The following is a 109,821-nucleotide window of genomic DNA, read 5'->3' as shown; positions in this document are numbered from 1 at the left end:
GGCTGGCTCTCGCTTCATACTCGTCGCCAAACACACTGGCTCCAGGTCACCTACAAGTCTCTGCTAGGTAAAGCCCCGCCTTATCTCAGCTCACTGGTCACCATAGCAGCACCCACCCGTAGCACGTGCTCCAGGAGGTATATCTCACTGGTCACACCCAAAGCCAATTCTTCCTTTGGCCGCCTCTCCTTCCAGTTCTCTGCTGCCAATGACTGGAACGAACTGCAAAAATCACTGAAGCTGGAGACTCTTACCTCCCTCACTAGCTTTAAGCACCAGCTGTCAGAGCAGCTCACAGATCACTGCACCTGTACATAGCTCATCTGTAATTGCCTTACCTCCCTTATCCTACCTCATTTGCACATACTGTATATAGACTTTTTCTACTGTATTATTGACTGTATGTTTGTTTATTTCCTGTGTAACTCTGTGTTGTTGTATGTGTCGAACTGCTTTGCTTTATCTTGGCCAGGTCGCAGTTGCAAATGAGAACTTGTTCTCAACTAGCCTACCTGGTTAAATAAAGGTGAAATAAAAAATAAAAAAAGGGCCATGATGTCCACGGGGAAGGCAAAATCAGCCAACCATTCTTTATCTTGCAGTTCAGGGATATCCACATATTTTCCTTTCATTCATTTGCAACTTTGCAATCTCCGACTTCAGGTCCCACACCCTTTTAAGCACCTTCCCCAAACAGCCATCTCATGTTTGTGTGGTATGCATGACCCGACTCTGTCTCTTCCAACAGTGAGACAAACTACCTGTGGTTAACAGATTTTGCTCTTATGAAGTTTATCACTTTAGTGACTGTATCCACAACATGGTTCATTTTCAGAACACATTAACAGAACACCTCTTGATGAATGCAGGAAAATACTTTTCTGATCTGGGTTCAGCTCAGCTACTTGATCTTGTATCCTTTTCAAAAGGCCAACATTTTTTCCTGTCAAGTTTGGGCCCCCATCAGTGGTCACACTGGATAACTTTTCAAAACTCAGTTCCAGCTTTGCCACACACTTACCCTCTGGAGCCTATGGGGGGTGCTATTTCGATCTTGGAAAAATTGGTCTCCAAATTAAACTGCCTCGTACTCAATTCTTGCTCGTACAATATGCATATTATTATTACTATTGGATAGAAAACACTCTCTAGTTTCTAAAACCGTTTGAATTATGTCTCTCATTCTGCAGCACTTTTCCTGCCAGGGAGTGAGATTTCAGAAATCTCAGCCTCTGTTCCCAGGTCAGTTTATAAGTCCCTGTGAACGCTGTGGGGCTACAAACACTGCATACGCCTTCCTCTAGATGTCAGTAAGTGGTGACAATTTGAATGGAGTCGATTGCGCAATCTGGGACCTTATATTAGACCCTGGAGCGGAAGTACCTTTCTTTTCAACCTTGCGCTCGACGCAGAATGGACGTCGGACTGGCCTCCTTCCAAGCTTTGGTTTAGCCAGTTCTATATCCCCGGTCATGTTTTTATTCGTTATAGGTGTTAAAGACATCATAAGGTAGTTAATTTAAACTGATTTATAGCAATTTATATCAGTTTATTGCGATTTTCTGGCATTTCTTTGTGACGCACTTTCAAGAGTTGGACACTTTTCCGGTACATGCCGAACGTTAGTGGCCATTTCGACAGGACAAGAGGACATCTTTCGACCAAAAGACGATTAGACCGGAGAAAGGACACCTTGCCCAAGATTCTGATGGAAGCTCAGCTAATAGTAAGAACTATTTATGCTGATAAATCGTTGTTCTGTTGAAAATAGTCAAATGCATAAAACGCCATTACTTGCAATGTAGCCTTGCGTTATCGGACCCTGTATTGCGCAGCAACGTTAATTTTAAAAATGTAATTCAGCGATTGCATTAAGAACTAATTTGTCTTTCAATTGCTGTCCACCCTGTATTTTTTAGTCAAGTTTATGATTATTTATTGATTAGACTAGGTGACTCTCCAAGATGGCGCCCGACATTTTTCTGGGCAGCTTGGCAACTTTTCTCATTGTATAAGCACGATTTGTGCCGCTAAATATGCACATTTTCGAACAAACTCTATATGCATTGTGTAATATGATGTTACAGGACTGTCATCTGAAGAATTCTGAGAAGGTTAGTGAAAATTAATATTTTTGGTGGTGAATACGTTATCGCTATGTTTGGCTGGAATCAATGCTGTTGTGTGGTTTGCTACTGTGCTAAGCTAATATAACGCTATATTGTGTTTTCGCTGTAAAACACTTAGAAAATCTGAAATATTGTCTGGATTCACAAGATCTGTGTCTTTCAATTGCTGTACGCTGTGTATTTTATGAAATGTTTTATGATGAGTAATTAGGTAATACACGTTGCTCTCTGTAGTTATTCTAGTCGAGTTGAGATGGTGGCTGCAATGGTAAACTATGATTTATACCTGAAATATGCACCTTTTTCTAACAAAACATATGCTATACAATAAATATGTTATCAGACTGTCATCTGATGAAGTTTTTTCTTGGTTAGTGGCTATTTACATCTTTATTTGGTCGAATTGGTGATAGCTACTGATGGAGTGAAAAAATGGTGGAGTAAGAAAAATTGTGTCTTTTGCTAACGTGGTTAGCTAATAGATTTACATATTGTGTCTTCCCTGTAAAACATTTTAAAAATCAGAAATGGTGGCTAGATTCACAAGAAGTGTATCTTTCATCTGGTGTCTTGGACTTGTGATTTAATGATATTTAGATGCTAGTATTTACTTGTGACGCTATGCTAGGCTATGCTAGTCAGCTTTTTTACTGGTGGGGGTGCTCCCGGATCCGGGTTTGGGAGGAACTAGAAGTTAACCTCCTCCAATAAATCTTTCCCTGTGGTTGTGCTCTTCATTGACTGCACTGAAGCAAGCTCCTCTGTAATTTCAAAGTCTGGGATTATGCCTCGTAAGAATATCAACAACTGTGCCGTGTCACGTGCATCACTGCTCTCATCCAGGGCCCAGGAGAAATAGGTGAAATCCTTTAACTTGTCTTTCAACTGTTCGTCTTGACAGGGAAACATTTTTAAACAGCTCTTCCTTGTCGGGGCAAAGTATTGCTGCAGAGTCAATGAAACATTCTTTAATGAATTTACCCTCAGTGAATGGCTTGATATGTTTAGCAATTCTATTTGACAGTACATAGCTAGCTCTCGCAATTCTGTTGTTCGCTGAATGCAGTTTTGTGAAAAGTCCCTGCTGGTTTTGCAACTGAGAAAGCAACTCTTTCGGTGCACTTGTCCTCTGCTCAGAAGACATATTCCTATATTTCTCTGCATGCTTCATCTGGAAGTGTCGGGACAAGTTGTGGTCTTTCAAGACTGTGATGCTCTCTTTGCACACTAAGCACACAGCTTTCCCTGATACCTGAATAAAGACATATTTCGATGTCCACTCTTGCTGGAACACCCTGCATTCATTGTCTACTTTGTTAGCTTTGAAAAACTTAGCTTTGACCTTTTTTTTGCACAATTTCTAGCTGGCTATTATTTGTAACTGTGACATGTGTCAGCCTGTCAGTCACTGTCTGTCCTCGTACAGTTGTCATTTATACGTGCCTTCAAAATAAATGTCCCACAAGCGGTGGGAGTTAAATCATTACACAAAGGCGAGTATTCATTGGGCTTTTAATTTGAATAACAAATATGTTTTTCAAAACTTTATGATCGCAAATTCTTTATGTGATCTAAGCATGATTCCACGGGCCACATTGAGTCAGGTCGCAGGCTGCACGCAGCCCCCAGGGCCGACCTTACACTAAAAGGGCATTGTCACAATTTCACAGTATTTTTCCAATCTCAGTGTGTAAATATATATAAAACACAGAAAAAATATGTTTTTGACTGCACTGGGCCTTTAAGATTATGCACAGCATGCAATTAAGGCCCAGTTAGATGAAGGATCAATGGTATGTCCACTATATCAGTATTCTTCATGATTGTATTATTGGTTTGGGAGGCATGTTTATAATACTTAACTGTGTTGTTCAATGATGGCATAAATGGTTCTCACCTGTCAATCATGTTGTTGTCTTCTCTGTGAGAGAAACCCTAACAATATATTTCATGCCCTTCTGCCTTCATTGCTGTAATTTCATTCCACACACACACACTTTACCACTTGATCAGCCCCCTGAATTACGCTCTCTTCATTTTTTTCTTCCTCTCCCTCTCTCTGCCAGGCCCCCCACCTAGTCTCTCCTCCCTGTGTGAGGAGTCTGAGTTGCTAAGTGACAATTGCAACGTGATTGGAAATCTAAGATTCTAAGCCTCTGCTTTTATGACACATCACATGTATGATGCTTTAACTCTTCTGTTTAAAGTGTCTCAAACACACACACAGTGACATATGTAGGCTAAAAGGTATAGCCTGTTAGAAGAAAAGTAATTGTGCCATAAACTGTGTAAGCATGTATGAAATCAAAATCGGTTGTGTAATTGCATTGTGTGTGTGTATGTGCTCATCTCACTGGATCAGCCTGAGTGGCAAGGTGTGCTGGGAGGAGGCGAGGAAAATGTGGTGGCAGCGCGGGGGTGATACGCGGGTGCAGGCTTCCCAAGCATTTCCTCTGACAGTAGGAGGGCATGGAGCTGACGCACCGCTGGGCAAGACAACAAGAAGGAGAGGGGTGGGTTTCAGCAGGACGCTAAACACACCAACATGATGTCCGACATAGTGGTTGGACATCATACCTCCCAGAGTAGAGACTCCTATGTGTCGGGGAAGCAGACGAGTTGAGGTAGGAAAAGGGCAACGGGAGACCCCTTCACGCCTGAATGATTGTTGGCTGGTAGGTGAGGCAGCAGAGCTGACGCTGACGAATTCCAGGGTGTAGTAAGGCAGCCAGATGATGGCGAAGAACAGCGTGGAGAGGATCAGGAGCGCCGTGGCCTTCTTGTTGCGGTGGTCTGCAGTTATCGTGCCCCGGCAGCAAAGGAGGTGGTTGATGATGAGTCCAGAGTTGAGGGCAATGCAAAGGAGCAGCACCACGTAGTAGACCAGGAAGGCTGGCACCAGGAAACCCAGCCACAGACTACATACACCCACCGTCAAAATGGATATAGGTGGGGAATGGCCATGGTGACAGAGACTAGCGAGATCACTGCCACGATGCCGGCACTAAAAGAGCAGGAGAGAGGAGAACATATAGCGGAGGTGGATACAACTGAGTGTAGATGAGTAGTGTAATTCCATAATTCCTATACTTCCACTTCAGTGGGGCTGGTGGTGTTCTAGCAGGTGGGGCCACTATGCAGTACCTGAGCATCGACAAGGTTTCCAGACTAAATACTGTATATGCACTCCGGCCGTCAGGGAGGTGATGAAGCCCGGCAGCATATTTTGCAGCATCAATTTTGAATTTTGAATGAAATTGTGAAATATGGTTACTTTCAGTCGATCTGCTTGTCCATAGAATTCAGTTGGAAGACTATTGTCCCTGGTTGGATTTCTCTTTTTATTGTTTTAAATATAGGATCATTCACGTGATGCTTTCAATGTTTTCATCCATTCCGCGCAAAATAAAGGTTAGGTCATGTCTTGCCTTCAGGTCTTGCCACCAATCTCCTCCTTGTGCGCTATTTTCGATAGTGCCCGTTATTGTTAACTTAAAATTCACCCTGTGAGAAGGATGCAGGGGTGACCGAAACAATGAACAAGCTGGCTGAGGTTTTTAAACCAATATTTCTCATTCAATGACTATACTATGAAGTCACACAGATACGGTCCCCTAGCTCCCAGTCCTGGGAGCTGTCGCTGAGAGGGACGCAGGGCAGGGTGAGCAGGGTGCCCAGGTTGGCCAGGCTCAGGTTGAGGAGCAGCACGGAGCTGGGCTTGGAGCGTCGCCATGGGTTACACATCAGCACCAGCCACATAAGCAAATGACCTCCGACCCCCACCAGGAGGGAGAGCACTCTGACCAGGAGCAGCACCAGGGAGAAGGAGATGGTGGTGTTGGTGAACACCATGTTGAAGAGCAGGTTCACTATGGTTGGCATGGTGGTGGGAGACACTGCACTATAGAGGAGGGGTGATAGGAAAGGTGGAAGGAAAGGTTATAGGAGGGGTGGAAGGAAGGGTGATAGGAGGGGTGGAATGAAGGGTGATAGGAGGGATGGAAGGAAGGGTGATAGGAGGGGTTACATCTCAAGGATGATCAATGGAAACAGGATGCACCTGAGCTCAATTTCGAGTCTCATAGCAAAGGGTCTGGATTATGATGTAAGTAAGGTATTTCTGATTTTATTTTTATCTAAAAACCTGTTTTCGCTTTGTCATTATGGGGTATTGTGTGTAGATTGATGAGGAACATTTTTATAAAATCCATTTTAGAATAAGGCTGTAACGTAACAAAATGTGGAAAAAGGGAAGGGGTCTGAATACTTTCCGAATGCATTGTTGATACAGTATCTTGGTGAGAAATTTAATTTGGAATGGGAAATGTCCTGGAATTAGTCTCTCCTCCTTACAATACCCCAAAAAGTTTGGAGGGCTCTCTTTACCCTACTTTAAACTCTACTATTAGGCATTCCAGCTGAGGTCACTGACTATTTGTCTTGACTCTTCATCTGATATGCCTTAGCGGAAAATAAAGGAAGTCAAGTCACATCCAAATAAAATTCAGGATCTTCCTTCTTCTGGGATAAAGCAAAAAACGTCCTAATCTTTTATGGGATCTATTATAAAAAATAAATGGACTGTTTGGTACCAATTCAATAATTATCTGGGCACAACTTTCAAATTTAATGAGTCATCACCTTTTTGGAATAACAATTTAATTTTATCTGGCTTCATGCCCTTTACATTCCCTCATGGTCTCAGCAAGGTAGTGAAGGCCATCTTCAACATGCAAGGGCTTCTTTCCTTTCAAGGTCTGAAAGTCATATTCTCTCCCTGGTTCTTCCTGTTTTTTGTATTATATATACATTTTTTATTATCTCAGACTCCGTACAGCATTGAAAACCTACGGTGTACCATGAGACACCAAACCAATCTCCCAATCTTTATTGAATTCACTTTCATGTTCAGTGGTGTCCTCATTGTATGATAGGTTAGTAACTCATAATATAAAACATCTACTTGTTATGGAGATCTGGGAGAAGGACCTACAAAGTGCAGGGTTTGAATGGGATTGGACCACGATATGGGGCAATATTTGTACCTCTTCTAAGAGACTTGCCCATCAACTTATTAATTTCAAATTTACTCAAAGGTTTTATTTTACCCAGAGCAAAGGCTCAAAATGAAGCTTGTGGATAGTGATTTATGTAATACATGTACCCAATCTGAAGTGGGCAATTAAATGCAAAGGTTTTGGAGCTGTGTACAGGTCAAGTCTCTTAGGGTTCATGTTGTTATTGTTTTAAATTGTATTCTTGGCAGGATCCTACCGGTTTGCCCATCCCTCCTCCTGCTGGATTGTAGCCCTAGCATTTCCTTATCTTATCAAGAGAGGCGGATTGTTATGGCTGCATTAACAGCAGGCAAATAAACTATTTTAAGGAGTTGGTTTGAACCGGGTATTTCCCTTTGCAGATGTTGGTTGCTTATGTACTTGGACATTGCGCAGCTGGAAAGATCCACTGCCAGACTGCGTGGGGCCAAGCCCAAAACTCTGGTCAATTTGTCACATGCTATCTCCCACTGGCAAGAGCTAATTTAACAACAATGTGAGATAGCATTACCCTGCTCTGTCTTTTTCTCAGTTTACCTATGCGGCTCTGGGTTGGTTGGGAATTACATTTAAATAAACCGTTTTAATTGGGAAATACTGAAAACTATTTGTCTTCAATCTATTTCGTTTAGTCGTTTTTCATTTGCATGTTGTTTTAGATTTTTTATTTTATTTTGTTTGTTTGTTTTCCCTTATTGAACTGTACATTGGTCAAACATTAGAGAGGCACACAAATTGATTTGAGGGAAGAATCAGACATGTTTTAATAATTTATATTATTATCACATTTATTATTAATCTATTAATAGTTTCCGTTTGTCTGGTGCTGGTTGGCTGCAACCTATTATAGCATCTCTCAACTGAATCACATCACAACATAGGCCTGCACACGTCATCACACAAACACAAAAAGACATCACATCTGCTCTCAGGGAAAGCAGCAGTGCAGCAGCACAGCACGGACACAGACTGTTTAGACTACCCATCAGCCGTAACAGCATTATGTGTCTGAATGAGATTCAGGCTGAGGAAGGGAACAGGAACAAGCTGACCACTGGGAACCGACTGTTACTGTGGTAAATAACCTCCAGTTTTACCTTGTCAGCTTGATGAGTGAAGACACCTACCTGTGTAGGTCCCCCCCAGGAGACTGAAAAGATTTGGCATTGGTCCCCAGATCCTCAAAAAGTTCTACAGCTGCACCATCGAGAGCATCCTGACCGCCTGGTATGGCAACTGCTTGGCATCCGACCGTAAGGTGCTACAGAGGGTAATACTGCCCAGTACATCACTGGGGCCCAAGTTTCCTGCCATCCAATACCTATATACTAGGCGGTGTCAGAGAAAGGCCCAAAAAATTGTCAAAGACTCCTGTCACCCATGTCATAGACTGTTGTCTCTGCTACCACACGGCAAGCGGTACCGGACCGCCAAGTCTAGGTCCAAAAGGCTACTTAACAGCTTCTACCCTCAAGCCATAAGACTCCTGAACAATTAATCAAATGGCCACCCAGACTATTTTCATTGACCCCCCACCCCCTTGACTAACCTGTAACCCCACACATTGACTTGGTACTGGTACAGGGGGTAAATATTTTCTTAAAACTGCATTGCTGGTTAAGGGCTTGTAAGTAAGCATTTCACAGTAAGGTCTACACCTGTGTGACAAATAAAATTTGATTTAATTTGAAGAATGGAACATCAAACATATGGAAACCACGTTTGACTCCATTCCAGCCATCCCATAGCTCCTCCTCACCAGCCTCCTCTGCTAGAAATACACTGGACAAAAGTATGTGGATAACTGCTTATCAAGCATCTCATTCCAAAATCATGGGCATTAATATGGAGTTGGTCCCCCCTTTGCTGCTATAACAGCCTCCACTCTTCTGGTAAGGCTTTCCACTAGATTTTGGAACATTGCTGTGGGGACTTGCTTCCATTCAGCCACAAGCACATTAGTGAGGTCGGGCACTGATGTTGGGCGATTAGGCCTGGCTCGTAGTCAGCGTTCCAATTCATCCCAAAGCTATTCGATGGGGTTGAGGTCAGGGCTCTGTGCAGGCCAGTCAAGTTCTTCCACACTGATCTCGACAAACCATTTCTGTATGGACCTCACTTTCTGCATGGGGCATTGTCATGCTTAAACAGGAAAGGGCCTTCCCCAAACTGTTTCAACAAAGTTGGAAGCACAGAATCATCTAGAATGTCATTGTATGCTGTAGCATTAAGATTTCCCTTCACTGGAACTAAGGGGCCTAGCCTGAACCATGAAAAACAACCCCAGACCATTATTCCCCCTCCAACAAACTTTACAGTTGGCACTATGCATTTGAGCAGGTAGCGTTCTCCTGGCATCCCCCAAACCCAGATGGTGAAGCGTGATTCATCACTCCAAATGAATGTGTTTCCACTGCTCCAGAGTCCAATGGCGGAGAGCTTTACACCACTCCAGCCGATGCTTGGCATTGTGCATGGTGACTTTAGGCTTGTGTGCAGCTGCTTGGCCAAGAAAATCAATTTCATGAAGCTCCCAAAGAACAGTTCTTGTACGGAAGGACGTTGCTTCCAGAGGCAGCTTGGAACTCGGTAGTCAGTGTTGCAACCGAGGACAGAGGCGCTTCAGCACTCAGCGGTCCCGTTCTGTGAGCTTGTGTGGCATTCCACTTAGTGGCTGAGCTGTTGTTGCTCATAGACGTTTCCACTTCACAATCACAGCACTTAAAGTTGACCGGGTCAGCTCTAGCAGGGCAGAAATGTTATGAACTGACTTGTTAGAAAGGTGGCATCCTATGACAGTGCCACATTGAAAGTCACTGAGCTCTTCAGTAGGGCCATCCTACAGCCAATGTTTGTCTAAGGAGATTGCATGTCTGTGTGCTTGATTTTGTACACCTGTCAGTAATGGGTGTGGCTGAAATAGCTTAATCCAGTTTTTGAACGGGTATCCACATACTTTTGTATATGTACATTGGGCCTAAATTGATTTGTTCCACATATTGGTACATTGAAATAAAATCCATTCTCCATTACGTACATTTAATAATAATAATATTCTGTAGGCAGACCAAAACATACAGATATGCTATATCTCTGGTTGAATAACTGAGATGATGCAGAACCATCTGCGGGAAAATAATCATCTCAAATGTTTTAAGTTCCCCAGCAAAAAATGTACAAATTGTCACTCTAACAGAAGGGGTAACAAATATAAAGTCACTGACCACAAACAAAACAAACAGGTGGGTTTATATGCTCCCGAGTGGCGCAGCAGTCTAAGCCACTGCATCTCAGTACAAGAGGCGTCACTACAGTCCCTGGTTTGAATCCAGGCTGTATCACATCCGGCCGTGATTGAGAGTCCTATAGGGCGGCACACAATTGGCAAAGCGTCGTCCGGGTTTGGTTGGGGTAGGCCGTCATTGTAAATAAGAACTTGTTATTAACAGACTTGCCTAGTTAAATAAAGGTTAAATAAAATAAATAAACATATAGGAGGGGTTCTGAAAGACACTCATGCGGGTGTCCGCTGCAAGTTGACTAGAAACCACAACTGGGACCTAAAAGACACCCACCATGAGCACCCACTAAATTTGCCCAAGAACAGGGAAACAAAATTAAAACTCACTCCAAACTTAAAGACAGGAAGCAAATCAAAAAGTGGAGCAAAACAACAGGGAAGATCAGATAAATTATTGTTTGTCTAGAAATCAAATAGGGAGAACAAACTAAAGATGTTAACCCTCCACATCACTCAAGACAACTGGAGCACTGGGCCAGCCACTCTTCAATAGCACCTGGGCCAGCGCAGGTGAAATGCCAAACCACTAACAAGATGCCAAACCAGCACAGGTGTAACACATACTGACTAACGAGGTGACACCAATCGGTGCGCACCACGTGCTAACGTCCAACCTCTAAATATAAATGGATAAACCAAAGCCTGTAACAAGTTGAAAGTTACAGTACCAGTCAAAAGTTTGGACACACCTACTTATTTTTCTTTATTTTACTATTTTCTACATTGTAGAATAATAGTGAGGACATCAAAACTATGAAATAACACATATGGAATCATGTCATCACCAGAAAAATGTTAATCAAATCAAATCAAAATATATTTTAGATTTTAGATTATTCAAAGTAGCCACCCTTTGCCTTGATGACAGCTTAGCACACTCTTGGCATTCTATCAACCAGCTTCACCTGGAATGCTTTTCCAACAGTCTTGAAGGAGTTCCCACATATGCTGAGCACTTGTTGGCTGCTTTTCCTTCACTCATAAATAGCCCTTACACAGCCCTTACACACAGTGTGTTGGGTCATTGTCCTGTTGAAAAATAAATGATAGTCCCAATAAGCGCAAACCAGATGGGATGGCGAATTGCTGCAGAATGCTGTGGTAGCCATGCTGGTTAAGTGGTGCCTTGAATTCTAAATAAATAACTGACAGTCTCACCAGCAAAGCACCCCCACAACATAATATCTCCTAATCCATTCTTCACAGTGTGAACAACACATGTGGAGATCATCGGTTCATCTACTCTGCTTCTCACTGTCACAAACACACGGCGGTTGGAATCAAACATCTCAAATTTAGACTCAGACCAAAGGACAGATTTCCACCGGTCCACATGTCCATTTCTTGTGTTTTTTGGCCTAAGCAAGTCTTTTCAACTTATTGGTGTCCTTTAGTAGTGGTTTCTTTGCAGCAATTCGACCATGAAGGCCGGATTCATGCAGTCTCCTCTGAACAGTTGATGTTGAATGTTGAGATGTGTCTGTTGAACTCGGTAAAGCGTTTATTTTGGCAGAAATGTCTGAGGCTGGTAACTCTAATGAACTTATCCTCTGCAGCAGAGGTAACTCTGTGTCTTCCTTTCCTATGGCGGTCCTCATGAGAGCCAGTTTCATCATAGCACTTGATGGTTTTTGCGACTGCACTTGAAGAAATGTTCAATGTTCTTGAAATTTTGCGGATTGTCTGACTTTCTTGTCTTAAAGTAATGATTTGGACTGTCATTTCTCTCTGCTTATTTGAGATGTTCTTGCCATAATATTGACTTGGTCTTTTACCAAATAGGCCTATCTTCTGTATACCACCCTTACGTTATCACAACACAACTGATTGGCTCAAACGCATTAAGAAGGAAAGAAATTCCACAAATGTACTTTTAACCAGGCACACCTGTTCATTTAAATGCATTCCAGGTGACTACTTCATGAAGCTGGTTGAGTGAACGCCAAGAGTGTGCAAAGCTGTCATCAAGGCAAAGGGTGGCTACTTTTTGCTTTCTACATGATTCCATATGTGTTATTTTATAGTTTTGATGTCTTCACTATTAGTAAAAATAAAGAAAAACCCTGGAATGAGTAGGTGTGTCCAAACTTTTGAATGGTACTGTATATATTGATGTATGGTAGCTGCTGACAAAGATACTGAGAATGTGTTTATATCATATTTAAAATGTTAACCCTCTGAACAAATGTGTGAAAAACACAGCAAAAATTAAAGACTGAGTGAAAGTAGGAGAGACAAAAGTGATAAAATATAGAACAGAGATATGGAACGAGGTGAAAAGGGGGATGAAGAAGGGTGAGGAATCCAGACTAATGGAAAACAGACGGCTAAAATAATTGTGCATAGCTTTAGACACATTGACCTCCGGCTGAATTGAATTACAACAATTTATGGCCACTATTAAATCATCTCAACTTCACCGTGTTCATAATTTTGTACGTTTAACCAGGATTGTTTATTTAACACTTTGCAGTGATAATCCAAGGGGAATTCACTCTTATTCGATCCCATAACCATTACATGACATTATATAACTATGACTTCAATCATTATAACATACAGTTGAAGTCAGAAGTTTACATATACCTTAGCCAAATACATTAAACTCAGTTTTTCACAATTCCTGACATTTAATCCTAGTAAAAATGTCCTGTTTTAGGTCAGTTAGGATCACCACTTTATTTTAAGAATGTGAAATGTCAGAATAATAGTATTTCATCAGACCAGAGGACATGTCTCCAAAAAGTATGATCTTTGTCCCCTTGTGCAGTTGCAAACCGTAGTCTGGCTTTTTTATGGCGGTTTTGGAGCAGTGGCTTCTTCCTTGCTGAGTGGCCTTTCAGGTTATGTCGATATAGGACTCGTTTTACTGTGGATATATATACTTTTGTACCTGTTTCCTCCAGCATCTTCACAAGGTCTTTTTCTGTTGTTCTGGGATTGATTTGCACTTTTCGCACCAAAATACGTTAATCTCTAGGAGACAGAACGCGTCTCATTCCTGAGCGGTATGATGGCTGCGTGGTCCCATGGTGTTTATACTTGTGTACTATTGTTTGTGCAGATGAACATGGTACCTTCAGGCATTTGGAAATTGCTCCCAAGGATGAACCAGAATTGTGGAGGTCTACAATTTTTTTTCTGAGGTCTTGGCTGATTTCTTTGATTTTCCCATGATGTCAAGCAAAGAGGCACTGAGTTTGAAGGTTGGCCTTGAAATACATCCACAGGTACACCTCCAATTGACTCAAATGATGTCTTTTAGCCTATTAGAAGCTTCTAAAGCCATGACATCATTTTATGGAATTTTCCAAGCTGATTAAAGGCACAGTCAACTTAGTGTATGTGAACTTCTGACCCACTGGAATTGTGATACAGTGAATCATACGTGAAATAAGCTGTCTGTAAACAATTGTTGGAAAAATTACGTGTTTCATGCACAAAGTAGATGTCCTAATCGACTTTCCAAAACTATAGTTTGTTAACAAGAAATTGGTGGAGTGGTTGAAAAACGAGTTTTAATGACTCCAACCTAAGTGTATGTAAATTTCCGACTTCAACTGTAATTGGTGGAAACATAAATGAATATAAAGACAAGAGTGTGCATACTGAAATAACAGTAGGAAGATTGATAGACTGAAGGACTGTAGCAGAAGGCAGAGAAATCAGGTTGTTTATAGGTGTGTCACACTCACCGTGACCAGGGTCCTGCTCAAGGGAAAATCCATCCTTTCACCATCAGAGGCTTTGTTGCGTACAAAGAGAGAGAGAGAAGAGGGCAAACACCTGTGTCCTTCCCTATATTGTCCCTCACTTGCCTCCCACCCTCTCACATACACTGTACACTCACATATGCGCATACACATGTGCGTACGCACACACACACACACACACAGTGTAGTTCACAGGTAATGAGCTGTGGCTCAAAGGCAGAGGTCTTAATCTGGTGTACAGTATTTTTCTGTCTGACCACTCAATAAAATTATTATATCAAATCAAACTGTATTTGTCACATGCGCCGAATACAACATGTGTAGACCTTACCGTGAAATGCTTACTGTAAGTAAGCCCTTAACCAACAGTGCAGTTGAAGAAAGAGTTAAGAAAATATTTACCAAAAAACTAAAGTAAAAAATTATAAAAAATATCACAATAAAGTAACAAAAACGAGGCTACATACAGGGTGTACCGGTACCGAGTCATTGTGCAGGGGTGTACAGGTTAGTCAAGGTATTTTGTACATGTAGATAGGGGTGAAGTGACTATGCATAGATAATAAACAGCGAGTAGCAGCAGTGTAAAAAAACAAATGGAGGGGGGGTGTCAATGTAAATAATCCGGTGGCCATTTGATTAATTGTTCAGGAGTCTTATGGCTTGGGGTTTAGAAGCTGTTAATGAGCCTTTTGGACCTAGACTTGGCGCTCCAGTACCGATGCCGTACGGTAGCAGAGAAAACAGTCTATGACTTGGGTGACTGGAGTCTTTGACAATTTTTTGGGCTTCCTCTGACACCGCCTAGTGTATAGGTCCTGGATGGCAGGAAGCTTGGCCCCAGTGATGTACTGGGCCGTACGCACTACCCTCTGTAGCGCCTTACGGTCAACAATTAATTAATTTATAGTTATTAAAGGAGTCCTCCATCTCCATCTCCTATTTTCACGTTGTCCACCTCTTTTCCCCTGTTCTTTCGCTATCCCTTCTCCTTTTTCCCCAAACCCTCCCACATCCCCCACATGCTGACATTTCTATCTCTCTGTCTATCTCCCATCTCCCTCTCTCTTCCCCAGCATATGTTTCACTTCTGTTATTTTCTCCCTTTGTCCCCCTCCTACTGCTGACCTTTCTTTCTCTCAGACTCCCTACCCCCTCTCTCTTCCCCTCCCTCCCCCTCCCTCTTTCCCTCTCCTCTGTTTGGTCCTCTAACCCAGTGGCAGTCTAAGATAAGAAATCCACCTTTTGTTAAGTAAACACTTTACAAACAAAACATCCAGGTGTGGAGGAGAGAGAAAGAGAGCGATAGATAGAGAGAAAAATAAGGAACATATTATACAGTAATATACAGTATGCTCACCGTACTGTCAAAAACATCCATTTGATACAGTATACGTCAAGAAACGACATATGCTGTGGGAGACAGCAAGACAAGTGTGTTACCTAAACAATATTTATTTATGTTATAAATAAAGGAACGGAAGTTAAGCGAGCTTCCCCACATGATGTGTGTCTCAGACAGAAGCACTATGGCACTCTGTGGTACACAGGTTCATTTAAACTCATTATGAACCTTCCGCTGTTTACACACCATTGTTAAGTGCATCGCCAATATAACCTATCTGCCACTATCACTTTCCTCTGCTGCTCAGGTGTGTGTATGTGTGTGTGCGTGCAAATCTGTGGGTGGTTGTGAATATTAAAAGTTTCCACTTAACTTGACAGGAAGCATAATGGTTTAGAATTATAGCTACTATTCTTCACAAAAGATCCAAGTCTAAAATGAACACACACAACTAACTCATATCTTCACTGGTTCCCCAAACCTAAATTGAGCTTTGTTCTGGCCTGAAAACAATTTAAATTGAGCTTTTCCATTAAGAATAATGATTTTTCATCAAGGACTAGGCTAAATGTAGCCAGTATCTTATCTCCAATTCTAAATGCTTGCAATGTATTGAGGAATAAATGCCAAAAGCAACCTGTGTGTGGTGAGTACAACTCACATTGATAAAGAGCGCCACCAACTGGTGGTGGTCTCCAAAAGTGGCGCTGTATTTTTCCATCTCCACGCGCCTTCCAGCTGTAAGTCACAATCTTATTGATCAGTAAACACAAATCCAAAACTACGTGACTTTCTGCCAAGCCTGTTAAAGGTCATAACAATAACCAGATAGTGATGCACTGAGAAAGAGATTCATTGATAGCAGACCAATAGTGGAAGCCATTGTTTGAACAGATAATGATTCCACAGATAAAGTGATGAAAGATGGGGCATGCATGTTCTACCCTGATGAACGCATTGACATTTTATATGAAATCTGTCAAGGTCACACAGAGATTATATGATTTATTTGTGGCCTCTAAGGTATTATTGCATGGCCCTACTGAAGGGAATTCATCTCATCTTGAGGGGACAATCATATCTGGCTTCACTAGAATGACAACTCACTGTTTGAAAACAGATCACTGGCGTGTAGGCTATACTCTATAATAATTAAAATTCAAGTAGTTTATTTGCCATTTGTAGGTATTAAAAGGAATAGATACATGTACATTGGAATTCTTTGTTGTATCGATATATAATATAGACTATACACTGTGTTCTTCAATTGGTAATTTTGACAAGACATGTATGGTCAAGAATAATTTTGGTCTTGATATGCCTTCAGAAAAGTACAAACCCCTTTACTTTTTACCCATTTTGTTGTGTTACAGCCTCGCCCCTCCCAAAAAAGCAGACATTGAATATCCCTTTGAGCAACGTGAAGTTATTAATTACACTTTGGATAGTGTATCAATAAACCCAGTCAATACAAAGACACAGGCGTCCTTCCTAACTCAGTTGCCGTAACGGAAGGAAACCGCTCAGGGATTTCACCACGAGGCCAACGGTGACTTTAAAACAGTTAGAGTTTAATGGCTGTGATAGGAGAAAACTGAAGATGGATCAACAACATTGTAGCTACTTCCCAATACTAACCTAAATGAAAGAGTGAAAAGAAGGAAGCCAGTATAGAATACAAATATTCCAAAATATGCATCCTGTTTGCAAAAAGGCACTAAAATAATACTGCAAAACAATGTGTCAAAGAAATTAAATTTATGTCCTGAATGCAAAGTGTTATGTTTGGGGCAAATCCAACACAACACGTCACTGAGTATCACTCTTCAAATTGTCAAGCTTGGTGGTGGCTGCATCATGTTATGGGTATGCTTGTCATCGGCAAGGACTAGCAAGTTTTTTGGGGGATAAAAAGAAACAGAATAGAGCTAAGCACAGGCAAAATCCTAGAGGAAAACCTGGTTCCGTCTGCTTTCCAACAGAACCTGGGAGACAATTTCACCTTTCAGCAGGACAATAACCTAAAACACAAGGCCAAATCTACACTGGAGTTGCTTTCCAAGACAGCATTGAATCCTGCTGAGTGGCTTAGTTACAGTTGACTTAAATAAGATTGAAAATGTATGGCAATATTTTGCAAATGGCTGTCTATCAACGATCAACTTAACAGAGCTTGAAGAACTTTTAAAAGAATAATCTGTAAATATTGTACAATCCAGGTGTGCAAAGCTCTTAGAGACTTACCCAGAAAAAACGTAGCTGTAATCGTTGATAAACGTGATTGTAACACGCATTGACTGAAGGGTGTGAATACGTGTGTAAATTAGATATTTCTGTATTTAATTTTCAATAAATGTTAATTTTTTTTCCCTTTGCCATTATGGAGTATTGTGTGTAGTTAAATGTTAAAAAAAAAAAAAATCTAAATTCAGGGACTAACAACAAAATGTGAAACAAGTCAAAGGGTATGAATACTTTCTGAAGGCATTGTATGCACCCTATACTCTGACAGTAAGAATGATTGTGTTGTGACTTTCAAAGTAACTTTTTTCAATTCAAGGTGATACCAAGAAATCTCATTATCAGCTATATAGGGAAAGGGAGATACCGAGTTAGTTGTACAACAATGGATTCAACTGAAATGTGTCTTCTGTATTTAACCCAACCCCTCTGAATCAGAGGTACATAATATTTTTACAATCATGAAACCCCGTCATGGGATTATGCTAGAGTAACTGGAAGGCATTTTCAGGTGAAAGCCAACACGTCACGAACAGCCATTTGATACGGGTATTCACTTGAGTCTAGATTGATGGGAAAGGATGCTGCACGGTTGCGGTTACTTCCTTGTCAAACTAAGAATTTTAGGTTTCAAATGAATTGTTGCAGAGCACGTTGTTGGCAAGGAACTGATTGTATGGCATTTAGATCAGAGGTGGCTGGTGGAACTTAAAACTGTGAGGACAGGCTCATAGTAATGGCATTGTCTCAAACACAAGTGTATCTAACACTTGGTTTCCAAGTGTTAGATATCATTCTATTCATTATTTTGAGCCATCCTCCCATTACCAACCGCCTGGGATTTAGATTGACATCGCTTACGGGAAAAGGTATTTAGACTCTGTTTACTGGAACAGGTGATGCTACTGCCTTGTGTATACAAGAACAATTGTGAATTATAACAGTCAACGCGTGGCATGTTGGCTAAGAGCTGATTGGAATGAGACAGAATCACTTGACTGGAAAACTGTATGTAGGCCTCCTGTTCATTAGGGCACACCATAGCATAAAAAGTTTCCAATTAATGCTGGTGGTTTTTTATAAAAACATTTTTTTAAACAAATGTTGTACATATTTATTTACACAACATGAATATTAATACAGGGCAAGATTAACAGGCTTTCCTGTAGACCCAAGACACTATTAAATTGGTATTCCATGAATTTCTGGAAAAGGAAAATAAATAATTAATAATTAATAATACACACATTCAAGATCAGTGGCCCAAAAAATAAAATCACTTAATGAATTAATGTTAGGGACGAGAATGTTACAAACAGCACCCCATATAGGACTGACCTCCACAATGGAGAAGTGGTTGATAGCCATGGTGAGCACACTGGCTAGGTTGTTCGCCACAGCACAATCTGGTACCTGTGAAGAAAAACATTTGTGTTTCCATGTTAGGCCTTTGCTGTAAAATTAAGCTATGCAAATGAATCACAACAAAAGCAGTTGAAAACAACAATGCTGATTTCATGTGGTTGTGAAGTGGTAATGGTCAAAGGAGCACTCCGTTGCTTGGAAGCGTTTAGCTGCTTCACGGCGTCTTCATATCCCAAGGTCACCTTCTTCAGCAGCTTGTGGTGGTTCAACACACTGCCGAGGTCAGATCTTGCATAGAGCCCCAGACCGAGGGTGATTGACCGTCATCTTGAACTTCTTCCATTTTCTAATAATTGCGCCAACAGTTGTTGCCTTCTCACCAAGCTGCTTGCCTATTGTCCTGTAGCCCATCCCAGCCTTGTGCAGGTCTACAATTTTATCCCTGATGTCCTTACACAGCTCTCTGGTCTTGGCCATTGTGGAGAGGTTGGAGTCTGTTTGATTGAGTGTGTGGACAGGTGTCTCTTATACAGGTAACGAGTTCAAACAGGTGCAGTTAATACAGGTAATGAGTGGAGAACAGGGGGGCTTCTTAAAGAAAAACTAAAAGGTCTGTGAGAGCCGGAATTCTTACTGGTTGGTAGGTGATCAAATACTTATGTCATGCAATAAAATTAAAATTAATTACAAAAAAATCATACAATGTGATTTTCTGGATTTTTGTTTTAGATTCCATCTCTCACAGTTGAAGTGTACCTATGATAAAAATTACAGACCTCTACATGCTTTGTAAGTAGGAAAACCTGCAAAATCGCAGTGTATCAAATACTCCCCACTGTATACCCAGGGTCGTTACAGTATTGAGTTGGATGGTGAACCGTGCATTGCATGACGTGCAATTTTGTACTGTTTCTATCAGAATAAAGCTCCATGACTGGTGCTACAAATTGGAGTTTGTGTCGATGATCGATTGTACACAACTCAAGAAGAGTACTGTTACAGTGGTGCTGTGACCGTTCTTCTGGATCGGATCATCCTTCGCTGGATTTCCATCTCAGAACTTCGCCGTGGTTGCCGTTGAAGAATCAGAATCAGAATCAGAATCTGGATCCAAGATGGCGTAGCAGTGAAGACGTGTTTTTGTTTCGTCCTCTCGTGTACTTTTGTATTTTTCTTCTTTTTTGTATATATTTCAATTTTATTTTCACTCTTTTCCATTTTTAATTCGATAATACCTTCCGGTAACCTGCCTCACCCAATGTGATACGGAATCTTTATTATTTTTAATTTTAGAACACATTCAAGAACCACCAGAAGCTAACAAGCTAATTAGCTACAAGCTATGTAGTCATTGTTAGCCACTGCTAGCGGCTTTTACCTTCTGCACAGATACCAGCCCTGTTTTTAGCCTGGATAATACTCGCCGGTCTACCAGTATTGGACTGTCTCCACTACAATGCCGGATTCCTGCCTTAATCCTTGGACCACTACTTCTGATCTTCACAGCTAGCTAGCACCCACCGTGGCACCCAGTACAGAAGCCATCCGTGAGCCAGGCGCATCTCCCGGCTAGCAAACTAAATTCTACAATACCTCTTTCGCCATCTGGCTTGGATCCTCTGTCGACACGGCGCCCCGCCGCACCACCACGACTGGTCTGCCGACGAATACTCTATCCGCTGTGCCTTCAACCGGCCTCCATCGGAGCAGATGCTCCTACTAGCCCCGGGCTACTAACTTTAAACGCTGTGTCGCCCGCGTGCTAGCGTAGTGGCGACTACTCCGCGGCTTCCCTGTTCCATCTACTGCTGCCCCCTGGACACTATGATCACTTGGCTACATAGCTGATGCCTGCTGGACTGTCCATTAATCACGGTACTCCATTCTGTTTATTTTTTATCTGTCGGCCCCAGCCGCGAACTCAGGCTCTGTGTGTAGTTAATCCGCCCCTCTCTGCCTAGTCATCGCCATTTTACCTGCTGTTGTTCTGTTAGCTGATTAGCTGTTGTTCTCTCACCTGTTGTCTTAGCTAGCTCTCCCAATCAACACCTGCGATTACTTTATGCCTCGCTGTATGTCTCTCTCAAATGTCAATATGCCTTGTATACTGTTGTTCAGATTAGTTATCATTGTTTTAGTCTACAATGGAGCCCCTAGTTCCACTCTTCATACCTCTGACACCTCCATTGTCCCACCTCCCACACATGCGGTGACCTCACCCATTATAACCAGCATGTCCAGAGATACAATCTCTCTTATCATCACCCGGTGCCTGGGCTTACCTCCGCTGTACCCGCACCCCACCATACCCCTGTCTGCACATTATGCCCTGAATCTATTCTACCACGCCCAGAAATCTGCTCCTTTTATTCTTTGTCCCCAACGCTCTAGGCGACCAGTTTTGATAGCCTTTAGCCGCACCCTCATCCTACTCCTCCTCTGTTCCTTGGGTGATGTGGAGGTAAACCCAGGCCCTGAATGTCCCCAGGCACCCTCATTTGTTGACTTCTGTGATCGAAAAAGCCTTGGTTTCATGCATGTCAACATCAGAAGCCTCCTCCCTAAGTTTGTTTTACTCACTGCTTTAGCACACTCTGCCAACCCTGATGTCCTTGCCGTGTCTGAATCCTGGCTTAGGAAGGCCACCAAAAATTCTGAGATTTCCATACCCAACTATAACATTTTCCGTCAAGATAGAACTGCCAAAGGGGGAGGAGTTGCAATCTCAGAGATTGCCTGCAAAGTAATGTCATACTTTCCAGGTCCATACCCAAACAGTTCGAACTTCTAATTTTAAAAATTAATCTCTCCAGAAATAAGTCTCTCACTGTTGCCGCCTGCTACCGACCCCCCTCAGCTCCCAGCTGTGCCCTGGACACCATTTGTGAATTGATCGCCCCCCATCTAGCTTCAGAGTTTGTTCTGTTAGGTGACCTAAACTGGGATATGCTTAACACCCCGGCAGTCCTACAATCTAAGCTAGATGCCCTCAATCTCACACAAATCATCAAGGAACCCACCAGGTACAACCCTAAATCCGCAAACATGGGCACCCTCATAGACATTATCCTGACCAACTAGCCCTCCAAATACACCTCTGCTGTCTTCAATCAGGATCTCAGCGATCACTGCCTCATTGCCTGTATCAGCTACGGGTCCACGGTCAAACGACCACCCCTCATTACTGTCAAACGCTCCCTAAAACACTTCTGCGAGCAGGCCTTTCTAATCGACCTGGCCCGGGTATCCAGGAAGGATATTGACCTCATCCCGTCAGTTGAGGATGCCTGGTCATTCTTTAAAAGTAACTTCCTCACCATCTTAGATAAGCATGCCCCATTCAAAAAATGAAGAACTAAGAACAGATATAGCCCTTGGTTCACTTCAGATCTGAATGCCCTCGACCAGCACAAAAACATCCTGTGGCGGAGTGCAGTAGCATCGAATAGTCCCCGCGATATGCAACTGTTCAGGGAAGTCAGGAACCAATACACGCAGTCAGTCAGGAAAGCAAAGGCTAGCTTTTTCAAGCAGAAATTTGCATCCTGTAGCTCTAACTCCAAAAAGTTCTGGGACACTGTAAAGTCCATGGAGAACAAGAGCACCTCCTCCCAGCTGCCCACTGCACTGAGGCTGACACGGTCACCACCGATAAATCCATGATAATCGAAAACTTCAACAAGCATTTCTCAACGGCTGGCCATGCTTTCCTCCTGGCTACTCCAACCTCGGCCAACAGCTCCGCCCCCCCGCAGCTACTCGCCCAAGCGTCCCCAGCTTCTCCTTTACCCAAATCCAGATAGCAGATGTTCTGAAAGAGCTGCAAAACCTGGACCCATACAAATCAGCTGGGCTTGACAATCTGGACCCTTTATTTCTGAAACTATCCGCCGCCATTGTCGCAACCCCTATTACCAGCCTGTTCAACCTCTCTTTCATATCGTCTGAGATCCCCAAGGATTGGAAAGCTGCCGCGGTCATCCCCCTCTTCAAAGGGGGAGACACCCTGGACCCAAACTGTTACAGACCTATATCCATCCTGCCCTGCCTATCTAAGGTCTTCGAAAGCCAAGTTAATAAACAGATCACTGACCATCTCGAATCCCACCGTACCTTCTCCGCTGTGCAATCCGGTTTCCGAGCCGGTCACGGGTGCACCTCAGCCACGCTCAAGGTACTAAACGATATCATAACCGCCATCGATAAAAGACAGTACTGTGCAGCCGTCTTCATCGACCTGGCCATATTCTTATCGGCAGACTCAGTAGCCTCGGTTTTTCTGATGACTGCCTTGCCTGGTTCACCAACTACTTTGCAGACAGAGTTCAGTGTGTCAAATCGAAGGGCATGTTGTCTGGTCCTCTGGCAATCTCTGTGGGGGTACCACAGGGTTCAATTCTCGGGCCGACTCTTTTCTCTGTATATATCAATGATGTTGCTCTTGCTGCGGGCGATTCCCTGATCCACCTCTACGCAGACGACACCATTCTGTATACTTCTGGCCCTTCTTTGGACACTGTGTTAACTACCCTCCAGGCGAGCTTCAATGCCATACAACTCTCCTTCCGTGGCCTCCAATTGCTCTTAAATACAAGTAAAACTAAATGCATGCTCTTCAACCGATCGCTGCCTGCACCTGCCCGCCTGTCCAACATCACTACTCTGGACGGCTCTGACTTAGAATATGTGGACAACTACAAATACCTAGGTGTCTGGTTAGACTGTAAACTCTCCTTCCAGACTCACATCAAACATCTCCAATCCAAAGTTAAATCTAGAATTGGCTTCCTATTCCGCAACAAAGCATCCTTCACTCATGCTGCCAAACATACCCTTGTAAAACTGACCATCCTACCAATCCTCGACTTCGGTGATGTCATTTACAAAATAGCCTCCAATACCCTACTCAATAAATTGGATGCAGTCTATCACAGTGCCATCCGTTTTGTCACCAAAGCCCCATATACTACCCACCACTGCGACCTGTACACTCTCGTTGGCTGGCCCTCGCTTCATACTCGTCGCCAAACCCACTGGCTCCAGGTCATCTACAAGACCCTGCTAGGTAAGACCCCCCCTTATCTCAGCTCGCTGGTCACCATAGCAGCACCCACCTGTAGCACGCGCTCCAGCAGGTATATCTCTCTGGTCACCCTCAAAACCAACTCTTCCTTTGGCCGCCTCTCCTTCCAGTTCTCTGCTGCCAATGACTGGAACGAACTACAAAAATCTCTGAAACTGGAAACACTTATCTCCCCCACTAGCTTTAAGCACCAGCTGTCAGAGCAGCTCATAGATTACTGCACCTGTACATAGCCCATCTATAATTTAGCCCAAACAACTACCTCTTTCCCTACTGTATTTATTTATTTATTTTGCTCCTTTGCACCCCATTATTTCTATCTCTACTTTGCACATTCGTCCACTGCAAATAAACCATTCCAGTGTTTTACTTGCTATATTGTATTTACTTCGCCACCATGGCATTTTTTTGCCTTCACCTCCCTTATCTCACCTCACTTGCTCACACTGTATATAGACTTATTCTTCTACTGTATTATTGACTGTATGTTTGTTTTACTCCATGTGTAACTCTGTGTTGTTGTATGTGTCGAACTGCTTTACTTTATCTTGGCCAGGTCGCAATTGTAAATGAGAACGTGTTCTCAACTTGCCTACCTGGTTAAATAAAGGTGAAATAAATAAAATAAAAAATAAAATCCGCCACACTATGCGCCCACTGAAGATCTGGCTATACAGCGCCTGGAAATGGTTTTTGAGCGTCTCAAGGCTCACAACCTGAAGTTGGCGCCAAAAAAGTGTAACTTTCTGCAGAGGTCTATGAAGTTTCTGGGGCATATAATTAGTACGGATGGTGTAGCTACAGACCCTGAGAAGGTGAGGGCCATTACAGGAGTAACAGAAGCTGATCTGATGGAAGATGGCACTGACATTCCATCTCAGAAGAAATTGAGGTCATTCCTTGGGATGGTGGTGTATTATCAACAGTTCATTGAAGGTTGCTCGAGCATCGCAAAGCCTCTCTTTGGATTGACTACTGGACACAAGGCTCCTCGCTGGAAAAAGAAGCAACGCTCACCTGTCAGGAAGTTGACGGCTGCCGACTGGACAACAGAATGCAGACAGGCCTTACTCCAGCTAAAGCAAGCCTTACTGGACCAGGTTTTGTTGGCCCACCCCAACTTCAACAAACCCTTTCTACTCTCGGTGGATGCGTCCAGCAACGGCTTAGGTGCTGTGCTGTCCCAGGTGCAGGAACAGGGAGCTACAGCGAGACCTATAGCCTTCGCGAGCAAGTCCCTCAGTTATGCGCAGTCGAGGTATCCTGCGCACAGGCTCAAGTTCTTTGCCATGAAATGGGCTATCTGTGACAAGTTCCACCACTGGCTACGGGGACAGCAGTTCACGGTATGGAAGGATAATAATCCCTTGACATACATTCTGACCAAAGCAAAGCTTGATGCTTGTGAACAGAGATGGGTCGCCAAGCTGGCGCCGTACGTGTTTGACATCAAGTACATCCCTGGAAAAATAAATGTTGTTGCAGATGCTTTGAGCAGAGAGCCCTTCGTACAACCCAGTGCACTCCATCGCCTGACAAGGGTCCCGTACGAGACCTTACTAGCTGAAGCTAACGCTGTGCGCACAGACATAGTGCAAGATGTGTTTCGCTGGTCCAGCCACCCCTTTGACAAAGCCTCTGACTCCAACGAAGTGGTCATTAGCTGTCAGGCTACTGTTGACCCCTCATCTGGTGCTTTATCAAGACATGAAGTTGCAGCTGTTCTTCATTCACAAAGGTGCTGCGTGGGTGAAGTGGGCTCACATGCACTGCTGTTGCCACAGCTTCCACAGGCTGCTATGCCATCAGAGCAGACCGATGTCGATGTTCTGCCACACGACCCACTGATGAGTAAGCAGCGTGATGACAACGTGATCAGCAGAGTGATCTTCTGTGTGGAGAGGGGGAGAAGAGCATCCCTGAGAGAGCGTGCGCATGAGAGTGTTGAGGTTTTGTGACTTCTCAGATGTTGGGACAAGTTGACCATGAAGATGGGTGTACTGTATCGTGTTTCGAAGAATGTGGTTACAAAGAGGAAAACTTATCTGTATGTGGTTCCAGCCTCCATGAAAGCAATGGTGTTGAAGGGTGTCCATGATGAAGCTGGCCACCAGGGCCAACTGAGAACAGTCTACCTGACTAGACAGAGGTTCTTCTGGCATGGCCTGGAGAGGGAGGTAAAAGCATATGTGAAGTGCTGCAGGAGATGCGTCGTGAGCAAGACTCCTGATCCGGAAGCAAGAGCTCCTCTTGGGAAAAGAGGGTGTCAAATAAGAGAGTTGCAAACATAGGATCTGTGCTCCAGTATTCTTTTAGGGAGTTCTTCTTCACTATCCCCATGAGAAGGACTGTCACCAGGACGGTATACATTTCACGAATTGTCGTTGTCACCATTTAGCGAGTTTCCCCCTCACCTCACTGGCTCTCTCTTCTCCTGTAGCTCCAAGGCATAGCAATTGGTCTCCTCTACTATGTCTCCCACCAGCTCCTCTGTCAGAAACAACTTGAAGCACTCTGCCTCAGATGGAAATGGCAAGGGGCGTTGCGCTCCAGACCGGGACTCATCAATGCAAACAGCAGAGCCAGTGGCGGTCAGTGCCGTTTAAGATGAGGGAGGACGATTTGTTTTTCATGAGTGGCCTTATTTCCATTACAGCATATTGGATGACTCTCATTCATATTTATATTTTCATATAATTATTTTAATGATTTCTTCATTGGCAAAGTGGGCAAACTTAGGCAGGAAATGCCAACAACAAAGAGTGAGCCATTGTATTCATGCATAAAAAAACTAATAATGAAAGAAAAGCTTTGCAAGTTTGAATTATGTAAAGTTAGTGTGGGAGAGGTTTAACAATTATTGTTATGGATCAATAATGGCAAACCTCCTGGCATTGACAAGTTAGATGGAAAGCTACTGAGGATGGTAGCTGACTATAGGCCCTCCTATCAGTCATATCTTTAATCTGAGCCTAGAGAAAAGTCTTTGTCCTCAGGCCTGGAGGGAAGCCAAAGTAATTCCACTACCCAAAAGTGGTAAAGCGGCCTTTACTGGTTCTAACAGCAGACCTATAAGCTTGCTGCCAGCTCTTAGCAAACTGTTGGAAAAAATTGTGTTTGACCAAATACAATGCTAAATCTCTGTAAACAAATTAACAAAATACTTTCAGCATGCTTATAGAGAAGGGCACTCAACATGTACTGGACTGCCACAAATGACTGATGATTGGTTGAAAGAAATTGATAAAAAGAAGATTGTGGGAGCTGTACTGTTAGATTTCAGGGCAGCCTTTGATATTATTAACCATAACCTGTTGTTGAAAAAACTTGTGTTATGGCTTTTCAACCTCTGCAATATTGTGGATTCAGAGCTATCGATCTAATGGAACTCAAAGGGTTTTCTTTAATGGAAGCTTTTCTAATGTCAAACATGTAAAGTGTGGTGTACCGCAGGGCAGCTCTCTAGGCCCTCTACTCTTTTCTATTTTTATCAATGACCTGCCACTGGTATTAAACAAAGCATGTGTGTTGAAGGGGTTAAACCAAGGCCTCATACCTTTTTAAAGGGTTAATAAATTGTGTTATGATAAACTGTAAGGTCTCCTCTCTGGAGACCTCTGTGTGTGTGTTAAAACCTGTTTTGAGTGATATGCCCTGCAGACACTATCAGAAGGCAGAAACCACCTCTGCTCATATTCCTCCTGTCTGGGTCCCACCGTGACTGTCTGAGGTTCTGAGAATACAACTGGTTTTCTGAGAACACAAGGCCACTGCAGGCTTGATGGAAACTGCCACCTGGCAGAAGATGCTTAGACTTATCTGTTGTGAAATGTCAATGGGGAGGATATATAAGTTGCAGGATGTCTTAGACACCTTGCAGAACCTGGGGAGAGCTATCATATACTGTACCAACTTCTGCCTACAACTGTATTACTAAAGGATCATTTTAATACTTAAACAAAGAGTCTGTTTCCTTTCTACTATCAATATATACGTTTGATAGTTATATAGACCTGGTCATCTGTTGAAGAAATTGACCAACAGCGAGCTTGCCAGGAGCGAGTGACCACTTCGCTGGACTGACAATTGATCCACGTGCAAACGCTACAAAATTATAAGGTAAGCAGACGCCTGTTATATCTAAAGTCTGTAATGAAGACTGACATGAAAATATAATAACCATCATAACCGTAAAAATATACATCGAGACACATACAGTATATATACACACAGAAATTCCCAGCCGTCCCGTCTTCAGTCAGCTGTTTGTATAATAAAAAAAAATAGAATATATATATACTGCAAATTTATAAAAGATTAAATAAAAACTGAAATATCACATTTACATAAGTATTCAGACCCTTTACTCAGTACTTTGTTGAAGCACCTTTGTCATTGATTACAGCCTCGAGTCTTCTTGGGTATGACGCTACAAGCTTGGCACACCTGTATTTGGGGAGTTTCTCCCATTCTTCTCTGCAGATCCTCTCAAGCTCTGTCAGATTAGATTGGGAGCGTCGCTGCACAGCTATTTCAGGTCTCTCCAGAGATCTTCGATCAGGTTCAAGTCCTGGCTCTGGCTGGGCTACTCAAGGACATTCAGAGACTTGTCCCAAAGCCACTCCTGCGTTGTCTCAGCTGTGCGCTTATGTGTCTTTTACTGAGGAGTGGCTTCCGTCTGGCCACTCTACCATAAAGGCCTGATTGATGGAGTGCTGCAAAGATGGTTGTCCTTCTGGAAGGTTCTCCTATCTCCACAGAGGAACTCTAGAGCTCTAGACCATACTTGGTGACTGTCGTGGAAATATTTGCTCAATCATATTTCACAAATACCGGAGCCAGTGAGTTCAAATAGACTTCTATTACTACATAATAAAAATCGAGCTGGTTCATGAATACAACTCCCTTTCCAGTCTTGGCACACACGTTTTATACATTATTCCTCCTTACATCACACTCACAGTAACTCCTCTTAAGTTAGGTCAGAGCCAAGTCACAAACACACACAGCCATTTTTTCAGCCAAGGATAGGAGTCACAAAAAGCAGAAATATAGATAGAATTAATCGGAAGCTCTCTGCCAGACCACTCAGTAAAAGAGCTCCTATGAGCCCCTCCTTTATAGTAGAATCCTAAAACCAGTATCTAAAGACGGTGACATCTAGTGGAAGCCCTAGGAAGTGCATGCACATCCATAACTAACAGGGATTTCAATTGGCATTGTTTTGAAAATCGATTTCTCACTTCCTGTTTGGATTTCTTCTCAGGTTTTTGTCTGCCATATGAGTTCTGTTATACTCACAGACATAATTCAAACAGTTTTAGAAACTTCCGAGTGTTTTCTATCCAATACTACTAATAATATGCATATATTAGCATCTGGGACAGAGTAGGAGGCAGTTCAGTTTGGGCACGCAATTCAACCAAAAGTGAAAATGCTGCCCCCTATCCCTAAAAAGTTTTAAGGACTCATCCCATCTGGCATTTAGCCCCGTTATCTTATTGCCTTGCACTACGTTTAGTTTGGTTTCATATTAGAGCATGGAACCCGTAGAGCCACAGAAATAGACAGACCTGTTCTCAACTTAAGACAGGTGCATACATGTAGGACTCTAGCCACAGTCCTTGGTACTTAACAAAAATAACCAGACATGTCATCCTGCTAACTCCTCTGAAAGGGACACCCATGTTCTGGAAAAAAAACAAGATGTGTAACCATAGCAACAGTACATAGTACTGGACTTCCGGCGCCGACAGAGATGGCCGCCTCGCTTCGCGTTCCTAGGAAACTGCAGTATTTTTTTTTACCACAAGCATTTCGCTACACTCGCATTAACATCTGCTAACCATGTGTATGTGACAAATACAATTTGATTTGATTTAGGAGGCCATAACACAGTTACAGGAATAACCAGTCGTGTCCAACCCCAGACAGGTGCATGTCTAATGGTGTCTAATGACCCAGAGCACATATAGAGTACACTCGTTTTGCTGGCTCCTTCTGAAATAAATAATTGCCACATATGTACTGGAAAATTCACAATATGACCTCCCTGCACCGGGTCACCTTCAGTGAGTCTCATCTTTCCATATACCGTAGTGGTCATAATAGTTTGTAGGCCAAACCGTTCAGACGCTACAGACGTTTTTGAGAGAAGATCGATTTTCGGGATGTCTCCTGGTAGCCCTGCCACTTTCCACCGCAGATGCAGAAGGCTGACATTGGCGGTTTGAGACACAGCCCATGCAATATCTCTATCTTAAACAGATGGATTTTGATAGGGTTGTTTTTATTATGTTAATTTGATTAATATGTGAGATACAGTTGAAGTCGGAAGTTTACATACACCTTAAGACATTTAAACTGTTTTTCACAATTCCTGACATTTAATGCTAATAAAAACTCCCTGTCTTAGGTCAGTTAGGATCACCACTTTATTTTAAGAATGTTAAATGTCAGAATAATGGCAGAGCGAATGATTTATTTCAGCTTTTATTTCTTTTAACACATTCCCAGTGGGTCAGAAGTTTACATACACTCAATTAGTATTTGGTAGCAATGCCTTAAAATTGTTAAACTTGGGTCAAACGTTTCGGCTAGCCTTCCACAAGTTTCCTACAATAAGTTGGGTGAATTTTGGCCCATTCCTCCTGACAGAGCTGGTGTAACTGAGTCAGGTTTGTAGGCCTCCTTGCTCGCACACGCGTTTTCAGTTCTGCTCACAAATGTTCTATAGGATTGAGGTCAGGGCTTTGTGATGGCCACTCCAATACCTTGACTTTGTTGTCCTTAAAAGCCATTTGCCACAACTTTGGAAGTATGCTTGGGGTCATTGTCCATTTGGAAGACCCATTTGCGACCAAGGTTTAACTTCCTGACTGATGTCTTGAGATGTTGCTTCAATATATCCACATAATTTTCCTGCCTCATGATGCCATCTATTTTGTGAAGTGCACCAGCCCCTCCTGCAGCAAAGCACCCCCACAACATGAGGCTGCCACCCCGTTCTTCACAGTTGGAATGGTGTTCTTCGGCTTGATAGCCGCCCCCTTTTTCCTCCAAACATAACGATGGTCATTATGGCCAAACAGTTCTATTTTTGTTTCATCAGACCAGAGGACATTTCTCCAAATAGTACGATTTTTGTCCCCATCTGCAGTTGCAAACAGTGGTCTGGCTTTTTATGGTGGTTTTGGAGCAGTGACTTCTTCTTTGCTGAGCGGAATTTCAGGTTATGCCGATATAGGACTCGTTTTACTGTGGACATAGATACTTTTGTACCTGTTTCCTCCAGCATCTTCACAAGGATCTTTGCTGTTGTTCTGGGATTGATTTGCAGTTTTCGAACCGAATTATGTTAATCTCTAGGAGACAGAACGCGTCTCCTTCCTGAGCGGTATGACGGCTGTGTGGTCCCATGGTGTTTATACTTGCGAACTATTGTTTGTACAGATGAATGTGGTATCTTCAGGCATTTGGAAATTGCTCCCAAGGATGAACCAGACTTGTGAAGGTCTACAATTTCTTTTCTGAGGTCTTGGCTGATTTCTTTTGTTTTTCCCATGATATCAAGCAAAGAGGCAATGAGTTTGAAGGTAGGCCTTGAAATACATCCACAGATACACCTCCAATTGACTCAAATTATGTCAACTAGCCTATCAGAAGCTTCTAAAGCCATGAAATTATTTTCTGGAATTTTCCAAGCTGCTTAAAGACACAGTCAACTTAGTGTATGTAAACTCCCGACCCACTGGAATTGTGATACAGTGAGTTATAAGTGAAATAATCTGTCTGTAAACAATTGTTGGAAACATTACTTGTGTTATGTACAAAGTAGATGTCCTAACCGACTTTCCAAAACTATAGTTTGTTAACCTCTAACGAGCCTCAACCCCGGATCCGGGATCACCCCCCACCCCCCCCCCCCCCACACTGATTAGCATCGCTAGCATAGCGTCACAATTAAATAGTAGCATCTAAATATCATTAAATCACAAGTCCAAGACACCAGATGAAAGATACAGATCTTGTGAATAAACCCATCATTTCTGTTTTTTAAAATGTTTTACAGGGAAGACACAATATGTAAATCTATTAGCTAACCACGTTAGCAAAATACACCATTTTTCTTTGTCCACCATTTTCTCTCTCCACCACTAGCTATCACCAATTCGGCCAAATAAAGATATTGATAGCCACTAACCAAGAAAAAACCTCATCAGATGACAGTCTGATAACATATTTATTGTATAGGATAGGTTTTGTTAGAAAAATGTGCATATTTCAGGTAGAAATCATAGTTTACAATTGCACCCACCATCACAACTCGACTAGAATTACTACAGAGAGCAACGTGTTTTACCAATTTACTCATCATAAAACATTTCATAAAAATATACAGCTCACAGCAATGGAAAGACACAGATCTTGTGAATTCAGACAATATTTCAGATGTTCTAAGTGTTTTACAGCGAAAACACAATAAATCGTTATATTAGCATACCACATATGCAAACGTTACCCCAGCATGAATTCAAGCCAAAGAGAGCGATATCGTTATCATCGCCAAAATATATTAATTTTTTCACTAACCTTCTCAGAATTCTTCCGATGACACTCCTGTAACATCATATTACAACATACATATAGAGTTTGTTCGAAAATGTGCATATTTAGCCATAAAAATCGTGGTTATACAATGAAAATAGTAGCAAAACAAGCCTGAAAATGTCGGTCGCCATCTTTCAGAGTGATCTAGTTTAATCAATAGCTAATCATATACTTGACTAAAAAATACAGGGTTGACAGGAATCGAAAGACAAATTAGTTCTTAATGCAATCGCTGAATTACATTTCTAAAATTATCCTTACTGTGCAATACAGGGTTCGCCAAGCGAAGCTATACCAAACAAAATGGCGGAATATGCGTTTAAAAATTTTCGACAGAACAACGATTTATCATATTAAATATTTCTTACTATGAGGTGATCTTCCATCAGAATCTTGGGCAAAGTATCCTTTCTTGGGTCTAATCTTCTTTTGGTCGAAAGATGTCCTCTGTCCGTCGAAATGCCCACTAACGTTCGACCGGTACTGGAAACGTGCCCATCGCTTCAAAGTGCACCACAAAGAAAATGCCTCAAAATCGCACTAAACGGATATAAATTGCTATAAAACGGTTTAAATTAACTACCTTATGATGTTTTTAACACCTCTAACGAGTAAAAACATGACCGGCGAGATATAAGTGGCTAAACCAAAGCCTGGAAAGACAGGAGGTCCAACGTCCATCTTGCGTAATGCGCAGGGAGCAAAGGGACAGTACATCCGGTCTTTGCCGTTTTATACAGGCACTGATTGCGCAATCGACTCCATTCAAATTGTCACCACTTACTGACATCTAGAGGAAGGCGTGGGCAGTGTTTGTATCCTCATACGATTTACAGGGAGTTTAAAACTGATCTGGAACCAGAGGCCAAGATGTCTGAAATCTCACACACTGGGAGGAAAAGTGCTGTAGAATGAGTTCTGTTTCACTCAGAGACATAATTCAAACGGCTATAGAAACTAGAGTGTTTTCTATCCAATAATAACAATAATATGCATATTGTACGAGCAAGAATTGAGTACTAGGCAGTTTAATCTGGAGAGCAAATTATGCTAATGCGAAACAGCTCCCCCTATAGTTGCAAGAAGTTTTAACAAGAAATTTGTGGAGTGGTTGAAAAACGAGTTTTAATGACTCCAACCTAAGTGTATGTCAACTTCCAACTTCAACTGTATATGTTTTTTTAGGGGGTTGATCAGCTTTGATATTGCAGATACAGTAGATGGTGGCTTTTATCATTGTAATTGTCTGCATCATTTCCAATCACCATATATTGTTTTGTAAATATGAAATATATATTTTTTGTAAAAATATATTTTCCTTTATTATTTCCCCTAACCCTATCACCCCTCCCCAGTAAACTAATGAACAACAACACTTAGGCTTCTACTTCCAGTATATACATACTATAAACATTCCACAGACACAGTATATTTTAGATTAGTTATCTTTGTTTTTTTCTATTTGCCATATATATTTCAACTGTGCTGTGATGATTCACAAAACTTTTGAACCTATATACATTTTATGGACACAGTATATCTTACATTATATTTACTTGTGTACATTTGTATTCTTTTCCAATTTAGTGGACTCTCCTGCACCCTCTTGTAATGAGGGAATGTACCTGTCCATGTTCGTGCAGCTGACACTACGTAATGGAGAGCATCTTAATGCAGAGGTCAACCAGGAGCTGGAGATCAGGGCCAAGGCACAGGCTACACACTCAATGTAAGGGACAATATCCATGAAGTCTGTATTACAATATTACACCCATGATCGTATTTCTACAGTGTATGTGTAGCATATGGGGATGTGTGAAACGTACTCCTCAGCTCCTTACTTGCGTCGCCAAACTGTAAACTTTTCGGTGGCACTGACTGGTAAGATGCTTTCAGGAGGGTGGTCACGTGTGCTAGCAAGGAAGAGGTCCTGGGTTTGATCCTCGGTGTGAGCCGAATCAGGTGGAAGTGTTACTCGCTAAGCAAGCAGCTTGACGTCATTTACAAATGCTGCAAAACAGTTCACGTTATAACTAAACTGTACCACTATAGCACTTTGGAACTATTTCAGTGATTTGAATAATATGGAATCAAGTACACTACATGACCAAAAGTATGTGGACGTATGCTCGTCGAACATCTCATTCCACAATCATAGGCATAAATATGGAGGTGGTCCCCCCTTTGCTGCTATAACACCCTCCACTCTTCTGGAGAGGCTTTCCACTAGATGTTGGAACATTGCTTTGGGGACTTGCTTCCGTTCAGCCACGAGAGCATCAGTGAGGTCGGGCACTGATGTTGGGCAATTAGGCCTGGCTCGCAGTCAGCGTTCCAATTCATCCCAAAGGTGTTCGATGGCGTTGAGGTCGGGGCTTTGTGCAGGCCAGTCAAGTTCTTCCACACCGATCTCAACAAACCATTTCTGTATGGACCTTGCTTTGTCATGCTGAAACAGGAAAGGGCTTTCCCCAAACTTGGAAGCACAGAATCATCTAGAATGTCATTGTATGCTGACACTGGAACTAAGGGGCCTAGCCAACTGTAAAGTTTGGTGGAGAAGGAATAATGGTCTGGGGCTGTTTTTCGAAAACAGCCCCAGACCATTATTCCTTCTCCACCAAACTTTACAGTTGGCACTATACATTGGGGCACATAGCGTTCTCCTGGCATCTGCCAAAACCAGATTTGTCTGTCAGACTGCCAGATGGTGAAGCGTGAGTCGTCACTCTAAAGAACGTGTTTCCACTGCTCCAGAGTCCAATGGCGGCGAGCTTTTCACCACTCCAGCCGACGCTTGGCATTGCACATGGTGATCTTTGGCTTGTGTGCAGCTGCTCAGCCATGGAAACCCATTTCATGAAGCTCCCAATGAACAGTTCTTGTGCTGACGTTGCTTCCAGAGGCAGTTTGGAACTTAGTAGTAAGTGTTGCAACTGAGGACAGAGATTTTTACACACTCAGCGTTCCCATTCTGTGAGCTTGTGTGGCCTACCACTTCGCGGCTGAGCCATTGTTGCACCTAGACATTTCCCCTTCACAATAACAGCACCTGCAGTTGACCGGGGCAGCTTTAGCAGGGCAGAAATGTGATGAACTGACTTGTTGGAAAGGTGTCCACGTACTTTTGTATATATAGTGTATCTTGCTGTATGATTTTACTGTATTGTTTACTGTATAAGATCACCAAAAGGTCTAAACACCAAGAGTAAATCCTACTTCCTACTGATATCTCTGAATTATTTAGCGTGCTAAATCATCCAGTATAACTTCTGTATCCAAAAGTTAAACAATTTGCATAGAGAATGTACCCTCTCTCCTCTGTCAACATTTTTATCTTGTGAACAGTTCTTTCGCGCAATCTCTTCTGTTTGGCCTTTCTAATTTAATAATTTGTAAATGCATTATAAAACATCAAATGGGTGATAACAAATTGTTCAAAATAGTGTGATAGCCTGTCAGTGCTCGTCAAATGGTGAGCCACTATTTACCTCCTGCTATTAACCATCGATTCATCGATTATGGGTAAGTACAATAGCTTTGGTTCAGTTTTTTACAAGAACTCAAATTGTTGCTGGTGATCCTCTAATTACACATGTTGCTTTTGTTTCCATTGTGAACGTAGTCAATGTAGATACCGTTTCTGCTAGCTAGTAACTTATTGACTTCATAAATCTTAGTAAAATAACCAGTGGTGTCTAATCGAGGCCATTTGCAACCAAAATCAACTTTATTTCTCATTATTTACAATTCACAAGTTAGAATGAACATAAGTATCAGCCGTCAAATTGAACCTCTGCGATTCTTGAGCTTGGACGCGAGTGCAATACGGGCAGCATAGCAGCTTTCATTGATTTCAAAGGAAGCATTCCCTCAACGGCTTATGTCTGACTGCAACGCTGGATGCACAATGGCTGTAGTGTAGAAGGGCAGTTAGGCTGCTTTAACACAGGCAGCCCAATTCTGTTATTTTTTCACAATTGGTCTTTTGACCAATCACATCAGCTCTGAAAAATATCTGATGTGATTGGTCAAAAGACCAAATGGTGTAATTATCATTTTTTTAAAATCAGAATTGGGCTACTTGTCTAAACTCAGCCTGACTAACTTGTCTCATCCAAGTAATGGTTTCATCACTCAGCTCAAAGTATTTGGCCACCTCTGCTGGCACTACATAGCACTGCTCCAAAACCCATGGATGCAATTTTCCTAGTGGGCCAAATCTCACACACCCCAAAAATATATAAGAGTTCCTAATGCAGAAGTCAGGTTGGGGTGTTTTTTGTCCCCAAGAGAGTGCATCATCAGTTTGGTTCCTTTGGTAAAATCATTTTTTATTGATTGTTTAATCATATATGGATTTTTTGAAAATATACTAATTTCAGTCCTGTAAAATGTATTTAAAACAGATTCAAACAAACTGCAATTATGTTCCATTGATCAACTGATAGATTACTGTAATAATGATAAACAATACACGTCATCGTCTCAATCTTCACTTATCATACACCATAGGGAAAACATCCTTAAAACATCCAATCATATTCATTATAACCTTATTGTAAATAAAAACATGAAGTTACCTGTTACCATGTAATGACTTAGTAATAACAATGGTTAGTGCAGTTTGTTTACTAAAAATGAATATTGACATAATACTGGTTTAGAATAAATACCAACTCATTCTTACAGTAGCAGTATCACAAATTGTCAATGAAAGAAAGACGAGGGAGAATGAGAAATATGATCAAAGAATTTTGTACAACAAGAAGTGCAAGAAATAACAGCATGAGAATACCAGAGGGCCCTCAGACACCTGTGTGTGTGTGTGTCCTCTGTAAAGGAATGAAAGTGCAACTGAGTATGAGAAAGTTTAAAAATCATGCATGTTTAGCCAATATGAATGAAATTACTACTGTATACGAGGATAACCACAGTTGGGTCTATGGTGACCAAGTTCATAACTTCCCTTTTCTATCTATCTGTCTCACGCTCACTTCACGTCTCACGCTCTCTTCACATCTCCCGACAGTTGTCCTGAACATTGTCTTTGCCTCCTGACGGTTGTTATCACGACGTCTCACCGGTGCCGGGCTCTGGACATTCAGGACCTAGACAGCACACAGACAGAGTTGAATGTCAGGGTCCTGGTTTGGTCTAATCTAATCTGCCATTAAAGGGATAATTCAACATTTTGGCAAATTAGGCCTTTTTTCTACTTAGATGCTCCTGTAGACGTCCAATCATTGTGCTAATGCTAATTAGAAATGGCTCCAGAAATGACATTCAACTTTCTTAATCTGACTCTGGTTAAGTAGAAAAATGGGCTTAATTGACAAAATGTCAACATTTGAGTCATTTAGCAGACGTTCTTATCCGGAGCGATTTTCAGGAGCAATTAGGGTTAAGTGCCTCGTTTCAGGGGCACAGACAGATTTTTCTCATAGTCAGCTCGAGGATTTGAACCAGCAACCTTTCAGTTAATTGCCGAACGCTCTTAACCGCTAGACTACCTTCCGCAAAGAATCTCCCCAAACACTCATCCTGTCTGGGATTTTTGAACTAGATTTGAATGCCCATCATGGCCCAGTGTCTGGGACACAGTCAACTAGATGTTAATGGCCCAGTGTTTCCTGACCATGTGACACATTGGGTTAGGATTAGACTGTCATGACATGTCAATTCTCTTTCACCACTGAGCCATGAAAATAAGGCTTTGAACAGGCTCACACACACACACAAACAAACTACAGTATGACCATTCAGACATGCACATACGGTATGGCACAGAGCGTGGTCCAGAGACACAGATACATACACCCAGTGTCCAGAGATCTGTTTCTGTTCTGGGGGAGTCTGGGTTTTTTCACAGGGGATTCGCGATCTGAGAACCCCCTCTCCAGATCATTGGGACTGTCCCGTTCCATGCCTGAAGGAAAATGATATGAGACACACACAGGGCCACACAGATGGTGACTGGGTCACACAAGGGCCTGTTGCAGGAATGTAGCAGTCATGATAAACATCCTAAGAGATCTACTGGAATGTCCATGGCAGAGCAATGGACCAAGTATATAACAGAGACAATGAGACTGCATTCAATGACTGAAATAACAAGAAAATAAATGCATCAAATCAGAAATCTGACTTGAAAATATATCGTAAAACAAGCACATTCCTGCAAACATCTGTAGACAAACATGCATGTTGTCACACCCTGGCCTCTGTTATATTGATTTTCTTTATTAGTTTAGTTAGGTCAGGGTGTGACATGGGGGATGTTTGTGTGTTTTGTCTAGTTTAGGGTGTGTGTATTGTTTAGGGGGGTTTTGTAGAATGTATGGGGTTGTGTTCAGTGTAGGTGTTTAGGAAAGTCTATGGTTGCCTGGTTTGGTTCTCAATCAGAGACAGCTGTTTATTGTTGTCTCTGATTGGGAGCCATATTTAAGGCAGCCATGGGCTTTAGGTGTTTGTGGGTAATTGTCTATGTCTATGTTGCATGTTAGCACTTAGCTTCACGTTCGTCTGGTTGTTGTTTTGTTTTCGTTCGTTTTTGTCTTCCTAATAAAAGAAGATGTATTTTTCACACGCTGCGCCTTGGTCCACTCATTATCCTCAAGACGATCGTGATAGAATTACCCACCATACCAGGACCAAGCAGCGTGATACAAGGCAGCAGCAGCGATCGCAGGACTATGGGAATTGGGAGGAAATATTAGATGGCGGAGGACCCTGGGCACAACCAGGGGAATATCGCCGCCCCAAGGCAGAGCTGGAGGCAGCGAAAGCAGAGAGGCGCCGGTATGAGGAGCTAGCATGGCAGAGCGGCTGGCAACCCCAAAAATTTCTTGGGGGGGGGCTCTCGGGGAGTGTAGCTGGGTCAAGTAGGAGACTTGATCCAGCTCCCCGTGCTTCTCGTGAGGAGCCGAAGAAAGAACCAGAGACAGTCGGGCTGATATTGGAGGTGAGCAATGGGAATGAAGCTGAGACTGTGGATGAATTAATGGGGAAATTGGAGGAGAGAGAGAAGAGGGATTTGCTGTTGTGGAGCATAAAGCACCGCATCCGCTTGAAGGAGCGTGTGCGGGATTTGATGTCACCTGAGTCAGCTCTTCATACTCGTCCTGAGGTGCGTGCTAGCAGTCTGGTGAAGACTGTACTAATACCACGCACCAGGCTTCCTGTGCGTATCCAGAGTCCTGTATGCACTGTTCCTTCTCCCCGCACTCGCCCTGAGGTGCGTGCCCCCAGCCCAGTGCCTCCAGTTCCGGCACCACGCATCAAGCCTCCTGTGCGTCTCCAGAGCCCTGTGCGCACTGTTCCTTCTCCCCGCACTCGCCCTGAGGTGCGTGCCCTCAGTCCGGTACCACCAGTTCCGGCACCACGCACCAGGCCTATAGTGCGCTTTGAGAAACCAGTGTGCCCTGTTCCTGCTCCTCGCACTAGCCTTGAGGTGCGTGTCTCCAGTCCGGTACCACCAGTTCCGGCACCACGCACCAGGCCTACTGTGCTCCTCAGCAGGTCAGAGTCGGCCGTCTGCCCAACGCCGCCTGTACTGCTCGTCTGCTCAACGCCGCCTGCACTGCTCGTCTCAGCGCCGTCTGAACTGCCTGCACTGCTCGTCTGCTCAACGCCGCCTGCACTGCTCGTCTGCCCAGCGCCGTCTGAGCTGCCTGCCTGCCCAGCACCATCTGAGCCATCCGTCTGCCCAGCGCCATCTGAGCCATCCGTCTGCCCAGCGCCATCTGAGCCATCCGTCTGCCCAGCGCCATCTGAGCCATCCGTCTGCCCAGCGCCATCTGAGCCGCCCGTCTGCCCCGAGCCATTAGAGCCGCCCGTCTGCCCCGAGCCATTAGAGCCGTCCGTCAGTCAGGAGCCGCTAGAGCCGTCCGTCAGTCAGGAGCCGCCAGCCAGTCAGGAGCCGCCAGAGCCGCCAGCCAGTCAGGAGCCGCCAGAGCCGCCAGCCAGTCAGGAGCCGCCAGAGCCGCCCGCCAGCCAGGATCCGCCAGAGCCAGCCAGCCAGGATCCGCCAGAGCCAGGATCCGCCAGAGCCGTCAGTCAGCCAGGATCCGCCAGAGCCAGCCAGCCAGGATCCGCCAGAGCCGTCAGTCAGCCAGGATCCGCCAGAGCCAGCCAGCCAGGATCCGCCAGAGCCAGCCAGCCAGGATCCGCCAGAGCCGTCAGTCAGCCAGGATCCGCCAGAGCCATCTGCCAGTCCGGAGCTGCCCCTCAGTCCGGAGCTGCCCCTCAGTTCGGAGCTGCCCCTCAGTCCGGAGCTGCCCCTCAGTCCGGAGCTGCCCCTCAGTCCGGAGCTGCCCCTCAGTCCGGAGCTGCCCCTCAGTCCAGTGGCGCCCTCTGGGATGGTATTCAGTCCGGGACTCGCCGTTCCAGAGGCGCCACCAAAGCGGTTAGTGACTATGGTGGAGGGGGGTCCACGTCCCGCACCCGAGCCGCCACCATAGGAAGGCCCACCCGGACCCTCCCCTTCTGTGTCAGGTTTTGCGGCCGGAGTCCGCACCTTTGGGGGGGGGGGGTACTGTCACACCCTGGCCTCTGTTATATTGATTTTCTTTATTAGTTTAGTTAGGTCAGGGTGTGACATGGGGGATGTTTGTGTGTTTTGTCTAGTTTAGGGTGTGTGTATTGTTTAGGGGGGTTTTGTAGAATGTATGGGGTGGTGTTCAGTGTAGGTGTTTAGGAAAGTCTATGGTTGCCTGGTTTGGTTCTCAATCAGAGACAGCTGTTTATTGTTGTCTCTGATTGGGAGCCATATTTAAGGCAGCCATGGGCTTTAGGTGTTTGTGGGTAATTGTCTATGTCTATGTTGCATGTTAGCACTTAGTCTTTCATAGCTTCACGTTCGTCTGGTTGTTTTGTTTTCGTTCGTTTTTGTCTTCCTAATAAAAGAAGATGTATTTTTCACACGCTGCGCCTTGGTCCACTCATTATCCTCAAGACGATCGTGATACATGTACAGCACACATTCACACATGCAGTGAACCTGCTCACACACACACACACATGCTCACGGTCACACACATACCTGCATCACATGAGTTTGCTTTCCTGTTGCGATGTGCCTTCAGTGGAAAACCATTTGTTCCTCCCTCATCTGATTGAATTATGAAAATGTCAACCTTAGCCATCGCCATCATCAACAACATTTTCATAGCCATTAATGATTTGTTGGTCAGGAAAGGAACCAATTATCATTACAATAAATAATAATTTCTTAAAACCATCTTCAATGGTATTTCATCACAGTGGTACCTTGACAACCAGCAGGTGGTAGACCTGCGTCTACCACCGGCTTGGTAGACGCAGGTGGCACAGGAGGCAGGCTTTTCATCTCATTAGTTCCTTCATCTTGAGTGACAGAAGGACCAGACAAATCAAAAGTGGGCTTGGCAGAGGCAGTTGGAACAGGAGGCGGGGTTCTCTCATTGGCTGTTTCCTCAGGTGGAGTGACAGCAGACGGTGTCTTTGGAGAAGTCTTATCTTTACCAGGCTGTGGAGAGAGAATGCACACGTAGTTAGATACAGACTACCGTACACAAACAACGATACAAGCAATTAGGGGAGACACACACCCACCTTTTCAGGAATGGGAGGACGCTGTCCTTCTGCTCCTCTGTCTTTCTTTTCATTCTTCTCCTCTTCTACCCCGTCTCCATCTATCCATCCTACACCATCTGTTGATTTCTCTTAAAAGGAAGAAAGTGTGAAACATAGGTTAAATTGTCATTTTGTTACAACTCTACATCCATGGCACATGCAGCACCCAGAGCCATAAAAGCATCTAGACATTTATGTTGCAGTACCGGAGCTCCCCTGCAGGTGTCTCTGTCTCATGCTGGCCAGACTGGGCTTGCTGCTCTGAGAAGGGGGTTCTGATTTCTGTCCACAGGGGGCTCCCTCCTGCCTGTCTAACGACTCTGTCCCCTTTGTCCCTCTGTCCACCTCCTTCTGTGTGTCTGTCTGAGCGCTGGGCATCGGCAGGTCCTGACTGACTGGATCTGTCTGTCTGTCAGGCTGTCTGTCAGGCTGTCTGTCTGTCAGAGAAGCGGAGGACATTGCATGTCCATTGGCATGGGTCTCTGTCTGAATGTCTGATGTAGTCGATCTGTCAGTGTCTCTGTCCACTGGTCTGGTCTCAAAGCTACTGTCTGAGTCCTCATCTTCTGCTCCGATACAACTGTACACCATGCTGACCAGGTCTGAAGGCTGGAAGGTGGGAGAGAGAGGGAGAGAGCGAGGGAAAGAGAGAGAGAAAATTGTAAGGCTTAGACTGTGTTGTATGCAATAGATTACATAGAAAGTAAAAGCATACATGCTGTACTATGATAATGAGTGGGATAAACCAGGAGATGACTAGTCAGGTCAAGTAAAATTCTTGGCCCTATTCATGAGCTAGGGACAGACCTACAGTGGTATGTTCCTACCTGTCTCTGTGTGAGACAGTGGGGGCTGGGGCTGGCCCCCCTCATCCCAGGCAGTGGTACGCCCTGGATGGGCTTGGGGGACGGCATCATTCTCCCATTGGCCCCCACCTCAATCATGGCCTCCACCTTCCCAGGATCCTTAGGGTGCTGAATCATAGAGTACACATTCTCTGAGCCACTACAGAGAGAGAGAGAGAGAGAGACAGACAAACAGAGGGAGAGCGCGAGAGAGAGAGAAAGTTGATCTGTTTATTAAATAGTTGTTGGTAACAATTAATAAACCATTTATAACAAGGACATGTAATCATGTGTATGACTTTTCATGACTCCCTCCGTACTCCGTTTCCTGATTGGAGATGGTGGAATTGCGATTCTTGCGGAACCCAGAGAAGATTGACAGCACACTGCGTCTCTTCTTCCTCCTCAGGGACTGAGCATGATGAAGTGATGACAGCTGACTGGTGGGGAGAGATACAGATATGGGTACCGGGTCAGTGAGAGCACTAGTGTGTGTGTGTGTGTATCGTGTAAATCCTACCTGTCAGTCAGGACTCTCTTGGTGTAGAAATCAGGCAGTCCATCCTCCAGCAGGTTGACTCCTCCGTTCTCTGAACAGTGCTGAGAGGACAGAGATAACAGGCTTACAATACAGCCAAACACACACACACACACACACTACAGCCACCAACAACATGTTTCCGTCTTACTGAAACTACTGCAGTGCTGACACAGCCAATTATAATTTACAATGACTGGCTGTAGGACTATTCCCTATATAGATCACTACTTTTGACTAGGTCCCATAAGGCTCTGGTCAAAAGAAGTGCAATATATAGAGAAAATGGGTGCCATTTGGGATGCAGCTGAGGAATCTGATAGCCTGCCAATAGAGAGCTCTATTCAGAGCTCATGATTCCTCATGACTAGATCACTAACCTGGTTTAACCGATTTAGAAACGCTTCTAACAATGACTAAAAAAAACAAATAGACAAACGTTGCCTCGCAGATTGAAGAATGTCATAAACAATGTGACAGATTCACAGTCATAAAGGTACTTATTTTTGGAATGCCTCAGGCATGAAAAAAAAAAACAGGATGACAAATTTGAGCATAAAAGGAAAGTGGATTTTAACTGTGAGGTAAATAGAAAATAAAGTAAACCCTGTTTGACTCAGATGCTAGGTCCAGCACCCACCCCTCGTCCATACCCCCTACGCACTTGTGAAGATATGAGAAGGTTGGACAGGTACAGTATTGTAGAAGCAATATGGTGGAAAGTCCTAGAGGTTGCTATGAGCCCAAAGGTGACTCACTGTGTCCAGAGGGACTTGTCCTCGGCTGTGCCTTCGAGGGGGGCGCGGCCTGGCATGCGTCACGTGGCGCAGTGGTGCACCATGGGTAGGCAATGTGGATAGACACTCCCATGATGCTGAGCGGGACAGGGGGGCAGAGTGAGACAGGGCCGAGGGAGGAGGAGAGGAGGTGGGATCATCTCCCAGACCTGAGAGAGGGAAAGAGGGGTGGGTCAAATCAAATCACTTTTTTTTGTCTCATGCGCCCTGAATACAACAAGTGTAGACTTTACCGTGAAATGCTTACGTACGGGCCCTTTCCCAACAATGCAAAGTTAAAAAGTAAAAGCAATGTGCGAAATAAAAAAGGAAATAGTAACACAATAAAATAACAATAGCGAGGCTATATACAAGGAGTACCGGTACCGAGTCAATGTGCAGGGATACGAGATAGTTGAGGTAATATGTACATACTGTATATGTAGGGGTAAAAGTGACTGGGCAATCAGGATAGATAATACACAGAGTAGCAGCAGCGTATGTGAAGGGTGTGAAAGTGTGTGTGTGTGTGTGAAAGTGTGTGAGGGTATATAGTGTGAGTAAATAGTCTGGGTAGCAACTTGATTAACTGTTCAGCAGTATTATGGCTTGGGGGTAGAAGCTGTTCAGGAGCCTTTTTGTCCCAGACTTGGTGCTCCGGTACCGCTTGCAATGCGCTAGCAGAGAGAACAGTCTAAGACTTGAGTGGCTGCAGTCTGACAAATTTTAGGTCTTCCTCTGACCCCTGCCTGGTATAGAGGTCCTGGATGGCACGCACTATCCTCTGTAGCGCCTTGCAGTCAGATACCAAGCAGTTGCTATACTAAGCAGTGATGCAACCAGTCAATAAGCTTTCAATGGTAGACCTGTACAATCTTTTCAGCCTGAGGGGGATGAGGCGTTTTCATGGACCATGATAGGTCCATAGTGATGTGGACACCGAGGAACTTGAAGTTCTCAACCCACTCCATTACAGCCCTGTTGATGTGAATGGGGGGCATGCTTGGCCCTTCGGTTTTCTGTAGTCCACAATCAGTTCCTTTCTCTTGCTGACGTTGAGGCTGACAGGTCTCTGACCTCTTCCCTATAGGCTGTTTCATCATTGTCGGTGATCAAGGTTACCACTGTTTCGTCATCGGCAAACTTAATGATGGTGTTGTAGTTGTGTGCGGCTACGCAGTTGTGGGTGAACAGGGAGTACTGGAGGGGACTAAGCACGCACTCCTGAGGGGCCCCCGTGGTGAGGGTCAGTGTGTGTTGTTGTCTACCCCCGTCTACCCACCTGGGGGTGGCCTGTTAGGAAGTCCAGGATCTAGTTGCAGAGGGAGATGTTCAGTCCCAGGATCCTTAGCTTAGTGATGAGCTTGAAGGACACTATGGTGTTGAACACTGAGCTGTAGTCAATGAACAACATTCTCACGTAGGTGTTCTTTCGTCCAGGTAGGAAAGGACAGTGTGAAGGGCAATAGGGATTGCGTCATCTGTGGATCCGTTGGGGCGGTATGCGAATTGGAGTGGGTCCAGGTGATGGGAGCCATGACCCGCCTTTTAAAGCATTTCATGGCTACAGATGTGAGTGATACGAGGCTGTAGTCATTTAGACAAGTTACCTTGGCATTCTTGGGCACAGAGACTATGGTGGTCTGCTTGAAACATGTAGGTATTACAGACTGGATCAGTGAGAGGTTGAAAATGTCAGTGAATACACATGCCAGCTGGTCAGCGTATGCTCTGAGTAGGCATCCTGATAATCCTTCTGGCCCTGCGGCCTTGTGAATGTTAACCTGTTTAAAGATTTTACTGACAACTGCTACGGAGAGCGTGATCACAGTCATCCTGAACAGCTGTGCTCTCATGCAAGGTACGGTGTTGCTTGCCTCGAAGTGAGCATAGAAAGCATTTAGCTTGTCTGGTAGGCTTGTGTCACTGGGCAGCCCGCGGCTGGGTTTCCCTTTGTAATTTATGATAGTTTGCAAGCCCTGCTACATCCAATGAGCGTCAGAGCTGGTGAAGTAGGATTCTATCTTAGTCCAGTTGACTCTTTTTCTTGTTTGATGGGTCGTCGTAGTGGGATTTATTATTAAGATTTATTAAGTGTTCGATTTAGTGTCCAGCTCCTTCAAAGCGGCAGCTCTAGCCTTTAGTTCAGATGCGGATGTTGCCTGTAATCCATGGCTTCTGGTTGGGATATGTACGTATGGTCACTGAGGGGACGACGCCATCGATGTACTTACTGATGAAACCAGTGACTGATGTGGTAAACTCCTCAATACCATCGGATGAATCCCGGAACATATTCCAGTCTGTAGCTTAGCATCCGTGTCGTCGGACAAGTTCCATATTGAGGGAGTCACTGGTGCTTCCTGCTTTAGTTTTTGCTTGTAAGCAGGAATCAGGAGGATAGAGTTATGGTCATATTTGCCAAATGGAGGGTGAGGGAAAGCTTTGTATGAGTCTCTGTGTGGAGTAAAGGTAATCTAGAGTTTTCGCCTCTAGTTGCACATGTGACATGCTGATAGAAACGAGGTGCAACGGATTTCAGTTTTCCTGCATTAAAATCACCAACCACTAGGAGCGCCACCTCTGGGTGAGCATTTTCTTGTTTGCTTATGGCCCTGCACAGCTCATTCAGTGCAGTCTTAGTGGCAGCATCGGTTGTGGTGGTAAATATACCACTACAAAAAATATAGATGAAAACTCTCTTGATAAATAGTATGGTATACAGCTTATCATGAGGTATTCTAACTCAGGTGAGCAGAACCTCAAGATTTCCTTAATATTATAGATTAGAGACACACCAACCTTGAGTTTGCCCAACGCTGCCGTTCTGTCCTGCCGATGTATTGAAAAAACAGCTAGATTTATATTTTTCATGTCCTTGTTCAGACACGTCTCGGAGAAACATAGTATATTACAGTCCTTCAGATCATGTTGATAAGATAGTCTCAAACGGAGCTCATCCAGTTAATTCTCCAGTGACTGCACGTTCACCAATAGAACGGAGGGTAGAAGCGGTTTATCCATTCACCAACATAGTCTCGTCAGGTGTCCTGCACGCCGGCCTCTATAACACAGCCTCCGAGTGTAAGGGATTTGGGCCTGGTCCGGAATGAGCTGTATGTCCTTTGCTGCCGACTCATTGAAGTAGAAATCCTCATCCAAATCGAGGTTAGTGATCACTGTTCTGATGTCCAGAAGCTATTTTCGGTCATAAGAAACAATATGTACAAAATAGCGCAACTAGTAAAACAGCTGCTGTTCACTCCAGCGCCATTCTCGTCAAACTTATGTTAATGCACATATAATGCCCTGTAAAAAAGACTAATATTGATTTAGTTAATCAGGTGAGCTTACTCAGTCTGGTGGACACGGGCCGGATCCTTCGGGTTCTGGCGCTGCGCTTCTTGATGGCAATGGTGTCCTAGTAAGACAGAGAAAGGAAATGAAACGTGATAGAGCAATGGAAAAATGCAATCATACACGCACAACCACCCACACACGTACGATGTTCATGCCCAGGCCTTCCTCATCAGGGAAGTCCAGTGAGTCTGTGATTCTGATGGTGTGTCTGCCTGTTCCACCATCATCCCAACGCTTCACATGGGACACCTGACGAAGCTGAGACAACAAAGCCATCTACTTGTTAAGACTACATGAACTGGTGTGAGAAAAAGAGTAGACAAAACTGAGACTGCACTAAGTCACTGTTATAGATACATTTGCATATTTTTCAGCCAGATCAAGACTCTGAGACACAAATAGAGAGAGATAGTGTGCGTGTGTTAGTACCAGGGCTTTGTGAGTGGTGTAGAGCTCCTGAAGGATCTGATCCACTATGGAGTTGGTCAGATAGGAGACCACAGACAGCTTCACCTCCCTGAGAGAGAGAGAGAAAATACTTCCTTCAAATTCCTTCTTTCTCTTTAGTCTAGACCCTTTTCATCTCCTCTCGCATTTCTTCTTCCCACACTTACTCCAGGGCTCTGTTGATGTCCTGTGCTGCTCTCTCCATCAGGGCGGTGCGGATGGTGGAGCGAGGGATGGAGACGCGTTCTGAGATGGAGGAGAGCGGAGGGTTGAGTCTCTCTGCTGCAGAGGAGGACATGGGACACAGCTCCCGACACAGAGACACCATGGAGTCCACTATCACCTGGGAATAAACGGAAGTCAGTCATTATAGCAATCAATATGTTAGTCCCTCATTCAATAAGTCCTGTCTCTGATAAGAATCACAGTACCCGTATTTCCTTATCAGCAACCTTGACCAGGTTTCCTGGAAGGGAATACATCTATCCATCTACAGTATCTATTTCTGAATTAATCCATCATAGTCCAACTCCAACCATGCAGGGGAGAGGAGTGTTAAGTAGTCTACCTGTAGTTCCTTATCAGCAGCCTTGGTCAGCTCTCCTGCCAGAAAGTCCAGTTTCTGTCTGACAGGCCCATCCACTGAGAGAACATGAACCAGCTCACACAGAGACGGGTATAGCTGAGAGGGAGAGAGAAGAGCTTAGAATATATAACACACACACAGTATAGCTGAGAGGGAGAGAGAGGAGCTTAGAATATATAAACACACACACACAGTATAGCTGAGAGGGAGGGAGAAGAGCTTAGAATATATAAACACACACACACAGTATAGCTGAGAGGGAGGGAGAAGAGCTTAGAATATATAAACACACACACACACACAGTATAGCTGAGAGGGAGGGAGAAGAGCTTAGAATATATAAACACACACACACAGTATAGCTGAGAGGGAGGGAGAAGAGCTTAGAATATATAAACACACACACACACACAGTATAGTTGAGAGGGAGGGAGAAGAGCTTAGAATATATAAACACACACACACACATTATAGCTGAGAGGGAGGGAGAAGAGCTTAGAATATATAAACACACACACACACAGTATAGCTGAGAGGGAGGGAGAAGAGCTTAGAATATATAAACACACACACACACACACACACAGTATAGCTGAGAGGGAGGGAGAAGAGCTTAGAATATATAAACACACACACACAGTATAGCTGAGAGGGAGGGAGAAGAGCTTAGAATATATAAACACACACACACACACAGTATAGCTGAGAGGGAGGGAGAAGAGCTTAGAATATATAAACACACACACACACACACAGTATAGCTGAGAGGGAGGGAGAAGAGCTTAGAATATATAAACACACACACACAGTATAGCTGAGAGGGAGAGAGAAGAGCTTAGAATATATAAACACACACACACACAGTATAACTGAGAGGGAGGGAGAAGAGCTTAGAATATATAAACACACACACACAGTATAGCTGAGAGGGAGAGAGAGGAGCTTAGAATATATAAACACACACACACAGTATAGCTGAGAGGGAGAGAGAGGAGCTTAGAATATATAAACACACACACACAGTATAGCTGAGAGGGAGAGAGAGGAGCTTAGAATATATAAACACACACACACAGTATAGCTGAGAGGGAGGGAGAAGAGCTTAGAATATATAAACACACACACACAGTATAGCTGAGAGGGAGAGAGAAGAGCTTAGAATATATAAACACACACACACACAGTATAGCTGAGAGGGAGGGAGAAGAGCTTAGAATATATAAACACACACACACACAGTATAGCTGAGAGGGAGAGAGAAGAGCTTAGAATATATAAACACACACACACAGTATAGCTGAGAGGGAGGGAGAAGAGCTTAGAATATATAAACACACACACACAGTATAGCTGAGAGGGAGGGAGAAGAGCTTAGAATATATAAACACACACACACAGTATAGCTGAGAGGGAGGGAGAAGAGCTTAGAATATATAAACACACACACACAGTATAGCTGAGAGGGACAGAAGGAGTGGTTTAGAATATACACTAACACACACTTACCGCACGAGAGTTTCTGGCCTCCTTCAGGACCTGTCTGGCAGCCTGCAGCTCCTGTCCTTCTTCTGAGCCTCGGAGAACACACATCTGCTGGTGTACGCGTACACACAGCCGCTCCATCACCTGACACACACGCATACACACTGCCGTCAGTCTGTGGAGTTTTGACTTAAAGACTGTCTTCTCGTAAAAATCACAGTGCACACAGTATTCGTACCTGTTCAGCAGTGCTGGTGACCAGGCCCTGGTGTAGACGCAGAGCCTGTTTCTGAGAGAACCTCTGGGTCTGGTTGTTCCTCAGCAGAGCATGCTGGATCTGACAGATGGAGGGAGGGTATGTGATGTAAGAAGAGTGAAAGAGAGATGGTTTTACAAAGTAAACTGAACAGAGGAGAAATAAGTACATATGAGAGATGGATATGAGACATAAGCTGTTGAAAACAGTCATGATGTCAAGGTGTGATTAAGTCATGGTGTGATATCACACCCCCAGGTAACCCACCTTGGTCAGTGCTTGGTCAATCTTCTCAGGTGCGCTTCGGTATGCCTGTGTGACATCACTGAGGGGGATTGGCATGTACTGCAGGGTGAAGTTACTGTAAAGAGAGAGTGAGAAAGGGATAAAAGAAGAATCATTAAAAATCCATAACTTTGATGTGAATAATTACAGCTACCTTGCCTTTAACTAGTACAGAATGGAAAGGCTTGAGGCAGTAGCGGATAGTGTTGTAATATATTAGCCTCTTTATGTGAATCCTTGTCACTAGAACACACAGGCAGCCCTACCGCACAAACAGGTCAGAGTGCTGATGAAATGCTGTGTAATGACAAACACTTGACTGCAAAGCAAGCTCAAAGATACGTCTGTCTATGGACTTTAATGAGAGTCTCTCGTGTTCAAGTTTGTTTGAGTGAGTGGGAGAAAGAGGGTCTGTGTGTGTGTGTGTGTGTGTGTGTGTGTGTGTGTGTGTGTGTGTGTGTGTGTGTGTGTGTGTGTGTGTGTGTGTGTGTGTGTCTCACTGTTCCAGGCCCCGAGCCACATCTTGGAATCCTGTAGCCGTGGTGTTATTGCGATCCCACGTCACACTCCTTAGAAGGATCAAATGGGAGGAAAAAAAAAAAAGAAAAAAAGAAAGATATAAATGGAGACAGAAATAGATCAATAATTGACTTCATAACTACGTCTACAGCTCACATACATGACACCTGTCAAATTACAAATTCAGAATTGCAAAACATGAATAACCTTACAAGTGCTAATAAGTTGCAATGTGTTCACTACAGAGTGTACTGCAAAGCCGTAACACAAACCGCCTCAATACATTTTCACTGCATTACCTACAGCATAGTAACTGTATAATGAGCCCCCCCCCCCAAATCCGCTTCTCCCATCCCCTCCCTCATTCTCTCTTACCTGAGTGTAGTGTTGATTTGCAGGGCTTTGCTGAGCATCTTAGCCCCCGCATCCTCCAGGCTGTTCCCACTCAGATCCACCTTGCGTAGGCAAGCATTGCTTCCCAGAGCATTCACCATCACCGTGCCCCGAGAGCGCAGGCGCGAGTCAGCCAGAGAAAGGGACTGCAGGGCCTGAGGAAAGAAGGGGGCGGTCAGGTTTAGGGTCATGAAACAGTGTGTATGAAGGGTGGTGGGGTTTAGGGTCATGAAATAGTGTGTATGAAGGGCGGTGGGGTTTAGGGTCATGAAATAGTGTGTATGAAGGACGGTGGGGTTTAGGGTCATGAAATAGTGTGTATGAAGGGCGGTGGGGTTTAGGGTCATGAAATAGTGTGTATGAAGGGCGGTGGGGTTTAGGGTCATGAAATAGTGTGTATGAAGGGCGGTGGGGTTTAGGGTCATGAAATAGTGTGTATGAAGGGCGGTGGGGTTTAGGGTCATGAAACAGTGTGTATGAAGGGCGGTGGGGTTTAGGGTCATGAAACAGTGTGTATGAAGGGCGGTGGGGTTTAGGGTCATGAAACAGTGTGTATGAAGGGCGGTGGGGTTTAGGGTCATGAAACAGTGTGTATGAAGGGCGGTGGGGTTTAGGGTCATGAAACAGTGTGTATGAAGGGCGGTGGGGTTTAGGGTCATGAAACAGTGTGTATGAAGGGCGGTGGGGTTTAGGGTCATGAAATATTGTGTATGAAGGGCGGTGGGGTTTAGGGTCATGAAATATTGTGTATGAAGGGCGGTGGGGTTTAGGGTCATGAAATATTGTGTATGAAGGGCGGTGGGGTTTAGGGTCATGAAATAGTGTGTATGAAGGGCGGTGGGGTTTAGGGTCATGAAACAGTGTGTATGAAGGGCGGTGGGGTTTAGGGTCATGAAACAGTGTGTATGAAGGGCGGTGGGGTTTAGGGTCATGAAACAGTGTGTATGAAGGGCGGTGGGGTTTAGGGTCATGAAACAGTGTGTATGAAGGGCGGTGGGGTTTAGGGTCATGAAACAGTGTGTATGAAGGGCGGTGGGGTTTAGGGTCATGAAACAGTGTGTATGAAGGGCGGTGGGGTTTAGGGTCATGAAATATTGTGTATGAAGGGCGGTGGGGTTTAGGGTCATGAAATAGTGTGTATGAAGGGCGGTGGGGTTTAGGGTCATGAAATAGTGTGTATGAAGGGCGGTGGGGTTTAGGGTCATGAAATAGTGTGTATGAAGGGCGGTGGGGTTTAGGGTCATGAAATAGTGTGTATGAAGGGCGGTGGGGTTTAGGGTCATGAAACAGTGTGTATGAAGGGCGGTGGGGTTTAGGGTCATGAAATAGTGTGTATGAAGGGCGGTGGGGTTTAGGGTCATGAAATAGTGTGTATGAAGGGCGGTGGGGTTTTATGGTCATGAAATAGTGTGTATGAAGGGCGGTGGGGTTTAGGGTCATGAAATAGTGTGTATGAAGGGCGGTGGGGTTTAGGGTCATGAAATAGTGTGTATGAAGGGCGGTGGGGTTTAGGGTCATGAAACAGTGTGTATGAAGGGCGGTGGGGTTTAGGGTCATGAAATAGTGTGTATGAAGGGCGGTGGGGTTTAGGGTCATGAAATAGTGTGTATGAAGGGCGGTGGGGTTTTATGGTCATGAAATAGTGTGTATGAAGGGCGGTGGGGTTTAGGGTCATGAAATAGTGTGTATGAAGGGCGGTGGGGTTTAGGGTCATGAAATAGTGTGTATGAAGGGCGGTGGGGTTTAGGGTCTTGAAACAGTGTGTATGAAGGGCGGTGGGGTTTAGGGTCATGAAATAGTGTGTATGAAGGGCGGTGGGGTTTAGGGTCATGAAACAGTGTGTATGAAGGGCGGTGGGGTTTAGGGTCATGAAATAGTGTGTATGAAGGGCGGTGGCGGGTTGAATAAAGAGAAAACAATACATAAATTCATGAATATATAATTATTGTGCAATACAGTGCATTCAGAAAGTATTCAGACCCCTTGACTTTTTCCACATTTTGTTACGTTACAGCCTTATTCTAAAATTGAAGAAATTGATTTCCTCATCAATCTACACACAATACCCCATAATGACAAAGCGAAAACAGGTTTCTAGAAATTTCTGCAAATATATATATAAAAAATAAAAACCTTATTTAAATTAATATTCAGACCCTATTGAGCTCAGGTGCATCCTGTTTCCATTGATCATCCTTGAGATGTTTATACAACTAGATTGGAGTCCACCTGTGGTAAATTCAATTGATTCAGGAAAGGCACACTACCTGTCTATATAAGATCCCACGTCAGAGCAAAAACCAAGCGATGAGGTCAAAGGAATTCTCTGTAGAGCTCCGAGACAGGATTGTGTTGAGGCACAGATCTGGGGAAGGGTACCAAAACATTTCTGCAGCATTGAAGGTCCCCAAGAACACAGTGGCCTCCATCGTTCTTAAATGGAAGAAGTTTGGAACCACCAAGACTCTTCCTAGAGCTGGCCGCCTGGCCAAACTGAGCAATTGTGGGAGAAGGGCCTTGGTCAGTTAGGTGACCAAAAACCTGATGGTCACTCTGACAGAGCTCCAGAGTTCCTCCGTGGAGATGAGAGAACCTTCCAGAAGGACAACCATCTCAGCAGCACTATACCAATCTGGCCTTTATGGTAGAGTGGCCAGACGGAAGCCACTCCTCAGTAAAAGGCACAACAGCCAAAAGGCCCACAAAGATTAAGACCATGAAAAACAAGATTCTCTGGTCTGATGAAACCAAGATTGAACTATTTGGCCTGAATGCCAAGCGTCACATCTGGAGGAAACATGTTCTGTGTGCTTAAGGTCGTTGCCCTGTTGGAAGGTGAGCCTTGGCCCCAGTCTGATGTCCTGAGCGCTCTGGAACAGGTTTTCATCAAGGATCTCTCTGCACTTTGCACCTTTCATCTTTCCCTCGATCCTGACTAGTCTTCCAGTCCCTGCCGCTGAAAAACATCCCCACAGCATGCTGCCACTTTAATCAGTACAACAGTTTTCATCTGTGCTAACATAATTGCAAAAGGGTTTTCTAATGATCAATTAGCCTTTTAAAATGATAAACTTGGATTAGCTAACACAACGTGCCATTGGAACACAGGAGTGATGGTTGCTGATAATGGGCCTCTGTGCGCCTATGTAGATATTCCATAAAGAATCTGCCGTTTCCAGCTACAATACTCATTTAAAGTTGTATAAATTCTCTTTATTTTCTTTTTTTTCTACTGTGTCATTGCTTGTTTATTGTTTACTCCATGTGTAACTCTGTGTTGTTGTCTGTTCACACTGCTTTGCTTTATCTTGGCCAGGTCGCAGTTGCAAATGAGAACTTGTTCTCAACTAGCCTACCTGGTTAAATAAAGGTGAAATAAAATAAAAATAAATAAATAAAATTTACAACATTAACAATGTCTACACTGTATTTCTGATCAAAAATATGAATGCAACATGTAAAGTGTTGGTCCCATGTTGGTCCTACCTCTTTAAAGGTATCTGTGACCAACAGATGCATATCTGTATTCCCAGTCATGTGAAATCCATAGATTAGGGCCTAATACATTTATTTCAATTGACTGATTTCCTCATATGAACTGTAACTCAGTTAAATATTTGAAATTGTTGCATGTTGTGTTTATATTTTTGTTTGGTCTATTTAAATTCCGGACTCTGACATTATTCGTCCTGATATTTCTTAATTCCTTTATTTTTATTTTGGGGATTTGTGTGTATTGTTTTGTATTCTTACAGTAGGTATTATTGCACTGTTGGAGCTAGAAACACAAGCATTTCACGGCACCTGCGATAACATCTGCTAAATATGTGTATGCGACCAATAAAATTTGATTTGATCTAAAAAGGCCTGTAAAAAAAATAAAATCACTCCTCCATCTCTGATTGTACAGCGTATGTTTTATATTTGCGGGCTAAGGTCGGATGCAGGCCTTAGATTCTCACTTTATCACATATAGTCGGGTGGTTGCGGATGGGTTATTGGCAATTGCAGGCGGATAAACAAACAGCTGACTGGCGCATCACTAGTGTGTGTGTGTCTTTGAGTGCTGTATGTTCATGTTATTTTTGTGAGTTATCAGCATCAACAGCAGTAAATAATGGTGTCAGTTCATTATCATACTAGGGTATGGCAGTGTGTGGGTGAGAAGGTTAAACATGTGAGTACATAAATATACCTGTATCGTACATGTATGAGTGCGTAGGAGAGTTTGTGTGTCTCAGTGTGTTCAAATGCATTATACAACTCACACACTCTTCATCTTGCACTAGCTGAACTAGTTTCTGCAGAATGTCATGTAGTACCCTGCAGACAAAGAATTGGCAGTGTAAGACAAAACATCCATCTTCCCAGGGTGTGTTTCTGAGTGCCTGTGGTGAATGCATTACTGTCCCTACCTGCCCTTGATGTTGAAGTTCTTGCCCAGCAGCAGGTGTTTGAGGGAGGGGTGTCTGGAGAAGGCTGGGATGACACCCAGCAGGTCACCATCCAACCCTGAGATCAAAGACAGAAACACAGAATAATCCATTTTAACTGCCATATGTTAGCCCTGAAAAGGCCCATAAGACTGTTGCATGCGTATGGGTCACTCTCTCACCGTTGTCTGATATGTCCAAAGTTCCGATGCAGGCCACTCTAGGAAACAGCTCCTGGAGCACCCCGGCACCTGCAGACCTCAGCTGAGAGAGTAAAGGGGAGAGAGAGAAGACTAAATCAAATGGAGAGACAGGAAGGCAAGGTAATTCAGACTGTAGCAGACGGGCACTTCACCTCACAGCCGCTGATGTCCAAGTGTAAATCAGTGATGTGAGGATTGGAAGACAGGCCCAGGAAGAGAGCTCTGAAAAATGGAAGAAGGGAGAGAGAAGCGGTCAAGAAATGTCAATGCATAGCAAACTAATTTCATTTTTTCCCCTTAATTGCTGTGACTAATTTTTCATACATTTTCCTCAAATGAAACCACGTGGCTTTTCTATTCACACACTGAGTGGTTCTGCAGCAGTCTTAAAGGCTTTTGGAGAAAAGGAGCTTAGAGATTACTAAAACTACTTTGCCAAGGACCAGTACGTGCTTAAAGGGAAAAATGCAAGAGGTGTGGTAAAAAAAAAACACACCTTCACTTGATAGGAAGTTTAGATTTACCAACAAACATGATAAGGAATTCATGTAGGGTAGGTAAATAAATGATAGACTGAGTTAGCTGGTCTTGAGTGAGTCCGTCATTTTGGCAGTTGGCCAGAGCGGAGTCCCTATCTCACCTCAGGGTGTCCAGAGGAAGCTTCATAGAAGACAGGTTGACGTGTGTGAGACTAAAGGCTGAGCTGAAGAACTGCCTGAAGACAGGAAGAGTCTCCCTCACTTTCCTGAAAGATAAAGAGACAGGGAGAGAGGTAGGGAGGGGGAGAGAGGTAGGGAGGGGGAGAGAGAGAACAAATGAGAGACAGAAAGAAGTGAGAAGAATAGCCATTAAGGCTAGGTCACCATTATTGCACAGTCAACTGCAGTAAATGGCAGGCCTTCAAATAACTACTAAACTCAGCAAAAAAGGAAACGTCCTCTCACTGTCAACTGTATTTATTTTCAGCAAACTTAATGTGTAAATATTTGTATGAACAAAAGATTCAACAACTGAGACATAAATTGAACAAGTTCCACAGACAAGCAAACTAACAGAAATGGTATAATGTTTGCCTGAACAAGGGTGGGGGGGGGGTCAAAATCAAAAGTAACAGTCAGTATCTGGTGTGGCCACCAGCTGCATTAAGTACTGCAGTGCATCTCCTCCTCATGGACTGCACCAGATTTGCCAGTTCTTGCTGTGAGATGTTACCCCACTCTTCCACCAAGGCACATGCAAGTTCCCGGACATTTCTGGGGGAAATATCCCTAGCCCTAGCCCTCACCCTCCAATCCAACAGGTCCCAGACGTGCTCAATGGGATTGAGATCCGGGCTCTTTGCTGGCCATGGCAGAACACTGACATTCCTGTCTTGCAGGAAATCACGCACAGAACGAGCAGTATGGCTGGTGGCATTGTCATGCTGGAGGGTCATGTCAGGATGAGCCTGCAGAAAGGGTACCACATGAGGGAGGAGGATGTCTTCCCTTTAACGCACAGCGTTGAGATTGCCTGCAATGACAACAAGCTCAGTCCGATGATGGTGTGACACACCGCCCCAGACCATGACGGACCCTCCAAATCGATCTCGCTCCAGAGTACAGGCCTCGGTGTAACGCTCATTCCTTCAACGATAAACGCGAATCCGACCATCACCCCAGGTGAGACAAATCCGCGACTCGTCAGTGAAGAGCACTTTTTGCCAGTCCTGTCTGGTCCAGCGACTGTGGGTTTGTGCCCATAGGCGACGTTGTTGCCGGTGATGTCTGGTGAGGACCTGCCTTACAACAGGCCTACAAGCCCTCAGTCCAGCCTCTCTCAGCCTATTGTGGACAGTCTGAGCACTGATGGAGAGATTGTGCGTTCCTGGTGTACCTCGGGCAGGTGTTGTTGCCATCCTGTACCTGTCCTGCAGCTGTGATGTTCGAATGTACCGAACCTGTGCAGGTGTTGTTACACATGGTCTGCCACTGGGAGGACGATCAGCTGTCCGTCCTGTCTCCCTGTAGCGCTGTCTTAGACACAGTACGGACATTGCAATATATTGCCCACATCTGCAGTCCTCAGGCCTCCTTGCAGCATGCCTAAGGCACGTTCACGCAGATGAGCAGGGACCCTGGGCATCTTTCTTTTGGTGTTTTTCAGAGTCAGTAGAAAGGCCTCTTTAGTGTTCTAAGTTTTCATAACCATGACTTGAATTGCCTGCTGTGTGTAAGCGGTAAGTGTCTTAACGACCGTTCAAAAAGGTGCATGTTCATAAATTATTTATGGTTCATTGAAAAAGCATGGGAAACAGTGTTTAAACCCTTTACAATGAAGATCTGTGAAGTTATTTGGATTTTTACGAATTATCTTTGAAAGACAGGGTCCTGAAAAAGGGACGTTTCTTTTTTTGCTGAGTTTATAATATCAGAGAATGTGAACAACACGAAACAGTTTAACTTACAAAAATAGTTTTGTATCAAACCATCTGCTAACACAACTAGGCGTGAAATCTTTTCCTCGTGGACCCAGACACACACTTCAGCGGCCCATATGTGGTTGTACACCAGATGAAGAATAAACTAATTCTAAGCATGTTGAAAAAAGTCCTCTGAGCCATAGCAGATAACAGAAGCATCCAGGCATTTAATTGTAATATAGGGGACGGTATGTTCCTAAATTGTAGAACGCATAACTAACACCCATTTTAGCCTGACCATTCAAATAATTAAACACAGAAGAAGTGGAGAGAGGCAGAAAGATAAAGAAAGAGATAGCAGACAAGGGGTTTATGGGGGCTCATGCCAGAGCATGACATTATGATAACAGGTCTGTGTTCCCAACATGTGCTATCCGACCTATGGGCTCATCAGCATAAATCCTGTAAGACGGGGCTGCAGGCAAGAGACTTGGGCTGGCTTTAGTCACATAGAGATGAGCAACAGATACACACAGCACAGAAGGGCCAGGGTAAACACTGCACACTGTTACAGTCAATGCTCTGGAGGAAAGAAAGACAGAGAGACAGAGAGAGAAAGAGAGAGAGAGGATAGCGCTGGCTGTTAATATTCATGAGTTTTCCCTCTTATCAGCTCAAACAGATTTATGTCCCGTGTCATGTGGCGCGATCAGAGCTCAGGCAGAACCACCACGGCTCTAGTGACTGCTGCCACACATACAGCTGATTACCATGACCTAGTGAAGGACAGACACACAGAAAGGGAGGGAGGGAGCGGAGAGCGAGTGAGAAAACAATCAAGAGAGATGCAATAGAGAAAGAGAGGCATGAGAGGGATGGAGAAAGAGAGGATAGAGAGGGATGGTGAGATATAGATGTATATTAATAGTAGAAAGAGAGAGAGAGAGATAAATAGTAGAGCGAAAAGAGCTGGAGCGAGGGAGGTGAGTGGGTGAGTGAGAAAATGGTGGCGCGAGAGCCTGGGGATTTGAACAATAATTCCCTTCTAAAATTAGTCTCATTTTTCAGAAACTTTTCCATAATGGAGTAATCTGCAGAGCAGCGATGGGGTTGCTGCTCTGCCAGTCCTGAGGGAGGCCAGGTGAGAGATGGATCTGCTGCTCCAGATTATTCTGATCCAAACTAGTTAAACACTGGCTCAGAGACAGAATAGATAGATGAGGGGGCAACTTGTACAGTTGTACACATTTCTATCTAATTCGGTCTAGGTGGTAGGTACAGGGGTAAATGCCCATCTGTGATAGAATGTCTTGTGCTGACTCCTTGGAGTCCATGTAGACTGGAATGTCTACATGGACACTTTCCACAGGGATGATAAACTGTCATGTAGGCTGCCCCTCAGGGATAAATAAAGATAAGTGAATAGAATTGGATTAAGGTCCATTCAAGGGGATAGACAGACACCTCACCTGTGAGAGAAGCAGTTCTTGGAGAGATTCAGGTAAGAGAGATCAGCACAACATCCCCTCAGCAGAGCGCCAAATAACTTTTATGGAGAGAAACCAATTCATTAGTATTCATTATGTTTACACAACAACAAATACATACAAATATCAATCATGAAAATAAGCTTTGCAGTTTCATGGTCATTTTCCTAAGAGTCAAGATTACAATCTGTTAGCAAAAATGCAAATGTTCTGACAAATCTATTAACAATAAAATAAAATTACAATTTCAAAAAGTCCACCAGACTCTCGACAGGGGAGATTACATTGGAGAAAACAAGATATGAAACCAATAACATCGTCACGATAACTCATCCATAAAGAGAGTGTTCTCCTTTCATCCCAAAAAGACCCCAGAGGAAGAGGAGTGAGTTGGGAACAAGTAATGACAGAACAGAAGCTTTCTGTCTCAGAATACATTCATATTCTATACAAAATTCATGCTCAACATTTGAGGTAAATTCTTCCTGTTTTTAGGGCAGAATGTTCCTCCCAAAGTTATACAGATGAAATGTCATGCTCATACGTTTGTAAACTACAGAACTGTTATATAGCCCAATTAGCGCATCCACACCTCCACTTCAATTACTACAAAGTCCACTTCATTATGCGTGTTAGTTAGACTATCCTGATCATAGATCAGACAGTGTATGTTAAGCGTCTTTAACTGTATGATCAAAGCATGAAGCAGTCAGAGTGGAGACACTACTAACCGAGTCCACAGTGCAGTCGGTCCCAGAGAGGTCCAGATGAAACAGGCAATTAGTCTGGGCTAGGAACAGGTACATGTTCTGGAGAGTGATAAACAGAGAGACAGTCAGTGTGTTTGTGTATGTTGCATGCCTGTACTGTACATGTGGAGGTTATGTGTGGTCTCACCGTAGCATCCTCCCCAGACAGAATCCCAGGGTTCTTACTCAGGTCCAGGTGAAGCAGAGAGTTGGTGTAGTCATCACTGGAGCAGAGGGCCTGTGAGAGAGACACCACACCTGAGAGAGAGACAAATTAATTAATTAAGAAATAGTCTGTTGACATAGAGAAAATACGGTAACTGCAGCAGGAGAGGGAAAGAGTCACTAATCACATAAAACCCTCATCTGAAACCAAAATCAGCACTATTAACCAGACAACTATCAGAGCCATCCACTAATCACATAAAACCCTCATCTGAAACCAAAATCAGCACTATTAACCAGACAACTATCAGAGCCATCCACTAATCACATAAAACCCTCATCTGAAACCAAAATCAGCACTATTAACCAGACAACTATCAGAGCCATCCACTAATCACATAAAACCCTCATCTGAAACCAAAATCAGCACTATTAACCAGACAACTATCAGAGCCATCCACTAATCACATAAAACCCTCATCTGAAACCAAAATCAGCACTATTAACCAGACAACTATCAGAGCCATCCACTAATCACATAAAACCCTCCATCTGAAACCAAAATCAGCACTATTAACCAGACAACTATCAGAGCCATCCACTAATCACATAAAACCCTCCATCTGAAACCAAAATCAGCACTATTAACCAGACAACTATCAGAGCCATCCACTAATCACATAAAACCCTCCATCTGAAACCAAAATCAGCACTATTAACCAGACAACTATCAGAGCCATCCACTAATCACATAAAACCCTCCATCTGGAACCAAAATCAGCACTATTAACCAGACAACTATCAGAGCCATCCACTAATCACATAAAACCCTCATCTGAAACCAAAATCAGCACTATTAACCAGACAACTATCAGAGCCATCCACTAATCACATAAAACCCTCCATCTGAAACCAAAATCAGCACTATTAACCAGACAACTATCAGAGCCATCCACTAATCACATAAAACCCTCATCTGAAACCAAAACAAAAGTATGTGGATATAATCGGCCCATCACATTAGAGCAGCAAATTAAAATCTATTTTTAAATCTCTTCATTGCAGAAAATACAGTTTCTTCTTAATAAGAGAAACAAAATAGTAAGAGCAGGTTTAGTAAGCAAGTGAACTCAATACATCCTAATTTGGCCAAAATGAGGGCAGACATGCAGGGCAAGACTTTGTACTTTCATGTTGGCTTTGAAGCCTGGAACGAAAGTCTACAGTTAGAGCAATGAAGCAAAGACTGTTAGTAACTTAGCCCTGTGTTCTACCAAACTGTTAGTAATTTAGCCCTGTGTTCTACCAAACTGTTAGTAACTTGCCCTGTGCTCTACCAAACTGTTAGTAACTTGCCCTGTTCTCTACCAAACTGTTAGTAACTTGCCCTGTTCTCTACCAAACTGTTAGTAACTTGCCCTGTGCTCTACCAAACGGTTAGTAACTTGCCCTGTGTTCTACCAAACTGTTAGTAACTTGCCCTGTGCTCTACCAAACTGTTAGTAACTTGCCCTGTTCTCTACCAAACTGTTAGTAACTTGCCCTGTGTTCTACCAAACTGCTAGTAACTTGCCATGTGCTCTACCAAACTGTTAGTAACTTGCCCTGTGCTCTACCAAACTGTTAGTAACTTGCCCTGTGCTCCACCAAACTGTTAGTAACTTGCCCTGTGCTCCACCAAACTGTTAGTAACTTGCCCTGTGTTCTACCAAACTGTTAGTAACTTGCCCTGTGCTCCACCAAACTGTTAGTAACTTGCCCTGTGCTCCACCAAACTGTTAGTAACTTGCCCTGTGCTCCACCAAACTGTTAGTAACTTGCCCTGTGCTCCACCAAACTGTTAGTAACTTGCCCTGTGCTCCACCAAACTGTTAGTAACTTGCACTGTGCTCTACCAAACTGTTAGTAACTTAGCCCTGTGATCTACCAAACTGCTAGTAACTTAGCCCTGTGATCTACCAAACTGTTAGCAACTTGCCCTGTACTCTACCAAACTGTTAGTAACTTGCCCTGTTCTCTACCAAACTGTTAGTAACTTGCCCTGTGCTCTACCAAACGGTTAGTAACTTGCCCTGTGCTCTACCAAACTGTTAGTAACTTGCCCTGTGCTCTACCAAACTGCTAGTAACTTAGCCCTGTTCTCTACCAAACTGTTAGTAATTTAGCCCTGTGTTCTACCAAACTGTTAGTAATTTGCCCTGTGCTCTACCAAACTGTTGGTAATTTAGCCCTGTGTTCTACCAAACTGTTAGTAACCTATCCCTGTGCTCCACCAAACTGTTAGTAATTTAGCCCTGTGTTCTACCAAACTGCTAGTAACTTAGCCCTGTTCTCTACCAAACTGTTAGTAACTTGCCATGTTCTCTACCAAACTGTTAGTAACTTGCCATGTTCTCTACCAAACTGTTAGTAACTTGCCATGTTCTCTACCAAACTGTTAGTAACTTGCCCTGTTCTCTACCAAACTGTTAGTAACTTGCCCTGTTCTCTACCAAACTGTTAGTAACTTGCCCTGTGTTCTACCAAACTGTTAGTAACTTGCCCTGTGCTCTACCAAACTGTTAGTAACTTGCCCTGTTCTCTACCAAACTGTTAGTAACTTGCCCTGTTCTCTACCAAACTGTTAGTAACTTGCCCTGTGTTCTACCAAACTGTTAGTAACTTGCCCTGTTCTCTACCAAACTGTTAGTAACTTGCCCTGTGCTCTACCAAACTGTTAGTAACTTGCCCTGTGCTCTACCAAACTGTTAGTAACTTGCCCTGTGCTCTACCAAACTGCTAGTAACTTGCCCTGTTCTCTACCAAACTGTTAGTAACTTGCCCTGTGCTCTACCAAACGGTTAGTAACTTGCCCTGTGCTCTACCAAACGGTTAGTAACTTGCCCTGTGCTCTACCAAACTGTTAGTAACTTGCCCTGTGCTCTACCAAACTGCTAGTAACTTAGCCCTGTTCTCTAACAAACTGTTAGTAATTTAGCCCTGTGTTCTACCAAACTGTTAGTAACCTATCCCTGTGCTCCACCAAACTGTTAGTAATTTGCCCTGTGCTCTACCAAACTGTTAGTAATTTAGCCCTGTGTTCTACCAAACTGTTAGTAACCTATCCCTGTGCTCCACCAAACTGTTAGTAATTTAGCCCTGTGTTCTACCAAACTGCTAGTAACTTAGCCCTGTGTTCTACCAAACTGTTAGTAATGAACCACATACAGTGGCAGAACTAACTCTGCTTTACGAAACTACTGCCACCATATAGTAGATTATGTTAATCCCTAATTCACCTAGAATAAAGATGAAATTAGCAGACAGCAGACAGGCATGTTGCATTGTGCTGTACTCAGAGGCAATCCTTCTTCTGTAAATCTATCTAGTTTCAATGTTTATTTGTCACGTGCACAGTGTAAAATAGTACAGTAAAATGTTTTCTTGCAAACTCTTTCCCAACAATGCAGTATTCACTATCAAGGTGAGTAAATATATAAACTCAGCAAAAAAAAGAAATGTCCCTTTCTCAGGACCCTGTCTTTCATAGATAATGAGCGGGATCGATTTGGAGGTGGAGGGTCCGTCAGGGTCTGGGGCGGTGTGTCACAGCATCATCGGACTGAGCTTGTTGTCATTGCAGGCAATCTCAACGCTGTGCGTTACAGGGAAGACATCCTCCTCCCTCATGTGGTACCCTTCTTGCAGGCTCATTCTGACATGACCCTCCAGCATGACAATGCCACCAGCCATACTGCTCATTCTGTGCGTGATTTCCTGCAAGACAGTAATGTCAGTGTTCTGCCATGGCCAGCAAAGTGCCCGGATCTCAATCCCATTGAGCACGTCTGGGATCTGTCGGATCGCAAGGTGAGGGCTAGGGCCATTCCCCCCAGAAATGTCCGGGAACTTGCAGGTGCCTTGGTGGAAGAGTGGGGTAACATCTCACAGCAAGAACTGGCAAATTTGGTGCAGTCCATGAGTAGGAGATGCACTGCAGTACTTAATGCAGCTGGTGGCCACACCAGATACTGACTGTTACTTTTGATTTTGACCCCCCTTTGTTCAGGGACACATTATTCAATTTATGTTAGTCACATGTCTGTGGAACTTGTTCAGTTTATGTCTCAGTTGTTGAATCTAGTTATGTTCATACAAATATTTACACAAGTTTGCTGAAAATAAATGCAGTTGACAGTGAGAGGACGTTTCTTTTTTTGCTGAGTTTATATATAAATAGATTTGAATCATAAATGTGACAAACATAAGAGAACATAAACCATAGGACCCTGTATGGCTCAAGAGTCCCATGTGTCTTTTTTTCTCTCCTGAAAACCCCAGGCCCTATATGAGGTCATGAGGTTCCGAGAGCAGTGGAGCGGTGACCACCACACGGGGGCACTGTGGCCCAGGGGACAGAGAGGACAGAGGGATGAACACACCCTTAGAGGAGAGGGACGTCTTGGAGAGGTTGAGCAGACGAAGGCCTTTGTTGAGGCGACACACCAGTTGGATGAGGTTTGACACTCCTGGAGAGAAACGCATATGGGAGTAAGTTGTCAGAGTGAAAGAAACACACACACACACACACACACAGAGATCAGAGAAAATACACACCCTTGACAACACCATACACTACCGGTCAAAAGTTTTATAACACCTACTCATTCAAGGGTTTTTCTTTATTTTTACTTTTTTCTACATTGTAGAATAATAGTGAAGACATCAAAACTATGAAATAACACATATGGAATCATGTAGTAACCAAACAATTGTAAAACAAATCGAAATATATTTTACATTTGAGATTCTTCAAATAGCCACCCTTTGCCTTGATGACAGCTTTGCACACTCTTGGCATTCTCTCAACCAGCTTCATGAGGCAGTCACCTTGAATGCATTTCAATTAACAGGTGTGCCTTCTTAAAAGTTAATTTGTGGAATTTCTGTCCTTCTTAATGCGTTTGAGCCAATCAGTTGTGTTGGGACAAGGTAGGGGAGTATACAGAAGACAGCCCTATTTGGTTAAAGACCAAGTCTATATTTTGACAAGAACAGCTCAAATAAGCAAAGAGAAATGACAGTTCATCATTACTTTAAGACATGAAGGTCAGTCAGTCTGAAAAATGTCAAGAACTTTGAAAGTTTCTTCAAGTGCAGTCTCAAAAACCATCAAGCGCTATGATGAAACTGGCTCTCATGAGGACCGCCACAGAAATGGAAGACGCAGAGTTACCTCTGCTGGAGAGGATAAGTTCATTAGAGTTTACTGCACCTCAGATTGCAGCCCAAATAAATGCTTCACAGAGTTCAAGAGTTCGAGTTTAACAGACACATCTCAACATCAACTGTTCAGAGGAGACTGTGTGAATCAGGCCTCCATGGTCGAGTTGCTGCAAAGAAACCACTACTAAAGGACACCAATATTAATAAGAGACTTGTTAGGGCCAAGAAACCTGAGCAATGGAGATTAGACCGGTGGAAATATTTCCTTTGGTCTGGAGTCCAAATTGGAGATTCTTGGTTCCAACCGCTGTGTCGTTGTGAGACGCGGTGTGGGTGAACGGATGATCTCTGCATGTGTATTTCCCACCGTAATGCATGGAGGAGGAGGTGTTATGGTGTGTGGGTGCTTTGCTGGTGACACTGTCTGTGATTTATTTAGAATTCAAGGCACACTTAACCAACATGGCTACCACAGCATTCTGCAGCAATACGACATCCCATCTGGTTTGGGCTTAGTGGGACTATCATTTGTTTTTCAACAGGACAATGACCCAACACACCTCCAGACTGTGTAAGGGTTATTTTACCAAAAAGGAGAGTGATGGAGTGCTGCATCAGATGACCTGGCCGCCACAATCCCCCAACCTCAACCAAATTGAGATGGTTTGGGATGAGTCGGTCCGCAGAGTCCGACTCTCGCTACATATTCGTTGCCAAACCCATTGGCTCCAGGTCATCTATAAGTATTTGCTAGGTAAAGCTCCACCTTATCTCAGCTCACTGGTCACCATAGCAACACCCACCAGTACGCGCTCCAGCAGGTATATTTCACTGGTCACCATAGCAACACCCACCCGTAGCACACGCTCCAGCAGGTATATTTCACTGGTCATCCCCAAAGCCAACACCTCTTTTGGCCGGCTTTCCTTCCAGTTCTCTGCTGCCAATGACTGGAACGAATTGCAAAAATCACTTAAGTTGGAGACTTATATCTCCCTCACTAACTTTAAGCGTTAGCGGTCAGAGCAGCTTACCGATCGCTGCAGCTGTACACAGCCCATCTGTAAATAGCCCATCCAACCAACTACCTACCTCATCCCCATATTTGTTTTTGTTTTTTCCCATGTGTAACTCTGTGTTGTTGTTTTTGTCGCACTGCTTTGCTTTATCTTGGCCAGGTCGCAGTTGTAAATGAGAACTTGTTCTCAACTGGCCTAACGTTACCTGGTTAAATAAAGGTGAAATAAAAAATTAAATAAATAAAAGAGTGAAGGAAAAGCAGCCAAAAAGTGCTCAGCATATGTGGGAACTCCTTCAAGACTGTTGGAAAAGCATTCCAGGTGAAGCTGGTTGAGAGAATGCCAAGAGTGTGCAAAGCTGTCATCAAGGCAAAGGGTGGCTATTTGAAGAATCTTGTATAACACTTTTTTGGTTACTACATGATTCCTTTATGTGTTATTTCATAGTTTTAAAGTCTTCACTATTATTCTACAATGTAGAAAATAGTAAAAATAAAATCAAAACCCTTGAATGAGTAGATGTTCTAAAACTTTTGATTGGTAGTGTGTACATGGTCAGCAAAATCAACACACACACATATGTGCATAATCTACGCAGACAAAAAACTAATCTAGTACATGGCGTCTACAGGCACACAGACACACAGTGATGTGAGTGGGAGTGACAGGTGTCAGAAAGGCACATTCTGATGTACTAATGAGAGTTCTTGGCACGCAGACAACCCTGACTCACAATGGAGGACACACACACACACACACACACACACACACACACACACACACACACACACACACACACACACACACACAATCTGCAGAGTAAACAGCAAACACTGAGAAAGATGGACCCAGACTGGCATTCACACACATTACTGATGCTGAAAAAGAGTGAATGAGTAACAGAGTGCCTCTGAGGCTCCTGTACCTTGGTTGTCCAGGGGGTTGTGGGCCAGGTTGAGCGAGTGGATCACAGAGGCAGGGTTTTCAGACAGAGCTGTCGCCATTTTCTGAGGGAAGTCTCTAAAATAGTCAATATGGAAAGAAGATGGATTAAATATTGTTTTGATGCTTGCTGTGATACATTATACATCAGAGTAAGTCTGAGTCATGGTAGAGAAAAATCTAAAGTCAGGAGTGAAGTCAGAATGGCAAGACAGGAATAAGACAGATAAAAGAGGAGATGAAAGAGAGAAATGACATATCAGGAGAATGGGAGGAGTCTCACGATTTGAGGCCAGCGTTCTCCAGAGTGAGTTCTTCCAGACTGCTGGACTTACTGACGGTGTGAAGGACCTGCTCCACCACCTCTGACCCCTGGGGCGACACAGAGAGAGACTGTTACATGAACAGGCCCAGCTCCTGTTCTAACCAACTAGGAAAGAATGAAAACCTGGTAGCCTTGTCTAAACACAGACAGAAAACTAGATATCACATGCAATCAGTAATGTAGAGTGGATAGTTACAATGCGCATGTCTTTGCAGTAGAGTTTGGTGAACCAAGTGTTGTACGCCATGGAAGCAACCATCACCGCCAGGTCCCTGAAATAGACACAATTTCAGCCTTAGATTAAAAAAATGAAATACATTCCTACAGCCAAACAAAAACAATTATCCAGCAAAACAACTTTATCAGAGAGAGCCGTAGGGATGGATTGGGAGATTATGTATGATTCTGCAGCACACTCTCCCTGTTGGGGCGGTGGGAAAGAGCGAGATGGAGCAAAACTGATAGCGAGAGAGCCCGAGGAAGGAGAGAGGGCAGAGAGGGGGATCGATGGGCTGACTGAGGGAGGCCAGGTCAGTGGATTACTCAGTGTGAGGTTCCACAGAGCCGTGTTTTGATCCTAGCCAACGGCCTAAAACCGTTTTATCCTGCCCAACACACCATGTGTCCAGTAGGAGGGAGAGACAGAGGGATGCAGGGAGATAGACAGACAGGGGGGCGGAGGGAGAGAGAGACAGGGGGCGGAGGGAGAGAGAGACAAGGTAACAGAAGGAAAGCGAGAGAGACAGAGGGACGGAGGGAGAGAGAGAGACAGAGGGACAGAGGGAGAGAGACAGGGACGAAGGGAGAGAGACAGGGACGAAGGGAGAGAGACGGGGACAGAGGGAGAGAAACGGGGAGAGAGGCAGGGGGACGGAGGGCAAGAGACAGTTGGACGGAGGGCGAGAGACAGGGGGACGGAGGGCGAGAGACAGGGGGACGGAGGGCGAGAGACAGGGGGACGGAGGGCGAGAGACAGGGGGACGGAGGGCGAGAGACAGGGGGACGGAGGGCGAGAGACAGGGGGACGGAGGGCGAGAGACAGAGGGATGGAAGGAAAGAGGCAGAGAGCGAGAGAGAAAGTGGCAGAGAGAGGAAGCAGCAAACAGAGACCAACAGAGAGAAAGTGGCAGAGAGAGGAAGCAGCAAACAGAGACCAACAGAGAGAAAGTGCAACATATTGAGATAGAGCTCTTAAAAGGGAATGCCCTCAATTACATTAGGGCCCAGTCCAGTGTATGGCTGAGGGCTGCGTTCTCATTTCACATGCCACCATGGAGAGGACTTCCCTCTGGCTGGCCAAATGATGTGTGTGGTGTGCGTGTGTGTACACTCCACAACCTCTCCCAGTGTTCCCCACCAGCCAACAGCAGCACCCTCTTACCCTGGATTACTGGAACGATTTCCCTGAATCAACAATTCCACTAAAAGGGTGAGCTTCTCTTCTAGTCCATGTCTACGAGCGCTATCTATCCCCTTGGGGCCTGTAAGGCACTAGAGTATGACAGACTGCCAGCTATACTCCAGAGACACACACACACAGGAACCAGGTTTAGCTCGCTGTGGGGGTGAAGTTTGAACCCCCTGGGTTATTCCTGCAGGGCCAGACAGGCAGCAGAGAGAGAAAGGTGTCCACAGGAAGAATGAAATGAAATACAGTAGAAGAGTACAGCAGTCAGCAGACAAAGCATGGTGTCGGAGGCTGTAACTGTAGAAGGCAGAAATCAGAAGACATTGGGGGAATGTGAAATGACGGCCCAGAGTGATGCACCACAAATGCCTCCTGGTAGGGAGACAGGGAAGTCGGACAGTCAGAGGGTCAGCCTACAGGACGTGCTGGAACTAGAGGACCTGACAGTCACTTCATAGGACTACAGTCAAGTCTCAAATCACCTGCACGTTATTCTCATGTCATATTCACATCTCAGAAAAGGTGGTGTATTTGTATTTGTTATGCTGCCAAAGCAGCAGCTGCTCTTCGTGGGGTCCAGCAAAATGAAGGCAGTTTATACAATTTTAAAGACATTACAATACATTCACAGATTTCACAACACACTGTGTGCCCTCAGGCCCCTACTCCACCACTACCACATATCTACAGTACTAAATCCATGTTTCTGTATAGTGCGTATGTTATCGTGTGTGTGTGTGTGTGTGTGTGTGTGTGTGTGTGTGTGTGTGTGTGTGTGTGTCTGCCAATGTTTGTGTTGCTTCACAGTCCCCGCTGTTCCATACGTTTTTTTTAATCTGTTTTTTAAATCTAATTTTACTGCTTGCGTCAGTTACTTGATGTTAGAACAGAACAGGTGGTGTACCTGCTGTCCAGGGTTACAGAACAGGTGGTGTACCTGCTGTCCAGGGTTACAGAACAGAACAGGTGGTGTACCTGCTGTCCAGGGTTACAGAACAGAACAGGTGGTGTACCTGCTGTCCAGGGTTACAGAACAGAACAGGTGGTGTACCTGCTGTCCAGGGTTACAGAACAGAACAGGTGGTGTACCTGCTGTCCAGGGTTGCAGAACAGAACAGGTGGTGTACCTGCTGTCCAGGGTTACAGAACCTTACAGGTGGTGTACCTGCTGTCCAGGGTTACAGAACCTTACAGGTGGTGTACCTGCTGTCCAGGGTTACAAAACATTACAGGTGGTGGTGTACCTGCTGTCCAGGGTTAGGGTTACAGAACAGGTGGTGTACCTGCTGTCCAGGGTTACAGAACCTTACAGGTGGTGTACCTGTTGTCCAGGGTTACAGAACCTTACAGGTGGTGTACCTGCTGTCCAAGGTTACAGAACAGGTGGTGTACCTGCTGTCCAGGGTTACAGAACATTACAGGTGGTGTACCTGCTGTCAAGGGTTACAGAACAGGTGGTGTACCTGCTGTCCAGGGTTAGGGTTACAGAACAGGTGGTGTACCTGCTGTCCAGTGTTACAGAACATTACAGGTGGCGTACCTGCTGTCCAGGGTTACAGAACATTACAGGTGGTGTACCTGCTGTCCAGGGTTACAGAACAGGTGGTGTACCTGCTGTCCAGGGTTACAGAACAGGTGGTGTACCTGCTGTCCAGGGTTACAGAACAGAACAAGTGGAAAACTGTTTTCTGCCCCTCCCAAAAGATAGAATTTGTAGATAATTGGCCCTCTTTCTGGGACTCACCCACAAACAGGACCAACCCTGGCCTGCTGAGGAGTGACGGACTCCATCCTAACTGGAGGGGTGCTCTCATCTTATCTACCAACATAGACAGGGCTCTAACTCCTCTAGCTCCACAATGAAATAGGGTGCAGGCCAGGCAGCAGGCTGTTAGCCAGCCTGCCAGATTAGTGGAGTCTGCCACTAGCACAGTCAGTGTAGTCAGCTCAGCTATCCCCATTGAGACCGGGTCTGTGCCTCGACCTAGGTTGGGCAAAACTAAACATGGCGGTGTTCGCCTTAGAAATCTCACTAGGATAAAGACCTCCTCCATTCCTGCCATTATTGAAAGAGATCTTGATACCTCACATCTCAAAATAGGGCTACTTAATGTTCGATCCCTCACTTCAAAGGCAGTTATAGTCAATGAACTAATCACTGATCATAATCTTGTGATTGGCCTGACTGAAACATGGCTTAAGCCTGATGAATTAACTGTGTTAAATGAGGCCTCACCTCCTGGTTACACTAGTGACCATATAATTGTATTTCAATTTACAAAAAAAATTATGACGTTTTCGTCTTTTGAGCTTCTAGTCATGAAATCTATGCAGCCTACTCAATCACTTTTTATAGCTACTGTTTACAGGCCTCCTGGGCCATATACAGCGTTCCTCACCGAGTTCCCTGAATTCCTATCGGACCTTGTAGTCATAGCAGATAATATTCTAATTTTTGGTGATTTTAATATTCACATGGAAAAGTCCACAGACCCACTCCAAAAGGCTTTTGGAGACATCATCGACTCAGTGGGTTTTGTCCAACATGTCTCTGGACCTACTCACTGCCACAGTCATACTCTGGACCTAGTTTGGTCACATGGAATAAATGTTGTAGATCTTAATGTTTTTCCTCATAATCCTGGACTATCGGACCACCATTTTTTTACGTTTGCAATCGCAACAAATAATCTGCTCAGACCCCAACCAAGGATCATCAAAAGCCGTGCTATAAATTCTCAGACAACACAAAGATTCCTTGATGCCCTTCCTGACTCCCTCTGCCTACCCAAGGACGTCAGAGGACAAAAAATCCGTTAACCACCTAACTGAGGAACTCAATTTAACCTTGTGCAATACCCTAGATGCAGTTGCACCCCTAAAAACTAAAAACATTTGTCATAAGAAACTAGCTCCCTGGTATACAGAAAATACCCGAGCTCTGAAGCAAGCTTCCAGAAAATTGGAACGGAAATGGCGCCACACCAAACTGGAAGTCTTCCAACTAGCTTGGAAAGACAGTACCGTGCAGTATCGAAGAGCCCTCACTGCTGCTCGATCATCCTATTTTTCCAACTTAATTGAGGAAAATAAGAACAATCCGAAATTTCTTTTTGATACTGTCGCAAAGCTAACTAAAAAGCAGCATTCCCCAAGTGCGGATGGCTTTCACTTCAGCAGTAATACATTCATGAACTTCTTTGAGGAAAAGATCATGATCATTAGAAAGCAAATTACGGACTCCTCTTTAAATCTGCGTATTCCTCCAAAGCTCAGCTGTCTTGAGTCTGTACAACTCTGCCAGGACCTAGGATCAAGAGAGACACTCAAGTGTTTTAGTACTATATCTCTTGACACAATGATGAAAATAATCATGGCCTCTAAACCTTCAAGCTGCATACTGGACCCTATTCCAACTAAACTACTGAAAGAGCTGCTTCCTGTGCTTGGCCCTCCTATGTTGAACATAATAAACGGCTCTCTATCCACCGGATGTGTACCAAACTCACTAAAAGTGGCAGTAATAAAGCCTCTCTTGAAAAAGCCAAACCATGACCCAGAAAATATAAAAAACTATCGGCCAATATCGAATCTTCCATTCCTCTCAAAAATTTTAGAAAAAGCTGTTGCGCAGCAACTCACTGCCTTCCTGAAGACAAACAATGTATACGAAATGCTTCAGTCTGGTTTTAGACCCCATCATAGCACTGAGACTGCACTTGTGAAGGTGGTAAATTACCTTTTAATGGCGTCAGACCGAGGCTCTGCATCTGTCCTCGTGCTCCTAGATCTTAGTGCTGCCTTTGATACCATCGATCACCACATTCTTTTGGAGAGATTGGAAACCCAAATTGGTCTACACGGACAAGTTCTGGCCTGGTTTAGATCTTATCTGTCGGAAAGATATCAGTTTGTCTCTGTGAATGGTTTGTCCTCTGACAAATCAACTGTACATTTCGGTGTTCCTCACGGTTCCGTTTTAGGACCACTATTGTTTTCACTATATATTTTACCTCTTGGGGATGTCATTCGAAAACATAATGTTAACTTTCACTGCTATGCGGATGACACACAGCTGTACATTTCAATGAAACATGGTGAAGCCCCAAAATTGTCCTCGCTAGAAGCCTGTGTTTCAGACATAAGGAAGTGGGTGGCTGAAAACGTTCTACTTTTAAACTCGGACAAAACAGAGATGCTTGTTCTAGGTACCAAGAAACAAAGAGATCTTCTGTTGAATCTGACAATTAATCTTGATGGTTGTAAAGTCGTCTCAAATAAAACTGTGAAGGACCTCAGCGTTACTCTGGACCCTGATCTCTCTTTTGACGAACATATCAAGACTGTTTCAAGGACAGCTTTTTTCCATCTACGTATTATTGCAAAAATCAGAAACTTTCTGTCCAAAAATGATGCAGAAAAATTAATCCATGCTTTTGTTACTTCTAGGTTAGACTACTGCAGTGCTCTACTTTCCGGCTACCTGGATAAAGCACAAAATAAACTTCAGTTAGTGCTAAACACGGCTGCTAGAATCCTGACTAGAACCAAAAAATTTGATCATATTACTCCAGTGCTAGCCTCTCTACACTGGCTTCCTGTTAAGGCAAGGGCTGATTTCAAGGTTTTACTGCTAACCTACAAAGCATTACATTGGCTTGCTCCTACCTATCTTTCCGATTTGGTCCTGCCGTACATACCTACACGTACGCTATGGTCACAAGACGCAGGCCTCCTAATTGTCCCTAGAATTTCTAAGCAAACAGCTGGAGGCAGGGCTTTCTCCTATAGAGCTCCATTTTTATGGAATGGTCTGCCTACCCATGTGAGAGACGCAGACTCAGTCTCAACTTTTAAGTCTTTACTGAAGACTCATCTCTTCAGTGGGTCATATGTTTGAGTGTAGTCTGGCCCAGGAGTGTGAAGGTGAACGGAAAGGCTCTGGAGCAACGAACCGCCCTTGCTGTCTCTGCCTGGCCGGTTCCCCTCTCCCAACTGGGATTCTCTGCCTCTAACACTATTACAGGGGCTGAGTCACTGGCTTACTGGTGCTCTTTCATGCCGTCCCTAGGAGGGGTGCATCACTTGAGTGGGTTGAGTCACTGACGTGATCTTCCTGTCTGGGTTGGCGCCCCCCCTTGGGTTGTGCCGTGGCGGAGAGTTTTGTGGGATATACTCGGCCTTGTCTCAGGATGGTAAGTTGGTGGTTGAAGATATCCCTCTAGTGGTGTGGGGGCTGTGCTTTGGCAAAGTGGGTGGGGTTATATCCTTCCTGTTTGGCCCTGTCCGGGGGTATCAATGGCTGGGGCCACAGTGTCTCCTGACCCCTCCTGTCTCAGCCTCCAGTATTTATGCTGCAGTAGTTTATGTGTCGGGGGCTAGGGTCAGTTTGTTATGTCTGGAGTACTTCTCCTGTCTTATCCGGTGTCCTGTGTGAATTTAAGTATGCTCTCTCTAATTGTCTCTTTTTCTCTTTCTTTCTCTCTCTCGGAGGACCTGAGCCCTAGGACCATGCCTCAGGACTACCTGGCATGATGACTCCTTGCTGTCCCCAGTCCACCTGGCCGTGCTGCTGCTCCAGTTTCAACTGTTCTGCCTGCGGCTATGGAACCCTGACCTGTTCACCGGACGTGCTACCTGTTCCAGACCTGCTGTTTTTAATTCTCTAGAGACCGCAGGAGCGGTAGAGATACTCTTAATGATCAGCTATGAAAAGCCAACTGACATTTACTCCTGAGGTGCTGACTTGCTGCACCCTCGACAACTACTGTGATTATTATTATTTGACCATGCTGGTCATTTATGAACATTTGAACATCTTGGCCATGTTCTGTTATAATCTCCACCCGGCACAGCCAAAAGAGGACTGGCCACCCCTCATAGCCTGGTTCCTCTCTAGGTTTCTTCCTAGGTTTTGGCCTTTCTAGGGAGTTTTTCCTAGCCACCGTGCTTCTACACCTGCATTGCTTGCTGTTTGGGGTTTTAGGCTGGGTTTCTGTACAGCACTTTGAGATATCAGCTGATGTACGAAGGGCTATATAAATAAACATTTGATTTGATTTGATTTGATATACCTGCTGTCCAGGTGGCTGAAGTCCAACAGGTTGAACTCCCTGTTGTCTTGAGAGTGATAGATAGTGTCCACATCCTGAGAGAGAGAGAGAGAGTCAGATTACAAATGCTGTATGATGATACCAGCGACACTATAATACAACTCCATTAATGTTGTACTACATCCGGTGGATGTATTGTGGATATGGTACAGAGTGGTATTCTATTTTTCTTTTTTTTTCTTCAAAATTTCTCCCCAATTTCATGATTACGATCTTGTCTCATCGCTGCATGACTTCGAAACACGACTCACCCAGCCGCGCTTCTTAACACCTGCTCGCTTAACCCGGAAGCCAGCTGCACCAATGTGTCAGATGAATCACTATTCAACTGACGACCGAAGTCAGCCTGCAGGCGCCCGGCCCGCCACAAGGAGTCGCTAGAGAGCGATGAGCCAAGCAAAGCCCCCCCGGCCAAACCCTCCCCTAACCCGGACGATGCTGGGCCAATTGTGCGCCGCCATATGAGACTCCCAGTCACTTCCGGTTGTGACACAGCCTGGGATCGAACCCAAGGCTATAGTGACACCGCAACAGTGCGATGCAGTGCCTTAGAACGCTGCGATGCAGTGCCTTAGAACGCTGCGCAGCTTGGGAGGCCCACAGAGTGGTATTCTTACCCACTGAACTTCCTCCTTACAGCCAATGCCATTATAGTCACATAGAGCTGCGTAGGTCTCAGAGAAACCGCCTGAGAGAGCGAAAGTGAGGAGAGTAAAAGGAGAAGGGGCAAGAGATGAAAGAGAAACAGAGCAAGGGGGGGAAGTAAATATTGAGGTGAGATTAAAGACAACAGCATGAAAGAACTTCAGTTAAAAGAGATTAAAATCAGAATTGATCAGATACAGTCATAGATTCATGAATTAATACAATTATGCTCCAGGTGAATTTAAAATGTGTCACTGACTGAACAGAGTGAGTGAGTGAGTGAGTGAGTGAGTGAGTGAGTGAGTGAGTGAGTGAGTGAGTGATTAGCAGAGTGATTACTCTGACTGATTGACTGAGTAGGAGGCTCACCACAGGTTTTCTGAGTCTCGACAGATGATTCAGAGTTTGGTGAAAACTTTTGGACTCCATCAGAGACGTCCCCCTCTGTTCGACAGATGGCTGGACTGAAAGAGAGAGAGCGAGATGAGGGAGAGAAGAAAAAGAAAGATATTAACTTAGTGAAAATATGGATATAGTACTTATTACGCATGTTTGTGACGTGACTGTACTACTACATTAAATGCACAGTATCCTTAATCAAGTTGTATAGTAGATCCAACCCTATTGTCTGGTGTTATCTCTGACCCTAATCATCCTTAGTTCAATAACCCTAACTAACCTTTAATCCATTACTTTAACTTCTTATGGCTGCAGGGGCAGTATTGAGTAGCTTGGATGAAAGGTGCACAGAGGTGCCCAGAGTAAACGGCCTGCTCCTCAGTCATAGTTGCTAATATATGCATATTATTATTATTATTGGATAGAAAACACTCTGACGTTTCTAAAACTGTTTGAATTATGTCTGTGAGTATAACAGAACTCATAAGGCAGGCAAAAACCTGAGAAGTTCCACTTCCTGTTTGGATTTTTTCTGAGGCTGCTAGATTTTCAACCAAGCTCCCAATGAAATTACAGCGAGATATGGATGAGTTGAACAGTGAATAGAACTTTGTCTGATGACTCTAATGTGAAGGGAGGTCGAAGCAGACAGGAATGAGTAATCACTGCCATGAGGTGACCACGCATTGAACACGCGCGTTCACGTGATAGGCAGCTCCGTTCCATCGCTCAACTGAAGTCAATGTAATTCTCCAGTTGGAACGTTATTCAAGATGTATGTTAACAACATTCTTAAGATTGATTCAATACATTGTTTGACATGTTTCTACTGACTGTTACGGAACTTTTGGACATTTCGTCACGTTATAGTGGACGCGCTTTGTGACTTTGGAATTGTTTACCAAACGCGCTAACCAAAGTAGCTAATTGGACATAAATAACGGACATTATCGAACAAATCAAGCATTTATTGTGGACCTAGGATTCCTAGGACTGCATTCTGATGAAGTTCATCAAAGGTAAGGAAACATTTATCATGTATATTCTGGTTTCTGTTGACTCCAACATGGCGGCTAATTTGGCTATTGTTCTGAGCGCCGTCTCAGATTATTGCATGGTTTGCTTTTTCCGTATTTAAAAAAAAAAATCTGACACAGCGGTTGCATTAAGGAGAGGTATATCTATAATTACATGTGTATAACTTGTATTATCATCTCCATTTATGATGAGTATTTCTGTTGAAACGATGTGGCTATGCAAAATCACTTGATGTTTTTGGAACTAGTGAATGTAACGCGCCAATGTAAACTCAGATTTTTTTTACATAAATATGAACTTTATCAAACAAAACATGCATGTATTATGTAACATGAAGTCCTATGAGTGTCATCTGATGAAGATCATCAAAGGTTAGTGATTCATTTTATCTCTATTTCTGCTTTTTTGTGACTGCTATATTTCGCTGGAAAAATGGCTGTGCTTATTGTGGTTTGGTGGTGACCTAACATAATCGTTTGTAGTGCTTTCGCTGAAAAGCATATTTGAAATCAGACACTTTGGTGGGATTAACAACAAGATTACCTTTAAAATGATATAAGACACATGTATGTTTGAGAAATTTTAATTATGAGATTTCTGTTGTTTGAATTTGGTGCCCTGCACTTTCACTGGCTGTTGTCATATCGATCCCGTTAGCGGGATGCAGCCATAAGAAGTTCTTACTCGAGCTCCTTTAACTACAGTTTCTCTGGATCCTGTTAAATTATCTGATCTGCTGGAAAACAGTCCTTTTGGAAGATGATATACTGTGCTGTGGATGAGCCTCTCAGAGGTCAATACCCAGAACACAGCCAATCCTTTTTTTGTGAACAACTTTGTATTGTTATAAAAAAAATGTTTTAATAAAATAAGCATTATTTGTTCTAACTCCCATCTCCCCTCTCCCTTTCTCAGCAGGTGCAACCCATTCCTATTCCTCCCTCTCTCCACACCTCGGGCTCATGTTGTGGAAATATCTATGTATAAAACAAAACATCATGGGTAACTCATCTTATGTTTATATAATTGTTTGTGGGACCACGGCACACATGAATAGAATCAGCCTGCATACAGTACATCGATATTCTATACTGATATTCAAAATACAATTTATAAATTCAATTACACAAGCTATAGAGAGCTCTATTGAAAGAATGTCAAGAAAGTTTTGTAGCCATTGAGTTATGCTGAACTTATGTGGAGGCTTCCATCTGGTCACTAACACTATTTTTGTCGCAGTCAGTCCAGACAACCATACTCGTTTCTGGGGTACTGTGAGAGTCAGTGAAGAGTCATCATTCAACAATAATATAATGTAGAGATGGAGAATGGCAGCGCCAACTATGCTCGACACAGACCTGGCAACCTGTGACCAGAAGGTCTTCACACTGGGGCAGTCCCACATCATGTGACCAGGAGGACTTCACACAGGAAGAGTCCCACATCATGTGACCAGAAGGTCTTCACACTGGGGCAGTCCCACATCATGTGCATGTAGCTTCCAATGTTCATTTGAGAAAAGGAGTAAGTTTAAATTGGCAGCGTTTCCGCGGAGTCAAATAAAATTGGTGATTTAATTTGTAGTGTATTAGTTGATTATTAACATTTCGGAGAACACTGGGACATAGTTCCAGACTCTTTTCCAATCTGTATTTTGTTTGTAGTCCTTAACATCTGTATTCCATACTGTAACTATTGACATTGGTTTACAGAGGTCACTCTTCTTACAGACAACATAGCAAGGTTGGTAGTAGTAGGGGATAGTAAGTTATAAGTAGGACCCTGTTGGGTACTAACTTCTAAACTTGAAATATGAAATATCCTTATTCATGTTACCATATTAGAACTGAGGGTATGGAAATCTACCGAGTGCAGAAAGTACATTCTATCAGAACATGTTATTGTTAAATCTCAGGTATCCTATGGAGAGGAGAAGAGCCGCAGTCTGGTTTCAGTCAACAGGTAAGGTAGGACAGCCGTGAGTTGGGGAGGGGTGAAGAATTTGGGTCGAGGTCAGATCAGATGAAGTGAGAAAGAACAGGCATCACTAAAGTCTTGTCTAGCAACAGATATGTATTGGCTGTCCAGATGTGCAAGGAGGAGACTCAGCATAGGAGGAAGGTATAAATATTTGTGTTTTTGTAAATATGTCTTTGTCTTATGCAGCTGTGTGACCCAGTTGGTGAATAAACTTAGTTTGAGCTTTACTAGTCGTCTGTGAGTTTTACTCTGTTCATTTAGAATCTAACAACCCATAGTGTCTTCTTTTCAGGTCACATGGTCCAGAAAAACTCTTGGCCCTTGCTATGAGTAATATGAATAAAACAAGGTAGACTTACGCATACATAGAGTTGTTGAATATTCTTGAGAGGGCATAGTTGACATGGTTCATCATATGATCAAGGTGGTCTTGTGACTGCAGCCTCAAGGAGTGGGTTGACTTGTCTGTGTCTATTACAACCTGAAAGGGGGAGTTGACATCATTGAGATGAGACTTCAGTGACCAGACACTTAAGCAGAGCAAAGGAAATGATCATTTCAGAAGACAAAAATCAGCATAGCTGAAACTAATTTATCCTGATTAATAAACACCCTTGGGAATATAGTTGTGACTGAAACCTTTGAAGAGTTTTGATAAACAAATATTTATGGAAAAAGTGAAATGAGGCAGATGGTTGGTTTAGGGAATACATTAGTTTCTCACCTGATGATCTGGATAAGTGTTCATTGCCCGAATCTCCAGGAAGTTGAAAGTAACCTCCATCTGAAATCCGATTGATAGTTATTATAGTGATCAATATGACCAAGTTCTCTTTACTGACACATTTTTTGGATAATCTTCCACACAAACATCATCATCCTCACAAGCATCATCATACTCATTATAAATCAAAAACAACACTATTAGTCTATTAAAAGTCAAATGGTGAAATACCTTGGAGGAGACTTTGACAGCAAATAGAAAGAGTCGCCATGTTGCCAGAACCTGAAAGGAAAATAAGATGTATTTAGCTGTCAGCCGGAAAGAAATACAAATAATACATTGCAACAAATAAAGCACTAACACCAATAAAGAGGACCAATCATTGTCTGATCATTCAAACATCACATTACTCTGTCATGTCTAGACATTACTTCCTAGATTCCAAGAACACAGGATGAGATGTTACTATCCTTTGTGCAAGCACTTCCAAGAGTTCATGAACAGTGAGACTGGTGAAATTTGGGGAGCGCATCGTCAGTAGTGTACCTTTGGTTCCTAGGGTGTTTCGGCCTTTCACACTATACACCCTCCCCAAAGGCGGCCAGCGACAGGGTGATCAATCCTACGCTTGCGTCCCATTCCCAATTAGTCACAGGAGTTGCCTTGTTGTTGATAGCCAACATCCCATGGGACTATGCATGGCAGGGGCGTCTTCCTCCCTGAGTCAAGCATTGTTGACCGCATACCTCCTGGCCCTCTCACTTCGGGGCCCAGCTGGGGTCTTTCCTCTTCATCCAGAGCCATTGACTGCTGCCTTCTGCCGCCTCTGATACAGCTTTGATTGCCGAACGCTGGCTCTGGTCCTTAATTCCCAGGTCTCTAAGCAGTCTGGTTGTAGATGTTGCCACAAAACCTCTGCAGCCCACCTCCACTGGTCGGACTTCTGTGTTCCAGCCATGATGCCGTGCTTCGGCAGCTAGATCGGCATAGCGCAGATGTTTTCGCTCATAAGCCTCATCTACTGAGTCCTCCCAGGGTACTGTGAGCTCAATGATGAAGACCTTCTTGAGCGAATGGGACCAGAGCACCATGTCAGGTCTTAGGGTGGTGGCTGCGATCTCCGGAGGAAACACAAGTTGCCGGCCAATGTCAGCTAGCATTTTCCAGTCGCGGGCCAAGCGCAGCTGGTCTCGCTCTAATGGTGTAGAGCCGCTCTTCGGTGGTTTAGCCCCTTCGCGGACAAAGGTCGTCCGTAAGGGGTGTGATGCTGCTGGGGGTGGTAGGGAGTTGGTGGCAGCTCGCTTGTCCTCCAGGGCGGACGCAAGGTTTTTAAGGACTTGGTTGTGACGCCAAGTGTAGCGTCCTTGGGTGAGGCTTGTTTTACACCCTGTGAGAATGTGCCTGAGGTTGGCTGGCATGGAACAGAGGGCACAGTCCGGATCTTCACCATACCATTGGTGAAGATTAACTGGTGTTGGAAGGACGTCATATGTTGCTCTGATGGAAAAGCTCAACCGCCTCGCTTCCATGGCCCACAGATCCTTCCAGCTGATCTTCCTCTTCTCCACACTGTCCCATCGAGTCCACTGTCCCTGTTTGGCAAGAGAGACTGCCTTGGCCCACCTTGCAGCCTTCTCCTGATGGCGTACTTCCTGCACTACCATCTTCCGCCGCTCTGGTGCAGTGGCCTTACTCCAAGCAGCACGGCTAGTTAGCCCAAGGCCTCCTCTCCCTTGCTGAACATGACCCACAATGTCAGCATGTCTGAGGGCTGCTGTTGCCTCCTGGACTGCTTTTCCTGGCCTCCATTTGCGCCCAGTTGCCAAGGTCGGCGCGTTGTTGCTCACCACTGGGTCTCGAGATTCATTCAGTGTCATCTGGAGCCTGGTTTTTGCACACTTGAATTCCTCTGTTAGACTGGTGAGGGGCAGCTTGAGGACAGCATCTCCATAGAGGCCTATGGTGGTAAGGCATCGTGGAACTCCGAGCCACTTCTTTAAGTAGCCTGTGACTCCTCTTTCCATCTTCTCCACTGTTGAGATTGGAACCTCATACACTGCTAGGGGCCACAACACCCGGGGTAGGAGACCAAACTGCAGACACCAGGCCTTTAACTTTCCAGGTAGCTGGGTGTTGTCGATGGACTGTAGGCTACTACTGATGTCTTTGCGCAGCTGTTGCACCTGGTCTTTGTCCTTCAGGCTTGCATCATACCACCTTCCAAGGCTTTTTACCAGCTGCTCAGAGACTGTTGGGATTTGGTCATCTCCGATGAAGAATTTCAGGTCAGAGAGTACTCCCTTCACAATCGAGATGCTGCGTGACTTGGATGGTTTAATCTTCATACGGGCCCAGCTGATGTTCTCCTCGAGTTTTCTGAGCAGTCTCCTGGTGCATGGGACAGTGGTGGTCAATGTTGTAATGTCGTCCATGTAGGCTCTGAGTGGAGGGAGGCGGAAACCAGAGTCGACTCGCTGTCCACCAGCAACCCATTTTGAGGATCTGATGATAACCTCCATTGCCATTATGAATGCCAACAGAGAAATGGTACATCCCGCCATTATACCTACATTCAGGCACTGCCATGAGGTGGTGAAGCAGAACTGCAGATCCTGGAAGTACGACTTCACCAGCGCTGTGATGGTGTCCGGTATGTGGAAAAATCTGAAGGCAGACCACAGGAGTTCATGGGGCACAGAGCCAAATGCATTGGCGAGGTCGAGGAAGACTATGTGGAGGTCCCTTTTCTCCACCTTGGCCATTTGGATCTGGTGCCAGATCATGCTGGAGTGTTCCAAGCAGCCAGAGAACCCTGATATTCCTGCGTTTTGTAGGTACTCGGACATCCTCTGGGCAATGACCCTAAAGAAGATTTTACCCTCGACATTCAGTAAGGAGATTGGGCGGAATTGGCTGATGTTCACTGCATCCTTCTCCTTAGGGATCAGGACCCCGCCTGTGTCATAGCTTGAATTGATTTAGGAGTAGGGAGTTGAGGAGACATAGGGGGAAACAGGAGAAAAAGGCAAAAGAGTCCATTTCATCCAGAGCAGAGGATTATCAAATCAAATCATCACTTAGTGGTTGGCGGGAGTGAAAGTGTGCATATATTCAAAGTTCCGTCTGCAGAAATAATTTATCTCATTCATAATTCAAACTACAAATTAGCATACTCCATCCAGGCCTTTATCACACACACCCTGCATCCCTAAGTCTATACTTCTTTGCCCTCTCCTTCCCAAGTCTTAACCCAATTCCAGTCGGTTCACCCTTTCTTTAACACCTCTCCTCTCTTGCCCCCTGCCATCCCTCCATTTACTTCTCCATCACCATGGAAATATGTTCAGTATTCCATCGGACTATCTTCTTAATCTTCCCATCTCACCAGTCACCTTTCTGTGTATTGTGCCCTCCCTCCCTCCCCGGCCCCGCCGACCCCCGCTCACTACCCTTTCTTATTCGCTAGGAGTTTTCTATTCTTTTTCTGCTCTGTCGCTTTCAATTCCTCAAGGCCTCTCTGTGCTGAATCGTTCATGGAACCCCACCGTGCAACGTAAAGAGAGAGGAGGAGAGAAAGGGAGAGAGAGAGAGATGGCAGCACCAGATTTCCCATTAATAAAGTACTCAGATTGAGCATCTCTTCACCCTATTCTTAGCTAAGTTAGCACGTTGGCAGTGGATCAAGCTGTATCTGATGAGACGGCCAGGCAGCCAGGAAGCAGACCCTGAGGTCTGTCAGAGGAGAGACAGGCAGCCTCACCAAACCCCCTTTGAAACAAGGCCTTCTGAGAGCCCCTATTACAGAGATTGTTACTCATGTCAGAATGCTCTGACAAGTGTGGAAAACTCGGTTATATAAACCTGATCAGAGAACAGCGGAGGAGGAGAGAACACTGTGATGATGGCTGAACCGCTCAGCGGGAGAGGGACCGGGGGAGAAAAAGAGACAGAGATGCAGATCTCTCATCAAAGCCTTTGTCAGACACAAAAGATCAGCGCGTAAACACGGGCATCAATAATGTAGGCCTTATGGTGGGCTTTGATTTGATTGACTGGGAGGTTGAACATAGCCCGCCGTGGATTTCTCCTGCTCACATATCATTCAACATCTATTGAGATATCATTATTAAAACAAATCAATGAAGTGGTTTTGGTGTTTGTTACAAAATATATGTCAATGAAGATCAGGGTAAACATTTTGGGTATTAAATTCAATGTTCCCTCTAAGCTGCGGACGTGTGAGGATGCGCACTTCCTCCAATACTGCGGCGCAGAAGAAATGCCATTCCACGCAGAGACTCGAGAACTTCACTGAGTTCGACCCATTAGTTTGCACTATATAGATTGCTTTTTCAAGTGAATGCGCTTTTCAAATCAGTTCAGACCAGAGCGTAGAGTCGCGTGTGTGCACATTTGTTGATATTCTTTGTGAGTTATTAGCTCAGTTATATTTAAGTATAGGACAGCAATGGGGGGTTCCTGCTTCCTACAAGAGCACAAAACCTGTAGGCTACATTTCAAGCTGTCTTTGAAAAGCCAGTCAGGTAAAAAGCTTGTCTTAATTAAAGGGGCAATGTTGTATTTTGAGACAGGCTTGACTATGCAAATAAGCCAATAGGCAGAGGGGTTGCCTACAATGTCTAATTCTCTGTATGGTAATAATGAATTTTATTTTGTAAAGTGGTTTCTTGCATCATACAACACAATACAATTTACATTTTACTTATTTGGCCCATAGTGTTACAGACCAAGTAAAACAATAATTCATGTCAAGCCCTTCATAACGTAAAAACTTTTTTTACGTGAGTTTCCGCTCACAATACTTAAAATTTGCTCAGTGCCTCCCAAAATGAGGGAACATTGATTAGAATGGAATATGAGCATTTGAGAGATAAAAAAACAATTGTAAAAAACATGTTCCAAAAAGACTTTATGAATGACTGCCAATAGAAGGCTATCTGTTGTGACCTATCCACTAAGGCTTGGGATGGAATAGTCACTTCTGATTCTGTGTACATTATTCAAAAGGCAGGATTGCCATTTTCTGACCCAGGTGTGTGGAATTTGCACTTGATTTAGGATCCCCCACACCATACGCCGAATGAACAACTCATTTGTTTCGTACTTTCAAGGTATGCCGAAGTGAAAATCTAGTTTAGTGGACCTAATCAGAGACAGCGGTCAGAGCAGACTTTAGGAAACAACTGTCCAATCGCAACCTTGGAGAAAGGGAAAAGATAACTTTGCCCTACTGCCTGTGAAATCTCATCAGACCTCTCAGACATATAGAGGACTTTCCTAGCTGCTCTGATATGACCAATCAGAATCCTAATAGCCCAGAGGAGAGGACTTTAACCGAGCTGGATAAGTGCTGTTGGCACCCCTTACGAGGTCCAGCAGTCACCCATAACCCACCTCACCATTGCAGGGCAGAACATCCCTTTATCATCTACAATCTCTAATCTGGGCATTAAGCTGAACTTCTCTCTGACCTTCCTTTGATCACATCAAACACCTGTGCAAAGCGTCATTCTTTCACCGTAAAAGGAAAAATCTACCCAAAAACTCTTTTGGTATTTGTTTCATTCGTCCATTGTTGATATAGTCACAGAATATGTTTTGTATGCCTTGGTCTCATCAAGGCTGGACTACTGCAACGCAATCTTCATCAGGATCCCTGGCAGGAGTCTCCAGAAGATCCAGTACATTCAGAATGGCGCTGCCAGGATCCTGATTACATTTGTTCATTACAGTCATTTAGCAAACACTCTTATCTAGAGTGTCAGCTCAGGGATTTGAACAAACAACCTTTCGGTTACAAGGTAGGCTACCTGCCGCCTCCTGATAAGAGTGTGTAAACATCAAGAAATCACCCCCGTCCTGGCATTTCTGCACTGGTTCACCATCTCAGAATCGAGTTCAAAACCATCCTGTTGACATTCCAGTGCATCGATTTCAGTGCACCCATTCCCCACCCACAGCCTCAGATTAAGCGATAGCCTGCTCCTCCACTCCCCCAGGACGAAGCTTTGCTCCATGGGGGAATCAGGCTTTCTGCGCGACCTGAATGCACCACAGATCCTAGACTCCTTTAAAAATGGCCTAAAAAGCCTGTTATAGCGGTGTTCCTTGTTGTCCTTGTCCCTTGTAGCGTCAGCTGTGTTGTGTCAGTAGCCCTGTCTAGTTGTGTCCTTTGTCTACATCTTGTTTTAATTAATTTGAATGTACTCACTGTAGCATTGATATCGTTTTTCAATGAAAAATGCGTTATAAATTCACTGTATTATTAATATAATTTTTTGTGCTGCAATGTGTCACTTTTTGAGCGACCTGACCAAATTCACACAGAAAGATCTGTCATTCTAATTGAAAGCAAGACTAAGAAGTGGTAGATCTGTTCTGTGTGTGCTATTTCTATGCTTCCCATTCTTAAGTTTAGTTTTAACATCTTTTAGTTTCGGTTTTGTATACCAGCTTCAATCAGCTGAAAATACAATATTTTTGGTTATTGAAAAGATATTGCACAGTGGTTTAGATGGTACAATGATTCTCTGCACTGCTTGTTTTGTCACCTACTCTATACTGAAATTAGGCAAACTGTTAGAACAACCAGGAAATGGCAGAGCGATTTCTGCATATTACACCTTAAACTACATGTAGTTGAACTAGTAATTTAACTACATTTTGCAGTAGCTTGGTAGTAGTTTAACTAAATTACATGATGGTAGTGTTTTTAGCCTATTACGGAAACTACTTCAGTTTATTTTAGTAAATACTTTAACACTTATTTTTCTGAACTGCATTGTTGGTTAAGGGCTTGTAAGTAAGCATTTCACTGTAAGGTCTACACCTGTTGTATTCAGCATTTCACTGTAAGGTCTACACCTGTTGTATTCAGCATATGTGACAAATAAAAAAAAATGATTTGAAAATATGGGTGAAGTAGGCAAGAATTTTCGTTCTATTTTTGTCATCAGACCAGCCTAGTTTTCACTTGAAACAAACTTACACACTGTTAACATCCGACTCCAGAGTGAAAGGTTATTTCAAATGTATTTATAAAGCCCTTTATACATCAGCAGATGTCACAAAGTGCTTACAGAAACCCAGCCAAAAAACCCAAACAGCAAGCAATGCAGATGTAGAAGCACATTGGCTGGTAAAAACTCCCCAGAAAAGGCAGGAACCTAGGAAGAAGTCTAGAGAGGAACCAGGCTGTGATGGGTGGCCAGTCATCATATGGCTGTGCCAGGTGGAGATTATAAAGAGTGCAAGGCCAGATCGTTCTTCAAGATGTTCAAACGTTCATAGATTACCAGCAGGGTCAAATAATAATCAGTGGTTGTAAAGGGTGCAACAGGTCAGCACCTCAGGAGTAAATGTCAGTTGGCTTTCATAGTCAAGCAGTCAGAGGTTGAGACAGCAGGTGTGTGTGTATATGTATGTAAATAAATGAGAGCGAGGGAGAGTCGAAACAGCAGGTCCAGGACAAGGTAGCACATCCGGTGAACAGGTCAGGGTTCCATAGCCGCAGGCAGAACAGTTGAAACTGGAGCAGCAGCACTACAAGGTGGACTGGGGACGGGGACAGCCAGGAGTCATCAGGCATCCATTTGTTTGTATGGGTTACCTTTAAACTTGTGGGGGTTGTAGAGCAAAACAGAAAACACAATCGTGTCCGTGAGTGTCTCCTTTCCATAAAGTGCATGTATATACCATGTATATTTTGATCATCATTACCATAGCTGACGTTAGCTAGCAAGCTACTCTAACTAACCTACCTCAATACAAATCAAATCACATTTTATTTGTCACGTGTCGAATACAAAACAGGTGTAGACCTTACAGTGAAATGCTTACTTACAAGCCCTTAACCAACAATGCAGTTAAGGGGGGGGGGGGGGGGGGGGAGAAGTGTTAAGTATTTACTAAATAAACTGAAGTAAAAGGGGGGTACTTTTTACTATCTCAATTATGTTAGCATTGTGGCGTAACTACAATGTTGTTGATCCATCAGTTTATCACAGCTATTAAACTCTGTAACTGCTTGAAAGTCACCATCAGCCTCATGGTGAATTCCCTGAGCAGTTTCCTTCCTCTCTGGTAATGGAGTTAGGAAAGACACCTGTATCTTTGTAGTGACTGGGTGTATAGATACACCATCCAAAGTGTAATTAATAACTTCACCATGCTCAAAGGGATATTCAATGTCTGCTTTTTTTATTTTTACTCATCTACCAATAGTTGCCCTTCTTTGCAAGGCATTGGAAAACCTCCCTGGTCTTTGTGGTTGAAATATACTGCTCGACTGAGGGACCTTACAGATAATGAATTGTATGTGTGGGGTACAGAAATTAGGTAGTCATTCACAAATCATGTTAAAAACAGAGGGAGTCCATGCAACTTAAGCACATTTTTACTCCTGAATTTATTTAGGCTTGCCATAAAAAAGGGATCGAATACTTATTGACTCAAAGCTTTTTAAGCAAGACATTTCAGCTTTTCATTTATTAATTTGTAAAAAAAAAAAAAAAAAAAAAACATTTCACTTTGACATAATGGGTTAGTGTATAGGCCAGTGACAAATATATATATATATATTTTTTTATTCTCCATTTAAATCACAACAACATTTGGAAAAAGTCAAGGGATGTGAACACTTTCTGAAGGCACTGTATATGTGTGTAAGATATCACTTTTCCCTACTGCCATTGGTAATAGAACGACTGTATATGTGTGTAAGATATCACCTTACCCTACTGCCATTGGTAATAGAACGACTGTATGTGTGTGTAAGATATCACCTTACCCTACTGCCATTGGTAATAGAACGACTGTATATGTGTGTAAGATATCACCTTACCCTACTGCCATTGGTAATAGAACGACTGTATGTGTGTGTAAGATATCACCTTACCCTACTGCCATTGGTAATAGAACGACTGTATATGTGTGTAAGATATCACCTTACCCTACTGCCATTGGTAATAGAACTGTATATGTGTGTAAGATATCACCTCTCCCTACTGCCATTGGTAATAGAACGACTGTATGTGTGTGTAAGATATCACATTACCCTACTGCCATTGGTAATAGAACAGTGACTGTATGTGTGTGTAAGATATCACCTTTCCCTACTGCCATTGGTAATAGAACAGTGACTGTATGTGTGTGTAAGATATCACCTTTCCCTACTGCCATTGGTAATAGAACAGTAACTGTATGTGTGTGTAAGATATCACCTTTCCCTACTGCCATTGGTAATAGAACAGTGACTGTATGTGTGTGTAAGATATCACCTTTCCCTACTGCCATTGGTAATAGAACAGTGACTGTATATGTGTATAAGATATCACCTTTCCCTACTGCCATTGGTAATAGAACAGTGACTGTATATGTGTATAAGATATCACCTTTCCCTAACTGCCATTGGTAATAGAACAGTGACTGTGTAGATGTGTTCACAGAAACATGTTTGGAGCCAGCACATTGGGGACTTGCAAGATGATGTGATGAAGTCCAGACTGACTTGATAGGGATGTTTCTGAATGGAAAGATACCTGGCACTCGACATTCAAATGTTACACAACTTTTCCATGTGTTGTCTTTTTTTCAATGATTGAATCTAATGGTATCAGTATATGGGGAAGGAGAAACCCTGTGTATTCTGCACCAAGATCAGGGGTCTCCTGTTATACGGGACACCACACAGGAAGGTATGACCACTGACATGTTTGTCAAGGTAGCCTTACTACCACCAGACAAAACTCAGATAGGCTCAGTATCAGAATCAGAATCTGGGAATGACAATGATAGGTGCACATTGTTATATTACACTGCTTCTATGGTATTATGTAAATGGTTGTTTATTCTACATGGACCTGTTAATACATTTGAAAGTTATCAAAACACTTAGTTTAGAATGTCTACATAAATTCAGCAATTGCATTCTCAAATAAAATAAAATGTTATTTGTCACGTACACATGGTTAGCAGATGTTAATGCGAGTGTAGCGAAATGCTTGTGCTTCTAGTTCCGACCATGCAGTAATATCTAACAAGTAATCTAACAATTTCACAACAACTACTTTATACACACACACGTGTAAATATATCCTTCCTGTTTGGCCCTGTCAGGGGTTATCATCGGATGGGGCCACAGTGTCTTCTGACCCCTCCTGTCTCAGCCTCCAGTATTTATGCTGCAGTAGTTTGTGTCGGGGGCTAGGGTCAGTTTGTTATATCTGGAGTACTTCTCCTGTCTTATCCGGTGTCCTGTGTGAATTTAAGTATGCTCTCTCTAATTCTCTCTTTCTCTCTTTCTTTCTCTCTCTCGGAGGACCTGAGCCCTAGGACCATGCCTCAGGACTACCTGGCATGATGACTCCTTGCTGTCCCCAGTCCACCTGGCCGTGCTGCTGCTCCAGTTTCAACTGTTCTGCCTGCGGCTATGGAACCCTGACCTGTTCACCGGACGTGCTACCTGTCCCAGACCTGCTGTTTTCAACTCTCTAGAGACAGCAGGAGCGGTAGAGATACTCTTAATGATCGGCTATGAAAAGCCAACTGACATTTACTCCTGAGGTGCTGACTTGCTGCACCCTCGACAACTAGTTGTGATTATTATTATTTGACCATGCTGGTCATTTATGAACATCTTGGCCATGTTCTGTTATAATCTCCACACGGCACAGCCAGAAGAGGACTGGCCACCCCTCATAGCCTCGTTCCTCTCTAGGTTTCTTCCTAGGTTTTGGCCTTTCTAGGGAGTTTTTCCTAGCCACCGTGCTTCTACACCTGCATTGCTTGCTGTTTGGGGTTTTACGCTGGGTTTCTGTACAGCACTTTGCGATATCAGCTGATGTAAGAAGGGCTATATAAATACATTTGATTTGAATGAATAAGAATATGTACATAAAAATATATATGGATGAGCGATGGCCAAACAGCATAGGCAAGATGCAGTAGATGGTATAGAGTACAGTATAAACATATGAGATGAGTAGTGTAGGGTATGTAAACATTATATAAAGTGCCATTGTTTAAAGTGACACATTTATTACATCCAATGTTTTATTATTAAAGTGGCTAGAGATTTGAGTCAGTATGTTGGCAGGAGCCACTCAATGTTAGTGATGGCTGTTTAACAGTCTGATGGCCTTGAGATAGAAGCTGTTTTTCAGTCTCTCGGTCCTAGCTTTGATGCACCTGTACTGACCTCGCCTTCTGGATGGTAGCGGGGTGAACAGGCAGTAGCTCGGGTGGTTGTTGTCCTTGATGATCTTTTTGTCCTTCCTGTGACACCGGGTGGTGTAGGTGTCCTGGAGAGCAGGTAGTTTGCCACCGGTGATGCGTTGTGCAGACCTCACTACCCTCTGGAGAGTCTTACGGTTGTGGGCGGAGCAGTTGCCGTACCAGGCGGCGATACAGCCCGACAGGATATTCTCGATTGTGCATCTGTAAAAGTTTGGGAGTGTTTTTGGTGACAAACCAAATTTCTTCATTCTCCTTAGGTTGAAGAGGCGCTGCTGCGCCTTCTTCACCACGCTGTCTGTGTGGGTGGACCATTTCAGTTTGTCCGTGATGTGCACGCCGAGTAACTTAAAAAACTTTCCACCTTCTCCGCTACTGTCCCGTCGATGTGGATAGGGGGGTGCTCCCTCTGCTGTTTCCTGAAGTCCACGATCATCTCCTTTGTTTTGTTGACTTTGAGAGTGAGGTTATTTTCCTGACACCACACTCCGAGGGCCCTCACCTCCTCCCTGTAGGCTGTCTTGTCATTGTTGGTAATCAGGCTTACTACTGTTATGTCATCTGCAAACTTAATTGAGTTGGAGGTGTGCGTGGTCATGCAATCATGGGTGAACAGGGAGTACAGGAGAGGGCTGAGCATGCACCCTTGTGGGGCCCCTGTGTTAAGGATCAGCGAAGTGGAGGTGTTGTTTCCTACCTTCACCACCTGGGGTCGGCCCGTCAGGAAGTCCAGGACCCAGTTGCACAGGGTGGGGTTCAGACCCAGGGCCCCGAGCTTAATGATGAGCTTGGAGGGTACTATGGTGTTGAATGCTGAGCTATAGTCAATGAACAGCATTCTTACATAGGTATTCCTCTTGTCCACGTGGGATAAGGCAGTGCGATGGCATCGTCTGTGGATCTATTGGGGCGGTAAGCAAATTGAAGTGGGTCTAGGGTGTCAGGTAAGGTAGATCCTTGATCCTTGACTAGTCTCTCAAAGCACTTCATGATGACAGAAGTGAGTGCTACTTGGCAATAGTCATTTAGTTCAGTTACCTTTGCTTTCTTGGGTACAGGAACAATGGTGGACATCTTGAAGCATGTGGGGTCAGCAGACTGGGATAGGGATTGATTGAATATGTCCATAAACACTCCAGCCAGCTGGTCTACACATGCTGAGGACGCGGTTAGGGATGCCGTCTGGGCTGAGAGTAGCTTAACGTCTTCCATTGAGAAGTAATTGGTTGCTTGGTAAACTTTTCAGAGTAGCTTCCCTAACACTGCTTATAAAATATCTCATGAGCTTAGTTCAACTGTCGTACCCCATCAGAACCCAAAATATAAGCTTCAAAATGTTTGTAAACAATGTAAACAAACTGTATAGCCTCACAAGGTGGTTAAAACTATATTTTTTGATGAATGAGTTACTCTTCTCCAGGCCAATCCCTCAGCTTTTTACCAAAACTGAGGCAGGGTAACGACTTTGTTCTTGTTTAAATTAAGGATCTAGCTATAACCTGGCTGTCTGAGACATACACAGAGAATTTTAAAGTGATGGGGGCTACAGAGGTGCCCTTCCAGCAATGATTGCACAAAGTCAAGAGCTCTCAGTTCAAAGAGCCAGGCAGAGCCAGAGTGGGTATGTGTGGAGGGAGCAGGGCTGGGTGTGTGGAGGGAGCAGGGCTGGGAGGGAAGGAGGGGGCTGGCTTATGTTAATCATAAGCCATTAAGCTTTGGGCCTGCACTTCAAAACGGAACCTGCCATTCAAAAGCTGTCTCTGAGCAGCAACGCGTCACAACTCTGTCTCCGGGAGACTGAGAAGTCACGGAGTGTGCGAGTTCTGGCCATTGTGATCTGGGATCCCATCTCTCTGGCTCCGCCGAAGACAACTTTTAAGGACATGTACACACACACACACACACACACACACACACACACACACAAAATCCCCAAGAGACATTCTGCTTTCACCCAGGTGAACCCAGCATCAAAAAGGACAAAACCTTCCATCTTCCATGGCCGAGAGCCTGACAGAGTGAGGCCGCAGCTGCCCCAGGTCCTGCTCTATAAGCAGCCTTTAAATAAGACAGAGAGAGAGACAGAGAAATAAATAGAGGAGGCAAATGAGGGAGAAAATGCACAGCTTAAAAAAATAAAAACACATCTTGGTTCAGATTTTGCTCACACAAAAGGCTGCACAGCTCTAAATCAAAGAAACGTGCAACTGAGCCCTGTGGAACCTCAAAGGGCTATAGGAGAGGGGGAGGGGCAGGGAGAAATAAGATGAGGCCGCTGTCAGAACAGAAGCCCTCCAGATAAGAGCACTCAAATCTTAGCAAGTTGTACACTATGGGAGAACAGAGAGAAGGTCAACAGTCACAATACATATGCCTTCCAACAGGTACAGAGACCAATACATCCTCTCTCTATAGACAGAGTCATATCCCTGTAATAAGACATCTATCATCAGATCAATCATACCACCATTAGATGCCTGCCATCTAGAGACATTGAGTCATTACGGCATACCTGTCACACTCTGGCCTTTGTTATATTGATTTTCTTTATTAGTTTAGTTAGGTCAGGGTGTGACATGGGATGTTTGTGTGTTTTTGTCTAGCTTAGGGTGTGTGTATTGTTTAGGGGGTTTTGTAGTATGTATGGGGTTGTGTTCAGTGTAGGTGTTTAGGAAAGTCTATGGTTGCCTGATTTGGTTCTCAATCAGAGACAGCTGTTTATTGTTGTCTCTGATTGGGAGCCATATTTAAGGCAGCCATAGGCTTTAGGTGTTTGTGGGTAATTGTCTATGTTGAACGTTTGTAGCTTGTGTGTGCACTAACGTTTGTAGCTTCACGGTCGTTTGTTGTTTTGTTTTGTAAAAGTGTTCGTTTCGTGTTTCGTCATCTCTAATAAAAGAAGATGTCCTCATATCCCGCTGCGCCTTGGTCCGCTTATTATGACGATCGTGACAGAATTACCCACCAAACCAGGACCAAGCAGCGTGGTAAAAAGCAGCAGCAGCGATGTCAAGACTCCTGGACGTGGGAGGAAATCCTAGACGGGAGAGGACCCTGGGCACAGCCAGGGGAATATCACCGCCCCAAGGCAGAGATGGAGGCAGCACGGCGACACGGTAGGAAGCCCGAGAAACAGCCCAAAAAAAATTCTTGGGGGGAGGCACTTGGAGCAGTCGGCGAAGTTGAGGGGTGAGTCTGAGATTGTCGAGGAGTTATTGGACAGATTGGAGGAGAGTGAACGAAGGGGAGATTATGAGACATTCGAGGAGTTGTTGACGAAATTGGAGGAGAGTGAAGAGAGAGAGCTGTTGGTTTGGCAGAGTATGCATGGCATTCTCCCTGAGGAGCGTGTTAGCTGTCCGATGCCACCTGTGTCAGTTCCTCGTACTCAGCCTGAAACTTGTGTTAAAGTTCCGGAAGATTTGATGCCGGCTATACACACCAGGTCTCCAGTACACCTTCACAACCCGGTGCGTCCTGTTGCTGCTCCCCGCACTAGCCCTGAGATGCGTGTCCCCAGCCCGGTACCACCAGTGCCGGCACCACGCACTAGGCTTCCAGTGTGTTTCCAGAGCCCTGTTCCTCCTCCACGCACTCGCCCTATGGTGCGGGTCTCCAGCCCGGTACCACCAGTTCCGGCACCACGCACTAGGTCTAATGTGCGTCTCCAGGGTCCAGTATGCCCTGTTCCTTCTCCCCGCACTAGCCTTCAGGTGCGTGTCCCCAGCCCGGTACCACCAGTTCCGGCACCACGCACCAGGCCTACTGTGCGCCTCAGCAGGTCAGAGTCGGCCGTCTGCCCAACGCCGCCTGCACTGCTCGTCTGCCCAGCGCCGTCTGAGCCGCCTGCCTGCCCAACGCCATCTGAGCCATCCGTCTGCCCAACGCCATCTGAGCCATCCGTCTGCCCAACGCCATCTGAGCCATCCGTCTGCCCAGCGCCATCTGAGCCATCCGTCTGCCCAGCGCCATCTGAGCCGCCCGTCTGTCCCGAGCCGTTAGAGCCGCCCGTCTGTCCCGAGCCGTCAGAGCCGTTCGTCAGTCAGGATCCGCCAGAGCCGCCAGTCAGCCAGGATCCGCCAGAGCCGCCAGTCAGCCAGGATCCGCCAGAGCCGCCAGTCAGCCAGGATCCGCCAGAGCCGCCAGTCAGCCAGGATCCGCCAGAGCCGCCAGTCAGCCAGGATCCGCCAGAGCCGCCAGTCAGCCAGGATCCGCCAGAGCCGCCAGTCAGCCAGGATCCGCCAGAGCCGCCAGTCAGCCAGGATCCGCCAGAGCCGCCAGTCAGCCAGGATCTGCCAGAGCCGCCAGTCAGCCAGGATCTGCCAGAGCCGCCAGTCAGCCAGGATCTGCCAGAGCCGCCAGTCAGCCATGACCAGCCAGAGCCGTCAGCCAGCCATGAGCAGCCAGAGCCGTCAGCCAGCCATGAGCAGCCAGAGCCGTCAGCCAGCCATGAGCAGCCAGAGCCGTCAGCCAGCCATGAGCAGCCAGAGCCGTCAGCCAGCCATGAGCAACCAGAGCCGTCAGCCAGCCATGAGCAGCCAGAGCCGTCAGCCAGCCATGAGCAGCCAGAGCCGTCAGCCAGCCATGAGCAGCCAGAGCCGTCCGCCAGCCATGACCAGCCAGAGCCACCCGCCAGCCATGACCAGCCAGAGCCACCCGCCAGCCAGGATCCGCCAGAGCAGCCAGCCAGCCAGGATCCGCCAGAGCCAGCCAGCCAGGATCCGCCCCTCAGTCCGGAGCTGCCCCTCAGTCCGGAGCTGCCCCTCAGTCCGGAGCTGCCCCTCAGTCCGGAGCTGCCCCTCAGTCCGGAGCTGCCCCTCAGTCCGGAGCTGCCCCTCAGTCCGGAGCTGCCCCTCAGTCCGGAGCTGCCCCTCCGGCCAGTGGCGCCCTCTGGGATGGTATTCAGTCCGGGACTCGCTGTTCCAGAGGCGCCACCAAAGCGGGTAGTGACTATGGTGGAGGGGGGTCCACGTCCCGCACCCGAGCCGCCGCCATAGGAAGGCCCACCCGGACCCTCCCCTTCTGTGTCAGGTTTTGCGGTCGGAGTCCGCACCTTTGGGGGGGGGGGGGGTACTGTCACACTCTGGCCTTTGTTATATTGATTTTCTTTATTAGTTTAGTTAGGTCAGGGTGTGACATGGGATGTTTGTGTGTTTTTGTCTAGTTTAGGGTGTGTGTATTGTTTAGGGGGTTTTGTAGTATGTATGGGGTTGTGTTCAGTGTAGGTGTTTAGGAAAGTCTATGGTTGCCTGATTTGGTTCTCAATCAGAGACAGCTGTTTATTGTTGTCTCTGATTAGGAGCCATATTTAAGGCAGCCATAGGCTTTAGGTGTTTGTGGGTAATTGTCTATGTTGAACGTTTGTAGCTTGTGTGTGCACTAACGTTTGTAGCTTCACGGTCGTTTGTTGTTTTGTTTTGTAAAAGTGTTCGTTTCGTGTTTCGTCATCTCTAATAAAAGAAGATGTCCTCATATCCCGCTGCGCCTTGGTCCGCTTATTATGACGATCGTGACAATACCTCAACAGGTACTCGAACAATGATGTGCATCTGCCAATTCATTAGGATGTGCTAATACATATGGAAGCATGGTATTCTGCTGTGATTAAGAGAAACAGTCATCTTTCTCTCCTGCAGCTGAATTGCTCTACAAGTAGCCTAAGCTGTCATGGAAATGGACAGATCCCTCCTTGTAGCTACAGGAGAAGAGACATCTAATCTCATGATGAAGACTGAAAAGGAATGTGGAAATCTAGGTGGAGCCAAAACATCCCAATGTGTTTGGAGTGTCACACTAGCAATCACAGCCCAGAATTAGGGCCATTATTAGTGTGGATAGAGGGAGCAGGGAATCAATGGAGGGCGCAATGGAGCGACAGATAAAGATAACTAATGGACGCCAACGGGGCGACAAAAAGGCAGCAATTGGGGCATCAAAACATAATCCTTCCGTTCCATCGACTCCTTTCTCCCTCTCCTCCGCTGCTCTGAGCTCTCATCACCCCTTTTCTCCTGGTGCCCCCCTCGACTCCCATCACCCCTCCCTCCTCTCCTCACCTCCCCTCGGTCTTTGAAGATGTTTTGTTCCCTCTGTGTGTATGTTCCAGTTTGTATGTCCATGACAGGGTGTGTTGTGTGTCTGGGAGCATGTTGGTACTCTTTGTAACATTGCCTTCGGCACAGTAAGGATGTCTTGCTGAGCATACCATGTGTCTGTCTGAATGAAACGCACTAGGAGGGTGAGAATGGTTGTGTGTGTGTGTGTGGCACAGCATGACGGCTGGTACAGTAGACACACAGACAGCTGGATGCCAGCACGGCCCCAGAGAGAGAAAGAAACAGTGAGAAAGACTGGGAACGAGGGACAAACAGAGTACATTCTCTGTAGTACATATTCAACAACCAGCTTACTACATGCATGCCTGTGTGTGTGTGTTTAATATACAGTACACTTTGTTCCAAAAGCTTTGTCCATTAAGACTTTTACATATGCACAATACACATGTAGGTCTATGCCTGGTTCTACTGTATTTATTTGCCATCATGTCGTAAGTATTTTGAGAAGTTGTATCAGTAAAACCCATTTAGACTAACATTCTCATAAGGCCTAACTGAGTTCTGCCAGATAAAGGAGGGAAGGAGAAAAGAAAGGGAGTAGAGGGGGAGGGGTGACGGGAGCATAATAGAGATGGACAGATAGAGGGGAAGATAGGGAAACAAAGACTAGTCAAACAAAAATAGAGGGGGGAGTGGTAATGACAGCTAGTGAGATAGAGGTAGAAAGGAAAGAAAACTGCACAAATGAGAAGGGGGGGTGAAGGGTTGAGAAAGAGGGGGAGAACAAGAATAACAGAGAGAAAGACAGAAAATAGTTAAGAGTCCCGTCCGTTCTCAAATCTCGTGTGCCTTCTCTCCAGCACCAGTTAAAACTCAGCAGGCAAAGGAAATGAGCTCATGGTCTCTTCACTCATTTCCCACTCTTGTGCCCAGTGTGTGTCATTAGTAACTGATACAGGTGACTAATTGAAGAAGAGGTCTCAATTGCAGCGGTGTGTATTGGCTTGCACAAGCTGCTGGGACACTTCTCAGTATGCCTACACAACCAGTGGCATGAGCACACACACACACCTCTGGCGTTGGAGGCACACTGCCACTTTTAATAAAGGTTGAAAAGATGGACTCAATTACCCATGGTGTCCAGTTGGCTCCTTACGCCTTGATCACACCGACATTGCGCAAAATAGTATGTAGCATCATTTGAATGTGTGCAACAAAAGTTCAACATAAACCTTCTGCCACCATTTCTGTCAAGCCTTCTATGCACCCAGTTTGACACATACCTTCAATAAATCCAAAGTATTCTCCACACAGAACAAACTGCAACTGCCTCTGCAACGCAATGCTGCAAAGCAAACGCAGCGTTCCCTTGGAAATGAATTTACTTCTGGTGAACCAAAATGCAATGACGCTGTCAGTGTGATCGAGGTGTTAGGGAGTGTGAGGACCCGAACATTTTTAGATTATTATTATTATTTATTTATTTTACATTTAGCTTTAAAAATGGATTGAAATGTAATTGAAAGTTTGAAAGGCACTGCATTGACTTGAGGTATACAGTACAGAATTCTGCCAGTAAAGTTTGATTGTTAAGGGGCCTCACCAGTATCTTGTCCTCTGATTTGCCGTTCTTGGTGTCCTGCTTCACAGCTCGCACAAACTTGATGGATTGTTTATCAATGAGCCTCCTGATGCTCTCTGTGGATAGAAGGCATCAAAGAAAAGTCAATCCTGCAGGTAAATTATTCTCACAAACTCTTATACACAACATTACAAACACACCACAACCTTGTCACACAACAAGAGGAAACAAAACCACGAAACTGATTTTATATTTAGCCCCAGGGAGGGAACTGATATGATTCTGAATAGTGGAGGTACGGTAGGAGACAAAAAGACAGAGCGACATGTCAGACATTAACTAAATGTAATATGAAAGAAGTCTTATCAAAGACTGATCAAATAGTTGATATATCATCATAATATTTCTAAAACTGTCATATCCAAAAGAAACCCTAAGCAATCAAACACACACATCCTTCTCAAACCCAGTCTGAATCTACCCAGTCTCCCACTGGATATATCCAGTCTCTCACTGGATAGCAATATTCTTCATTCTCACTTGTCACATTCAATCACATTCATGAACCCGGGTCTTCCCAATACTCACATAGCCCGAGAGCTTTACAAGCAGAGAAGTGGGGGATGGGGATAGAGGGAGAGACGAGGAAGGATCAGAGAAAGACCAGCAGAGAGTTAATGCAGCTGTAATCAACGTTAATCTCGGTAAAATCCAATCACTTAAAGCCCTTAACACTGGGCATTCCCACAAACGTCCGGACACAGCATATGCTGCACCACCATTAGAGAGCGAAGTAGGGAATGGGAGAGAAAGATGGGAGAGGAGTTAAAACCCTGCCTTGATTGTCTAATGGACCTGCTCAACACACAACCCTTCCTTCCTCACTCCCTGTACTTCTAGCTGTGACTGGTCATTACAAAAGACAGATGCAGGGGGTACAGAAACAAACAAGGGATTTATTTGCCATCACGATAATTAACAGTGACAGACCAATGGTGTCAGTCGATGTGTGTGTCATACAATCCCATTGTGTTGGCATGTGTGACCAATGTGAATGTGATTGTGCTCGTCACAAGAGTGTATAAATATAACTCTCCCTGTCGCTCTGTGTGTTATGAGCAGTGTTGTGCTGAGCGCTGCACACCATCAGGGCACTATAGACTAGCTCTTCAGTGGAGAGGACCAGCCTCTCAATGCAGAAACTTACGCTTCACACAAAAATGCTTATTCGCACAGAACCCCCCCCCCCCCCCCCCCCCCCCCGCTCCACACACACACACCACTTCAAAGCACCCAGAGACGCACGCACAAGGGCCTTACCCACAAAGCTCAGGCACGCATTTGCAGAGATGTACACAAACTGCTGAATAAGAACCGTTTACAGTATGATTGTTTATCATATCAGGTTATCGTTCCTGACGTAGGCTTACACAGCCATTGGCCTGCCCTATGAGTGCATGTAATTTGCCTGCGGCAGCGGCACTAACACTTAAGATCACACACGCGCAAATAGATGCCAAAGAGTGACATTTTCAATAAAATAACCATTCGAATTCATAAGAGTGATAAGCTGCGTAACATGCGTACTAATTACATTCTGCCAAATAAACGCGGTCTGTCAGCTACAGCGTGTATCGAGCTTGACAGTGATTTTTAAAAGAGCAGTTTTGAGTTTACCTGTAATTTCCCTGCTGACGTTAATGAAAACTGCAGCGGTGGTCTCTTTAGAGGCCATAGTGCGCTCCGGCTCCGACTCCGACTCCCCTACCCTCTTCCCTTCTCTTCTCTTCGCTTCGCTTCACTTCACTTACTCACTCACTCCCCCTCTCTCCGCTTCTTATAATCAAGGGAGAGAACCGCTAATGCGTTTCCACTGGCAATCCGAGAGTAGCGCGGACGACTCCAGAGAGAGAGATGCGTCAGTTATTTTTTAAAGGTCCAATGCAGCCATTTTTATCTCAATATCAAATCATTTCTGGGTAACAATTTTTACCTTACTGTGATTTTTTTAATTTCTCAAGCAAGAATTGTGCTCCTACTGTCTGAGAGTGGTCTACGTGGGGAGGGGAAAATTGAAAACTTATTGGCAAAGAGGTTTGGATTCCCTTCCTTATTGGTCAATTCACGAATTTATCACCGGGTGATGTCAGGCCAAAAACTCCATCCCACCAAAACAGGCTGAAATTTCAGTCTTTTCAAACTAGCTCTTACACTAAAAGGGCGTTATCATCTTTTTCACAATTTCACAGTATTATTCCAACCTCATAGTGTGGAAATATATATAAAACACAAGAAATCACGTTTTTGACTGCACTGGGCCTTCATTCTAGAGAAAGATAATGATGGCGATCTTGAGTCTCCACAATCTCAATACTAATACTAATGACATTGATACAATGATAATTATAATATTTATTACCTTAAATAATAATTACTATTTTGCTTCATTAGACCAAAAACTATTGGCTTATTTGATGAATATAAAGAAATAGCCTACAGTAGACCGAGGCCTAGCTCCTATGGTCACCCTTGGCCATGAAGCCTATTTCTTCTACATGAGCTGGATGATTGCCAACAAGTAAGCTATTGTACCATATGGTAATACATTTAGAGGTGAAAACTGGAGAGCCATTGAGGCAAATATGTTGAGACTGTTTCAAGGGCAAGCCAGGTTCTGGCCATTCAGTTATCTGTATTGGAATCAATATTTTTGAAGATGTGGATGCCTTCATGTAACATAACAACATACTACAATGCATCAATCTTCACAGTATGGTACAGACATGAGTTTTGTTAAGCACAAATCCATTCAGTTTGCAGACACTACCCCCTCCCTTTGTACTCTTGATAGGATTGGTAAAGAGGAGTACAAAGGGCTCGAGAGGCCAGGTTGGATCAAGCAGTAAATAAATCCCAAAGCAGCAAGAGGATAATTCCACCCATCGCTCGTCGAAGTCATTTCAAATGCAATTTCTACGATTGTTCACTGCGTAGTGTGTACTTCCCTCTCGTGTCTTTCACTCATTTTAGCAGACACTCTTATCCAGAGGGACTTACAGTAGTGAGTGCATACATTTTCATTCATACTGGTCCCCCTTGGGAATCAAACCCACAACGCTGGTGTTGCAAGTGCCATGCTCTACCAACTGAGCCACACAGCACTCCGCAGACTTAAGTGGACAATGAACCCATGTGTGTGAGCATGCACCTTGTACAGTGCCTTCAGAAAGAATCATAAAACACGGGACGAGATGTTAAAACTGTCCATTGTGCCAATAGATGGTATGCACTCACATGAGATTTGCCGTGATGTTGACAGAGTGGCATGGGAGGTTTATTTCTTAGACTGGGTTAAGATGTCAATTTTGGGACACATCCTCAGTAGTGTGCCTTCGAATCAGTGGGTGTTTCGGCCTTTAATCACTAAACACCCTCATCAAAGGTGGCCAGCTAAAGGGTGATCAAGCCTTAGCTTGTGTCCCATGCCCAATTAAGATTTCCCACGGGACTATGCAAGGCAGGGGCGTCCTCTTCCCTGAGCCAGCCCTACAGCTGACCGCATACCTCATATGCCCTCCTCAAGTTGGAGGGATCTGAATTGGGTTCTCAGGTGGGGGTGGGGGGTCATGAAATTATAGCCCAGCAAGGGTCCTTCCGTTTGATCCAGATCCACTGGCTGCCTCTTTCAGCTGCTTGAGAAACTGCTCTGACGGTCTGCCGCAGAGCCTGTCCATGGATTCCAAGTTCTTTCAGCAACCTGATGGTGGAAGAAGCCACGAATCCTCTGCATCCCACTTCAACTGGCCAGACTTTTGCATTCCAGCCACGCTGAGTTGCGTCTGCTGCCAACTCTGTGTAACGCAGTTTCTTACGCTCGTAGGCCTCTTCAACAGAGTTTTCCCACGGGACTGTGAGCTCTATGATGTACACAGCCTTTCGTGAAGGGGACCAGAGTACCATGTCTGGCCTAAGGTTGGTAGAAGCAATCTCAGGTGGAAAAATGAGTTGCTGGCCAATATCGACAAGCATCTTCCAGTCCCGGGCCATGCCTAGGTGTCCAGTTTCTGGCTTTGTAGGAGGATGCTTGGGCCTTTTCTGTCCCTCCCGGATGAATGTTGTTGTTTTGACGGGATTGCTTGTTTTTGGAGGTAATGAATTGGTTGCACTCCTCTTGGTCTCAAGTGCTGCAGCCAGGCTCTTGAGGACCTGATTGTGCCTCCAGGTGTAGCGGCCTTGTGAGAGGCTGGTCTTGCAACCTGTCATTATATGCCTGAGAGTCGCTGGAGCTGGGCAGAGGGGGCAGGTCGGGTCCTCGCCATACCATTGATGTAGGTTTTTTGGTGATGGAAGCACATCATAAACAGCTCTTATGATGAAGCTGATGTTGCTTGCCTCCATTTGCCAAAGCTCACTCCAGTTGATCTTTCTCCTCTCCAGGCCTTCCCACCGCGTCCATTGCCCTTGTTTAGCAAGAGAGACAGCCTTTGCACTTCTTGCAGTCTCCTCCTGTCTGCGCACCTCCTCGACCACCAGCTTCCTGCGTTCAGATGTTGTTGCCTTATGGAACGTTGGTTTGCTTGCTGCCAGGCCAAAGCCTCCTCTTCCATGCTGGATATTCCCCACAATGTCTTGGTGTCTCAGGGCTGATGTTGCTTGCTGCACAGCCTTGGATGCTGTCCATTTCCGTCCAGTTTGTAGGGGAGGTGCAGCCTTGCTAATGGTCTGGTCTTTGGAGTCCTTCATTGTCATCTGAAGTCTTACTTTAGAGCACTTGTACTTCTCCGTTAGACTTGTAAGAGGTAGTTCAAGGACCCCTTTGCCATAGAGGCCGATGTTACTCAGGCATCGTGGGACACCCAGCCATTTCTTCACGTATGAGGTAATGGTTCGCTCCATCTTCTCCACTGTTGTTATTGGGACCTCATAGACGGTGAGTGGCCACATTACCCGGGGGAGAAGTCCAAACTGTAGGCACCAAAGCTTGAGCTTCCCAGGCAGTAGGGTCTTGTTGATGTTCTCAAGTCCGTCGGCGATGTCCTGTCTTACTTGCTGCACTTGATCTTTATCTCGGAGGCTTTCGTTGTACCACCGTTGGTATCGGGTCATCTCCAATGCAGAACCTCACATCTTTAAGCTGTCCCTTGACTATGGAGATGCTTCGAGATTTGCTTGGCTTGATTTTCATCCGGGCCCACTTGATGTTATCCTGCAGTTTTGCAAGTAGCCGCCTGGTGCATGCTGCAGTGGTGGTCAGTGTAGTCATGTCATCCATGTATGCTCGGATAGGTGGGAGACGGAGCCCTTCCTTAGTTCTCTCACCGCCGACCACCCATCTCGATGCCCTGATGATGACTTCCATGGCCATAGTGAAGGCCAGAGGTGAAATTGTACAGCCTGCCATTATGCCCACTTCCAAGCGCTGCCATGTTGTTGTGAAGTCAGGTGTTGTGAAACACAATTGCAGGTCTTGGAAATAGGCCTTTACCAGTGTAGTGATGGGTTCTGGTACGTGGAAAAAGTTGAAGGATTCCCAGAGGAGTTCATGGGGAACTGAGCCAAAGGCATTGGCCAGGTCGAGGAAGATGACATAGAGGTCTCTCTTGTCTTTCTTAGCTGTTTGGATCTGGTGCCAAATCATACTAGTATGTTCCAGGCAACCAGAGAAACCAGGAATGCCTGCTTTCTGTACAGATGTATCAATGTACTTGTTCCTTTCCAGGTAAGTGGACAGCCTCTGTGCTATTATACTGAAAAAGATCTTCCCTTCGACGTTGAGAAGGGAGATTGGTCGGAATTGACTGATGTCTGTCGCATCCTTCTCTTTCGGGATTAGCACACCACCAGCCCTTCGCCATGCCTTTGGTATTATTTCCTTCTGCCACACTATCCTCATGAGCCTCCAAAGAAAGCGTAGAACATCCGGGGCGTTCTTGTAGAGCTTATATGGTACTCCATTAGGCCCAGGAGCCGAGGCCGCTCTTGCTCGTAGGACAACGTTCTCTACTTCCTTCCATTTTGGAGGGTCAGTGTCCAGATTAAATTCTGGTGGTTGAATAGGTGGGATGTCATGTGGGATGATTATCTGCTCATGCCTTTTCGTGTCCTGGTGGACCTTTTCCAGATGTTCTTCCAGTTCTGGCTTTGGAGTTTTTAGGATTCCGCACTTTTCCTTTGTGAAGAGGTCTTTGACAAACTTAAAGGGGTTTTTATAGAAGCGTGTTCTTGAGTGTTCCTTCTTCCTACGAAGTTTCCTTAAGTTTTCCGCTCTTCACAAGGTTGCCAGCCGACATTTGATGTCTGCTTGGAGTAGCATGAGACCTTCTCTCTCTGCATCAGAGGCCTTCTTCCACTGCTTTCTCAGCTGCCTTCTCTCTCTGACAAGTATCTCGATCTCTTGCTGCCTCCTAGATTTGGCTGGCGCGGGTGGTGTCTTGCCACTTCTCCTTTCGTTTACTCCAAAGCGCTCTTCTCCGTAGTGGTAGATAATGTCTCCCATCCTTTCAAGCTTTTTCTCTGCTGTTCCTACCTGTTGTTCCAAGATTTTTGTCAGGTCGTTGTTGATTGTTTCCCACTCTCTCTTTTCAACAGCTTTGGGCCACTTCACACTCGGTCTGTGCCCTTTGACCTTTTCCTCTTTTAGAGGTCTCTGTGGTTGGGTGAGTTCATCCACCGGCATTTCTGTGCTTGTGTTATCCTCCTCCGTTACAGGGGTGCTGATGCTCTGCGAACTTTGGTTTGCGTCCCGTCGCTGTGCTTCATTCGACTGATTTGACTGGCTGCTCCGTAAGAAGTACTGGTCAATGCGAGGTCCCTGTCTCTGCTCTACCAAGCACCTTTTCCTCCCTTGATGGATCCTTAACCCCCTTGCCGATGTTACTCTCTCCCAACCACAGCTGCACACCTGAAGTGTGTGTCCTGCTGCTGTTATGGTTGTCTCATGTGCTGTGTTCCTACTCGTAGTCGTTTCCATTCCTGGGTCCGTAGCCGTGTGATCAGTCGTTGAGCCATCTTGCGCCCCAGCTCTCGCAGGCTCTAGGGGTATATTCCTTTGTTGACTTTCAGTAGCACTTAGCGGGTGTCTCCAACATACTGAAGCAGCGTCGGAGACTGCCAACATGGGTAGCTAGCCCATTACAGCCCCATTGGGGTCTATTCCCTCCGGTCAGCTGTCTCTCCAAGCTGTCACACAGACTTTCCTATGTTGTCAGCTGTCCTTTCACAGCAGTCACTGGACAAGTCCAGATAATCAGAATCATAAAACACGGGACGAGATGTTAAAACTGTCCATTGTGCCAATAGATGGTATGCACTCACATGAGATTTGCCGTGATGTTGACAGAGTGGCATGGGAGTTTTATTTCTTAGACTGGGTTAAGATGTCAATTTTGGGACACATCCTCAGTAGTGTGCCTTCGAATCAGTGGGTGTTTCGGCCTTTAATCACTAAACACCCTCATCAAAGGTGGCCAGCTAAAGGGTGATCAAGCCTTAGCTTGTGTCCCATGCCCAATTAAGATTTCCCTACAGAAAGTATACACACCCCTTGACTTTCTTCACATTCCGAGCAGGTGTTTTGCATGTTATATTGGCATTAATACGTGTCACATATCAGTTTGCAAACAATGTAAAAAAATAAAATAATAATTTAGTTAATAAAGCGGCATACAAACATTGTCAGGACCCGGTGTGAGAAACAGTCACTAATAGTCGGCAGAACCCAGAAGATGAGGCAGACACAGCAGTACTAGAGATGGTGGTTTAATAAAAGAAAAAGATCTTCAGGCAAAGAATATAAATCCACAACGTCCAAAATAAAGCCAAGGGGCAAAAAATGGATATCCTCCAAAATACAAAGAAACTCCACAAAGTGGTAAAAACAGCAGGGAAAAAACAAACCTCAAAAGACTAATCAAAAAATAAACAAGAACTAAACCAGAGAACCTCTGGAAAATCCAACAAGAGAAATATATGTTCACAGCAAGGCTTGGGCTGGGGCTGGGTGCTAACATACAAACACTGAGCAAAGAACTGAGGAACACACAGGGTTTAAATACCAACAAGGAAACAACACACAGGTGCAAACAATAATTAGAGCAAGGAAAAACAAAAGGTTCAAAAAAGGTGCAATGGGGACATCTAGTGACCAAAACCTGAACAATCCTGGCCAAATCCTGACAAACATGGTCTCTTTTGTTTTCTTGAGTAAGGCAGGTCCAAAATGCAGGTGTTTCAGCCTAGCTCAGTGCTTTCTGTGGAGGTGTTTCAGCCTAGCTCAGTGCTTTCTGTGGTGGTGGGGAAGCCAGCGGAAAATACGGAGTGTAGGTGTTGGTAATGTTCTCTAGTTGCGCCATGATTAGCTCAGTGTTCTGTCACTCGTGGGGACAGTACCTCACCGCCAAGCCATAGAGTTACATTAGACGTGTCCATCCAAGAAGGCTCAAGGTCATTGGCCACAAATAAAATGACGTCAAATCACGTTATATCTACAGTAGCTTTGATTGGACTGATCATGTCAATATCATACTTTCAAAGCTATTAGTCATCATCATGAATCAAGTCGACAGTCTACTGGCAAATCCTTTTTAATCCTTGTCATATGAAGAAAAATAATTAAGATAACTGATAGATAAAACGTATCGGTGCTCATCGGCCATTGGACATAAACATTACACAACAAGTGGGAAATCGTAAATTCAACAATGAGGGGTTTGGAAGGGATCAGTAACAGTGGCTAACTGCAAGCATTGCAAAGCAATCACTAGCCTGCTATTCAGTGGAGTGGCTGTGTGATCCCAAATCCGGGATCAAGTGTCTCTTTTCCAAGTTTAAAATGATAAACATTCAACATTGGCCATCCTTCCAATGAAGCATGATTTGTGCCACGCTCAAAACAACTGTTAACTCGGAACTGCGAAAAATTTACTTCGGCCTACTGTTCTGACTTGGTGGTGCACATGTAGCCCATAACCTGTTTTAGAGAAATGTAATCATCAAATTTTGTAAGAGCTTTCATTGTCTGCTTATACAGAATGCCCCCTTTATGTATCCTACGGTTCTGACTTGGTGTACAGGGAGAACACTGTTAGAACGGCCCATGTTCTGAATTCTGTCGCTGTACATTTCAAAAGTGTTAAATAAATAGCTATATTGACTACGTCTGTCCTAGCTTGCTCATTAATATCTTAATCGAAATTACGGATTGCCTCTTATCCGCTTGTCGTCCCCTTATGCCATAGTTTGTACATCTCAATTGTCATTATAAACCACATTTGTTTAAGCAAGTCAGCCATATCTGCTATGTTTTTATAAAAGGCAGTAAATGAGGCTGAATGAACTGTTTTGCTGCCAGACAAGGCTCTGCTGATAGCCAGGTGTAGCAGTGGTAAGATGTAGGGACCGCTGTTGGGAAAGCTTTATGTAGGCCCGAACAATTTGTGGGAACTGTTTGTCACATAGTGCAATTAATGTATTGTTTCGTTTTGTGTAGTGGCTTTGCTGGCATGCATCCCACTTCTTTTTTTTCCCCCCACCAGGATTTACATGCTTAAATCGCCACTGGTTACAAAGTGGGATTAAAATGGATGTACATTTCATTTTTTTGTCGATCTAAATAAAATACTCTGTAATGTCAAAATTCTAACATTTATTTTTTTAAATGAAAAAAAACACTGCTATATCATGATTAGATAAGTACTCAACCCCCTGAGTCAATACATGTTAGAATTACATTTGCCAGTGTGTCACGTCC

The 109,821-nt window shown here is 44.5% G+C and overlaps 1 pseudogene; it reads right to left on the bottom strand.

The window, feature by feature from the left end:
* Nucleotides 1-4,487: 4,487 nt before the first annotated feature.
* Nucleotides 4,488-101,808, bottom strand: LOC120055380 (annotated as a pseudogene).
* Between the last annotated feature and the right edge of the window lie 8,013 nt (nt 101,809-109,821).

The sequence above is a fragment of the Salvelinus namaycush genome, chromosome 11, assembly GCF_016432855.1.
Source record: "Salvelinus namaycush isolate Seneca chromosome 11, SaNama_1.0, whole genome shotgun sequence".
NCBI lineage: Eukaryota > Metazoa > Chordata > Actinopteri > Salmoniformes > Salmonidae > Salvelinus > Salvelinus namaycush.
Note: the sequence above shows the minus strand (reverse complement) of the source record. Positions and strands in the feature narration are given on the sequence as shown.